The sequence below is a fragment of the Parasteatoda tepidariorum genome, chromosome 6 (assembly GCF_982258835.1).
Source record: "Parasteatoda tepidariorum strain Cologne lab strain chromosome 6, Ptep-v5.0, whole genome shotgun sequence".
NCBI classification, from domain to species: domain Eukaryota; kingdom Metazoa; phylum Arthropoda; class Arachnida; order Araneae; family Theridiidae; genus Parasteatoda; species Parasteatoda tepidariorum.
This window is the reverse complement of record NC_141760.1, coordinates 99,844,468-99,958,361: the sequence shown is the minus strand read 5'-3', so window position 1 is coordinate 99,958,361 and position 113,894 is coordinate 99,844,468. Positions and strand designations below refer to the sequence as shown.

General features: G+C 29.8%; 1 protein-coding gene across 1 annotated transcript; it reads left to right on the top strand.

The window, feature by feature from the left end:
* Nucleotides 1-25,567: 25,567 nt before the first annotated feature.
* On the top strand, nucleotides 25,568-112,492 carry LOC107447492 (RYamide receptor). Its single transcript, XM_087166264.1, has 3 exons — nucleotides 25,568-25,701; nucleotides 72,452-75,040; nucleotides 106,893-112,492. The coding sequence occupies exons 2-3, from the start codon at nucleotides 74,276-74,278 to the stop codon at nucleotides 107,343-107,345; spliced, it is 1,218 nt and encodes a 405-aa protein (XP_087022390.1). The 5' UTR covers nucleotides 25,568-25,701; nucleotides 72,452-74,275; the 3' UTR covers nucleotides 107,346-112,492.
* The last annotated feature ends 1,402 nt before the right edge of the window (nucleotides 112,493-113,894 follow it).

Genomic DNA, 113,894 nt, shown 5'->3' with positions numbered 1-113,894 from the left:
CCAACTATCAAAAATTACACCTGAGGTAGATTTGAAATAACCTGAAGAGTAAAATGACATGCCTCAGGTTGAAAAATATATACCTCTACAAGCATTAAATTAGATACCTGAGGTTGAAAAATAATTACCTGAGGTCGAACAACATACACCTGAGGTTGATTTATAATAACCTGAAGTGTAAAATGACACACCTTAGGTTGTTGAATAAATACTTCCACAAGTGTAAAAAAATATATTTCAAGCTGATAAGTAATAACCTAAGGTCGAACAAAATACACCTGAGGTTGATTTGAAATAACCTGAAGTGTAAAATGACACACCATACGTTGAAAAATATATATCTCTACAAGCATAAAATTAGATACCTGAGGTTGAAAAATAATTACCTGAAGTGGAACAAAATACACCTGAGGTTGATTTATAATAACCTGAAGTGTAAAATGACACACTTTAGGTTGTTGAATAAATACTTCCACAAGTGTAAATAAATATACTTCAAGCTGATAAGTAATAACCTAAGGTTGAAAATGAAACACTTTAAAGTAGTAAATATCTACCTCTCCCAAGATGTAAAATTAAACACCTCAAGTTGAAACATATATACCTCTGGAGGTATATATTAAGGCATATTTGAGGTTGGTTTTGAGGTATTCATTTGCACCCTTTTCAACCTCAACGACGTCTTTAAATAACAACCTCCTTTATACCTTTAAAATATACCTTGTTTATACCTCATTTATACCTCGATTTTTTCATAAGGGCAGGAGCGACTACGACCGTGAAGTTAATACACCTCTCACATTCAGCACTCAAAAAGTACGGTGATCTTAATACAGCTCTCCCGGCTTCACACAAAACAGCAATGAATCAACTAGTGGCATCCATTCATCGAATTCTATCATAGCTATAATTCTGGTGGGGGAGTACTGTAGCGTATCTACCACTACAAAATTACAACTACAATTCACTAGTATATAAGACATGTTAACTCTACTCTATGTCGGGGTACCTTTTCATAGATGACGGTTGACATGGTCTGTAACTACTGATCCCCACATATATGTATATATATATATATATATATATATATATATATATATATATATATATATATATATATATATATATATATATATATATATATATATATATAAAGATTAACAAAGAAACCTAAGAGAAAACGATACATTTTATTTACTGCGCATAATCTACAAGTACATAGAATCTAAAAAATAAGTTAAAAATACAACATGTAATCACGCGTTTCCATAATGACATTAATTTGATTAACATATTTAGTCTGTGTTTTAAACATTTTGAGAATTTTCAAAACAATGGATGTCATATTATGATAAACTCCATAATGTGTGTTTCGAAATAGTTGTATAACATCTAAAATATTTAATTTTGTCACAAACATACAAAATCTTCATGAAAGTTTGCGCTAAAATCTCCAGATATAATATTTGAGACAAATGGATATTCTCACATTACCAGAAGATGTGGATGATACAACATGATGTTCGAATCTAGGGTTTCGAAATCTAAGTTAGAAAAAATATTTAGAAAGAGATTTCCACAGATATGAAACATGCCTATAAGCTTTTACCCGAAACACACTTAATCATGCAATAAATATAAACATTAATAACTATGCAAATATGTGATCAAATGAAATTACAAAATAAAATAGAGTGAAAATTGAAAAATTTTTAATTTCTTCTCAAATTAAGTAGAATATAAATATTAAAATTTGAACATTCAAATTCAAAATGGCTTATTTCTTACATATTGTTTACAGCCCCTTTTACGTGTATTTTTTATATTGCATTGTTCCTTAAACAATGCTATAAACTAAGTCTGATACAATAAAAGGGAGAAATAAAAGAGAGTTTTGTGTACTTGATGAAAGAAATGACCATGATTGGCAGATATAGGTAATAATATGAATTTTCCATAATTTTTAAAAAGAAAAGAAAAAATAATTCGTTATGAATTCCACTTTTGAGCTTTGCATTCTTTTTCTTTTAGATGCTATGTTATATACAATACACCAAGCATGAATGCTAAGATATGCTTTAAAAACACACCTATTTGTTAGGAAATATCTAGAGAAATTTATTCTAAACATAAAGTATCATTTATATTGCATAATTTTTTTGGAATTTTGTTAAACATAAATTTTCGAATCAGAATTTCATTTTTGAAATTTAAATAAAGTCTAGAAACTTATTTGTTTTTGTCCATTAGAATTTAAAGAAAAACGCAAGACCTTTTCTTTCCATTCCTCTCTGTAACTTTTTTCAACTTTTGATGAACTTTTAGATTAGTTAGCAAGTAAAAGGAAAACTTTTCTATCAATGGGGAAAAGAAATTATTTCTCTGAATAAACCCATAGAGAAAAGAGGACGAATTGAAAAACTAAACCTAATTGGGTTTTGCGATGTTCCATAAAAGCTTTATTAAACGACTAGAAGTAGCTAACGAAACTGAATTTTTGTCATTTTTTGCAGTTAATGTACTGATTGGCGGATTATTAATTAAATTTAAATAAATGGATAGATATTATTCTATTTATGAATGCATGAATAGACATATTTTATTTTCTACGAATGGGTGTGAATGACATATCAAATTCTATGAATGCATATATCATATTCTTTTATTTAAAATTAAAACATTTTGTAAATAAAAATACATACACTTCAGAAATTTTTTTCCTAACATCAAAATTGTGGGAACTACTTTACACCAAAGTAGTGCTCCATTATACTAATCCTCAAGGTTGTTCTTGGTGCTGTGAAGCACCTAAACTGGTGGGAGCTACATTACACCAACGAAGTGTTCCACTATACTAATCCCCAAGGTTGTTTCTGGTGCTGTGAAACACCTAAATTGGTGGGAGCTACATTACACCAAAGTAGTGCTCCCCTATACTAATCCCCAAGGTTGTTCCTGGTGCTGTGAAACACCTAAATTGGTGGGAGCTACTTTTTACCAAAGTAGTGTTCCACTATACTAATCCTCAAGGTTGCTTCTGGTGCTGTGAAACACCTAAATTGGTGGGAGCTACATTACACCAAAGTAGTGTTCAACTATACTAAACCCCAAGGTTGTTCCTGGTGCTGTGAAACACTTAAATTGGTGGGAGCTACTTTACACCAAAGTAGTGTTCCACTATACTAATCCTCAAGGTTGTTCTCTGTGCTGTGAAAGACCTACATTCGTGGGAGCTACATTACACCAACGAAGTGTTCCACTATACTAATCCTCAAGGTTGTTCTTTGTGCTGTGAAACATCTGCATTAGTGGGAGCTAAATTACACCAAAGTAGTGTTCCACTATACTAATCCCCAAGGTTGTTCCTGGTGCTGTGAAACACCTAAATTGGTGGGAGATACTTTATACCAAAGTAGTGTTCCACTATACTAATCCTCAAGGTTGCTTCTGGTGCTGTGAAACACCTACATTCGTGGGAGCTACTTTATACCAAAGTAGTGTTCCACTATACTAATCCCCAAGGTTGTTCCTGGTGCTGTGAAGCACCTAAATTGGTGGGAGCTACTTTACACCAAAGCAGTGTTCCACTATACTAATCCCCAAGATTGTTCCTGGTGCTGTGAAACTCCTAAATTGGTGGGAGCAACTTTATACCAAAGTAGTGTTCCACTGTACTAATCCCCAAGGTTGTTCTTGGTACTGTAAATGTACCTAGAATGTTCTTTTATATTACTTGGTGTAAAATAGCCACCACCAACCACAATGTTTATTATTTAGTAGCACGAAAATGTATAATTACAGTAAGATATGATACACATAAGAATCAGTAAAGTTATTTTTACGAGACAATATAAAGTAAGAATCAGAAATTTAGGTTGGATAAATACACTTATAGGATACCTGCAAGTGACGTAGTGTGGGTATCTCGATCCTGATTGGTTGTTGAAACTTGGCATTAGAAAACTGTTCTTTCCATTCTATTTCGAGTAAGCCAAGCCCTTCAATTATCATTTCTCTTAAGTGACAATTATAAATTCCTTCCCAAAGATTATTTTTTAAAAATGTCAATCCTTTCACTGTATATTTACACAGAGACTCAACACAAAGACAGGTACGAAGTCACGTGGAACATAAACAAACTAATTATGCATTGATGTTGCCAGGTATTCAAAGCAAAAACGTATCACGGTTACAATATAATACATAAATAAATAATAAGTCTAAGTAAAGTGGAAGAAGTAGACGTGAAAGAATTATATTTCAACTAATTCGTTGTGCGATACGGCTCTGTTATAACTTATACTTAATTAACATTCTAAAACTTATCTAGAGAAACTTAGCTCGCCTCTAATACTTCATTTTTCTGATAGAGATTTGCTGACACTGACGTCATATGCGTGGTTATGGGAGATCTTCTTGATGTGCAAGTACCAAATTCTTAAAATTTTAAAGCCAAAACGTGGAGTTTTCGTAAGCAAAATTATTTAATGTATTTTGCAAGCCGTGCTATCTCGGCATAAACTTTTTGGATTTTCGGTGTTTCGAACTTTCACACAAGCTTTAAATTATAAAAAAACACTCGATTTGGTGTTGGCTTGAAAAAAAGGTCCTTCATATAACTTTTAGAGTTGTTCCACATCAAATTCGGAGAACATTTCACCACTGCTTCTACAGTGTAGAAATAAAATCAAATCGCCTGTATTTCATTGATTACACTGAATATACAGTATTATAATAAAAACCAATAAATGAATGTTATCATACTTTGTTTAGAAGTAAATAAATAGAGGAAATGTAAAAAAAAGCAAACGTTTCAAAATATCCCTTTATCAAACAGTCAGATTTTCACGTTCTAAAAATGAATTTTTATGATTCGAGGGGTAAATATGACAACTTGTTGATGAGAGCGGTGATAGCTCAGGGGTTAGAGCCTACGTCTGATGGTTACGTCTAGGGGTTACGTCTAGGGGTTACGTCTGATGAGGTAAACCGGGTTGGAATTCCATTGATGGCTGGTTAAACGAATTCCACCCCCGGCTTGCACCGACCACAGTGTTGACGTAAAATATCCTCAGTGGTAGACGGATCATGGGTCAGAGTCCCCTTACCGTTTGGCTAACCGAGGGAGGTTCTCGTGATCTTCCTCTCCCTGTAACGCAAATGCGGGTTAGTTCCATCAAAAAGTCCTAAGAGAAGGCAAATTTCTCCCAATACTTGATCCAGGAGTTCCCTTGTCTTTCGGACTGGGTTCAAAATTACATGACTACGGAGTTGAACATTAGTAGTCGTAAACCCAAAATTAGGTCGGCAGTTCAACAATGGTTATAAAAAAATTGTTGATGTTGACAATTTAATCCCTTGCCGTCAGGCTAACCATGGGAGGTTCTCGTGGTCTTAATCTCCATGTAACTCACATGCGGGTAATTTCCATCAAAAAATCACGAATGTAAATTTCTCCCAATACTTGAACCAATAGTTCCCTTGTCTTCTTGACTGGGTCCACAATTACATAGCTGCGGAGTTGAACATTGGTAGTCGTAAACCCAAAATTGGGTGGGTTGTTCAACTACTGTTATTTGTTGATGATGACTCTTAACTAATTAGCCCATTTAAGCTGTGCCTCTCGGCTTCTTAAAATGTCATCTTAGTATGCAAAAATAACGGTCATTAAATTAAAAGTTACTTAACGAACTGCATTCTTTGGGAAAAAATGCTAAGAGCAACAAATGTCTAAAAGTTAAATCTCATCCTAATAAATGTAAGCATTTCGAACGAGATAAAAACAGACTTTTCTGAACAACGCATCCAAGACCTTTTAAGCAGCATCTTAAACACTTTCTTGCGTTAATAACTTGAGAGAGTAAAGGTGTTGCCATCTTAAAATACGTAATGAAAGAGCTTCTTGTGAAATTCAAGATGTAAGGAGTTTATCAGAAAGGAAGATAACTTGCGAGTTTCGGAAAGCGCCGAGTCAATATTATTTGATGCATGCTAAGCATTAGCGATGAATGAATAGATAGCTGTTTTGATCAAGATAAGTGCAATCTCTAATATATATATATCTACAGAAAGCAGCGTTAAGGATATATGAACTTACAATATCTATAAATGTATTATCTATCAAATTAGAATATACATGTTAGAGTCTGAAAATTCGCCATTAAGAAATCAATTGCAAGTTTTTATAATTAATTATACGTTTTACTTTATTTATTTCGATAATTACGGTTTTTATCTTCTTAAAGAAAATAATACTAAGCAATAGCGATTATGAATAGATACCGTGAAAGTTGCTTCAATGAAGAAGTTGTCAAAATTTTTTAATTATATAAAGCAGCCTAAAGAGATATTAACTACAATATCTATCAATATTTTCGACCTAACTCGTATATTCATGTTAAGTACAGTCTGGGAGTTTTGCAATTATTTATTAATTGTTTTTTTTTTAACAAAACACATAAATATATCGTTAGTTTTGATAATTCCACTTGTTTTTAAATTTATTTGAAATCGTTTTAAATAAAAATAGAAATACTGTACACATTAATTGCTTTTCTTAAGCAAATTGCAGCTATGTTTAACTTTTATAATCTTAACTTTCTGATTATACATTATATACTGAATTTTTTTCAGTGAAAGTTCATTAATAATTTAATGTTTAATAAATAATTTAAAGGTATCGCTACTCTATTAAAAGGTATTTTTACAAAGTACAAGTTTAGACACAAGTTTTAAATCTCCCAAAGCTTAGCAAATAATATTTTTCATTCGGAATTTTTCATATTCCTTGTTTTATTTTCTTGATTTGAAGAAAAGTATGTGTCAATTTAATTGATTTGCTTAAAGTACAATTTTATAGCCATGGCTTTGTTATTTTAAGTAACTAAAAGATTAAATTTAAAAAATCTGTATTTTTGAGAAAGTGTTTAACATTGCATTAATACTGTGCATGCAATTGTATATGCTGCTTTAAAATATCGTGATAAAATTACCACATACCATTGAGCAATGTTTTATTATTAATTTTTGCTAATTATTAATTCTTAATTCTATCAAAGTAATTATCAAAGTTCTGTGCTTTTTGGTGCTCCCTTAGAGCCAGAAAATGGTAAGTTTTTACCACAATTTGATAGTTTTGACCATATTTTAACTCTCACTGCAAGGTTAAAATAAATTTTAATCAAATTAAGAAATTTTTATTCCTCCTGATTGTATTATTTGCACTATTTTTAACCTAGGTCCATGTTATAACTTTATAATGCTGAAACTTTATAATGTTAAAAGTTATTTTATAATAAGTATTCTTTATTAGTATTACAGTAAGTAATTTCTTTCCTTTATTTTTTAAATTAATGCACAAATTTATTATAAAGAAAATTTTATTAATAAAAAATTAGGATCAAATTAATGCAACGCTAAATATTAAAATTTCGTGATGCTTAATAAATTAATTTCGTGATGCTTTTCAGAAGAAAAAAAATCATATATATTTTTTAAAATTGTTTTATTGTTTATACATATATGATTGTTTGGATTTATTGAAATAATTTTCGTGGGAAAAATGTATTTTCCGTGATATTTTCTTCGCAAGAAGAATTTTTCCTTTCGCACACTTTTCAAAAATTAATTCTTCTTTATCATCTAATTCTTCTCTCTTGTTTTATTAGCCACTCTTCTTGTTGTCTGTAAATTTTAATTACATTAAAAAGTTTTTATTCTTCCTGATTGTACTATCCCCACTATTCTTAACCTAGGACCATGTTAAGACTTTAAAATGTTAAAAGTTATTTCGTAATAAGTATAATTTCTTTCCTTTTTTTGTTTTTTAAATTATTGTACAATATTATTATGAACATTTTATTAATGAAAAATTAGAATGAAGCTCATGTATCACTAAATATTAAACTTTTGTGATGCTTTTTAGAAAAAAACATGCATTTTTTAAAATTGTTTTATTGTTTATACATATATGATTGTTTGGATTTATTGAGATAAGTTTCTTGGGAAAAAATGCATTACCCAAGAATGTTTTCTTCGAAAGAATCATTTCTCCTTTGGCCCACTTTTCGAAAACTAATTCTTCTTCATCCTTTAATTCCTCTCACTTGTTTCATTATCCAGTGTTCTTGCCGTCTGATATGAATGACATCGTGTAGCAAATACTAAGATATCGAGAATTCCGATATAGTTTTACAAAGAATCCAATTTCCAACACCCAAGATTTTATCACCTTTCACTTCTAAGAGCTAATGCATGATATAGTTGTCCGGAGTAGTTTTTTAGAAAACTCTTGGAAAATGTTTTTAAATAAATGCTTAAGAAACTTGTATCATATTGAATTAAAGCTTATTATTATTTTCAGTAAACATATTTTATTTTCAATTTTATCCATAAATTTGAATTGAACTGTTTTAAGAATCAAAATTCGTCAAATATATTCAGTAAACATTTATTTATTTTACAAATGCCAGTCCACTGGCTATCATGCCATTTGACTAAGGGATCTCCAATACTTTTTCACTCGACGTATCAAGTCCCTCAAGGCAGGGCATTGGTCCAGATGGGATGCAGACCCAATTACACTGAGGTGACTTGACCATGTTAAAATGAAGCAAATATGCCCAGAAGAACCGCGATGGCTCAGGGAATAGAGCATTCGCGTTCCAATGAGGTGAGCAGGGTTCGCCAGCGATATCTGGTTGATACGCATTCCGCATCCGGCTTGCATCGACCACAGTGCTGACGTGAAATATCCTCAGTGGTGGACGAATCATGGGCTAGAATCCTCTTGCCGTAAGGCTAACCGTGGAAGGTTCTCGTGGTCTTTCTCTCCATGTAACGCAAATACGGGTTAGTTCTATCAAAAAAATCTCCACGAAGGCAAATTTTGTTTAATACTTGATCCAGGAATTCGCTTGTCTTCTGTATAAGGTTCAAAATTACAAGGCTACTTAGTTGAACATTAGTAGTCGTAAACCCAAAAATTGGGTCGAGTGTTCAACGGCGGTTATAAAATAAAATAAAATAGGTCCGGAGATAGTCATGGCTAGTCAAAAGTTTTAAATTCGCCACAGCAGAGGTGAGTCCGAAATATGGATTCTTCACAGACCCTTCACCTCCTCACAGAGAAAGCTCCAGTTCTTCTCCCTGAAGGAAATTGAGATTGCCGTGTGAAACGATTGCTTGAATATTCACTTAATCTCTAATTCGCTAGAGTGAAATGACAATGGCAATTCAGTAAGAAAATCTGTATTTTCGTTTCCTGTAGCCCGCAGTGTGAGGGTACCCACTGGTAAGCAATTCTACTTTTTGTGCTCCTTAAAAGATCTCTGCCTAGCTGGTCACGGGAGTTCTTAAGCTCTTGTTTACCACAAAGGGCCTGCACAGCAGAGACCAGCACTTCGCAGTAATAATTAAGAACTGGTTGTGTATACATTTTGTAAGTTGGGTTCAACACTTCCCTACTGCATCCCCTTTTGACTCCAGATAATATTTTTAATGATATTGAGTCTTTTTTCAGCTTTCTGAATGACGTGTCCAACATGTTTGTTCCGATTTTGCTTACTATCAAGGAGGCAGTCACGATAATTTGAAAAATCGCTGCTTTTCAAACTGGTCCCTCCGAACACAAAATCCCGAATGAAAGGTTGGCGATTTAAGGTAAAGAATTGACCTAAAATCTTATAGAGATTGACTGGCATATTGTTTTCGGAACACCAGTCATCGAGCCCTTCCGAGATAAAATTCTAAATAGTATTCAGTCGGGATTGTTTCTTTTTTAAGCACTGTATCATAAGCGAATGAGGCCGCAATTGACCCAAGTTAATTTTTTAAGGATATGGAGTCCTTTTTCAGCTTACTGGATGACATGCTCAACATGTTTGTTCCAATTTATCGTACCATCAAAGACGCAGTAAGATAATTTGAAAAATTGCTGCTTTTCAAACTGGTCCCTCTGAACACAATACTCTGAATAAAAGGTTGTCAATTTAAGGTAAAGAATCGACCTGAAGTCTTATCGAGATTGACCGACATATTGTTTTTGGAACACCAGTCTTCAAGCCTTTCCGGGATAGAATTCAAAATGGCATTCAGTCGGGATTGTTTCCTTGTTAAGCACTATATCATAAGCGAATAAGGCTTCATTTGACCCAAGTTAACTTTTTAAGGATATGGAATCCTTTTTCAGCTTACTGGATGACATGCTCAACATGTTTGTTCCAATTTATCGTACCATCAAAGACGCAGTAAGATAATTTAAAAAATCGCTGCTTTTCAAACTGGTCCCTCTGAACACAAGACTCTGAATAAAAGCTTGTCAATTTAAGGTAAAGAATCGACCTGAAGTCTTTTCGAGATTGACCGACATATTGTTTTTGGAACACCAGTCTTCAAGTCTTTCCGGGATAGAATTCAAAATGGCATTCAGTCGGGATTGTTTCCTTGTTAAGCACTATATCATAAGCGAATAAGGCTTCATTTGACCCAAGTTAATTTTTTAAGGATACGGAGTCCTTTTTCATCCTACTGGATGTCTTCTTCTTCAACTTGTTTATTCAGTAAACACGACATTAACATTAACAGAGATGTTTAGATATTTTATCTACTTACTATTACTTAAAAGGAATAAGAGTTTTGACCAATGACCTTTCACCTCCTTTATATAGTTTTCTATCTTCTTTCTTTTTTTCCTTTTGCATCCAATTGATTATAGTCCTATTTGATCAGCTTGCATATATTTGTAATACTGTTAAAGTTTAGAGCAGAATAGCCGATTCCGGCCTTTGTATTATTCATTGTGCATTTAACCCAACTCAACTCAAAAGCTAATCTATAAATTAGTTTAAATTCAAAAACATTGATCGAATCTAAAGCAAATCCTTTAACTAGTCCTTTACTTTTTCTCATAAATAGAAAGCAACGCGATAGTAGTCGATAATTACTCTTCATTATAAATTTTTTTATGTATTTTACAAAAATTAAACCCGCTTAATGCAAGAATTATAAAATAAAAAGAAAGTTTTTACGTTCCAATAAAGCAATGCCCACTGAATGGGATTTTTCTTAATATTTCTATCACACAATTTACATATTTTTACTTAAAATCCAATCTAATGAATGATTTAGATTTTTTAAAAACATGAAATATGATTTCAGAACTCAGTGCAGTTTCATTGAAATTCGCCACATTTGGATTTTCTTATCTACTACGTTTTTCTTCATTAGCATCCGCGCATTTATCTTTGATCAATGAAACTCCGCATCTACTAAAATATTCCATTTAGGGGGACTTTTTTTCAAGAAAAAATATTTTTATCTCTATGAAAATAAGTTCTGAGTTTATATTAAATTAACAAAAAGTTGATACAGTGTTTGGAATTATCCCGTATTTCAAGAACTGATTTAAAAAAGTTTTTTTTTCTTAACTTATAAAATAGTTAACGGAAAGTTAAGATGAAATTTTTTTTTAAGGTTTCTGAATTTAATATTAGAGATTTAATATAAAATATTTTGGCAAACCACAATTTTTTGTTGTCGGAGTAATTTTAATATAAATATCGTATCTTATCGTACTTGAATATTGCTGATATTTAAGTGTAAATATAAGATTATTAAAAAATATTGAACAAAATATGAAATCAATGCCAGTAATTGCTTAGAATACAAATGTTTTAATGCTTGAAAACAATGTGTACTATGAAAAATAATAACTGTCAATCTTTTTATTATACTTATATGAATAGTGCGAGAAATGAAAAATGAAACAGCTCGATTAACTTTTGATCTGAGGATCGGATTTCACATACTAAGATACTATCTTAATTATTTGAAAGATTGACGATAAATGCGTTAATGAACTAAAACAGATGTTATGTCAAGATGCGAAATCAGATACAAAAACGCATTTTTTTCAGAATAAACATACCTTTTCTGCAGAAGGATTTGGATTTTCGACCCTCAAATTATATGGGGAAGTTGCAATTGTGAAAATATAGTTCCAGAAGTTTAGACAGGAGAGAAGTTTGAAGGTTTGAACCCTTTAATGTTAATTGCAATTTTTGTGCATTTTCCTGATCTAAATAATAAAAGGTTTTTGAAATAAATATACTGTTAGAATTTTACTCTAATATTACGGTAAGATAACCGGCAGCAGCCTGTTCATCCAATTAACCGTAAAGTTTAGGGGTAAAGAACATTTTTTTACCTTTACGGTTTGTAAACGTTTACAACTAGTATGGTTAAATAACCATGAACACAAAACTTCACTGTTTTTAACCATTTACAATTATTAGGGTTTCAAAATCGTACAAATAAATGGAACATTGCTGCTAGACTTTTCGTTAGGTAATGGGCATTGGAGTTAGGATGTGGTTGAGTCGCGTCACCAAATGAACCGTGGAGTGTGGTTTAATTAGTTTATCTGGTTGTTTCACCTATCGTAAGAGATAGGAAATGCTAAACTTTTTCTTGTTAAGCAGTTTTATGCTGCTGCTCTCTATGCGTAAATGCGAGTATCGTGTTCTAACAGTTCAGGGTCACAAATTGGGGAGTGCAGAACACTGGAACACTCTTCCCATGTTGAAGGGAATTGAGGAAATATAGTAGTGTCAACTCTGAGGCTCAAATCCCAATTCTGTCGGTCATGAGATTAACAGATAATCCCTTTTTGTTATGGAGCTCCAAAGAACAAAGTGGCTTCTTCAGGTGGGACCTAGTTTGCATGATAAAATTCTGGTTGGTTAACCGTATTGGGTGAAAGTAGTTAATAAATGGTTTTCTGACATTTAACAGTAGTCCCACAGTGGACTGATCGTTAAGGCACGGTTCCCAGCAGATCACCGAAGTCAAGCATCACTGGCTGCGGTCAGTGTGCGGGTGGGTGACCACTTGGATCAGTCTGCGTAGGGACTGAGGGTGTGCGGGATTGGTCCTCGTTAAACTGTACTACCGTAAAGTGCTCGACTTCGCGCGCAGGTCGTCGGGCTACCGAAGCGGGGGTGCCATCCCCTTCGCAGAGGATCAAAATTGTGATGGCATGTCTTCGGATCATCCTCCGGGATGTTTCCCAGACCGTCGCCAATAGCCCATTGTGCAGCTCTAGTACGACGTAAATTAACAACAACAGCAACAACATTTAACAGTTTGAATAACATCTTATTGATGATTATTTGACTGCTTTGTTTGAATATGGTAAAATAACAACTAAATATATTGTTATTTGACCATATATTTGACCAATTTCTAATATTGTGAATAAGTAAATGAAAATAACCAAGTTTACGTCTATTTAGAATCACATAATATTAGATTTAATCATATAGTAAAGTAATTTTTTGCAGTAAATTCCTTCCAAATCAATAATGCTGTCAAATTTACTGTATGCAAAATTGTTTCGAAAAATTATCGTAACAAAATTTATATTTGCTAACTGTTCTGTAAAATTAAAACTTTATGCTGGAAATAATTGAATCTTTGCATACAATATTATTGTAAATGACTGAACATTTGAGGAATTATAACTTTATATTGTAAATACTTAAGTATATACGATAATTTGAATAAAACATATTTTCTTTCTACCTTTGTTAATAAGATCAATTTTAACACATAACTTTAATCAGTATTAATCCCACTTTCAACAATATATTAAAAGAATTTCTAGGTGTATTGTTAGCAATTAAATTTTGCTACTCATTTCTTTCTAAAGTTTGAATTAAGTTACTTCTATATTTAACAACATAACTTTCATCAGTTTTCATCAGTATTAATCCCACTTTCAACATGAAATTTGAAGAAATTACAGATGTATTGAAAGTAATTAAATAATTTTACAACTTATATCTTTGTAAAACTTGAATAAAGCTATGATTATAAACCAAGATCAGAGAATTCCAAGCTTAAGTTTCATCGCGAAACATAAGCTTTTATGAGATAGAAGAATTCTTCAAGGGCTTTCAGCGTTTGACTAACTTTTAGCTCTTGTAGATTAAAATACGTCTTCAAAAGCTCTAAGTAAATAAATTATATTTAGGTATTAAACATGAGACATAACGGCAACTCAAGGTGTAAACAAGAAATAAGCTCCATGTTTTCCCCTGCAAACAGTTTTCTTTCCTTTTCTGCGCTTCTCTCTCTTTTAATAAATTTAAGCTTCTTTAAATTGATTTAAAACAAAAGAAATATCCTTAATTTAGTTACTAAGTTGATTTAAAATACTTCTTGCATATTTTATTAATAATTGCGTGGGAATTTCATTTTAAGAACTGAATCGGTAAATTAAAGTTGATTTTATATTTTATAAGGAAATCACGTGACTTGTTCAAAACTATTTACCCACTTTTTTATTTTTAATTAGATCCCTGATGTATTCCTTGTTTTTTTTCGTAATATATTTTTAAACTATCAATTTGTGAATAAAGTTTACCTGAAATCAAAAATTTGATTTTATTCTAATTTTATTTTATAGATTTAACGAATGTTTATTTTATTCCATATTTCTTAAATAATTATTACTCATAAAGTAATTATTATTACTTATGAAACAAATAAACTATTTTTTAAGACTGGTTTAAAAAGAAGTTTTGTTATGAAACATTTATGTATGTGTCACGGCGAAAGACCGAAATCGGTGGTTGTTGACTTTCACCGGTGAATGTCGACAAACACCAAATACGTCGGTGAAAGATCGAATATTTCATTACATTCTTGTACTTTCGGACCCTCACCGGTGTATGTCGACAATCACGGATATGCTGCGGTGAATGTCCGAAATATTTATTACATTCGATTTGATGGGAATTTATTCGTGGATATAGTTACATTTATTCGATATTTTAACCCTACACTGATGTTTTTTTATGGTTAAGTACCACTGTCCGGTATACATTTGCACGATACTCCAAACACTGATGTTTCTTTCAATCTATCGTCAGTAAGTATTGAAATATAGAATAAGTATAAACATATCAAGTAAATATAATAATATTAACGAATAAATTAATATAAAATTGGATATAACAAATATTTCGGACATTCACCAAAGCGACTATGTGATTGTTGACATTCACCGGTGAGAGTCAGAAATAAGGGTATTTAGCAAATATTTCGGACATACACCATCGACTGCGTGAATGTTGACTCACCGGTGAATGTCGACATTCTCCAGATTTCGGTGCTTCGCCGTAACATATGTACTTAAATAAATATTTTTTTACTTTCTAATAATTCTATGAAAATTAAACAACCAGAATTTTATTACACCAACTAGACTTACCTAATGAAGCCCCTTAGTACCTGGCATATGAGTGCGTATTACAGTCGAGAGGGCTTACCTGTCAATCTCATGACCGATAGGCCAGGGGTTCGGATTCCAGCGTTGATGTCACAATATTTCCTCCATTCCATTCATGCGAAGAGTTTCCAGCGCCCTACACTCCCTAATTTGTGACCCTGGACTATTAGAATGCGATATTCTCATTTACGCATAGCTGGTAGCTCCATAAGCTGTTAAACTATCTCCAACATCTTGTTAATTTTTTTACGGTTTTGAAACTATGCTAGTTCTAAATGGTTAAATAACAGTATAGTTTTATATTCACGTTTTTTTTTAATTATACTAGTAGTAAACGGTTTTAAAACCGTTAAGTTGAAAAATGTTCTATACCGTAAACTTTAAGGTTAATTGGATTGACAGACTGACTTCGGTTATTTTACCATGATATTAGAATGAAAATTCTAACAGTGTAGTAACCATGATTACATGCTTTTCTGCTTACAGATTAATAAATTATTGTTATCAGTTACATTTTACCTAATTCTAGAGGGTAACATATACCCTTGTGGTAAAGAATGGTTACAGATTTGATACTGTGCGCTTGACAAAAAAAAAGTATTAAAAGCCTGTAATCACCATTTTGTAGTGCATATTGCATTTAATAAATTTATAGTTCAATGCACAAAATTAAAGTAAAAGAAATTTGTATTATGCAAGCATTTGTTTCGCATGTTTATTCATAGCCTCTAATTATGTTTTTGATGATTTAAATCAAATAAACTTGCGTAAATCATTATTTGATATGTTGTCATAGAATTCCATTGAAATGAAATTATAGTGTATTACCATGTGTTAAATGGATATGTCACCATTGTGAATAAGTATTCTATGGAAATAAAGGATATCTAGTTGGGGCAGAACTACAAATGGGGCTTATGGATATCATCGTAGTTTAGGAAGTAAATACATAGGTATTACAGATAATAATTACATCTACACAACGTAATGAATCGTATTTAATAATAGATCAAGTTATCTGAAATTGGCACTCTTCTGAGAATGAATGTATGACAATGGTTTAGTAGCTTTTATAAGACTTCACATATAAAATATCGGCTTATACATTCATCAAAGGAAATACTAAATCGAGCTAATTTTATAGATTATATAACAACAATATCAGTCTACAACTAATACAATGATGAAAAAAAAATGTAATTAGATTGCGCATAAAAATATATTACATTAAATCTCTAATAATGCTACTTGTATTAGAAAAAAAAACATTTTTTATCTCATCGATTAAGCATACTAGATTAGAGTTATGTCTTTGAAAAATATTTTTAGGGTTCCGTTGCAGCATCATTGGAGCTTTGAGTGCTAGGAAATAATTTTAACTAGCAATAATTATTTTTGTATCCAATCAATAATCTATAATTTATTGAATATTTTGGTTGTTTACATGAAATTATGTATGTAAAATGCCAATAAAAAAGAAAACTAAAGAAAAAAAAAATTTTTTTTTCAATAATTATACATTGAATAAGATATGAAAAGGATATGACTTCATAAGAAAATTCCATAAAGTTCTCATAGAGTTTTTAAATTAAAATAAAATAACCAAATTCAAAAATTAAGAATTACGTTTATAACCATTCTCACCGTTTTTAAAAATTCTTTTTCTTCAAAAAACATAAACTTATTTTAATTATTATCGACTTACTCATACGAAAGAAAAAGAAACTTGTAATTTATAATTTTAAATATCTCAATTCAGCTGCTATTAGGAAAAAACTGAGAGATAAAAATCTGAAAATCATTATTTATAGATTTTTTCATGTATTTATATTTAGATACAAGAAAAACAGTTGTAATGACTGATGTTAGGAATAAGTTTTTTTTTAATGACAGATAGATAGAAGGCAAATTTTAAGAGAATCCTAATTTTCATTTTTCTCAGAATAGGGAGACATTATCTAATGTGGCTTCTTGCTCAAAAAACTTTTTATTTTAAATAAAGTTTAATAGCTTAGAAAGAGGTATCTTCTCAAATTTTATGTCACAAATTGTGTCATTACTTCAAATGAATTTTCATGTTCCGTTGCGTTTTTTATAGTACTTTCAATTTAGAATTTATCAAAAGTAACATTGCAATTATTGGTTTCTTTATACTTGTCGAATAATAAATAATAAGATAAAAATGAAATAAGATAAAAATAATATAATATGATAGAAAAATAAAGGGAAATAATAATTAACAAAAATAATTATTAATATAATAAGATAATAATTAATATAATAAGATTAAAACTAATAATTAATATAATAAGGTAAAAATAATATAAATGAAACTGGATAAAATAATATAATAAGATAAAAATATTATTACAGGATAAAAATAATGTAACCGGATAAAAATAATATAACAAGATAAAAATAATATAATAAGATAAACATGAAAAATGAAGAACAAAATCTTATTTGTGAGGCAAATAGAACCTAAAATATAACTAACAGTACTTCATAGTCATTTCATTCTTTTAAGAAGTTGAAGAGTTTGTCTTTCAAAAACACAAATACCTATATTTAGCTTTTCACTATTTATGTTATATACTTCGAAAGAAATTTATATTTAGAAGAATCGCCAGGGAGTGTCTATAAAGAATTTTCAAAAATTTTTTGAATATATATATATATATATATATATATATATATATGTGTTTTTTTTGCATTCATCGTAAATAAACTCAGATTTTGATCTTATTACTAAAGATGTGTGTTACTGAACATATTGATATATACTATATTCATTTATCTAAAAAATAAATTCAATAAACAAGACCTATAATTCGCTAAATCGAAACTTTCTTTAATATAGTTGTTCTAATCACAAATTGCAGTGTCTGTCATATTCCACGACACGTCAATAAATCGTTTTTCCTCTAGAATTCCGTAATCGATATTTCGAAAATCAAGTTAGAAGAAATTCTTAAGAATTCTCGTCTTACTTTTTTTGAAATATTACAAATTATACATGTAAAATGCTTATTGCTATTCAAAATGCTTAAATATACAATTTTGGTTGCATACGTGTTAGTAATTCAACGAAAATGGCTATGATTATATACATTATATATATATATATATATATATATTAGGGTAGTTGAATATGAGTTACGTTAGTGTAGAACAAATAAAATGCAATCACGTTTTGTTTTTTAATATGCTTTTGCATTTAATGGTAATTTTTTATGAAAAATTTATTAATATGATCCTTAAATAAAACTTCAATTCATATTGCAAAATAATATAATAAGCAACGGAATTTATCCTTAATCGAAACTTCAGTTATTATACTAGACACTGTAAAAAATTCTGGAACAAATTACGGTAAAAAGTATTGGCATTTTGGGTGCGTCATCCATAGATTCCATTTTACAGTAAAATCCATTTTCACCATAAAATATTAAATTGTAATTTTTGCAAAAATAATTATTTAATCATTCAGTGATTTTACGGTAATTATTACTGTATATCATACTTTTTCCGTTACATGATCCAATAAAAATGGATTTTAAAGTTCGAGGCACCGGCGTCCTGAGTGCCAGTTCTTTTTATCGTAATTTGACAGTATGTTATTTTTGAAAATATGAAAGTTAAAACTCACAATAAGGTACTACTCTTAATTCTATTATTATTATACAAATACTATTAACCCTCTTACTAATATTTTAATAAGATGATAATAAATTCAATTAATTAAAATTAATGTCATGTTATACAATATTGAATGCGAACTAAACATAATTATATAAAGGAAATATATATTTAACGAAACAAGAAACAATTTAATTAAAAAGTTCAAAATTTACGCGAAGAACATTAAAAATAATATTTAGACAAGTTTATCGAAGTATTAAACAAATTGTAGTGATATTTAAATTTATGAAATTCAAAATTAGAACAAAACATAAACATATAATGGTAAACTGCTATTTAAGAAATGATTAACAAACTCAAAACTAGTTATTCATTTCTTAAAAATCAAATTTCTTTATTCCCAATATTTTATAATCTCGCTTAGTCAGAGAAATCCTACAAAATGAAATAGATGGATGATAACTATAATTTATTAAAAATTTTGTTGAAGCAGAAGACAACTAGTATAAAAAGACATGTCACTCATATTTTTCCAAGATACAAAAGGGATTTTAAAAATTAATAATAAAATGGCTGCATTTTTCAAAGAGGCTAAAAAAGAGAAAATAATTTTATTTTTGCGAAGCAAAAACGTTTGGGCGGATCACTTTTGAAAGAAGCGTGAAAGTTTTTAGTCCTGACAGTAGCTTGATGTATCACACGTTTTACTACTTTAGATTTGACATAATATATTTTAGTTTGCTTTTGATATCTTAATTTAATATCATTATATTCTTCCCTTTAATTAGTGTGTGTTAGTTTGCTATAGCATGTAAAGTGACTCAACCGTATTACTCTTACCTTACTATAGCTTTCGAAAGAAAGAGCTTGCGTTGTTGGAATAATTGAAAATCTACATGAAGTTTAAGCCAAAGGACAAACATGCAAATATTCGTCTTGATTTTAGAGTGAACATTCCTTCTAAGGTACTTTTAGCTTGCAAACTTTAGAGTGACCATTACTTGTAGCTTTTTACATGAACATTTACAATGCCGTGGTATTGAAAGAAAAACAAGTGCTTCACGAATAGATTTCGAGAAAAGTGGCTGGAAAACTGTTTTCTTTCGATAGTTAATGCTGTTGTTGTTTGTTGTTTTCGTGTCCATGGATCATCAGATCACATAAAAGACCTGGACTATTGCAGCCGCCAGTTTCGGCGCCTCTTGACTGTAGAGAACGGCTCTAAGATTGTTCTCAATTGGCACCCATTCCAATTTTAAAACATGCGTGGTGAGTGCGGGGCATTCGAAAATGTGCTTTGGTGCCAACATGACATCCGAGAAGTTTCTGCAGGGAGCGTATGTCCTGGTCTTTTCCGGGAGAATTTTCATCCCTCTGAAATGATTGGTCCTAAGTCTTGCTATTACCGATGTCAAGGTTCGAGGGCAGTTGAAGTCAGTGATAAGTGGCTTCTTAAAGGTGTGAGGTAGGAGTCTGTTTTTGGCAGCTGCATTTGCATCTGAAAGTGTGATAGTGTTACCCGGTTGATGGTCTTCACGGGCTTCTTTGGCCAATTGGTCGCCACACTCATTGCCCTCGATGCTGACGTGTGCAGGGACTCAATGAAGATGACATGATTTTCCCTTACAATTCAGACTCTCAAGCAGTGCATTTATGGCAGAGGTGATGTTCGTGTCACCTTTTAATGACGACTTACAGTCAGAAAGGGTTACTAGCCCGTCAGTGAGGGTTGAGACTTTCGAGTCATTCAGGTAGAGAGTGACAGCTTCCTTGATCGCTAAGTGCTCGCTGGTGAAATTTGAAGCTATCAGGGCTGTATTATTTTTAAATTGGTGATTACTACCATCAGGAAGAAGAAAGAGAATGCCTGCTCCTCCTTTATTGAGGAATTTGTCTGACAAACCATCAGTGTAAGCAATTGCCAAGTTGCCTTGGGAGAATTTTTCAATGGTTTCAAGGCCTTTTAGTTTAAGATCATTGGGGTCTTCTTTCTTTGTGCAAAGTTGTTGTAAGTTCAAGCTAATCCTTGCTTCTTTTGGGTTTTTTTTTGGGAAAAAGGGGTTCTTGAAGAAAATTAAGGGTAGAATGTTCCATATTGATGCGACTTCTGATGTGTCTCGATCAAGCTGGAGAGTTGAGGATCTTTTAAGTCTGGTTGAGCCTTTCCATTTGTCGAAAACTCTTGTAGAAATATGATTCAAGTTGTTACAACGGAGTGTATTGGTGAACTTGATGGTGGCAAGGTGGCGTCTGTTCTCCAAGGGAGGTAGGACACACACGCACGCACACACACACAGATATATATGTCCCCGTAATATAAACATATAATATAACCTCGGTCAGGTGTTATATTTTATTTTATAATTTTATAACCTCCATTGAACAGCCGACCCAGTTTTGGGTTAACGACTACTAATATTCAACTCCGTAGCCTTGTAATTTTGAACCAATCCGGAAGACATGGAAACTCCTGGATCAGTACCCCCAGAGGTATCGATTTGTTATGGGAACATGGAGGACTTAGTGATTTCGACAGATTTAACGAGCATCAGTCACCATTTACTACACGGGGAGTCTTCGGCCGGAGAGGATCGAACCCATGAACACTTGGACATGGGTCCAGTGCCCCACCAACCAGGCTAATCCGGCCTTCAGGTGTTATATTTTATTTTATATTTAAAGGCCGGGATAGCCTGGTCGGTAGGGCGCTGGGCCCATATCCAAGAGGTCTTGGGTTCGATCCTCGCCGGCCGAAGACTCCCCGTGTAGTAAATGGTGACTGATGCATGTTAAATCTGTTGAGTCTCAAAGTCCTTCATGTTCCCACAACAAATCAATAACTCTGGGGGTACTGATCCAGGAGTTTCCTTGTCTCCTGGATTGGTTCAAATTATAAGGCTACGGAGTTGAACGTAAGTAGTCGTAAACCCATGAAATTGGGTCGGCTGTTCAACGACGGTTATAAAATATAAAATAAAATATATTTAATACCCGTCTTGAACAGCCGACCCAATTTTTTGGGTTTATGACTACTAATGTTCAACTCCGTGGCTTTGTAATTTTGAACCCGATCTAGAAGAGAAGGGAACTCCTGGATCGAGTATTGGAAGAAATTTCCCTTCGTGGAGGACTTTTGATGGATCTAACCCGCATTTGCGTTACAAGGAGATGAAGACAACGAGTACCTCCCACGGTTAGCCTGATGGCAAGGGGACTCTAACCCATGATCCCTCTACTACTGAGGATATTTCACGTCAGTACTGTGGTCAGTGCAAGCCGGATCCGGAATTCGTATCGACTGGGATTCGAACCCGGTTCGCCTGATTGGAAGGCAAACGCTCTATATCGTGAGCTATCACTGCTCTCAGGTGTTACATTTTATTCTATAAACATCGTTGAACAACAGACACAATTTTATGGGTTTACGACTACTAATGTTCAACTCCGTGGCTTTGTAATTTTGAACCCGATCTAGAAGAGAAGGGAACTCCTGGATCGAGTATTGGAAGAAATTTCCCTTCGTGGAGGACTTTTGATGGAGCTAACCCGCATTTGCGTTACAAGGAGATGAAGACAACGAGTACCTCCCACGGTTAGCCTGATGGCAAGGGGACTCTAACCCATGATCCCTCTACTACTGAGGATATTTCACGTCAGTACTGTGGTCAGTGCAAGCCGGATCCGGAATTCGTATCGACTGGGATTCGAACCCGGTTCGCCTGATTGGAAGGCAAACGCTCTATATCGTGAGCTATCACTGCTCTCAGGTGTTACATTTTATTCTATAAACATCGTTGAACAACAGACACAATTTTATGGGTTTACGACTACTAATGTTCAACTCCGTAGCCTTGTAATTTTGAACCCAATCCAGAAGACAAGGGAACTCCTGGATCGAGTATTGGAAGAAATTTGCCTTCGAAGAGGACTCTTGTAATATGGTACACAATCATAGATAACGAAATAATTATAGAAGGAGCCCGGGAAATTATTATAGAAAAAATTATTATAGGATGGGTGGGGCACTTTAAAAGCTGTACATATAAATGACCCCATATTGCCCCTTAATATTAACTCATAATGTTTCAACTCGGACAAGTATATTATAACATACTATATATACTACCAAACCAAACGCACTTATTTCAAACAAATTAGGGGATCCACAAAGTGCACAATATTTAAGTACGCATGTATATATTTCAAAGTGCGTAAAATATCGTTAAAATGAAGAAGTTGTTGCTTATATATTGCAACAATGGATGAGCAAAATAATACACAGCTCTATATCTCCCCTTAATAATAACCTATAAATAAATGAAATAAAATTTCAAAAACTGATAAAAAAATTCGTTTTTTCAATTTCTTTTTGCAACAATTAGCCTATGAGTCAAATATGTAATATCTCAGTTTTAAATTTTTTTGTCGTTTACGTTGATTTTTTCTTGTTGCACGGCTGCTCCTTCCCTTTCCCCCGAAATTATGTGGATTTTAAATCACATTTTGTTGTATTCTCATTTTTCAGACAAAAACTTCGCTGTTGCTCACTATTTTAATATTGCTGAATTCTAATGGGCCGCTGGTGAGGAATTATGGTCTTAGAGTTAGGAATTTTTTGCTGTTGCTTAAGATGAAAATGGATCTAAGTTTCTATCAAAGATAAATTTTATTTGCTGCATTTGGGTAACAATCTCGAGTTACATGAGATCAGATCTAATCTCCTGTTGAAATGTAAGTACTTCTGCTATTTAAAGAGTCATCAAAATTTCGATTAACGGTATTAAGTACCGGCAGCTTGAGTTCATCATTTCTAAAATCCTTTTAACAGTAATATAATTTTCAATGTTAAATATTATATCCGATTTTTACAGTAATATTTACCTTAAAAATTAAGTCATATCTGATTTTTCGTTCCGTGACATGCTTCTTTAAAATTGGATTTTACAGTAAAACGTACTGACACTCTGAATGTTATAATTTTTTACTGTAATTTGGTCCAGAATTTTTTAAAATGCTTTAAATTTTTTTTTTACTATTCTTTGGCGATAAAACTGCAATATAATTTTACGTCCATTGGCCAAGAATTGATTGAAGCTTGTACTGCACACAGCAGGAATCCATTTTTGAACACAATAAATAAATAATCAAAATTTCAAAATTTTGATTGACGATAACTCGTTTTGGTGATAATGGGTTAATAATAAATTCTGATTGTAGTGATTAAGGAATAATTGAAGCTTGCACTTTTATCAGAAATCAAGTTCCACAGAAAATTTAAGTCTTCGATCCAGTAAGAAAGTAATAAGAAATTTTGAGTGGCGATAAATTTTATTTGTCCACGAAGCGACGATAAATTCGGCTTTTAACGGTCAAGAAATCAATGAAACTTGCTTTGTTATCAGAGACAAAACTCCATTAGAGAGAGGAATGCTTTAGAAAATGGGAAAATTGTTGAAATTTCGTTAATTAAATTCACAGACATGAAGTAAGAACAGAAATTAGCAACAATGAGGCACGATCAATAGGTTATTTTAATTCTACAAATTAGCTAAGCATTTCACCACATTTCTGTTTAAAGTATACATTTTGCTTAAAAATGAATTTATGATGTTTTAATTTTAAATATTTTTTGGTTTTCAAATTTGGCAATTATTTGCTTCGGTGCTATTTTCACGCAATTTGCTCATTTTAGAGAGACTCCCCCTTTTTTTTTACTAAAAATAAAAAAAATTCGACATTTTTTGGGAAAAAATTTAACAAAGGTTAACAATAAATTTTAACAATTTAACAATTGGTAAAAAATTTATCATAGGGATGCTTTGAGTAAGGATCATATCATAGGGATACTTTGAATCATGTCACGGTTCAAATTTGTTGCAACTTCAGTAATATTATGGAAATAAATCACACTTCTGTTTGAGTTAAACCATAGCATAGTGTTAACAAGTGATGGAAGTATGATAAAGTGTTTCAACAAATAATAAAGGTATTGATTAAAAAATTCGTTCGCTTTAGTAATATACACATTGACAATAACAGTAGACTTGTTTCAAACACTCAAAAACAGGCTCCCATTTTCAAGACTTAGCATGAGTAAATAAGAAGAAACAAAAGTGTTTTGAAATATAAAACGTAAAGAAGCCAACAAAGAATGGAAAAATAAAGGTAAGAAACAAAAGTGGAAAAACCACAGTAGTCGAGAGAGGCAAATCTGAGTTTATTGAATATAATAAAGGTGTTATTAAATTTAAACAACGTTATCGTTTAAGTCACTCCAAAATTTCTAATAGTGTATGAATAAAGTAGAGTTCTCGGTAGTTCTCTTAATAGAATGAAACTATATATTTTAAATAAATATAGAAATTTTTTACTTTAATTAATTGCTGAATGTAAATCAAGCTACAGAAATATTTTTGCAAAATAAGTTTTATAATTTCTTCATATAACCTATAAATATAATTTTATTTGACATACTTATTACAAATTGAATTCCAAAGTTGAAAAGGTTTTAGAAATAACTTCAACAACCGATAATTTATGAATTGCTAGTGAAAGGAGAAGCAAATAAACTAAAAGAAGTGATCTTCATGGCAGACGCGCGCATGCGCTTTGTGCTGCGACCGAGGAAGCTGTACCAATTGCTTTACAATTTCAGTAAACGAGCATTCGATGATTTTCGCTTCGCGGTGCGTTACTTGAGTTATTATCACTTAAATTTATATGGGCAATACTGGACATTTATGAAAAACAAAGATTTTTAGAAAGAGGTAAGTAAAAACTTAAAAAATATGCAACCAGAATAAATGAAAAAAAAAATTTCTAAGGTTTTATATATATTTTTAAAAAATTGAGAATGGTTGTGTCTGAAAATTTAAAATTAATCTATTTCAAGAAATTAAAATTTTTAAAACTTTTTTTCCGCGATATAAAAGTAATAAAATATTTTTTTTCGATCTAAATAGTTTAGATTGATGCGTAAGCTTTATAACATTATTTAGGTTTAAATATTTCTTATTGCTCATCTTTAGCAATTATTTAAATTTGTTTCTGTTTTTTTCCAGAAAGATATTACAGAAGTAAATGAGTTAAATCTTTAAAAAAAATTATACATATTGTAGGACATTCAATCAAAAAAGGCTTCGATAAGATTAAAATTCTTTTTGTTAAACTACTTAGGAAATGATTTCGAATTCTTACCAGAAACGAATTTTGTTTTCTTTGTGTTAAAAATTATTCTATTTTTTGTTAGATACATTTTAAATTGAGTTTATAGTATTCAATAATTTTTAAAAATTTCAAAGGCATAAAAATTACGTTGTTTCATTAAAAAGTTTTAAGTGTTTATTTCTTCAAATAACAATGTGCAATAAAAATCAAAACAGGAAAATATTATTAAAAAGCTAAAAATTTAAAAAAAAATCACTTTTGAGATATTTTTCAGAAAATTATGTGTTTAGATGCATTTAAACCACATCAAATAATCTGTAAAAATTATTTTAACAAAATAATATCAATCATAAGTGATATTTTGTTGAAACAAGAAGGATGGATGTTGAACCCAGGATCATTTGGAATATTTTTTTTAATGCAAATAGTAATAATTCGAAAAAGTTTAGTTTTTTTTAGTACAATATGGACTGTAGGATGTTAACCCCTTTGGCAGAATGTTTTCGTTTCTACGACAATTCTCTCTAGTACTAATATCTTTCAGAGAGACATTTTTAATAGTAGCAAATATATACGTTACCAATTTAAAGTAACAGAAGCGTTTTCTGTTTACAAAAAAAGCCTCCATGAATTCAATAGAACAGCATATAATTTTTTTAATTATAAATGAACGAATTTCCTTAAATCGACATATGAAAGAATACATATTCTATTACTGTTGACGATATTCTCCTGTTCTAAAAAAATATTTGTATAGTTAATGTTTCTTAAATTTTTGCTATTTAGAAATAATTTCTATAATATTAATCTGAAATTCTAGCTGAAGCGGAATGCTTTTATTATCAAAAGAAAGTTGGAAAAAAAAATTCCGAGCATTTTATCTATCTCCGATATGAGGAGAAAGGAGTTTTTTGAATAGAATTCGGCAGAATGGAGAAAAAAAAGTTCTGCAGAAAAAGAATATTTCGAAAAAGTCTGCAGAATAAAAAACCAAAAACTGAACTCTGTAATGTTCTGCGACACTGATTGACTGGGTGACACTGATTTTGATTTTTTTAAAATTTTTTTATATTTAAAACTTTTTAATTGATTAAATTTGAATATCCGGTATAAAGTATCGACAGCTTGAGTGCATTATCCCTAAAATCCTATTAACCGTAATATCCATTTTTAATGTAAAGTATTGTACCGCAATTTTTACTGCAATATTTACTTTAAAAATTATGGTATATCTGATTTTTCGTTCCGAAACATGTTCCGGTAAAAATGGATTTTTCCTTGAAACGCACCGGCCCTCTGAATGTCGGAATATCTTACAAAAATTTGATCCAAAACATTTTACAATGCAACCTGCATATGCGAAAATAAATTAAGTTAATCATAAACGTAATACCGAAGAGTATTTTAATTGACTACTTCGCCAATTAACAGATTTACTTAATTCTAAAATTTCTTACTTATTGTGAATAACTTAGTTCGCATGGAATTATGCTTGTGCTGTTTGAACCTGTTGCACATACCTTCGACTTGATCAATGTACAATGACGAGAATGGTCCCAGGTTGTTGCTGTTGTTCTCATAGGCCTGTAAGGCAAGGTATGTGATTGTTCTTGTTTTCCAGTGGCGCCATCTATGGCCGAGAATTTGACTTCTACCACACCCATACACCACACCCGTTTTATATGGAGGATCATTTCATACATACATTCATTCATTCACATATCGTATTTTTGACTTGAATTGGAGAACGATCAATCTCTGATCCAGTACCCCTGGAGTTATAATTTGTTATGGGGACATGGAGGACTTTGTGGAGGACTTTGTGACACGACAAATTTAACCTTCACCAGTCACCATTTACTACACGAGGAGTCTTCGGCTGACTGAATTCGAACTCCCGTTCTCACGAACATGAGTCCAGCGCCTTGCCAACCAGGTTATCTCGGTCACAATAGTCCCAGGTACGACATGCATACAAGATTTTGATTTTTTTAGGCCTAACAAATATAAGTTATTTTTCACTAAAAATTGATATTTTATTTTAAGGAGATTAATATTTTCCTACTTTTAAACCTTGAATATGTTTTCATGAGTAAATATTATGGGTTTTACTTCCTAATCAAATTGATTGAAAAAAATACTCAGGAATTAGAAAATCTAAAACAATTTTGTTGCACATTCTTAGAAAATCTAAAATGGCCATTAATTCTGTTTCTACTAGTATCAACTACATATACTGGATGCAAAATTCATTCTCACCGGAGCGTTAATTATGATTCTGGTTCAAGATGCAACATTCTCTTGTGATTGCTAAGAATTGCACATATTAAAACGTTAGTCAAGTAATTAATTATTTGTAATTAAGTACACTGTAAGCAATTATGACTTAAATTACTGTATAAAATATGAGCACTTTAGGTATATCATCCGTAAAATCCATTTTTGTAGTAAAATATTATTATTTAATAAAAATGATTAAGTGATTTTACAGTACTTATTTCTGCAAAAATTACTAAATATAAGATTTTCGTTCCGTATCATGTTTCAATAAAAATGGATTTTACTGTAAAAAGTACCGGTATTCTGAGTGCCAGTACTATTTACCTCAATTTGATCCGAAATTTCTTATAGTATTGTTCAACAGAAAAAAAAGGCCTGGATAGCCTGGTCGGTAGGGCTCTGGGCCCAAGTCCGAGAATTCGTGTGTTCGAACCCCGGCGGCCGAAAACTCCCCGTGTAGTAAAAAAAAACAGCTGAAAAGAAAAAAATCAATACTAAAAGAAAAATATGTGGAAAAATCTCTTATTTTGTGCAAAATTGCTAATTTATATTATAAAAAAAAGCATAAATGTTGAAATTTCATTGTAAACCATTCCATTGTTGAAAATGGCAGTACTAAACAATGAATACTTAGTTTTATCTTTTATACAATCTATAAAATTTTTCTCCCAGAAAACATGATGAATTTTAAAGTACCAGGCCACCCTGCACTTAATTATAACTCCGTTAATCGGTTATCAGTTATATAAATAACTAGAGAATTTTGTTTCCTGCTCGCTGCGCTAGCCAAACCCCCGAAATTGCTATATATATATATATATATATATATATATATATATATATATATATATATATATATATATATATATATATATATATATATATATATATATATATATATATATATATATATATATATATATATATATATATATATATATATATATATATATATATATATATATATATATATATATATATATATATATATATATATATATATATATATATATATATATATATATATATACAAGAAAATACGAAGAAAGTTAAGAAAAACAATAAATTCCTCCAGTTACACTTAATTTGCGCTTTTGTTTTCTAATTTTGTAATCTGGCAATCTTGTTGCAAAAATATTTTTAAATCATTCTTGAAAAATTTCCCGTTCGTGTAAGTACATCTGATTTCGCTACTCGCTTTATTGATTTTGTTTTATACTGCTTTTTTCTTTTTCTTTTATTTCATTTTCTGTTCTTACGTGTTATTTTTACTTATTGTTATATATTGTTATATATTTTATTTGTTGTAATTTTTGTAAAAATGTTTTTTGAGTGCACTATTGTATTAATATATTTTGCTTTGGCTATATTGATACAATAGCAGAAAGCATTCTTTTTGGGGATATAATCGTGTGGGCTGATGAAAAGATTATATTGTTTTTTCTCCGGTTTCTTAAATAAAATTTCATCCATTTTTCTTTAATCAGTTGTATGTTATTTTTATAATTATTATTTCCCCCCATATATATATATATATATATATATATATATATATATATATATATATATATATATATATATATATATATATATATATATATATATATATATATGTATGTAGAATGCTAAGAAATTCTTTTAGTGGGTAGTGGGTATCGTGCGACCTATTAAATAAACCAATTACAATTATTAAGATTTTCCTTATTCCCTAAAACGAGACATTTTACCGATTTTCTTTGCAAGATTTTCCCTAACTTTAATTGAGGAGCAAGATGATTTTGTGTCACTCTTTTGATAGCCATTATTTTATAATGATCAGCAAATAAAATTAATTTGCTCTTTTTAAAATCCTGTGCCTGTTTGTTCTGTTCTCACGACTACCACCATTATATATATAGTTTTTCTATTTTTCTAACGAATTTCATTTTAGAATTGAGTGATTTTACGCTGTATTATATATCAATCATATTCTAGTAGAAATATAAAACAAATTGTCGAAATTTTTTTTTCCAGAATAATTTATGAGTATTTTTTTTAAAAAGATTAATCGAAGTAAACAAAAACTTGTCAACCTTGGACCACTTCTGCCATGTTCTTTTGAACTAGAATAAAGTTCTTATAAATGAAGCACTAACAAAAGATAAATCGTTAAGTTTCGTTGAAGTTTCTCAGAAAGACATAAACTTCGAGAATACTTTTACAAACACCACTAAAAAGTAATCTAAAATAAGAAAACACATGGGGCTGTCCATGAAAGTGACAAAGTGGGTTTGATTAATTAAGTTTGTTGAAGCCTTCTAATCTGTTTAATTTAACCAGTTTATTTGATTATAGTTGACTAGTAGATTTATGAACGCCCAATGATGTGATCCCCAAGAAAAAAAAATTGTTTTAGGGGAACAAATGCGGATTTCTCGTAGAATTTTTTCCCCATATTTAGCCAGATTTTTTAAAATTTGGTTTTAAATATAATAAGTTATAGAAAAATTAATTAAATTAAATTAATTGTAAGACAAAACACCATTTTAAAGTAAAAAAATTAAAAAAAAACGATTTTTTTCATAAAAAAATAGTTAACCTATTTCAGTGGAGCGATGGTCTAGTGGTAAGGGTACTGAACCATCATTGTGAAAAACTATGGGGTCTGATTTCCATGGATCAATGGGTTTCAGATTGTCTAGGACTAAAATTCGACATTTGGCGTAATGCTTATCACATTTTGGCGTAATGCTTATCACATTAAGAAACTTTAACCTTCACGACCCCTTGACCTACAATTTGCAGTAAAAGAAATGTTTCACTTTTTGTATTAAAACCAAAATTTCATGTCAAAATCGTTATATAGCTTTCTAAGAAATCTGGTTCAAACGCAAACCGTTTTAAAGAAGCTGTTTTTAAATTTTGACAACTCATATAGTATTTTTTAAAGATTTAACGAGTATAATGCATGTGTAAAAATATTAAAAGTAACATTCATATTAATTTATTAGAGCCGTATTGGCTCAGGGTATAGAGCGTTGGTCTCCCAATGAGGGATTAGGTTCGAATCCCAGAGGTGGCTTATTAGAGGTGGAATTCTGTTCTTGGCTCACACCGACCACAGTCCTGACGAAAAATATATAATAACTCAAATTGAGCTGTCTTGGCACATGGGATAGAGAGCTCAACTCCCAATGAGGTATCACGGGTTCGATCCCAGGGATGGCTGGTCAATGCGAATTCCACCGTCCATAGTGTGGACGAAAAATATCCTCAGTGGTAGACGGATTAAGGGTTAGAGTCCCCTTACCGTCTGGCTAACTGTGGGAGGTTTTCGTGGTTTTCTTCTACATGTAAAGCAAATGAGGGTTAGTTCAGTCAAAAGTCTCCACGAAGGCCAATTTCCCCCTTATTCTTGATCAAGGAATTATCTTGTTTTCTGGGTTGGGTAAAAAATTACAAGACTACTGAGCTGAGCACTGATAGTCGTAAACTCATAATTGGGTTGAAATTGTTCAACCTAAAATTGTTCAACGTTGGTTATAAGAAAAAAAATATATAAAATATTTGTTTATTATTATTTCTGGCTAATTTAGTTCTAAAATAGACCCGATTCATTCTCTTATGTATGACCTATGTAAGTTATTTCCAGAAGGTCGCTATTGCGGCTGCCACCCGAGTTAAAAGTCATTGTCTTACATATGTGTGAAGCAATATTGATTTCAACTAATTAACTACAAACAATTAATTAATAAACGATTTCCCTCTCAGAGAGGTACCGACTTTCGTGATCAAAGATTCTTTTCTGGCGACGTGATTTCCATGATGAGCTGTATACAAGTCGACAATTGATTAATGACATCAAAGTAGTTAGTAACACTTTTGGCGCACCATCTGTAACGACTTGCCGCCCCTTGCTTGGTTAATTAAGGCCTTTTCAGACTGATAAAGTATTATTTATGTAAAAGATAAGAATTTTAAATTTTCGTTCGGAAATTGTGAGTAAAATTGGTAAGTAAGGTAAATATAAACGCTCCTCTAAATACAGTTGTGTAAATTGTACGAATTCGAAGCACTCGCTCATTATTAAGGCTTCGCTCTTCATCTGTTTGTTTTAATAGGTAATCTTCCGAAAATTGAAATCTTGGGGGCGAATTCATGTTATTATCCTAAAATAACATTGTATTTCAAACTTAGTTTCGAAATATATATTAAATATTTGCACCATTGGGCTTTCAGTATTGATTTTCTTCAATGTTTTCTATTTTTTTCCATTCATTCAATTCAATTTTATTTTTTTCCCGTTTTCTATCATTTAACTTATCGAATATGAAAAAATGTGCTTAGTATTTTTTTATTTCCATTTTATGTACTACAAATTAGCTTATGTTAAGAGAAGTATTTTTAAGTCGTGATAATATCATTAATACATGACAATGTGACTGATTAGTTTAATGTTAACAAAAAAATTGATTCTTTATTATTTTACTTATACAATCCTTAATTAAATAACTGTACACAAAATTCTCTAGTCTTACTTATTTATTTTTCAAAACAGGATTACGATTAATAAACCTTACTCACTATACATTACAGACCCGCCTGAAAAATTTGTCTAAATCTGACTTTGTACAAACATTCTGGTTTTGCTATAAAATTAGTTTTCTTTTCCTACGCACTTACATAAATCTTCTAAAAATATCTCACAGCTTTCAAAGTTTTATTTCATAACTAATGTCATTCCAAACTTGAAATTACAGAAACATATTCGAGTCATTTGAATTTGTCCAGTTTTGTATAATTATAAGAATACATGTTTTTTTTTTAATCTTACATTGATTTAGATTTTGATTGCTCTCTGACAGTTTGCATTGCGTTTCGAATTTTTTTTAAATATTTTTTTAAATACATTAAAATGACTTAGGATTTTTTTAAATTTATTTTTTATTTTTTTAAAGATATTTTCATGTTTAATTTGTATATCCATATCGAATATTGTTAAATAAACGTGATATTCTCATTAATGGATTAATGATATTTACCATAATTTTCTCATTATAAACATATGAACTCGATAAAGAGTTTTTTTTGTTAAGTTTAAATTCATGCTTAAAATGCAATAATACGATGAGTTTTTTAAGAAGATTAAATAAAAAAAATTGCTGTCGTTTTGAAAATTTAAGTCCCTCGGGTTTTTGGAATTAACGGGGAAAATCTCTAAAAGAAAACGACATAAACTTTCTCAAAAATACATTCACAAAGTTATGAAAAATATTTTTTTTTAAAAAAAAAAAAGCTTTCTTAAGAAAATAACGCTTGAATTAATAAGTCGTCAAGAATAATTTTTTTTGTTTAGTTTTACATCGGTTAATGAGATTAAAGGAAACGAAAAATATTCCAAACATGATGCTGGGAGCATTAATCTTTTTAAAAATATGTTTTCATGATTACTTTTAAACTAAACACAGTTAAAATATGAATGAATTATAGGGTTTTCATTTTAATAAGATATCTAAAGTTACTTTAATCTTCAAAATCATGCATGCAAATTTATTCGACTTTCAAATCCACAAAAAAATTATAAAATATGGTGATGAGCACTTATGACTTCATTTTTATTGCATAATTAAAATTCGAAGAGATACCGGATGTTTTTAATGACCACCATAAATGCATATTTATAGATTCCTCGTCAAAAATATGTAAAAAAAAGTATTCATGTCAAATTTCGCAAATTAAAATGTGAGTAAAAACTTTATAAAACTGTCAGCATCACTAGTGATGAAAAAATAAAAACCTGTTTGATTGTCTGATGTAACTTAGAGACATGAAACTTTTTTTTCCTTCTTCAGGCAAACGAACTGGTTTTGCTCTTTGTAAATCCACCTTTCACAAAAGTAGGTCGTTATCAAAATTTATCGTTAATAATATCGTTTTAGGTCGTTAATAATTTATAAAATTATTTTTATTGCTAGGTATTATTTCTGAAATAAAAATTTTATTATTGTTAACAAATAGTTTTTAAGTAGCTTGAAAAGTTCTCGAGATGAGACGAAATATTTAAAATGAGACGCTAGCTTTAAGAAAGCCAAACTTTCAACCGCACTTTTAACTAAATTATAGGGAGTATATTTTCCAGATGATTGAGGTCACCTTCTTATTTTCATAATCAAAAATCTATATCCTTTGAAAATTAGGTACGTTTATTAAGAGAGAGCATATTTTAATGTATGATATTCTAATATATGATTGTTTGCCTGATATCTGTCTGATATATATGATTTTGTAATTAGGCAGCCATAAATTTTAGTACATTTAATGATATCCAGTTTACTATTAAATTTGATATTAAGTTTAATATTTCAACCCCATCCCACCCATATGGGGGTGCACGGGAAAATGACCGTTACGATAAGCCCCTGAAGAGAAGTGGAGCAGGTCTACACAGTACTATCTGGCCGAAAGGCCCTGTAAAGCCCCACCTGTGGCTGCTATTAATTCTCATTTTAAAATTACAACAATTAACCATTTAATGGTTTACAATAAAAGGTACTGCATGATAACATCTGTTAATTTATATTCACTTGTTTTAACATTACATATTCCTATAAAGCCCCTCACCCGCGGCTTTTATTAAATTTCTTTTTCAAAACTACAACAATTAACCGTTTAATAATTTACAATAAAAAGGGACAATACGATAATATCTATAAATTTATATTCTCTTGTTTTAACATGACGTGGCTCTATGAAGCCTCACCCGTACGTTTTATTAAATTTTTTTTAAAACTACAGTAATTAATCGTTTAATAATTTACAATAAAAAGGGACAATACGATAACATCTATTAATTTCTGTTCACTTTTTTTAACATGACATGGTCCTATGAAGCCTCATCCGTGGGTTTTATTAAATTTCTTTTTTAAAACTTCAGTAATTAACCATTTAATTATTTACAATAAAAAGGGACAATACAATAACATCTATTAATTTATATTCACTTTTTTTAACATGACGTGGTCCTATGAAGCCTCACCCGTGGGTTTTATTAAATTTCTTTTATAAAACTACTGTAATTAACTGTTTAATAATTTACAATAAAAACGGACAATACGATAACATCTATAAATTTATATTTACTTGTTTTAACATGACGTGGTCTTATGAAGCCTCACCCGTCGGTTTTATTAAATTTCTTTTTTAAAACTACACTAATTAACCGTTTAATAATTTACAATAAAAAGGGACAATACGATAATATCTATTAATTTCTGTTCACTTGTTTTAACATGACATGGCTCTATAAGACCCCATCCATGGTTTTTGTTAAATTTCTTTTTTAAAACTCCAACAATTAACCGTTTAATAATTACAATAAAAGGGGACAATACAATAACATCTATAAATTTATATTCACTTGTTTTAACATGACATGGTGTGTAAATAATTTCTTAATCTCTTAATTCTAAGTTACAATTGTCAATAAATTTCGACAGAACATCGTAATTCACACATTCAGAAAGAGTCGAGAGTTTTTTATTTCTCTCTTATAAGTATTATTTTAAAAGGATATCCCCTTCTACCAGTAAGTTTGACATTTAGTTAAAAAAAATTCCAAACATTGGAACAAAAATTATTCAGTCCTATATGTTTTTTCTCTGCTAACTCTGCAAGAAATTTTTTTATTATTTATGTAATGACTATGGCGCTGTGATAATGAAGTTTAAAAATAAAAAAATAAATAACCTAAAATTGTTAACTCTTTCGTGCAATTATTTTCGTTCAGAATTCTGGGCATTCCTGAAATGATGCAGATGTCTGGAATGAGATATATGGTTAAAACTTAAGAGTGAAAAAAAAAGAAAGAATATTAATGCGAGGATTGATTGCCACCAAGATAACAATGTTTTAAGAGAACTATTCGGGGAGTGTCTCATTACAAAAACGCAGGAAACAACTGAAATGTAAAAACTTTATGCTTCAATAATTCCAGAGAATTAAATACATAAACGGGTGCGATGAAAAACTGGGAGCGTGACATCTCTATGATTCTGCTTGATTAAATTGATTTAGTTTTGCGAATTAGGACTTTTCTCATTAAATTTTCATTCTGTAACTACAATATACTATTCTTAAATAATTTAGTTTTAATACGAATAAAGTACTTGAACTTTTTGCATAACCCGACGGGCAACTTAGCACTAGGAAGACTGAAGATTGATGTATAATTAGAGATTTTGTGGCACTTCCCATATTGTCTGCATGTATATCAATTAGACTTCTAAAATACTAATATATAATCATAATTAATTTAATAAAACCTTGTTATACAGTTGATCATCGAAATTCTATGGTATTTTGTTAGATTAACGAAACAATTTGATTAAACTGGAACACTGGCTCTTCAGTTATACGTATAGGGTAAACTAACCAGTGAAGGAACAATTAAGCTTCGCTTGCCTTTTAAAAAATCATATCAATTTCAAAATTCATAATTTTAGTCAACTGACAGTGTCAACACATTTGTTACTAATTGCAAATTATATAAAAAAATTGTAGAGAACTTGCATGATATTGTTTTAAAGTTTTGGAGGTTCAAATAAAAAGTAGTAAGAAGTCCAAGTGAAGGAACAGCTCTTAATAGTGAATGAACACCCAGTGAAGGAACACTTAATTTTGGTTACGTTTTAATGCTCTTTATGAATTTATAAGCCATACAAATATTTAAAAACAATCCTATTCTTGAAATTATAACATATAAATACTTGGAAAATGTTTACTTTTTTTTGTAATCATGAATTGAAAATTAAAGTGTCTACATATTAACACATACTGTTCCTTCACTGGGAAATTTATGCCCAGTAAAGGAGCATGCCTGGTTCCTCACTGGTTAGAAGTTGTCTTTCGTATTTTTAACATACTTTTGATGCGGAACATCACTAAAGGTACAAGAAAATTAAAGTTTATCTTTTATTTTCATTAACTTAGAAAAAAACCAGTAAAGGAACACTTGTTCCTTCACTGGTTTTTCATCATTTGGTGATCCAGTGAATAAACACCCCCTTATCTCAGTACTTTATTATGCTATGATGCTTAAAAAATAAAACGTAACTTCAATAACTATATTTTGAATTCTCTTTTTCACAGTGAGAAAAAATAAAACTATTGCATGCAATTAATTCCACTTCAAACGTATAAATACAAACATTCACCTTATGATTTTTTCAAAGAAACAAGGTGCTGCAGAGATAATAACAAATAAAATTTTTTTCTCCAGAGAAGTCTATTTGACCAGGTAATCCAAAACCTTGCTAGATGACTTCCTATTGCTTGGCAGTAAGCTATTGTTACCAATCAATCTAAAGAAAAACCTTCAAATTCTTATTTTTAATCAATATATATGAAATGTTCCTTCACTTGGTAGTGTTCCTTCACTGGTTGGTTTACCCTACATTAGTTTCTTAGATAATTATGTTTCCCTTGCTCTATAAATAGTAATTATAGATGTGTTATAATACTTTTGATCTTATAATGAAAGTGAAATTTATCTATATCAAAGGGTGCCTTATGTATATCAAAGGGTACTCTATACCCAAAATGCCTGGAGTTATGGGATGTTTACGAAAAAATCCAAAGGAATCACTCAACGATTCCCGCCATTTTAGGTATAAGGTTCTATTGGTACAGCTTCTGTTGGTACAAAACTTTGGACACCATAGGGAAGAAGTCTGAAAACATGTACATGGTACATGTAGGGTCTTTCCTACATGTACCAAGTGCATTATCAATCCTGCTTCTTCCTGTTATACCCTTGCTTTAATGAATCGCGAACTTAAATGCTTATTCTTGCAACTGCATTTGTTGCTTGCTTTTGCCATGATTCACGGACTCGTGAATTCGATCTAGCTGTTGCTGAATAACGAAGGAATTGGCAACAGCAACATTAATACTGAATATTTCTTTTACTAATTTAAATTCGGAGATGTAAGTGAAAAAAGAAAAGCGTGTGTCCTATTGGAATTTTTACAAGCATGCCTATATATTCCAGGCATGTTTATGTCATTTCATCTTTCTAAATTACATATTTCTAGTATTAAGCCGCGATGGCTCAGGGGATAGAGCGTTCGCTTTCCAATGAGGCAAACCGGGTTCGAATCCCAGTCGATACGAATTCCGCATCCGGCTTGCACGAACCACAGTGTTGACGTGAAATATCATCAGTGGTAGACGGATCATGGGTTAGAGTCCCCTTGCCGTCAGGCTAATTGTGGGAGGTTCTCGTGGTCTTCCTCTCCATGTAACGCAAATGCGGGCTAGCTCCATCAAAAAGTCCTCCGCGAAGGCAAATTTCTCCCAATACTCGATCCAGGAGTTCCCTTGTCTTCTGGATTGGTCTCAAAATTACAAGGCTACGGAGTTGAACATTAGTAGTCGTGAACCCTTTCTAATTGAGTCGGCTGTTCAACGACGGTTATAAAATAAAATATTTCTGGTATTTGTTAAAAATGTTTAATAATATCTTTTTTTGCATAGATTCACCTGCCTTCATCATATATTCGTTTAAGAGCAGAAATCAGTTTTTCTGTCGATAGTGCAGGTAATGTGCAAATTAACCATGGTGACCCTATGAAGTGCCGAAAGTTAATCTATTTCCCGAATTGAGTAAGTAACCAGCACGTTACCTATATATTCTGCACATTACCTATTAGACACTCGTTGAAAATAAAATAAGATCTTTTGTGGAACAGCGGTAACATTTTTGTGCACTTAAATTAACGTAATGTTATTCATTTTTCAATATCTGAAGAATCATGTTAATGCAAGTTAGGTGACAGAATAGATCATCAATTAATTAAAAACTATAATACAACGAATCAAACATTATTACGATTACATGAGAATTATGAGAACTAAATTGATGAGACTTAAGCTTAAACGATACGAAAGTCATACGGAATGTGTCAATTACCAGGGTAAAATGCAGAAAACACTTGATTATGCACTTAAACGGAGCGAAACAGTTTATCTGCTTATTAGATGGATAATGTGCATATCAATGATTTTCCAGCTTCAACTTTAACATTTACAGTTGAGAATGCAAAAAATTAAATTATAATGTGAATCACTTATAAATGCATACCTGCCAACTTTCACTCTTTTTTAAAAAAAGTTTCTTATGTTTATAGTTTTTGATTAGTTAAGTGATAAGGGTTAATGAACTTTAAGCAGTGTAAACTTGGGTGTTCAACAACATCTTTAATTCTCATTGGAAAATAACATAACACGTGTATATTATGAATGTAGCTTCGGGTTACACATAGAATGTTTCAGATTATCTTTTTAGCTTTCGATTTGTTAAATGAAAAGGATTAATGAACTTCAGACGGTGTAAAATTGGGGGCTCAACAAAATTTTTAATCCTTATTTGGTTAAAAACTTAGCACATGTATATTATGAATGTAGCTTCCGGTTACGCATAGAATGTTGACTATGTTTATATTTTTCGATTAGCTAAATGATAAGGATTAATGAACTTTAGGCGGTGTAAAATTGGGGGCTCAACAAAATTTTTAATCCTTATTAATTAAAAACTTAGCACATGTATATTATGAATGTAGCTTCCGGTTACACATAGAATGTTGACTATGTTTATATTTTTCGATTTGTGAAATGATAAAGATTAATGAACTTTAGACAGTGTAAAATTGGGTGCTCAGCAATATCTATCTTTTTAATTTATCTTAATTATTATATTAAGGATTCATATATTTTGGATACATATATTGTAACATAATCATTTATATTGTTATATAAGTGTTAAGGATTCATATGTTCATATAGATTGAAACCCGTGAACCCGTATGCTCTATACAATTTTAAACAAATTTCTATTCAAAATACATAAATCATATTCAATAATGTACGTCCTGTTAAATATATAATTATGAATAAAAATTTGAAGAAATTATCGAAGCCTATGCTAACAACTATCTTTAGAGTTTAATAACTTACATATTTTTTTAAAAACTGCATGATTGATGCAAATGTTTATAATTTTTTTTCAGAGGAAAAGAAAAAAAAAATCACTAAATAATATCTTCAAAAAACACTGCTAGTTTTGGTGTTACAAGTGTTTAGTAGTGTCCTTTTAAAGCTGTGAATTTTTGGTGACATTTTCATACACTTTTATTATAAATGCATTAAAAGACTTTCCCGAGGATCTTTCTAGACTAGCGTTAAACAGCGAACATTTTAATGATGCGATAAATCAAATTTTGAGAGCAGTCATCCTACGCTTTATTCTTTTCAAGAGAGTAAAAGACGTTAACTTTGAGTTAGTGCAATACTTAGTTAACATCTGAATAATATCCTTATGAACTTTATGCTTCGAAATAAATAGTTTGTTACTTATTTCGTTGTAAACTTATTTCGTAGTTTTTAAAATCTTTGGAAAATAGACTATGTTCGAAAATTACAGAAAGGGAGGAAAAATAATCGGTTTATGCTTCGTATTCATAAATACGGTTAACTAAGAAAAACACTTTTTTAAAATTAAGAATTTAACAAGATTGAATTTTGACAAGTTTTTTTTATAAACATTATTGTGCCGGTAAACGATAGTGCAGTTTCTACTATTACGACAAAATAATATTTTTTTTAACTAAATGAATTTTGAATTTATCGTAATAGCTAGCTTAAATACCTGTGCCTGAAAATTTACTCATTTAATAATTTCAAATATATCTTCACGTTCATATTATAAGTTGATTTATTACTTGCTGAAACGGTGTCTGATTGGTTAGCGCTTCACGCTCCCGCGCCAGAAGTTTGAGGTTCTATCCTGGTACCGGGCATGGTTGACTCAGCCTTTCCTTCCTTTAGTGGGTCTATAAAATGAGTATCAAACATGTTTGGAGATTAAACACTGAGGGTTCTGTATTAGGTTAGCCACCAAACCACAAAATCTGCTCTTGCTCTCTGCAGCCCAAGGTCAAGAAATTAGGGATGGGCAAAGTAGGCCTTGGCCCTCCATAAGCCGCCGCCACTGAGTTTAGTTTTATATAAGTTATTATTTGATTATAAAATTAAATGTCGTTTAAATACTTTATAAATCGATTTATCATTTGCTAAAATATTTAAATTCATTATTGTTAAATACGAATAAAATGACATTAACATATTTTATAAGGTAACATATTTTATAGCATGCTTATGAATGCCTATAAAATGCATAAAAATGCTCTAACATTATTATAAGCTATATTTTTTTTTTAACAATGACTGAATATAAATAACACTCTACCATTTATTGTAAGCATTTACCTGCTTAAAATTTATTAAATTAAAATAAAATAATATTAAGATCTATTATAAGAAAAGTATGGTAAAATGATGTAATACAAATAAAAAGATTTTAGCTCTCATTTTAAGTTATTATAAGCTTTTAAAGTTAATTTATATTCAAGTTTTATCAACACTCAGTACAAAATGTAACTTCTTCTAAATTGATTAAATACAAATAAAACACGCCATTTTGTTGATAAGCAATCAGCTGGCGCTGATGGCATAAGTCACAGGTGTGGGTACCGGTGATCTTCTTCTCGAAGTGAACCAAATTGAATTCAGAATTAGCTGCAGTTAATATTATTGTTCCCATCTTTTCAGAAGATAATTAAATTAACAAATCAATTGATGCTAGCATTCATTATAAATTATAATATAAGGCTGGAATAATTAAATACAAATTTAATTATAATAAAATTTATTTAAATTGAATTAATCTTCTTCGGGGCGCTTTTCATTAAGTGACTCAAACTCACCTTTTCCTAGTTAAAATATACAACGTTAGAAGATTAACGCTACTACAGAGTTTATTCGTTTATTGAATATTCATCATCACTTCTTGAAAGTTATTTGAGTTTTAAATTACGAACTTAAAGCCGCATGAGTCATTTTTATATTTCAGTTTAAATAGTTTTATTAGAATCCAAATAATTTTTTATTCAAGTAATGTTTATAAGAAGAGATTAAAAGGGTTCTGTTTTTATGAAAAGAAATAGGGTAGTAGTAATTATTATATTAAAAAAAAATACCCGTTTATTTTTCTTTGAGAGAGAAGAGGATGTTCAGGAGGAAGTAAATCCTTAAATAAAGATCAATGAAAATAATATTGACTGAAGATTACTGAATCCAGAAATAATACAGGCGAAAGAGTTAAGAACGGAATTTATGAGGATTATTTTACCTAATCTCAATGTAATGTAAATATATGAGCAATAGATGAATTTATTCGTCTGTTGTAATGCAAAAAAAAAAAAAAAAAAAAAAAAAACATGTTCTAAATGACTTTTATGCTGATTATTAGATTTTCATATATCATCAGATTTGGAATTAAGAATATGAGGGGCTGAGGGTATCTTCTTTCCGTAAAAAAGAACACCAATAGTTAAGGCTGTTTTTCGAAATTCTGTCGCCAAGGAAAACAAAAAGTCATAATTTAAGTGCCTTTCACTTGCAGCAATGCTATGATTTTGAACTGTATATATAATCTTGCTGTGAAAAATTATCTGGGCTTTGTTGACGTATGCCTGTTGAGGCAGAGGGCGCGCGATTGTTCTTGTTTTCCAGTGGCGCCATCTATGGCCAAGAATTCGACTTCTGCCACACCATACGTCTTACTCGCTTATATGATGGACCCATTCATACATCCATTCATTCATCCACAGATAGTAGTTTTGACCTGAATCTGGGCTTTAGAACAGACAAATAACTGAAATATTTTGAAAATTACTAAACTTTTTTAAAAATGACCAATCTGACGCCATTTTTCCACCTATAGAAGAAATTTATCAAAATCACTGCCATATTCTCAGTATTTGCAAATTTTATGAGCCCCGGTAATGCAGCGTAGGAGTAGGTTTTTAAATATTAAATAATTAGAACACAAACGCTTTTTATTTTCACAAAACTGTGGTTTTTCTCCATATTGACGTTTTGCGCCATTTTCGAAAAATAAACGTTGACAGTGCCATCTTTAGACTTGACCTAACAGTCATGAGTAACAGTTGCAAACTCACAGCAGTTATAAAAACAGCATATTATTCGCAAAAAAGCATATTTTCATATTACGACGGAGCCTTCAAAAAACAGCCTTTAAGTGAGATTAGCGACTGAATTAACGTTAATTTCAATTAACGTCACGTTAATTTCAACGTAATTCAACGTTAATTTTAATTTTTTCGTATTACCACTGCACCTACTAATACAAATCAAAAACTTTTCTCACAATTTTTAATCTCGCTTCATAATTTTTATATGCAAGATATTTTGTTACAATAAATTTTTTTGACGATGGAAAAATTTTTGAATAGCAAGGTATACAAATTTTTACGTTTAAAATTAAATCGTTCATTAAAGCAATTTTTAAAAGCAAAAATGCGTTATGAATTACAAATCATTCAATTTTATTAAACAAGACAAAAACTGGCAAAAAATAGATATAATTGGTTTCTTAACTAAATATCAATTTCTGTCTTTTCTTAAAAATAATTAAAATTAATGTGTTATAGTTCAAATGCAATTCTATATCAAATTTAAAATATCTGTTTTAATAATGAATCACCCATTTATGGCTCCAAGTTTCCTTGGAAAAAAAATCAGAAATGATTATGATTTCAAACTTTTTTTTTCAAACTTGAAAATCTCTTTTACCTTGTATGTCCCTACTAATGAATACGTTTATTTCGGACCGGAATAGCCTGGTTGGTAGGGCATTGGGCCCATGTCCAATGGGTCGTGAGTTCGATCCCCGCCGGTCGAAGACGTAACCGTGTGTAGTAAATAGTGATTGGTGCATGTTAAATTGGTCTGGTCACTAAGTCCCGCATGTTCCAATTACATATCCTGCCACTGAAGGTACTGAATTGGAGATAGATCATTCTCTAGTTCAGGTTAAAATTACGATATGTGGATGAATGAATGGGTTCATCTTATAAACGGGGAGTGACGTGTGCGTTGCGGAAGTCGTACTCTTGGCTATAGATGACACGCCACTGAAAAATATGAAACGCACTCTCTGCCATAAATTCTCTTGGTTTCACCAAACAGATTTGATGGTACTGGCAAGTGGTATTAGTAACAACAGGATCGTTCATTTCTATTAAACTGGCGTTGGTATGTATTAAATTAAACTGGCAATTATCCAGAATTTTTATTTTCCAATGGCAGGCACTGAATTTTAATCTTTGACTATGAAGATGCCAGAATTGTTGCTCATTTAGCGTTGCTCTGTGGGCACTTGTGAACCAAAGTCACGGAGGCGAGCAACATTGCCCACGCCACACTGCCACAGACCCGTTTATAGGGTGGGCCACATTCACACATCACACACACACACACAACAGAGGGCAGCACAAAGAGAGAAAGAAACATCCAAGCCCAGAGCGGGATTCGAACCCGCAGAAAATGGCTTCGCAGTCAGGCGCGCTAACCGCTCGGTCACCTGGCCGGCAATTATCCAGAATTAAAATAAAAAAAATAGTTAAAATTAAAAAAAAAATTGCAGCAAATGTATGCGACTGGACACAAACACATCTTTCCAGAACTTCTGGTTCTAGTTCAAAAGATTTTCCATTGATCAAGCTGCCCATAATTAACATTTAAATCAGGAAAAAAATGAAAACATTATGTATTTATTACCTTAGCTTACGTTATTGTGCCTCATGATGGATGTTTGAAAAATATTTTTACCTGATTTTTCCGCAGTAAAGGATTTTCAAATAATATGATGGGATTTTCATACGATTCGCCTTTATTTAAATGTTTACTTTTTGTAACGCCATCCGTTGAAAAAATTTGAACTAAAACTAGAAACTCTATAAAAGAAAACTTGTGACTTGTCACATAAATTTGTGGTAAGATTATTTTAAAACATTAAATGTTTTCCTGTTTTAAAATTCTGAGAATTGTTAGTCTAATTTAGAGCACCCTGAATTAATTGAAAACTGAAGAAATATATTTCTAGCTGCCTATGAAATATATGGTGAAAATAAGATTTATCACGAATGCAAACAACATATGGAATATTTTTTCCATATTTTTCTTAATAAATAGAGCAGCAGAATCATCCGTCCTTTTGTTTCAAACTGTGTATACCTTTCTTGTTTTGTATGCTAAAAATAACAAGATAATTCATATTTTTTTCCTACATAAATATTTGCTTTGAAATAAATGATTTTCAAGAAACTGATGTTTGGATTTTTGAAATAGGATTTTGATATATTGTACGTCATGATTTGTGCAGCAGAGAATAATTATTAAAGTATTTTCTGAAGTATTGGAGATATTTTCAACAACAAAAAAATCTTTTCATTTTATAAAACGGGTATTTCAGCGTTAATAATTTGAAGTAAAAGACTCATATTGTGGTATTTAATCCTTCAATATCTTGAAAAACAGCTCTCAAAAGCGTAACGAAATTTAAAATTTTTTAAGTTATTAGTAAATGTAATAATATTTAGAAATTAACGAAAATATAAATAAAATTTGTCTTAAAAGTTTCTTCATGTTGCGTGGTTTGCATTTTGTTTGCATTACAATGAATATAATGTGTATAATATATTAAACATAGATTAAACATATATTATTTTCAGAAATTAGCTAAAATATAAATAAAATTTGTATCCAAAGTTTCTTCATGTGGCTTGTTTTGCATTTTGTTTGCATGACAATGTAATGTGTTTAATATATTAATCATATATAATTTTTAGAAATTAACGAATATGTAAATAAAATTTGTATTGAAAGTTTCCTCATATTGCGTGTTTTGCCTTTTTTTTGCATGACAATGAATGTTATGTGTTTAACATATTAAATATATATTAAATAGGGAATAAAGTTTGGTAAAACTACCTTACTGTATGGTAAGAGCATTTCTGGTAAAAAAAATCCCTATAACTTTGGCTAACAGAACAAAAATATACGGTATTCAAACAATTTTTAACAACTGGCAAATTTTTCCATTCACATGGTAACGGTTTTCCAGAAATTCTGGCTTTCAAAATTATAGTTTTTTTTACCGCACATTAAGTTAAAAATACAAAACTGAAAAGTAAATTTAACCGAATAAATAGTTTTTTATTTATAGTTGCTCTAAGGCAGTGTTTCCCAAACTTATGACTTTTGTGTACCCTTTCTACATTTTTGGTAACGCTGTGTACCACTAACAAAAAAATGAATGTATTTTTTTAAAAATATGTTTCTTTTTCGGTACAACCGACCAGCGATCCATATTCTATGTTAGGAATAAAAATTATATTTTATAAAAATAATCAAAATAAGTAGAATTTATTACAAACCTTTACTATAAAAAAATTGCACAAAAGTTAAAAATCACAACTGGCTGTTGACACCACTAATTATTAACTGTCAACTCTGCAAAAAATAGCCCATAGAAAAATACATAATCGTAAATTTTCATGGCTAGTTTTGTTTTTAAATAAAATGTTTTGAAATTTTCGTTTGTTGTAAGACATTTTGCATAAGAGCGTGTACCCCCGCTGAACTGTTCCCGTACCCCTGGGGGTACGCTTACAACACTTTAGGAAACACTGCTCTAAGGTATCATGATAAAATTACCAATTTTTACCACATTTATCAAATTTTATCACATATCATAAAACCATGTTTTGTTGCGCTAACTTTACCAAAATCATTACCAGAGGGCTCGATAAAAATTACTGAAGCTTTTGGCAAGGGATTCGGCCATAGAGACAGAAACACGGTAAATTTTACCATATTGTAGTAATTTTGATCATACTGTTTTTCTCACTATTGTATTTCAAACAATATTATTTGTAAGAAAGTTCAATGTAAATATCTATCTATATATATATTTCTCTTACACGGCGATAAAAAAAAAGCCTCATTACAACTCCCCGAATGGCAATGCTAGAAAATCGGCCAATGATTGCCGCTAAAAATGTCACATGCCAGATCTGAGGTGGCTCAACATATAGCGCTTTTAAAAACGGAAACTGAAATAGCTAGAGAGAGCATTCTCTGGTCTCTTCCGAAATTCATCCTATCAGTTGCCGCAATCTCATACTATTAAGCTAGGCAGAAGTGAGTAGTCTTTGTCGATAGATCTCTATATTTCAGTATTTTGTCCAAAGCGCTTTTTTTCACAAATTTAAATATTACGAATTTATTTGACGATTTTTGATTTATATCACGAATTTATTTGACGATTTTTGATTTATATCACGAATTTATTTGACGATTTTTGATTTATATCATGAATTTATTTGTTTTATTATTGTTATTAGTTATTCATTGAAAAATCAGTCTCAGTTGTGCTGTTACGCTTTAAGATTTTATACTATAGCACATTTCTAATAGGTTTAACAAATTACATGCAAATTTATTTTAATGACTTAGTATTTACTAAAAAGATGTAATTTTTTTTGAAAAAAAAAGTTGTTATATGGATTTAAATGATTGTTTTGAATTCTTAGAATTTTGCGCATTTTCAATGTACTTAAGTTAGTAGTGAGCGAAGCGAGCTTGGTTTGCGAAGCAAACCATATAAGATTGCGTAGCAATTTTCGGGGGTTGGCGAGCGTTAGCGAGCAGGGGGCGCAGCCCACTAGTTTAAAAAAATATAAACGAACAATGATTAAAATGGTGATATTGAGTTTATTCTTAAGAGTTATTAAGAAATATTCTTATAACAGAAAAAAATTAAATTTTTGATTGATACATTATTATTTTTTGATTCTGACGGTAAACAAATAACGTATTTAATCGAAGTATTCAAAAAATGTCTGTATTACACATATAAGTCTCCGAATCCATTGTTGTAAAACAAACCTAATCATTTTGCTCGTTCACCATTTCTCTTTCATCCACAAATTTATTTTTAAAATCCATCGTTAATTTTAAGTCACTATAAAAACAAGCTAAATGTTCATCGCTATCGCGATTATTTAATAACGTGCAGTAAAATTAATTCCTATAAATGTTTCACAATTTCATTTTAATTGCATTTGTTTTACTTTTTTTATTTGCATTTTTTCATTTTGAAAGCAAATACAACTTAATACGTAAAGTTTGTTGTATCTAATCTATTGTTTAAATATGATTTTCATAAATTGCTACGTTACAAAAATAGATAATAATATCAGAATATAATACTAGTTAATATAATATAATATTATTTCTTTTGTGTGGCTCCATTAACTCGTGTATTTCTCTATTTACTGGCAATGCTATAGTTATTAATCCTTTTGTTAAATTGTCTAAAGTAATAATTTAAATAGTGTTAAAGAATTCATTATTCGTTAACTATTCATTTAGAATAGTTTTGTATTCTTTTAGAAATACAAACTAAGTTACGAAAAAATCATTTAGATTGATTTTTTTGATCCTTTCTAAAATGCCGCATACTTAAAGCAACTCATACCAATTATTTGTGACCGAGTTTGTCTTTATCGAGTAATAGCATACTTATATATATATTATATAATACTCAAGTTATGGCACGAGCGGTGCGTGAGGAAGTAGTGCAGCACGTAAAGGAATATTGGGATGAGTTAACTATCTTATCTCTCGACCGAGATAATTTTAATACTTCTTCTGCCAATGTTCCGAACCCATTCTTACTGGGTTAGAATGAATTTATGGATGCCTCACAGATTTTAAATTATTACTAAAACTCAGTACATAAGGAAATTCGACAATGTCACTCTCTTGAAAATGGTTGAAATTAAAATCAAAGCATTTCCGTGTGGACAAAGCAACAGCTTGACATGGAAAAAATTTAGTTAATATATCGTTTGAATCTAACTAAGGTGTTAGGATTGGAGAAGAGGTTGAAGAATTAGAATACAGTTTAGAATAGAATTAGAATAGAATTTAAGTACAGTTTTGCTGGGGATTCGACTCGGGTTACCATTAATGTTTATATCATGTACAAGATAATTTTGAAAGGTGACCAAGCTGATCGCTAAAGGCAGCTAGTACAGTTAAATATTGTTAAATAAGGGGCGAAGAAATATTTTGAGGTTGAAAATTCCTTTACGTTTTGTTTTGTAACGAAATATTTAATAATGTTGACAAATGCATTTTCTTTTTAAAATTCTGAAATATAAAAATCTTAAAAAAAAAAAAAAAAAAAAAAAAAAAAAAATATATATATATATATATATATATATATATATATATATATATATATATATATATATATATATATATATATATATATATATATATATATATATATATATATATATATATATATATATATATATATATATAAGTGTGGGCAAAAGTGTGGGCATTTTTTGAAAGTTTCATGTTCTTCAACTTTGTGTGCTTGTAGAATATATTAATTTTATTTAAATGCAAGCGTTTAGATATCAAATTGAAGGTAATTTAATGTAAAATTTAATAACGAAACAGAATTAAAATATCTGCATTACGAAAAAAGTTATGCTCATTTTAGTAGCACAAACAAACACAAATCGTTTTGAATAAGTACGTGTTTTGTAATAAAAGTGTTCTAGCCAATCACAAACACTGCTCTTTGGACCAATCAAATGTCTGTAACTATAGTTTAGGTTATTTGGATGGTAAAAGAGTTATTGTTGTGGAATGATGCTTACTAGTACAATTAAATAGAGTATTGTTGTTTTTGAATATTTAAAGTCCTTTTTTTAATTAAACTAATTTTAAACAATGTCATCAACAAGAAGAACTAATTGAACAAGTACAAAAAGAAGCCGAATTGTCATATTGAGAGAAAATGGCCTCTCTTATACTGAACGTGCAAGACAAGTTGGTGGTTCAGTGACTTGTTCTGGTATACGAAAGTTCTGTTTACGTTATGAAAAAACGAAATCAGTGGAAAATGAAGCCAAATCAGGCCGAAAAAAATGCTCAAGTGCTACTGCCGATAGAAAAATTAAACGGCTATGCCTTCATGATAGAAAAATTCTATCAGATGCCATTAGCTGTGAAATGAATGCAGCGGGTATTGCAGTAAGTTCAAGAACAGTAAGAAGAAGGTTATGAGGATTTGGCCTACAAGCTAGAATTCCAGGGAAAAAACCATATTTAAATCAAAAGCAACGCGAAAAACGAAATAAGTGGGCAAAAGAACACATTAAATGGTCAGAAAATCAATGGAAGTAAGTAATCTGGAGCGATGAGAGTAAAATATCGCTCTTTGGTAGTGATGATAGAAAATACGTGAGACGTTAAGTAGGTGAAGCACTTCATTCTGATTGCATTGAAGTAACTACAAAAAACCCAAAAAATGTCATGATTTGGGCATGTATGTCTGCAGATGGTGTGGGCCGAATTCAAGTGATTGATGGCTTGCTGGATCCCAAAAAATACATCGACACTGTCCTGAAACTAAAATTGATACCTTCCATCAGGGATCTCTTCCCCAACAACGCACCATTTATTATTCAGCAGAATTCAGCTCCATGCCACACAGTAAAAGTATGCAAAGAATGGTTTTAAAATAAAGGCATAGATATATTACCATGGCCAGGAAACAGCCCTGATCTCAATCCAATTGAAAATTTGTGGCGACGTTTGAAAATTCTTGTACGAAAAAAACGTCCATCCAATAAAAAACAACCTGTTGAAGATATAATTGATTCTTGGCACCATGTGATTACGAAAGATGAACTCCAAACACTCGTTCACTCGATGAAAAGACGCTGTAAAGCTGTCGTAAAAAATAAGGGTTATCCTACTAAGTATTGGTTGTGTAAGTATCACTTTAAAAAAATGCAAATCTAAGATAGATCTTACTATTAGTTGCATATCTTTTTTTGTAATACAGATATTGTAATACTGTATTTATTATTAAATTCTACATTAAATTACCTTCAATTTAATATATAAACGTTTGTATTTAAGTGAAAATTAATATATTCTACAAGCACACAAAGTTGAAAAACATGAAACGTTCAAAAAATGTCCACACTTTTGGCCACCACTGTATATACGAATATACATTTAAATTAAGCCACTGTTGACAAGATATAAGATTGACAATTTATGCAATTTAAATTTCTCTAAAAATGCAATAACTCTTCATGATACTTTTTCAGAAACTTTGCTGTTAACATATGAAAAAATAAACTACCAGAATTGAAAGATATAACTGCCCTTTTTTTAAACTTACAGAACACATTGTTTCCTTTAAAAGAAACACAGATGTTTCGAGTGTACGTTAAGAGATAGCATCAATCATTACACTCAAGAATTAAACAACTTTCCACAAAAGCACATTTCCTTTCAAAATAAAATTTTTCTTATTATTTGCTAATGCAACGCCTTTAATTAGTTTTCTAAATGAATTATTTTTATTTTAGTTAAAATTCGAAACTTAGCAAAAAAAAGAAATATTTCAAATTGACTGAAAAGCTGAATCATGATAAAAATTTGGAGAAATATTGCTTTGTTATTAAGGCTGACGCTGTCGCTTGATTCATTTTTCATAATAAAAGAAATGGTAAATGAAAACAGCTATGCGGAATTCAATGGAAGAAATTCCTTCTCTCAATTCTTTTATTTAAATTCTCTTATTTAATTTGACCATCGCTCTGTGTAATATTTTTTTGCTAAGAGAAGAATAATTAATTTTGTTTCAAAACAATTAATATGCAGTTTATGCTCATGCAGCTTATTTAAAATGTGTCAAATGGAATGTATAGCTATGCAATTTAAAATGTTTTAAGTAGACATTATAAATAACAATTAAACATTAAATAAGTAATCCCTAGAAACTGAAGCAGTAATATATTACTTTATTAGAAAACTTCCATCATATTAACCAACGATTTATTTGAAAACATCTTTTATCGTTTATAAGTTTCTGATTAATATTTTTGGGACTAATTGACGTTTTTTTATTTATTGAAATTTTTCTCTACTTGATCTAGATATTAAATTCCAAGTTATTAAGAATTTTTTTAGCTTGAATTTTAACAAAAATTAAAAGAAACTCACAACCTTAACATTTAAAATGTATTAACTAGATCAATCAATGAATAAAACGAAACAAAAAATATTAAAAAATATCGGTTATTTACTTAATAATTAAGAGACTTACATTCATAAGCTCTTTAGGTTAATATGGTGTAAATAGAACACCCTTTCTTCAAAATTGAACATTAATGAATCTTTTTACAAATCTATAACAAAATACCTATTAAAGAAACCTTTTCAAAAATACATGGTTATTATTCTTGTTATTACTATTATTACTACATATCAATTAAATTATTTAAATCAATTTAAGCTTCATCCACATATAAATTAATTTGACAAAATCATCCCATAAAAGTTAATAAAATAATGCTGGAAAATAGATTTAAGAATTTAGAGTTCGAATTAACTTCTGTTCGATGCTTAAACGATTGCTCTTGACCTTAACTAAATAAGTTTACTTTAAGGAAGAATATTAACATATGAGAAAGTAATTTTCGCAAAAGATATAGGGCACTTAGTAAAAGATTAAGTAGGTTATTAATAAGAAGTTCTATTCCAAACAATATGAACGCTTTGAAGTAGTTTGTTTAATATTCAAGTAACAAATTTCATAAATTAGTTAAACCTTGGCGTTCAATAACAAATGAGCTATAATTTTAGATGCAGCAGAGATCCAAAACTAGAGCGGCCACATTTTTCCTAATTACTTACGAGTAAATTTTACAAAAGGGATAAATAATCGTTGCTAATTGAATCCCCAGAGATTACCTGCAATTCTAATAAGAGATAAAATCAACTATCTTTATTAGGATATATTTTAGGTAATTTATTTATATTTATGTTTTGTTTTATATCGAAAGCTTAATATTAAAGGGGTAATTTAAGATGGAAGCGTTTTTTACTTATTTCTGTTATCGATGCAGAAATGCGAAAATTTACTATTATATCGAAAAAATTAATGTTACTATTTAACCTTCTTACTAGTTTAGGTAGGTAGGTACTTTATTTACCTCGCACTAGAGCTACACAATGAGCTATTGGCGACTGTCTGGGAAACATCCTTGAGGATGATCCGAAAGCATGCCAACGCAATTTTGATCGTCTGCAGAGGGGATGGCTCCCTTGCTTTGGTAGCCCGATGACCTGCGTGCGAAGTCGAGCAATTTAGGGTAGAACAGTTTAACGAGGATTGATACCGCGCACCCTCGGTCCCTACTCAGGCTGATCAAAGTGGTCAACCACCTTGACTTCGGTGTTCTACGTGTCTTCATGATCAGTCCACTGCGGGACCTCAGCTTTTTAACCTATTATTTTTATAATGCAAATATATAGTTGAGTAGAATTTTCGTTCGAAAAAAAATTATGTGTTTTCCTTCAGTAGTCAAACGTCTTGACATGCAAAACTTGTAGAAAACCTTTTTTCCAACTTTATCTCTACTCAAATTTCAAATTACTAATACGAAACATTCCAAGTTTAATAATAATACAGTAGGGAACCGATTATCCGGAACGATCGGGACCATCGCTATTCCGGATAACTGATTTTTCCGGTTTTCTGAATCACTACAAAAAGCCGTTTTTTTATTGTTAAATCCAACTAAAAAAAATAAATTTTTTTAGAAATAATCTTAAAAAGAAGAAAAAACGATGAAGTAATACACTAATGATTATTTCCAAAATGATAGTAAGGTAAACATCTTTCAAAAGAGAAAGAAAAATCCTAAAATCTTATGAGGAAAAAAAATTTTTTTTTTTAAAAATGGCGGGAAAATTTATTGAATTTCGTTCCGGTTTTTTGGTTTTCCGGTTTTCTGATTTCCGGATAACGTGTTCTGTACTGTAATTTTTTTTTACATTTCTCGCAATAAAAAAATTTGCAAAAGAATAAAAAATTAAAATTGTCTTTAGCCAAAATTGATAATACATCTCCGTCTCCTTGTAAGTTTCAATATAAAAGATTTATCTCTAACAACGAATATCTCTGAATTCGACAGAGTACATTGAATTTGAGAGCATCGAATTTCAACTTTGAAATTGCATTTTTGCAGTCTGAAAAGTTACTCGCATGTTTTTTTCAACGAGTTTAACAGTTGAAAGCTCTGAAACTAATCTTAAAAATATTAAGTTTCTTTATTTCTTAGTACTTCCTGCACATTTTTTTTTTACAATCCAACAAAAGTTCAAGTTTTAAAGTTTTATATGTTCTGTGTTGCAAAACAAAATGTAACGCTAATAATAATAGAAAAATGAGTAAAAATTCGTAAAAATAAGTTATTACGAAAAGTTTGGAATTTTAGAAAAAAAGAAAAAAACTGGTGTTAAAGTGTATAAATATATATTAGCCTAACAGCGAGTTAAATCTCTGTACTTGATTAATACTGTACTGTACTTCGGTAGTATATTGAGCAGTCCTCATGATATTATTTACTGCTAGTTTAATAGTAAACAATTCCCGAAATAACTATCAAGCTTTAAAACTTTTACTTCATCGTTCTCCGGTTACAATTTCCTACACATCTTATAATATTATACGTAATTCTTCAGCTCCTAAGTCTAATAGTTTTTTTTAATAACAAAATAAAATGTAACGTAACACTTAAAATGGGGGCTGCTGTTACGATTTTATAATATGATGTAGAAAATGATCTAAGCTATTTTATTGAATAAAACTAGCAGAGAAATCGACATAAGATATTTTTTCCTTCAACTTTGAAACAGGAGCCAAATTTTATAAATAAAATATTTGTTAAAAAATTCACGGGAAAAAAACTTAAAACCCCCTCCATTCTCATCTGAAATTTGTTTCGCTAAGAATTTTATTTTCCGTCTCTCATTTTTTTAAACGATAAAAACATTTATTATGCTTTTTAATCGATATTCTTTAAGCAAAACATAGAACTTACTCGTAATTCTAAGAATGCAAACTGACGCATATCAAATGACGCCTATCATGATATCAGTTCTTTTAAGGAAGCCGAAAATTTTTAGCATAATTCTCAACGGTTTTTTTTTAATAAAAAATAAACTATGCGAAAGGAAATATAATTTCACACATAAGTTTTCTGAATGTTTTTTCCTGTTTTCTCCAATACGCTTTTTTTTAATCGCATTCCACTTATTTTAATTAAATAATTGCATTTACATGGTTTTTCGCATTTCTTCACTTTTTATTAGATTAATAAAATGTCACTCACGTAAGATTGAGTGTAGTATATATTCCTTAATTTTAATTAAAGATCATCGCATAAGTTTGAAATGCAATTAAAAAAATATTGAGGTACTTTTTGATCAAAAAATATTTAAATAAAATAAGCATAGCAGGTAATTTTATTCAAACTGTGAATGTCAGTTAATTTTATAGTTTTTTAGACGGAAATATTTTAATTTGTGTTGTTCAGGGTTAAACACTGTTAAATAATTAATAAGAAATTACTCCTAACTAATATTTAAATACAAAAGGATTATTTTTGGTTTATGCCCAAAAGTGTGTACTTTTTATTCTAAAAATTTAGAAAAATTAAATTTCTTCAAAATTTATTACAGATGTTAAAAATAATATTCCATAAGAATCATTTTTGAAACTTTAAAAATAAATTTCAAAAACGTTGCTTGCGTCCTTTTAATAAGCAAGAAGAACATGCAAAGTGTAATATTTATTGAATGTAAATGCGACAAACTTAAATTTGCATTGCAAAATACTCTATAAGTTTCAATAAAGGAAAGCAGAATATAAATTTTTAAAAGAAATTGGTTATAGATTTTAAAATTTGATGCATTTAAAAAAATTACATTTACTTGTTGAATTCGAATAACAGGATAATGAACCATGATATTAGAACACATTACCATTTGACTTCATGTTTTACTTTCTTATATTTTAAATAAAATAGCAGCATAAAATAAAAGAGCAAAATTAATTAATACTATTTTAAAATTAAATTTGGTGATTCGCTTTTTGTATCTGTCTTTACTTTTTTTCTCGCTGCATCAAAAAGATTCGAAGGTGCCCCCAAGATTTTAATCGACACATTGTTTCCATCACGCACTCTTTCGTAAATGCTACAATCATAAATGCTACCACAATCATAAATGCTACCACAATCATAAATGCTTCCAGAAATTAAGCATTCAAATATGTATCGTTTAGGCAGTGTTTTCATCCTTAGAAACTAAGTGTATATTTTGAAATTGAGATAAATTCCTAGAATAATTAACTGAATTGGTATCTATTTAAACTTCAATCGTCTGCATTTCGATACAATCAAGCTTCATTTAGTATCGGAATTAGACTTTTGTTACGAATATTTGAAACCAAATGTAAAGAATGGAATAGATTTGTAGGAGACACGAAAGTAGCGTAATGAATACATGACACTAATCTTATTTTTTAATGCTATGTAAGAAAAAAACTATGCAAACTAGAAATACTTACTATTTTCATAAATGTTTTCTAAAAATAGAAAAAAAAAAACAGAAAAGAAAGGAAGAGAGAGAAAATGAAATTTCGTAAATTTGCCGAATGGTTGGACAAGATTTAACCGAAATGGGGAAAATCTTTGGGTGGTCAAAATGACCTCCTGTGACCTTCCATCCCTACGCCCCTGAATATTTTACAGTGAACACAAAATATTTCATTTTATATCAATCTGGAGGAAATCGGTTTTGCGAGTAAAGAGAGCAATATCAAAGTATTACACTTGCTGTCATTTTGATTTTTCGAATTAGAAACGAAAAAAAATCTGTACTCATCAAATAAAAACAGTATTATTAAATGCAGACATTTTGACTAGTTAAAGCGTAATTTTTCATTAAATTTTTACTTTTTTAAATAACGGAAATTTTCTGATCAACAATTGGTAAAATTTTCCTATTTTTAACGGATTTTTTTTTGCAATGTAAATATAAAAACCAGAATTGAATTTTAAACGATAGAACAATTTAATTTCTAAATTAGAAAAGTTTTTTCCTATATATATCAGAAAGAGAAAAACAATGAATGGTAATGAAAGCCATAAATACGCTTTTACACTTTCATTTATGATATAAAAACTTTGCTCTAAAAATAATAATACATTGTCGTTTATGGAAAGTCAATACAAATGAAGAAAAAGCTGCAACAGAGAAACTTCTTTAATTGTGACTGTATTTTAACAGCACATATTTTAACGCTTTACCATAAATGAGTGTAGGAATTTATTGCTTACTTTGCGCGAATGTGCGCATAAATAAAATACTTTCATTTATAAGCTTAACCTTTTTAGAACCATGAATCCTCATGATAAATCAGTTATCATTTTATTAATACGGATCGGAAATTATTACTTGTAGCTAACACCATAAAAATTAATGGCACAATAAATAAATCCCAGAAATCATTAAAACATAAAAATAAATCTTATTTGAAGAGTGCGATGAATTATGTAGTTTTGTTTTCCATATTTTTAAATGAACACAAATTAATGTTTTGTTTTAAATTTGTTGGTTGTTCTCTGCTTTGTTTTATTTTACGTTTTACGAGAAAAACAATTAGAACAATCCAACTTTATATTTCTTTCATAAAAATGCAAAATTTTTTAAATATAAAGAATAAAACTTTATGAAATTTATAATTTTGTTTAAAACCAACTGATGAAATATTTTTATATTGATTTTTTTATTTGATTTTCTTTTACGTTTATTTTAGTATGATAAAAACACTTTTTTCCCAGCTTATTTTGCTTTGTAATTAAGTTGATTTTATTTGGTATTAAGAAATTATACTGATTAAGGATTTAAATAGTCATTTTTTTTCATACTGAAAATATAAATTTCCTTTAATTAAACTTATAATTTAATTATATATTCCAATTCAATTTTAAGTTTTTACTGAGAAAACCTAGTTACAATAAAATATTAAGTTAGCTGTTGCCATTTAAAAAATTAATAAACACTCTACATAAAATTGCAGCAATGAAAAGCAAATTTATAAAAAGAGCTAAGATTAAAACTAAATAATATGTTCAATATAAGATATTTTTTCATAAATTTACTCTTTAAAATTGCGTATACTATTTTCCTTTAAAATTAGGAAGTCTTCTCTCCTTTTATCATTGTAAGCTTTTATTTTTGTTTAAATTCTTAAGAATGTTTTTAAAAAAGGCATATTTTCTGCTTATTCATTTATATGAAAAAGGCAAGAACATGAAAGGGAGCATACGGTGGAAACAATCTTAGAGCTCTTTCTATTTTTTTTAAAGATATTTTCTAAAAAAGATGACTGCCAAAAAAATTGACTAATCACTCCGATTAAAACATCTTATTATAACGATAGGAGACGTTTATAATCCGCACATTATTCATAAATTCCCTCAAGAAACTGAAAATGTCGTTATTTATAAGTTTCTTTTTTCTCTATTTTTTTCTCATATATATATATATATATATATATATATATATATATATATATATATATATATATATATATATATATATATATATATATATATATATATATATATATATATATATATATATATATATATATATATATATATATATATATAAAGTTCAAAATGAAGAATAAAACAAAGAAAAATTGTAGACATATGAAAAAAAGGGGGTGGGAAATAATAAGTAAAAAAATAAACAACATTTTATTTAAAAAAAAAAAAAAAAAAAAAAAATGAAATGTTAATTAAAAAACCGGAAAAAAAGCCGGAAAAAAAAGATATAATCTTTTCTTCAGCCCACACGATTATATCCGCAAAACAGAGTGCTTTCTGATATTGTATCAATAAAGCCAAAGCAAAATATATTAATACAATAGTGTGAGGAGCACTCAAAAAATTTTTTTTATAAAACAACACATAAAAATAGATCATAAAAAGTAAAAATAACATGTAAAAACAGATAATAAAATAAAATAAAAAGAAAAAACATTAAAAAGGGGGGACTATAAAGCGGGTAGCAAAATCATAACAACTTACACGGACGGATATTTTTCAAGAATGATTTAAAAATGTTTTCGCAGAAAGATTGCCAGATTACAAAATATGAAAACAAAAGATGAAAACAAAAGCGCAAATTGAGTGTAACAAGAGGTTTTTAAAGTGTCGTTCTTACTGCACTGCTGAAGTGATTTGTTTTGATTTGTTAGTTACCAAGGATGGGCCCAAAATGGATGTGCGCAAGGTAATATTATACTGGATAATTTTAAAAATTGATCATAAATAGTTTTAGAAGATAGATGTTTATTTAAGAAAAAATATAAAATAGAAAAGAGAAACATAAATTGCCTGCTTTGCAAATGATTTTAGCCGCGGATTTGCACGATATGGATTAGCACATAGAAAAATTATTTAAATTATCGAAGAAAAAATTTTAATAGATAATTTTAACACGGATTTGCCCGAAATGGATTTGCACATGGAAAAATTAACAAAGAAAAAATTTTAGCAGATAATTTTAACCACGGATTTGCCCGAAATGGATTTGCACATGGAAAATTGTATAAATAAAGAAATTTTTAGCAAACAATTTTATCCACGGATTTGCCCGAAATGGATTTGCACATGGAAAAACTGTATAGATTAACAAAGGAAATTATTTTGTAAAGGAATTTTTGGTAAATAATTCTAACCACGGATTTGCCCGAAATGGATTTGCACATGGGAAAATCATAAAAATTAACAAAAAAAAAAATGTTTAGAAAATATATCCACCAAAATATACGATTAATTCAATGATTTTATATAAAATTTTATTACATTAGTTGGGTATCCATTGTTTTTTATCAGATTTTGAAAGAGTTTATCGATTTGTATTTTGGATAAATAAATATTACTACATATTCTTTTAATTCTGTTCATTTCATTAAAAGTGGTATTTAAATAGATGCTCCTAGAAACATTAGAATTCCAAGTAACTAGTTTATTAATATTAAAATTAAAATCATTTCTTTTATCGTATAAATCAACAAAGCAGATATTTTCAACTTTCATAATACCCAAATCCAAAAAATTGAAATTAATATTATCATCATGATTACGAAGTGAGATTAATTCCTCAGGGTTTAAAATACCCAATAGAACAGTAAAATCTTGGAAATTAAAGATAATTAAGTCATCAATATATCTAAAAACAAATTTAATACTCAAAGTATAATTTTTTTCATAATAATGCAAAAATAAGTTAGCTAAGAGAGATGAATAATTAGATCCCTGTGGTATATATATGTGGTAGAACCCTGTATATATATATATATATATATATATATATATATATATATATATATATATATATATATATATATATATATATATATATATAAAATATAGAATTTCTCATAAAGAGTCTTTCTATATTAAATGATAAGCTTAAAGCAGATGTTTCTTATCAAGTTTAAGATATAGAAATCGGTCTCTCACAAAGAGTCATAAAAAGTCAAGATAAACCAGATAAGGCCAGATAAAAGATTACTGTATGAAGTTAATGGGCAATAATTCGTCAATGAAGTACGCATTAAGATAGTCCCAAAAACTTCCCAAAGGCAGAGGGGCTCTATCCTTTTAGCGAATCAAAATCTCTAAATTTTATCAATTGAATGACGTTTCATTAAAATGAGAAAATCCTTGCATCCACCTCCCTTTCAGAACCTCTCTTTAAATATCAAGTGCACCGAGAATTCGTTGCTTTTTCTTATAGTTTCATGGCAAGTCTGAGTCAATTCCCAACATTTCTGCCATGGGAACCCAGAAATGTAAACGATGCAAAACTCTAAACAATGTTTTCAATGCTCAATATAACGCAATAAAATGCCTTTTTATCTGAATCAGTTTCTTAAATTATTCATATACAGGCATTTTCAGTTTTACTAACTGATATTATTCGTTACATCTGAACAATTTTATTAGTAAGGATATATTAGTTGCTAAATTTAAATGCATAGAACTTAAATAAATACGCAAGAAAAGAAGCGGTAAGATAAGTACTTGATTATGCGCTTCAAATATATACAAGCTATCAAGAGTACGAGAAATCATCAATTACTGCACATTGTTAAAATCTTGGGCATAACATTACTTTTGACAATGCCAAAATTATTTCTTCCCCAGTCACATCAGCACATTTTGATGCTCTAAAATCTTGTTTTATTCATATAAATTTTGATTCCCTTGTAAACTTCATTAGTACCTCTCAAACTCCCCCATAGCGCTTTGAAATGTATTTTGGCCTGATTTGCCTCGCTCGGGCACTGTGGTTTTTGTCGCTCGGCTTCTTTTTTTGCTTTTTCTTTCTCTCTTGGCTACTGTGGTTCTGCCAGTTTTTTTTATCACCTTCAGTTTTTAAAGTTTCGTAGGCAACTTTACATTTTATGTTTCATAGCAGTTTTGATTTCAAATCAATTTTTTTTCTTCTCATTCGCGTTTGGTGAGTTTTGAAATGATAAAGTGCTTGATACAAGGTGATTGTCTCCCTGGTGTATTGATGTAGCAATATAATTTGTGTATTTATGTAGCAAATGAAGTTTTTAATGCCTAAAGCTTAGTTGAAAGAAGAGAAAAAACCATTTGGTATAATCAACTTACATTAAATGTTATTAACATAATTTATTTATTTTTTCAATTTTAATTAACTTTATCTTAACAATTTAAAGGATAAGGTGCATAAACAAAAAAAAATGTATGCCCAAAAGCTCTTAGTACCTGTGATACTCCTGAATCATACAGAATAGTCATTAGAATCACTCATAACAATTATGTAAATTGAATAATATGAAATAATCAACACATAAGCAATACATTAAATATCCATAGCTTGCAAAGCACGTAGTTTTTCCCCCCACAGAGCTTAGTATTTTTAAAAGAAATTCTGTATTAAATGTATCTCAATGATCCTTATTTATTTTAATACATGTGAATCAGATGTATTATAGAATAATTATCACATAAGTAAAATCCATCAAATTTTAATAACATACGAAGCGCTTAGTTGTTTCCTGCTAGTTTATTTATTTTGAGTGAATTCTGCACTAAATGTGTTTCTATAGTAGTTATAAATTAAATTATTTAAGAATCAGATGTATTATAGAATAATTATCACATAAGAAAAATACACAAAATGTTTATAACATATGAAATCGCTTAGTTATTTCGTGTTAGTGTAATTATTTTGAGTGAATTCTGCACTAAATGTGTTTCTATAGTAGATATGATTTCAATTATTTGAGAATCAGATGCATTATAGAATAATTATCACATAAGTAAAATCCATCAAATTTTTATAACATACGAAGCGCTTAGTTGTTTCTTGCTAGTTTAATTATTTTGAGTGAAATCTGTACTAAATGTATTTCTATAGGAGTTATCAACTTACTTATTTAAGAATCAGATGCATTATAGAATAATTAGCACATAAGTAAAGTACATCAAAAGTTAATAACATATGAAGTGCTTAGTTGCTTCTTGTTAGTTTAATTACCTTTAGTGAATACGGGACTAAATGTACTTCCATAGCTAAATGTGCTTCCATCAATTTAATTATTTGATAATCAGGTGTATAATAGAATAATTAACACATAAGTAAATTACATTAAATATTTATAATACACGAGAAACTTTTTTTCCTCTTTTTTTTGCTGTGTTCTTTTGACTGAATTCTATATTGAATCTGTTTCTATAGTAATTAATAGTTTACAAAAATCTAAATGCACCAAAAATATATTAAATATTTATATTATGTGAAGCACTTATTTTTCCTTATAAACTCGATTCTTTTTAAAGTGTCTTTATAATTCTTCGTCTTTTTTTGAATGTGTCTTTAAAGTAATAATTAATTTAGTTAAAAAGCTTGAAAATGTATTTAATCTCAATCAAGCAGAATATTATTTTTTTTTATAAATTCTTATTTTTCAAAAGATTTCTGCTTGAAGAAGCAAAACCTTAAATAATCTAAGTAATGTTGATAAAAAAAATTCGTTGACAATTCAATGCCGAAATTAATTATCATTCTTATCATTACGTCAATTGCTGTTTTAATCACAGCACTAAATAAGCGCACTTCTTTTGAAAACTTCTCTTTTACGTGTTTACCTCTTAAACTCTTTTGAACAAATCCATTTACTTAAAATCTTAAATAATATAATAAAAAAAGTGTCTTTTTTTTAGTTCTTTTCACGAAAATAAGTTTTTTTTAATTACCTGAACTCTTGATTAAACTGGTGTGTAAAACGTGACCCAATTAATAAAGCTCAGTTTTTTAAAAAAACTGTTATTGAAAGATATTTTTAAAAGTAATTTTACGATTAATTATATTTTTTCGTCATTTTACCAATTCTGTGTCTCTTAATTATGCAAATTTTTAAATAATTGTTCTCCTCTCAAAGCATATTTTCGGTATCAATCTTTCAAGTTATTATTATATTTTTTGACAATTTGTCTAATAATGTAATTACAAATATAATTAACCTTTTTTAAAATCTACTGAATACAACACAACATAACTTCTCATTTTTTACACTTTATTGTATTCAGTTTCTTCTCTGAAGCTAAATTTCTACTGAAATCCTTTTTTTTAAAATAGTTTTGGGAATAAATTGAACTGGCGGATTTAATTAATTTTTTTAATCATATTTTAAATCTGGATTTCTTATTTTCGAATTTTTTTGTTTGTTTTAGAGTTTTTTTTCCAAAAGAAGATCTATTCATCGATCTTTTCTCCTTTACTAATTCTGTGGGTACTCTTTAAAAATTGATTTATGTCCAAAAATTACTCTTGTTGTCGTTGGCCATTAAGGCAATGGATGCTATTGTTCTTGTTTTACAGTGGCGCCATCTATGACCAAGAATTCGACTTCTGCTACACCCATGTGCCACACCCGTTTATAGGGCGGACCCATTCATACATCCATTCATTCATCCACAAATCGTAATTTTGACCTGAACCAGCGAACGATCAATCTCTAATTCAATACCCCCAGAGGTATTGATTTGTTATGGAAACATGGAGGACTTTGTGACCCGAGAGATCACCATTTTGTGCACCAATCACCATTTACCAGACGGAGAGATTTCGGCCAGCTGGATTCGAACTCCCCTTCTCACGAAAGTGAGTCCAGCGCCCTGCCAATCTGGCTATCCCGGTCAAAAATTACTTTTTTATTTATATTTTGTAAATTTAACTAGTCACGGTGTCCCGCAGTGGACTGATCGTTAAGACGCGGTTCCCATCAGATCACCGAAGTCAAGCATCACTGGCTACAGTCAGTGTGTGGGTGGGTGACCACTTGGATCAGTCTGCGTAGGGACCGAGGGTGTTCGGTATTGGTCCTCGTTAAACTATGCTACCGTAAAGTGCTCGACTTCACGTCGAGCTACCGAAGCGGGGGTGCCATCCCCTCTGCAGAGGATCAAAATTGTGATGGCATGTCTTCGGATCATCCTCAGGGATGTTTCCCAGACCGTCGCCAATAGCCCATTGTGCTGCTCTAGTGCGACGTAAATGAACAACAACAACTAGTCACGAATCCGCTAAATAAACTTTAACGTACGGAGAGATTTCAGAGAATTTGAGGATCTTCATCTGACACAACCTACCCGGGTTCAAATCCCTGTATGGCCAATGGCGAGGTAAATCAAAAGTATTTGCCTTTGCTTGTAGTAATGACATAAAACGCTCCCAGTATTATATTTAACCGGTTCAACCTTGATAAAATCTTATTGCAATGCACTTCATGTACAGCAAATTTATTTTTTAGCGTAAAAACTTATGCATGAACGTGTGTTCATTCCGATATATTTTAAGTTACTTTGTCTTCAGAGTCAAATTTGAAGCTGCGCATTTTACATTTTAGGGTATGAAGTGTAAGTAAATTTTTTGTTCTATGGCTGCCAGAATAAATAAATTTAGGTAAACATTATTTTTCTTTGTTATTTGAAATAAATTATGGAGACAGGTCAGACAAATAAAAATAAATGTTAATTAAATAATAAAAAAAGGAAGTTTAAAAAAACAGTTAAAATGATTAAAATTGTTTTCAAAGACTGGAAAGATTAACAATTGTCGTCGATTTTTGTTTTCAGGTTTACATAGTATTTTTATTTGTCAATTTTGGGAAAAAGAATTTGCTTAGGTTTCTTTTTATGCACAAGACTTTTTAACGTATTAGTAAAAGCGTGTCTAGCAAGGAAAATGACAAGAAAATTAAATCTCCCGCACATTGTTTATGCATTCCTTGCCTTATTATTAACAACTTTAGCAAAACGAATTGAGTTTGTTAGAGATAAGTGGATCTTTTGACCCTTATTAACTAACTGTCTTTCATGAATGACGGTTTGGGCGTGGCTGAATTTCCAAAAATAAGTCCATTCATAAGACATCCCTATCATGGAAGAGAACGTGTACACGTTACTAAAGAGTAGAAAATAAAAAAAATATTAAAAAGTAGAAAAAAAACTATAACGCGTACAGTAGTGGAATAAACTAAAATAATGCTAATTCTAATAATAAAGTTAAAAAGAAAGTGACTGAATTATAAAATAGCGACAATTCAAATTTAAATAACTTTGCGCAGCCTGTAAATAATTTAACAATATTTAGTAGCATCCAAAATAGATTCACTAAGCAGCTTGGTGATATTATAATATTAAACATAACTCAGAAGACAAGCGTACTCCTGCGTGAAATACGGTATTGTAGTACTTAAATTTTTCAAAACATAGTATTTGAATTTCTCTAATAAAAAATTTTATAACCAAACGATTTTTATGGTGTTAATACTATTTCTTAAATTAAAAAAACAAAGCACACACTTCTGAAATATTTGATTGAGTTTTTCTCAAAACTATGTTATACGATTTCGAAATAATAATATCTTCATAAATTTTCAAAAATTGACAGTCTTTTCGATTCTATCAATTTTGCAAGGTATGAAATTATCATGATATAATAAAATAAAAATATTATGCTTTTATCAAATATTTTAACTAAAATGTATTTCAAAAGATTCTATTTCTTCTATTTTAATACTTTGAATTTACTAAAGATCGTGATTATTTTTCCGAATCATGTTTTATTTCTTTACTTTTCGGGAAAATGTTACTAAAATTCGTTATAACTTATATTTTAATTATAAGTATAATAATTTATATTTGTAATAGTAAGTACCGCTGCGTAGCGAAAAATTTTATAAATAAACACAAAGAAAAAAGCGGTGCCTATTTCAACGGTTAGAAATGATCTATTTATTTTTATATAATTTTGTTTCGATAATCAAGCTGAAAATCGATAATTTTGAGCCCAGTTCAGTAGTGCTAACATAGATATATAAAACTTAAAAATCAATTATCTTAATTTATTTGTATTATTAGGAAACAACCACCCTTTGTAATTGCTTCGCATTTATCATTATTTTTTCTCCTCTTAAAAGTCAATATCTCCCCCTCAAACAAATAGCATTTTATAAACAAAATATATAATTATTGTAGTTTTGTGTATGAAAATTTTGTTCAGGGAAGCGAAATGAAATATTACTTATCCATTAATCATCTGTTCTTGAAAACAAAATTTAAACTAAAGAATTTAAATTGCGCAACTCAATAAAAAGAAAAAAATGAAAAGAAATTTCATTCGTTAACGAGACTCATATAAGTTTAAATACAAAACGGTTTTATATCTCTCTTTTAATTTTTAAAAATTTCAATATAAATGTTAAGATTAATTTCTGGCGACATCTAATTCCTCTATTTTTGTTTTGTAACTTTTAGTATTTTTTGTTTTGTAACTTTAGTGTCAAGAACGAGCTTTGAAATTAAGGATTTAGAGAAACAAATAGATAAATAGTTAGTCGTTGAAGCAAATGAATGAATAAATAAGCAAATAAAATATTTAAAAAAATCGGAGAACAAAATTTCCGAGAAAAACACTTAATTTGTAATAATTTTCGAACAATTAATTTCAAATTAAAATTTCGAAAAGAGAAAACAAAACTCACTTTAAGTTTACAAATAAAAATGGTTCTTCCAGAATGTCAAATTTCAGCTCAGTAAGAGGGTTGTAGATCAGCCGGCATGATATTTTTTACTACGAGTTTAGCACTTAATAACTTTTAGCACTTTTTCGAACCAACTATATCGAATGTTAAGTGTTTCTATTCCATTGTACTCCCTGCACATTTCCAGCAATTCTTAGTAATTTCAAGTTCCTAAGTCTTTTGATTTTCGTGCACCAGAATAAAATGAAGCGCAAATTTAAACACCTATAACGGCCGGCAGCGTCATATACGATTTTTTTTATTTAAAGATTCATTCAACAAAGACACTTGTAACTTGGCAGTGTCATAAACGATTTTTTTTATTTACAGATATATTTAGCAATAAACACTTATAACAGCAACGTCAAATACGATTTTTTTATTTAAAGACATATTCAACAATAAACACCTATAACGCCAGCGTCATATACGATTTTTTTATTTAAAGACATATTCAACAATAAACACCTATAACGCCAGCGTCATATACGATTTTTTTAAATTTATAGATATATTCAACAATGAACACCTATATCGGTAGCGTCCTATACGATTTTTTTAAAATAAATATATATTCAGCAATTATCACCTATAACGGTAGCGTCATGTACTATTTTTTTTTTATTTAAAGATATATTTAACAATAAACACCTATAACGGCAGTATTATATACGATTTTTTCGAAGGTATATTCAACGAAGATATGCTCAATAATAAAAGACGAAATTAAATTTCCATTTTCATTGAATTTCCATTTTCATTGAATTTCCATTTTCATTAAATTTCCATTTTCATTAAGATTAGAAAAATGTATTTTAAATTCAAATTAGATAAAAAGCATAAAACAGATGTCTCAATTACGAGAGCAAGTTTTAAATTTTATTTTGTAAGTAATTGTCATTAATAATAACGCATTTCTTCAGTTTAAAATACTATTGTAAGAAACTTATATAAGAAACTTATATAAGAAAGATAATATCTATTTGTTTTTTATTAATATAATTTATTTTGAAACTAATTTATTTTGAATTCAATATTATCAGGAATTACTGTTTATATAACATCTTATTTTTAATTTAGTTTTAATAAATGAATATGTTCAAAAGTATAGTAATGAAAGAAATAAAAATGGGTCTTACATTTTACTTTGCAATTATCAATAATAATAACACATTTTTCTAGTTTAAAATTAGCTTGCAAGTATTCAATATCAACACAATTGGACTATAGTTCCATGAAGTAAATTATTGTGCATGTAATGCCGTATTCATCTATCTATATTCACAAAAGGCTATTCTTCGAACATATATAAGTCGTATTCGTAAAACGTACATTTGTTCAGAGTTTTCTAAAGAAGTTGTCAAGTGCAAACGAAAAATATATCAATATTTATAAAGAGAAATAATGTGACATATTTGAAATGTAAATTAATGTGAGCTTTTCCAAGTATGTTTCCCAAATTCCGCCCATATATTTATTCTCACGTTTTAGTCATATCTCTGTCACAGGATATTTCTGGTGACATTTCCATGACACATTCTTTCGTGACATTTTTACCAAGATTCTCCACTCACTAACCCACGAAGTTGCATCTCATTCATTCTAGGTATATTTTCTAAGAAGTCCATATTTTTTTAAAATAGAAAAAGATAATTTTGTTTATAAAATATATAAACATTTATAATTTTGTGTACTGAACATTTTGTTAAGATGTCAATCGTAACGAAATGAAGGATTGCAGGGTTCGTAAAAGGAAGAAATGAACCTGAAAATAAAATGAAACATAGGAATACAGAAAGTGCGACTAAGACGAATGAGAAGTTATTTTGCATGTTAAAAATATGATACGATAACCTTATATTGCGTAATAGTTGAAGTGGAAAAATGGTTTTATTTCTATTGAGTCCTTTATATTTTTTAAAAAAATTATATAAATATTAAGATTTAAATCTGGCCATATCTTATCTGTTTTATCGTTAAATTTATTTTATATTTTCATTTTTTGTTCATTAGTGACATCAAGTCAAGTGTGTGTGTGAGCTTTTAGAATAAAAATCTTCAGAGAGATGATAAATAAAACTTTCTACTGATTAAATTCCACTGTAATTCTACTATTTATAACAAGAAAAATGGGAAATAACACTAAAAATGAAAACAACTTTTTAAAAAAATGAAATTTCTAAAATAAAAAAAAAAACTTGAGTCAATTCATAAGTAAAAATGGCCCTTTCAGCACATCAAATTTCAGCTCTATAGTTGCATTTCTGTGGGTTGCAGAGCAGCCTTCCTGTTATTTTTTATTTTAAATTTAGCAGTTAATAATTCTTGCAGTAATAAATGAAATCTTTACGTTATTTACCTTGTACATTTTTCATCATATTTTTGTATTTTCAAGTTGCGTATGATTTTTTTCAGCAAATCAAAATTAATCGCAAAATTGAATACCAAAAGCACGGGTACTTGTGTTTTTTTAATAAACCTAGAAATTGAACTTAAGGTTCAAAATAATATCAAAAATTTGAAAAATAACGGGGCATAAATTAGTGTAATCTTACAAAAAAATAATCTAAAGAGAATTAAAGTCCAATTACAGTTACCTAATGTCTAATAACAGTAATTTTTAAAATCTAATTACAGTTAAGTTACTTTACCTTATGCTACATACATCTCATTAGTCTCCTAAATATATAGACAAAAGTCCGGTGCACATTCGAAGATATTTTGATTTAATAGTGGAACATATTCATACACAATTTTAATGTTTAAAAATTTGTGCAAATTATTTATTAAACAGACATAAAATGTAATTTCTAATTTCTTTGAATTAACATCAATAGATTGGAACTTTTAACACACGAGTTCTCGGGACAGAAACAATTTACAACCATGAAATTGTAAAAGATATGGTTGAAAAAATATAGTCCTATAAGTCAGAAGTACAGTTCAGAGTTTGAGCTTTTTATTTTATTAAAAAAAAATTTCAACCCATCTCTTAACTTCAACTACTTAAGTCGATTTAAAAACGCAATATATTTTGAAAACACCCTTATTTTATTTACACCCTAATTAATTTGGTAAAAAATTATTTATAATAATTGTTACTAAAATTATAAATCTCAAATAAACATAAAAATTCATAAAATATTTTTTCAAACTAAAGGCAAATTTAAACATTAAAATTGCACCTTTTTTACATCACGTTAACAGTTGTATAAGAAATTGTAATGCATAAATAACAAAATAATTTTTTCATAGATCAATAATATAGTTAACTGAGTTTTCATCTTTAAGAATAGAATTAAATATATTGTTTAATATAGAATTTTTAAAGAAAAATACTTAATATTGTTAATTGAAGTAGGATAAAAATAACGAAATCCCACTTAGTCTTTAGATTTTAGTTCAAAACATAGCTGACATTATGCATAAAAAGTTTCAAGGAAATTCTATAATGTACTTCTTTATAATAAACTTTTTTGTAACTTTTGTTTGTTAGCTTAAAGAAATTTTCTCAAAATCAATGTTTTTCTGGAAATGTATTTAAAGTACGTAATTTCTATTGCGTTTGTTTGTCAGCATGCAAAACGAAAACGGCTTTAATTTTGATTCTAAAGATCGGAAGACAAAAATGTCAAGATATTTAAACCAGTAATCAACTAAAGTTCAAATGTAAAAAAAAAAAAAAAAAAAAAAAAAATGCAAAATAAACTTTTGTCGAAATCGCATATTTTCACCCAGTTGGATGTTTTGGTGAATAAAAATTTTTTTGTTCACAATTATAAAACTGTTTTATCTAAAGATCTACAAAAAAAAATTGTATAAGTATTTATTACCTTTCGTTATTTGAGTTAATAAAACTTTTTTACGATGTCAAGAGCATCATTTTTTTTTCATAATTTGAAGTAACCAACGTTGTAATTTTTACAAGATTGGTCAAACTGCTTTTAAGTTAATTTTAATTTTTAAAAGGTTTTCGAGATTTCAATTCTCGATAAAGGTTTGCCTTGTTTCGTTTAGCCTTTAAAACTGCATTGTTAAATATGATGTAAAAAATTTATTTCTTACAAAGCAAAAATGTTTCGTTTAATGTTAAATAGTAAAAATCAGTAAGCAAAATTGAACTAAAGATAATATTTAAAGATGATAAAAAAAAGGTATAGTAATTTTTAAAGTTCAGAAATCAAACTTTGAACGAAATCGATCCAACAGTTTCTGAAAAATTAAATTTCAACGAAAGTAACAAAACTTTTGCTTATCGAAAAGTTTTTCATTATTTCTGTTCAAATTATACAATGAGAAAAAGTAGTATGGTTGATACCATCAGAATATGGTAAAATTTAACGGGATTCTGGCTCTATGGGAAGAATAAGAGACTTCGGTAAAATTAACAATAAAATATGGTTTAATAATATTTGATAAAATTAGAAAAATGTGGTAAAATTTTGTAAATTTTATGATACTTGAAGCATAAAAACTATTTATTCGGTTACATTTAATTTTCAGTTTTTGTATTTATTAATAAATGTATGGTAATAAAAACTACAATTTTAAAAGGCAGAATTTCCGAAAAATGAACGGATAGTAACAGATAATAAATGAATAATTTAAATACCTTATTTTTTGGTTCTATTGAACAGAATTATGACTTTTTTTTAAAATCAATTACTATGCAGTAAGGTAATTTTACCAGAACTTTTCTCTCCGCGTAGATTCCATTATTTAAGATGACTTAATTGAAAATGTTCCAAAGGTTTTGAGGGTTGCAAATTTGCATTCATCGAAAGATAATTTTTATTTAAACAGAGTATGTTTTTTTGTTGCCAATTTTGTTCATCGCAAATCAAATAGTTTAGGGACTACCTCTGAAACCTTATTTGCATTTCGGTTCGTTAAACTATCACGAGATTAAAAGTTATTCAGAGTGTTTTTTTTTTATTTTATGCACTTCATAAATAAAAAAAGCAATTATCATAATTCATAATAAAAAGTAATTTCTGTAACATTTATCTTAATAAAAATGCAAGTTTTGCTTAGTTTCTATGTTCTTGTTTCTTATGTTCCCTTTTTCTTTCCAGATGATGATTACTTGAAAGACTTACCACAAGAAAGCATGAAAAAAAATTCCTAATCCTCTTAATGTTAGGCACAGTTTTTTTTTCTTTTACTTTGCGGTAGTTTCTTGCTTTGATTTTAATAGGAAGATGGAACAAAAGAGAAAATAACCATTACACTACGTTGACCAGAATACCAAAGCTAATCAAACAGCCTTCATATCATCTTCAACATTATAAAAAGAGCCACTTTAATGAAGAATTTTTCTGTGTCCTTTTAACTAGAGTTAATTAAAGTAGTTTTTTTCGGATGGTGATGACGTGGAAAAATTAATTTGAGGGAGATTACATTTTATTGATGCAGATAAAACCTATCTAATACGCATCTAATAATCATCCATTGGCGTCGTATTTGTATTGTATCATATCATGTAAACAGTTACTTTTATGAAATTTAACCGATCATTAGAATTGATATTTTATAACACTCAGTTATATTCGTATTTATTTACTTATGCTTGTAAAAAGCATCAACTAATTAGGTTATTTTTTCAATAATATTAAATTCGTTTACAGTTTTTTATTCCAATTAAATATTACATTGTTAGTAGATAATTGATTTTTTGAACTGCTTATATTTTTTTTAATTGACAACTAATCAGGTTTTCAGTTATATTGAATTCTTTAACAGTTTTTTATTCCAATAAAATATTACATTATTAGTAGATAATTGATTTTTTGCACTACTTATATTTTTTTAATTGACAAATAATCAGGTTTTCAATAATATTAAATTCTTTAACAGTTTTTAATTCAAATAAAATATTACATTTTTGTAGATTATTGATTATTTGCACCACTTATATTTTTTAACTAACAGCTAACTAGATTGCTTTTTCAATAATACTAAATTCGTTAATAGTTTTCTTATTCTAATAAAATATTACACTCTAGTAGATTATTGATTTTTTAGCACTACTTGTACTTTTTTAATTGACATTACTCTTTTTTTTAATCTTTTTCTCACTTAATAATATTAAAAATGTAGTCAAAACTATTGTTGTAATCAGGAAAAATGACGTTAAATTATAATGTTTCCCATGTGAGCATCAGAAAAGTAAACTCAGATTTTTTCCTGGTATCTATCCATTTTTCTTTCAATTTACTTAAAAATAAGAACATTTTATCTGAAATTCAACATATTTTAAATGCCGAAATCACATTTTGAGTTATTTTTGTTGTATTAGAAGACGCGGAAACGTTTTATTAAACTAAAGGTAAAAAATATAAGCTAGAAAGCACGTTATGAGCAAAAATTGTTAATCTCAATACATTTGTTATCGATGTAAACTTCAAGAAAATAAAATCTGCAATTTAAAACTATTTGATCTTTTCGAGTATGTCATAATTTTCTGTAACTTCTTATCACTTAAAATGATAACTTAAAACTCATTTCCTTAAGCAAAACACGTTTCTAATAATTTTCCATTCAAAAACAATGTTAAAAATAGAATTGAAAAATAGTTAGTGTTAGTTAACAAAAAGCCGTTAAAAATAGATGACAAAGAAGCATTAAAAGTAGAACTTCAATCAAATCTTATGTTAAATATGGCAATTTCGCAATATGGCGAATTATCAGCAAAAGTGGCTCAACACAATACAACTTTTTCCATCGATCTGGACTCACAAAAATAAAATTTGACTTTGAACTTATTTAATTTCATTCGTTCTGTGCAAAATTCAAAGTCTTTTTTTTCTTCTAAAATTTGGTAGATTTTGAAAAAGCAAATAGTATTTTGAGTGATTTTTGTCTAAAGTTATAAATACAAAAACATTTTATCAGCAAAAATGGCACAACACAATATAACTTTTTACATCGATGTGAACTTCACAAAAACAAAAGCTGACACTCAAGATTTGGAACCTGCCATATTTGTTCCCAAGTCTGTCGAAGCAGTCATGCATGTGATGTATATAGCAGTCTCAGCCTTAGCGATTGGGGGAAACGGTCTGATTTGCTATATAATTATAGCGTACAAGAGAATGAGAACAGTCACAAACTATTTCATCCTGAATTTAGCCATTGGCGATATTTTAATGGCATGTCTTTGCATACCATTTGGATTTGTATCTAACTTGTTGCTACAGTATTGGCCTTTTGGCGAAATAATGTGTATTTTAGTTTCCTACGCACAAGTGGTGTCTGTTTTCGTCAGTGCTTATACAATGATTGCTATTAGCATAGACCGATATATCGCCATTTTGTATCCTTTTAAACCAAAGATGAGCAAACTTCAAGCCAAAGTTTCCATATTGTTTATATGGAGTGTAGCGTTAATTACGCCTCTTCCAACTGCTGTTTTGTCAGAGTTGAAAGTGCATCCTTCTTGGACTGGTGCAAATGATACGACCCGCTACATCTGCATCGAGTCCTGGAGTACTCAAGAGCAAAAGTATTATTACAGCATGGCTCTGATGATTCTTCAGTACTTCTTCCCTTTGTGTGTCTTACTCTTTACTTACATGAGGATAGCTATTGTGGTTTGGGGAAATCAGCCACCAGGTGAAGCAGAGGATATTAGAGATCAGAAGCTTGCAGCTTCAAAGAGAAAGGTAAATTATAATTACTTTGCTTATTTCTTTTGGTAAAAAAAATTCGAAAGTATAATGCAGAAAAAAATTATGAATTTTTTTTTGCATAACTACCACTATAAATATTAAACACCAATTCCCTAGTATATAAGACATGTTAACTTGACTATATCTTGCTGTACCTATTGATAAAAAAAAAGTGTGGAATCATCGATAAACTCTTCCTATAATGGCGATCTCGGAACGTGATATTGTAGCTCCAAGAACGCTGGATGCTCCACATTAAACTGGTGATTTGCTCATAAAATAGCACTCTATATAAAATCTCCCGAAAAGTAAATAAAAAATAATTTTAGGCAAAAATCTGCTGTAAAATTAAATAAATTGCATAAAACAACTAGTGGTATTCTTCATCGAATTCAATCATATAAAATTCTGGGAGGGATGTAATATGGCGTAACTAACACTATAAATACACTGCTGGACAATTGCTAAGGACGGATCACAAATTGCAATGTAGCATAACATTAAGCGAGACATGAAGCCTAGTAGGATAAAATATAGTTGCCACACTGTTCAGACATTAGAATAAAGAATATTCATTGTTCTGGAAAGTACAAAAGTTATGAAACATCTGAAAGAAAAAAAAATGTTCATTTGATGCTGCTTATGGAAAAATGGAACAATGCATCTAAATGTCAGCAGGCATCTTGAAGAAAGGTGTCAGTACGGGATATGTCCACTGTGGAGTGTGATGTAACATTCTACACATCGTATCATACTTTGCACAACATTATTCAGCAGCTGTTGAGGCAATTTATCCCATTCCTCTGTCAGTGCACGGATGAGGGTGTTCTTGTTTGTCGGAGGATAGTTTCGACCAGCAAGTTGCCTACCCAAAGCATCCCAAACATTTTCAATGGGGTTTAGATCTGGAGAACGTGATGACCACGCGAGACAATTTATATCCTCGCTGTCTGGACAATCCTGAACAGCAAGTGTTCAATGACATTTTGCGTTGTCGTTCGTAAAAACAAATTTATCACCGACAGCACCATGGAAAAGACGAACACGAGGAAGTAGAACTTCATCAATGTATCGTTGGCCCGTCATAGTCCCATTCGCAACCCCATGTAGGCGCATGCGGCCATTGATCATGATGCCGGCCCACACCATGACACTGCATGTCGGATATCGGTCTCTTTCCTCGATATTTTCTGGACGATAACCACTACCACTCTCGTGCCAGATCAGTTGGCGTCTGCAATCCGATGACAGACTGAACCTACCTCATCTGAGAATAGTACGCATGCCCAGTCCTGTTCAGTCCAATTGTGATGCTCACGACACCATTGCAAACTGGCAGTAAGGTGCTGTCTGGTCAATGGGACACACACAATAGGTTTACAAGCGTATAGACCTCCGCCCCTCAAACGTCTGGCAACAGTTTTTCGGGAGATCTTTTATCCTGTGGCAGCAAGAAACTGAGCTGTGGTGCGCTCGTTCCCTTTTGCTAATAGGACGATGTATCTGTCTTCTGCAGGCGCCGTACTTCTAACACGACCTCCTCCGTGCCGCCTACTACACATTCCAGTAGTTTTAAATAATTTCCACAGCCGTGAAACAATGTTGTAAGCGATGTCAAACTCCCTGACAACATGTGTTATTTTTCGCCCTTCTTCGATCTTTCCAATAATTCGGCCACGCTTAAAATCATCTAAGTGATATCGGGAAGACATGCCGAAAATTTCAAGTTCGTCAACTAAGTATTTCCTGTAAAACTTTGACTTGAAACAACAGCTCTCCACACGCGTCAAAACCTTTAAAGCTCTTATCAGCGTTATCACGTGATGAAGAGACTTGGAAAAAAAAAATTTCATACGCATACCTCTTCTTACTATATCCCGCACTTATTCTAATTTTCCACATTTTGCTTCCTTTCATTTTGTGGTTGGTATGGATGATAGTGTTATCCGTCCTTAGCAATTGTCCAGCAGTGTATTAAATACCAATTCACGAGTATATAGGACATGTGAACTTGATTTTATCTTGAGGTACCTTTTGATAGATGAATGTTGACATGGTCGATAATTATGTCCCCATAGAACTTTTATCCTGATTGCTTCAAATGCAATGAATCAAAGCATCAATGTGTCACTTATACTTCAAATGAATCAAAAATGTATACACTGATATTGGTAAAGTTAGTATATTCTTCTACGACTTTTTCTTGTCTGTTTTCGTCAAAGTTTGGTGATTCTAAACTGAAATTATTCCCAGAATTCCAAAAATTATGCAAGTAAATATCAAGTAAACAAAACAACAATGCATGAATTTGAGGTCTTATTATTTTTCTACGAAAAGCTCGTATTATAAAATAAATTTTTTTTTGTTGTCTTTGGCATATTATTAGTTACAAATAACATCTGAATTGAAAATATGCAAACAATTTTAACTCATAACTTATGTTTAATTAATTAAATAATTTATGTTTTAATATGTTATAGAGAGGTTTCTTTTTCAAAAAAAAAATATTTAATTTATTTAAATTGCCCCCCTAATTTTTTTTTTAGTGTAAAGAGATATTACCTGAGAAAATTGCGCAATTGTGCCTCCTTAAAATAAATCCAGAACAAAGCATTCATTGTTTAAAAAACTCTATTTATCATGGACTTAAAAAATAGCTTTCTAAATTAGTTTTAATCAAAAAAATATTTTCCATTATATTTTCTTTAAAAAAACATCTTGTACGAATTACGAAATGCATACTTCTATGAAAGCCCTTTTCAAAGCAATTCCGTTGCTTGTCGTGAATTATGGGTTACAGCAAATTGTTTATTTTGTGAAACCGTTAAGTATTAGTAAACATAATAGTTATCATTATCCAGTTTCAAATATTTTCTTCCGAGTTAAAAATATATCCCTATCCTGTATACAAACTTTTCCTATTATTTATATGTTCCTGTTTACCCATTGATATCTAAATTACTCCAAGTTAGCGGACGTAAGCAGTATATGATATCGATAATCAATGGAAACTGGAGTGAGCTAGACATGCCACCACATGCACAAAACATAGTCTTAACTGCCACCTAAATTATGTCATGAATCATTTTTGCCGATATTCGGCAGCAGACAAAGAAAGAAATTTCGGCCAAACTTCTGGTGGATAAAGATTGATATTTCTTGAGTACCACCTTTAAAAGAAGTTTATCTGTTTATCTTTTCGTCATTTAATGTAACTTTCCTAGCCAGTGGATTGAAAACAAACAGATAAACAATGTTTATTATGCCGTTGTTTTCGTCAAATTTTATTGATGAGGATGCAGTAACGAGTCGCAAATTAAAAAGAATATCTTGAATGCAAAATAATCTTGAATCGTAAAACAAGAACATGCGAAAATTCTGAGAAATAACTATGCATATTTAAAAAGAAAAGAAAAAGAAAAAAAAAACGAACAATGATTAAATGTTATGATTTTTTTTGACTTTTAAAGTGTTAGAAATTGCAAATCAATACCATCCTTTGAACTTTAAAAGAATGTAAACAAGTATAAGAAAAGTTTTAAAGTAATTTTCGGAAACAAAAAATTCCATAGCAATTTATAAGAAGGTAAAATAAAAATATTTTTGTTTTCCAAAAGATGTCAAAATTATCATTTACTATAAAAGTAAAAAAATAAAATAAAGGTACAACCAATATGGAAATTCAAGAAACTTTATTATAGAGTTTTGAAAAATTTATACGAACGCACATATAGTTCTACTTTTTTTAAACTTATGAAAAATATATGTTAGGTATGTTTCTGCTTCGAGTTTTAAATTGATCCATTCCCTCTCGCCATGGCGAAAACTAACAAGATACTTAATTTATGTGTAAAAGCGAATGCAGTGTTTCTTTTTTCATAAAGCTATTTGTTTTTCAACTTTTGCAAAAATATTACATTTCTGCCACGAGTTCCGGAAAATTTTACATGCATAACCTAGTGCTAAAATGAGAACTAACAAGAGCTTATAAGTAAAATGCAAATATAGTATTACTTTTGTCTTACAGCAATTTCTTTATTTTTTTTATAAAGTATATTTTTTTCCTCTAGTTTCGAAAAATTTTAAGTTACATGTCCTTTTGTTATTGTCAGAAATAACAATGCAAATAACTTTCGGAACATTTAGTACTTTTTCTCTATTAACATCGTATTTTTATAATTTTTGCAAAATGTATCACATTTCTGATACAAGTTTTGGAAAATTTTCCGTGACATGACTTCCTCCTGAAATGAAAACAAATCAGCGCTTACGTTAAAAACTTAAATATAGTGTTTCTTTTTCGCGTAACTACTTTCGTACTATTTTGAAAAAAAAAAAAAAAAAAAGCCATATATTAGGCAATATATGACAGACCAATTCGCGATAGCAACGAACTATAGGGGGCGTTGTTGCATGAGACTAATACCTGCGATTTCTATATGAACAGTCATTCAGTTACTCTAGAGACGTCGTTAATGTAGCACGTAGCATTGCAACGTTCCTTCTTTATTGTGGCTAATTAAATTTAAAAAAGAAAAATGCTTGATATTCTTTCTTATGCAAACGAAAACAAAATGGTATCTCTTTTTATTAGAGAAGGAATATCCAAATCACATCGGAAAAATATTTGTACATTAACAGAAAAAAATATGTATATTCTTATAAGAGTTAAAACCTAATGCCCGAGAAATAGTTTTACTAAATTTAATGATATAACATGAAAGGCCCATTTAAACTTTACATTCTATAGTTTTAAGAATCATATTACTTCAAAAATTAAAATGAACAAAAAGTATACATAAGCCTCATAATTTTATGAAATTTAATTTTGTAAAAAAAGTTTTTTGACAACAATTTTTATCAAAAAATTTCAAGTTTCAATAAAAATCATTATTTAGAAACTAAGAAACGTAAAATAAAGAATGCTGACGAAACAAAAACAAAAAAACAATTCTTTTTTGTCGCCATTTTTAGTGCTACAAAAATTCGTCTTTGGGATTTGCCAAAACCAAAACAAGATGCAATTGTATTTTTTTAGGAGGGAAATATTTTACCGAAAAAACGAAAATGTACCAATTCCCACAACATAAAACTTTATCTAGGTAAATGTACGTTTTGGAAATGTTATTTCATTTGGAATCTTATTTATCAGAGTTCATATGGCGATATGATTGTTTTGAATCTTTGCTAAACTCTATATCGGCCCATTTTCCACCGAAATCCGATTGACTGTTTTAATTTTAAATAAAGTGTTTTATTTTATGAATTGTCGCAAAAATTTTAAGTGTAGATTAGCGGCACTTAAAAACCGCCAAATCTGTAGCGGCGGTGGCGTTAATACGTAAGTACCGAATTTTTATTCCATACTTTTCTGAATCATATTACTTCAAACATTGGAATATACAAGAAGTATACATAAACACATAATGTTATACCATTTAATTTTTCAAAAAAAGTATTTTGAGAACAATTTTTATCAAAAAATTATAAACTAAAAAACGGAAAATAAAGAATTCTTAGGATAAAAAAACGATTTTAAGAATTATTTACATTGAAATAAAAACTTTCATATTGTTTCTTTTTTTATTATTCTTATAGTTCTTAATCAGACGTAAAAAACCATTCTGTAGAGAACCATCATCAAATGAAAAAAAAAATATTTACAGGCAAATTTTTAATTGTAAAAATCAGTGCACTTACCTGATTTATACTTCCCGGAGAATTCCAAAATGATAAGTTCCTTGTTTGAAAAATTTATTCTCAAATAATAGATACAAAGTTTATCCCTTCATTACTTTTAGATAACATACTACACAGCAAAATTTTATAATTGATATGAATTTGAATATGTAGCTATAAACAGAATAGCTGAATTCTAGTTGAACTTATTCTTTCAAAACTAAAAAATACTTACTAAGAAAACGATTAAAATTAATTAAGAATCAGCACAAATGGCACTATTTCAAGCAACTTGGATAATTTTTTATTGTTGTTTTCCGAATTATATGGATACAGAAATATATACTATTCTATAACGAAGAAGAATATGCTATAACTATTACAATTCTGTATGTTCTGAATTCATATTTATTCACTGGAATGACGAAAGCAATGTTGACTTCACTTTAATTCGTAATGAATTGAAGACAGAAGAAATGCATTTTACCTTAATACACACATCTGTAACAGTATCCGAAATCGGAAGTCATCAGTTGCAAGTTTGTTGATAATAGAAATTAAAAATTATTGAGGAATTTTTCTTCAAATGTTTGGCATGTTCTGTTCCTGAAAGATTTACTAATATTCTGGAGATTTTTTTCAAGTTCTTCGGCCTTTTCCTTAGGGAAATTTTGTTTCTTATTTGCTGCTAAAAAATGGCGTCTGATTCTGTCAATGATTTCGATGGAACTAAATGAAAACGTGATAAATTAATGTGTGATATTTACAGGCTCCCGCTAGACGGCGTACTCGAGCGTTGCGATCGCGAATTATAACTAGACTAAGAATATATTACATAGCAAAACTAGTTTTTATTAAAATTTGTATCACTTTCAAGAATAGCTCAGATGCTCACGCTATAAAGTCTAAAAATATAAGAAAGATAATTGGTTTGCAAAAGCATGAATAAAAGTAAAAATATTAAAAACTAGCGGGCTGGCAAAAGCATAAATAAAATAAACACATAAAAAGATAAATTTAAATAATAAAAGCAGACGATAAAATTAGAACACCAGAAAATTGTTGATTTTTTAGAATTAGTTTTGTGTGGAATTTGAGTTTTCATATATCCCGTTATGGGCACTTTATCTAGTTGTTTTATAATATTTTATCTATCCTGCTACGGGTGAGTTTCCTTATATCCCGTTACGGGTTTTTCTTGCTGTATTATAATTTTTTCACTATCCCGTTACGGGTAATTCATATTTGTTACTGTTTGTGTTGTCTGTTAATAAAAGTTTTTTATAAAAAAACTGAACAGTTCTTTAATATAGCTTGATTCGCTACAACGCATTCTTTAAAATTTTAACATGAATTTGTAAGCTACATTTATTTAAAATTCTTTACAAACTATTTTATATCTACAAACTAGAGAGACGGTGTTTAGAAATCAATAATTTTATAATCTCGATAATTCATGATTCCTAAAATAGAATTACTAAGATAAATTAAAGTACCATTTAGCATTCCCCAGTAATAGAATTATTATTTATCTTATGCAGCAAGATAGTAATCGCATTAAATCTATTATCCTTTAGTTTCAGAGCGCTATGTCAGCAAAAGCACCTAAGTATTCGGTTGAACGGTTTTAATGAGAGTTCTAGGCAATTTGTTAGTTTACTGAGGCTTTCACTAGACTAATTCATTGCTTTCTCTATTGAAGCGTTTTAGATCAAGTTAAGTATTTTAGAGCTGATCACAATGAAGAAAAATCCAGATTATTTAACCGATACAGTTGTTTCTTCGATAATAAATAAATATTTAGGGTATTATACAACCTTAATATAAACTTTGACAATTCTTGTCAAGACAAAACAAATATGTACATTAAAACAGTGGTTCCCAATTTTTTTTTAAGCTATGGAACCCTAAATGATCAATCTTCTTTTGGCAGAGCCCTGATATTATCAAAAAAGCATATAAAGACAATTGTGAATGCATTAAGAGTTGGTTTTTTAAAAGTTAGGCAGGGTTGGATGCGTGGCATTTCTGATTTTGTTGAAATTTTCAGGATATGTTCTTTATTTGAAACTATCAGACACGTGTTTTTTAATTTTTAGTGGAATCGTGTTTTTCCTTTCTCGCAGTGTCTGGTGGCCAAAACTGTCGATCCACCGAAATTTTGAGAAAAACTCGCAAATATTTCACAAGCGTAAATATTTTTCGTGAAACCAGTAAATCACGACACTAACCGCTATTTTATGTTTTGCAACGTTCACGCTAACAATTAAGATAAAAATATTTTCAGTGAACCTCTGTATCGAAGGTCAAAGATCATTTAAAAATACTCGAAAAGGGGCTATGTTTTTAGACTTTCACCATCAAAACCTGATAGTATCAATAGTGAACCACAAAGATCATTTAAAAATATTCGAAAAGGGCTTTTTTTTAGACTTTCACCGTCAAAACCTGATAGTATCAATAGTGAATCACAAAGATCATTCAAAAATATTCTAAAAAGAGCTATTTTTTAGACTTTCACCGTCAAAACCTGATAGTATCAATAGTGAACCACAAAGATCATTTAAAAATATTCGAAAAAAGGCTATTTTTTAGACTTTCACCGTCAAAACTTGATAGTATCAATAGTGAACCACAAAGATCATTTAAAAATATTCGAAAAAAGGCTAGTTTTTAGACTTTCACCGTCAAAACCTGATAGTATCTATAGTGAACCACAAAGATCATTTAAAAATATTCGAAAAAGGGCTATTTTTTAGACTTTGACCATCAAAACCTGATAGTATCAATAGTGAACCACAAAGATCATTTAAAAATATTCGAAAAAGAGTTATTTTTTTGCCTTTCACCATCAAAGCCTGATAGTATCAATAGTGAACCACAAAGATCATTTAAAAATATTCGAAAAAAGGCTATTTTTTAGACTTTCACCGTCAAAACCTGATAGTATCAATAGTGAACCACAAAGATCATTTAAAAATATTCGAAAAAAGGCTAGTTTTTAGACTTTCACCGTCAAAACCTGATAGTATCTATAGTGAACCACAAAGATCATTTAAAAATATTCGAAAAAGGGCTATTTTTTAGACTTTGACCATCAAAACCTGATAGTATCAATAGTGAACCACAAAGATCATTTAAAAATATTCGAAAAAGAGTTATTTTTTTGCCTTTCACCATCAAAGCCTGATAGTATCAATAGTGAACCACAAAGATCATTTAAAAATATTCGAAAAAGGGCTATTTTTTAGACTTTGACCATCAAAACCTGATAGTATCAATAGTGAACCACAAAGATCATTTAAAAATATTCGAAAAAGAGTTATTTTTTTGCCTTTCACCATCAAAGCCTGATAGTATCAATAGTGAACCACAAAGATCATTTAAAAATATTCGAAAAAGAGTTATTTTTTTGCCTTTCACGATCAAAACCTGATAGTATTAACAGTGAACCACAAAGAATGTATAGTACCTAAAAATAAACATGTGTGTGCAATGTAAATAAACGGCGTGACGTTTAAATTGACCTTAACGAAGCAAGAAAGTGAAACTATGCAAAATTTTAAAGTTCATTAACTGCCTTTGCCAATACTAGACAAGTATGAAATTAGTAAGAAAAGAAGAAAGACGCAAGAAAGTATAGCAGAAACAAAATCAATTCATAGACCTATTGTTACTGATTCAAATTTTTAATAACATGGTTCTAAAGTTTAAGATCGTAAGTTTAAGTGATTAGGAAGCTATAAGTTGTTTTAAAAAACTTGATCCAGATTCAACGTGAATAATCTGAAGCTAACACATTGAGCCCCGAGCCGAGCTACAGTCTCAATCTATAACTCAGACATGGGTCTCAAACTTTCGGATCATATTATAAAAAAGCTGAATCAGCAATGCGATGAGATACACTAATACATTTTTTTATATATGTATGTCTTTTCCATTATTTATTCTATATATTGTTAGACAAATTAGATATTTTCAAAGTTCACCTACTTCTTTTTTCACTATTATCTCACTTTAAATAATATCATGTAAGCAAAAGAAATATAAAATAAATACTGAATTATTTATCTAAACATAACTAGGGATTTCAAAAGCCATTATTTGTAAATAATAAGTTCTTTTTCTCTGCTATACTTCAGCGGAATCCAGGACTTCACTGAACACATTTCAGAATTAATTAAGAACAAATTAAAAATTAAGAATTTCAATTAAGACAATTTATGACAATTAAGAATTTCAAATGAATATTTAAGTGAGGAAAAAAGGAAAATACTCTCGAAATTTTCGAAATCTGCCAAATCACTACAGAAAAAGGCGAGACCTTGTAGCAATCTTTGTATATTTAGAATAAGTGAATTTAATATTTATATGTTTATAATTGATGTTGTCATTTTCAAAAGATATCATTACTGTAGGGATACCTTGTTGACAATTCAGTTTAAGCGGTGGTATAGAATTTCAGAAAATTGAAAACATAAAATACTGATAAAAAGAGATAAAGTATACCAGAAATGAGCTCTAGGTTAAAAAATATTTATTAAATTTAATTAGAATAAGAAAATACAAAACAGTTTAGAATCATATTTCTAGAAGTGTAAAAGAAACATTTGTTCTATCTCCTGAAACAATTCCAACTGACATTTTAAGTGAACGAAAATTTGAATAATAAATAAACTTTTTGAAAATGGAATATTTTTCTAGAATATAAATCAATTATACAGTAATTATTGGTGGCAGTGAGAACTCTGTAGAGAGAAGTAGAGAAAGATGCTTTATTTATGAAGAATAATTTATGTTTACGTTATAATTATGTTTATGTTATGAAGACAGAATTCAATTTTCCTATTCTTAAACAAAAAATGTTTTGAATAATTCAATTTAAAATTGTTTTTACCCCGTCCTTAGCGTTTATATACTATTAAAAAATGACTAAACAGCTATCTAAAAATACTCTTTTTTTGTAAAAATTATGTAACTCAGCAAATTTTAATTAATAATGTGCATGCGCACTTGAAACTAATGCATAATTATTAGTTTAATATAATTTGTAAATTTTTTTCTGCATTTTTAAGCTGTAAAATTAATATTACTTCTTAGAAATACACTCATGTTCTTTAAAATAAGTAATTTTTTTCGTGGAAAACAGAAAGGTGTTTGTTTTAAATAAATCAACTTGTAGAAAATATTTTTATTAAATAGTTTCAAAGCAACAGACAAAATGTCTTATCGAAGAATTAACTTTCATTAAAGCCTTACGATTCACTAGACAGTGAATATAATAAATTAAAGAAAAAAAAAATGGATTTCAAAATTTAAAGGAGATTCGTCTTTAAAAAGTCAAAACAACAATGGAAAAAGCAGTGAGCGTACCAATTTTTCGACATTTTTTTATATTTCAAGCTTATAACATAATTTTTATTGCAGAACTCCAATTTCTTTACTGTATATAAAGAAATAGCTACTCTTTATGTAGAATTTCATTAAAACTCTCAATTGGGTATAATATGAAAAAAACACAACTACTTCGATTTAGTAGGAACAACATATGACGCAATGCTAAACGAATGGAATTTAGTTGTTGTTTATTTAGTTACTGTTATTAGTAGTTGTTGTTATTTGTTTTAGTTGTTGTTGTTTATTTAGTTGTATTTAGTTTCAATAACTTTTCTTTATAATGCAATAAAATCTGGCGATCAGCTATTTAAACGATCGAACACTTCGTTTGTTTATTTGTGGCTTGAAGTTAGGCTCGCAGAAAATGCCGTTCATGGGTTAAATTTAGTAGGAACAACACAACCTGTGACGTAGGCTATATTATACCCAATTATATTTTTAAAAAAATCTGCAGTATAGAGCTCTCTAAGCTAAAAGGTAAACTAGATCACTGTTTAACTCTCATTCAATAAGTTTCCGTTTGCTCTATTCCTATTGGACGATTCGTTTCTCTCTCTCAATAGAAACGTATTCCTATTGGTTCCCTCTGTAACTGATTGATCACTTATAGATTTTCAGTGATGAAGTGAAGTGGCGTCAGCTTAGAAATCTCAGTAATTTCATACTTAAAATAGACTAATTAAGTATTTTATAAAAAGGACGTTTCATGGTGGGCAACATTGTGTCCATATATTCGAAATTATATAGATTTTAATTTTAGGTCATATTAGCTTTCTAAAATTTATCTCAAGATTCATAAACTATGGTAAAAAATCTTATTTTACTGTAAGAATTAAACACAGAATAGATTACTATGAGTGGATTTTAAATGATCATTGTTTTATTTTTTTAAATTAAAAAGTTTCTAAATTTTTAAATATTAATGCTTCATTTTTAATTTAAAACTTGTGTTATTATTTTTTTTAATAGTTCAGATTTTTATTTTTATTCTAATGTCATAATGCATCGCACCATTAAGCTCCCCTTAAAAAAATATCCCAAAAATAGTTTACATTAATCATAAATTATAACTGCATATTTTAGATAAAATAAAAAGTTTTAGCAGAAGTAACAAGACCAACTTTCCCTTTGTGTTGTATGAAAAAATTGGAGTCTTGCATTTAAAATTCAAAAGAGAGCATGAATTCGAAAAAAACGTTTGAATTACTGTTAACGTACTGCTTTGATACTACTAGTCAGACCCCTTAATGGGCTATGAGATTCGCAATAGGTTACTTTGACGAAATTCAATTAATGTAAAAAATATTTTTCTTAATGATGATTAGATACAAATCGTATCTTGATAAATTGTTATATTGCTAACACTGAATTCAATTTTTTGTTTACAAACATTTGATCTTGTTTAACATGGAGATGCGGATTTCAAATTCTGAAATTTGCATCGAAAGCTACTGTAAACCGGGGCGAGTCTACCCATCCTGGGGCGAGTCTACCCATTTTAGTTTTATTTAATTTTCACTATTTTAAATTGGAAATAAATTTTTTTTTACCGACGGAGGACTTAGTTCAGACTCTAAGGAAGATGGCGCTGTAGTAGTTTGATCCGTTTTTATTTATTTGGTGTCTTTTTAATCGACCTGTTCAAACGTCTTTTGAGAGATTTGTATTGAAAATCAGTAAACTTTTAGTTAGTGCTCCGTAAGTATATTATTATTATTACTATTTTCACTTTGGTTAAGTGATAAACTTATCTAAGACTAAGATTACATAAATTTTATATGAAAAAAACCCAAAAAGAATGTAAGTTTTGCTGTTGTAAACAAAAAGCCAGAATTCACGGGGCGAGTCTACCCATTCGTATTTAGTTTTAATAAAGCATAATAATATAATTTAGAACTTTGTTTATATTAAAATTAAGTCATTTTAAATGAATTTGAGTATATTATTTTAATTCTGCATTGATAAATTTATCATTAATAAGAAAATGTATAGGTTAAATATAAATGTAAATATAAAATATGTTTATTTTACCTATTTTTTCAATTTTTATATTACAAAATTAACTTTTTTTATTTAATATTATATTTCAACGAGAAAACATTGTAAGAAAAATCACACCTCCCAAAAGAATGGGAAAAGGATTTTTCATGATTCCCAATGTTTGAATTTTGATTTTGTTAATAATCTTTAATTATTATTATTTATTAATTATTTAATTGTAAATTTATATTAATTTTAATTTATTTTTATCCACAATAATCAGAAAAAAATGTTATTTTATAATGTTAATGATTATAAAAACAAAACTGTGATCAAAATGTGATAATCGATCAAATACTCAATTTGTGTTATTTTATGAATAAAAAAATGGAATATATAATAAAGTTATGAATTTTACTTTATAAATATCCTATATAGTAACTAAAATAACAATTTAATAGTAAAATTTGATTATTTACAATGTTAACATTCATTTTAGTAGAATGGGTAGACTCGCCCCATACGAGAGATTTGTCAGCAGTTCTATAAAAATATACAGTAATAGCGTAATTGTTAATATTTTCTAAAATCGATTTCACAGCTTTAAAGAGGGATAAATAGCAATTCCGAAACACCTATTAAAAGCCTTTTTTCTTTAATATTTACAAAAGTTTGACCACTTGAAAGTTGACAAACTGAAAAAATGGGTAGACTCGCCCCGGTTTACGGTACAATTTTTAAAATGACCTTTTTAGCTGATTTTTGTTGAAATGTACAAGTTTAAAAACGTTATATATAACAGGAAGGCACTTAAAAGTTGCCACTAACTTCTAGGGAAGTTACGACACAACATCAGGATTAAAATTGCATAGGAACCCATGACAGGAAATGACGTCGATGCGGAAAAGGACGCTTCACTATTATGGCTTGTACAGAAGCGCACCATAATAGGTAAACGTCTCTAGCAGCGTATGGTGATATATCTGGGCATGGGTTCCTTTGCCATTTTAATCCTGATTATATGCGTTAATTATATAGCACTTATGTATAACGTTTTTTAACTTGTACATTTCTAAGCAAAACAAACCAAAAATGTCTTAAAAAATTTTTGCTTGATTGCGAGAAACCGATTGCAGATTTGAAATTAGGGATACGAAAGTATCAGATCTGTTAAAAAATACCATGCAAAAAAAAAAAAAAAAAAATTAGTTTCTTAGTGTGATCATTAGTTGCTGGAATGCTGTCAATTACAGATATTGTGAATAATGACTTATCGTAGGATATCGATTGGTCGTGGAAATATTTGAACATTTCAGACATTCAGTTGTTTTTTCTGCTTTTAAGATACCCGATATTTTGAGCATAGATGGCGCCACTGAAAAACAAGAAACGCACTCTCTGTCTTAAATTCGCTTGGTTTCTCCAAGCAGACTTGCTGACATTGGCAAATGACATTAAAAACAACAACACAACAGAAGCAAGATATCGTCTATCTAAACAATATCGAATCCTCCCATACAATTCTAAGAAGATAATAGTTTTTGAGTGTCCGAAGCAAAATCGAGACATTTAAAAAAAATAAACAGGTGATACCAGTGGAACCCTACACTTGATGTCAGTAGATACTTTAGCTTAGTGGCAAAACGTGATAAGCATAAGCTTGCCCTGTTTTTACAAGTTTCTTAGGTCTCAAAAGTATAAGTCATCACTACTTCAATTTTTCCAGCATCATTCATGAACAGTGCAAGAAAAAAAACCGGACCAACCTAAATTACTTTTCATCCAATGATCTGATCTTCATGTTCTAGAACTCAATCGTGATGGTTTGAAGGGGTGACCTCAAATATGCTAATTAACTAGTGCAGACGATATTTTAAGTTACGAAATCAGACACAAAAATGTACTTTCTCTGAAAAATAAACATTCCATTTTTTCGCCGGAATAGGATTTTTGATTCCCAAAATAAAGGCGCAATCTGGGGAATATGGTGATTTTACTTTTTTACGTATTTTGCCATAGCTCGAGAACTTCTTATGGGAATATTAGCACCCAATTATAAAATTTGTTTATCCGAAAATAATTCTATACAAAAATTTTTTTTTTGTTAATGTTTGTAATCTTATTTAATAAAAGACGAAAAAGTTTCGAATTGTAAGGTAATTTTTTTCATCAGTTTAAAATAGCTAATTTTACAGGGCAAAATACGAAATTAAAAGCGTTCTATATTCAATTAATTCGATTAAAATTCAATTTCTCGGGCATCAACTATTCAGCGATTTCGCTCAAATTTTGTGTTTTACATTTTAAATTGATGTAAGAAGTTGAATACTTAACAATTCAAAAACTTTTCGATTATTGTAAAATAAAATAATAAAAAATAAACAAATGTTTATTAAGTTTCTTTTTGCATAGAATTATCTTTTGATCAACGAGTTTTATAATTAGATGCAAAAATTTTTCAATTTTCTTACACACTTTTTGAGATGTAATGAAATACGCAAAAAGTGAAACAAACATTAAAGTGTCCAAGCTTTGGTTTGCTCTCCTGACCGAACTATTGGGACCATATTTTCCAGATTGCGCTATTTTGGGCTATATTCAAAAATCCGAAACTGAAAAAAAAAACATGTTTATTCAGAGAAAGTACGTTTTTTTGTCTTATTTCGTGAATTAAATATCGTCTGCAGTAATTAATTAAAATATTTGAGGTCACCCTCTCAAATCATTTCGATTGAGTCCTAGAACGTGAAGATCCGCTCATTAGATCAAAAGTTATTGAGGAGGGTCCGCTTTCTGTTGCGCATTCTATAGGAGAAACCTCTATATATACTCAATAGAGAGACGCGAAGCAACGAGTTTATGTAAGTGAACCAAGTCTTTAGAGAAATTATGCAATAATTACTTATTTAATAATTAATAATTTAGAGTAATAATTATGAAACTATCTGTCTAAACTATCTATATAAAACTATATAAACTATCTATATAAAACTATCTATATAAAACTATCGATATAATACTATCTAAACTATTCAAGCTTTCAGTACCATTTCCCATCAAGTTACTTCTTTCTTTACTAAGTGAAAAATGTTAACTATAATGACGAAGATAATGAATTATATAAGTGAAAGAACCTTCTTCTTTTAAAAAATAAAAGTGTTCTAATAATCATATAAGTCACGTGATTATGCTTTCAAAGAATGTTAACAAAGGGAAAAAAAGGAATATTGCTCATTAGTGCTTTGTAGCAAATCAGAAAATCTTTATGCATTAATTTTTGTTTGTATTTCTAGCAAAAAAATTAATTATTACATCTAATTTTTTTTAATCAAGACTAAATTAATATTAACATTTTTCTGCGTTTTTTTTGGGGATATATTTGCAAATTAATGTCGGTGTAAGTGCCTTGACTTCTATATTATTAAAACGCAATACATTTTAGCAACTGCCTAAATCTTTTCTCTTACGTCTTATTATTAAGTAATCAAATAACAAATCTAATTACAGCTACGTAGCCTTTCCGCAGATAAAAATAAAATTCAAGGAATCCAATTTACACTTAACCTAGCAGAATCTTCAAAGAAAGGTTTTATTAATCCAATTACGATTGGAGACTTAGTTCAGAAATAATTCTTCATCGTGTCTTAGCACATCTAATCAGCAATTTATTCGCATTGAGATTTTACGTTTCATATATATCAAATTTAATCTTATGTTGAGCTATTTATAGAATATATAGCAATGTATTGCTATATATTCTATAAACAGAGGAGCCTATGTGATTAAGTTTTTTTCTTCTTCTAATTTTCCATCTATTTCATTGATATTTGAAATTCTATTTTCAGTTTTGAATGGTACATAGGCTACTTTGACACTAGCCTCATCTTGAAAGAAGAAATTATTCAAAATTAGTTATAAGATAATTCGACGAATGATGGCGTTGGTGACAAAAAAAACTAGAAAACATTGTTTTCAGCTCCATGCTAGAGTACTTTAAATGAAATTAGAGCGAAATTTTATCCACAGATTCCACTACGTATTTGCTGCAAGTTGTGGTTGTTTTGAAAACACTTTATTATACTTCTTTGAGTTAGCAGCGTCATCTGTTGATGAAAGTTTTTACTAATTTTGAATAAAGAGCTGGTTTCCTAAACAAACCGTAAATTTTTATCTTTTACGTTTTTTTTTTGATTCTGCAAAAGCTCAGTCACTTTTGTGGACATATGGTATATTTAGGTATTGCTTTATTTTATTTAAATATATTTTACAATATTAAAATTATAAATATTCTATATGACACTATATAGAATGATAAACTCATTTTAAAATCAAAATTATTTCATGATCCCACATTAAAGAATAATTCTGTGGTTTATTTATCTGCAAAGCGATATTTTACACAGCATCTTCTTTCAGGCAGAATATATCTAATTTAAATGTTCCATTTTCTAAACGTGTGAAGTTTTAAATTCAATTTAAAACCTAACTTTATACAAAATTTTACGTTAAGTACATAAGATTTCTCACTCTTAAAATTTGCAGAAGAGAATAAATGAACCTTTAAGTATGAAACTTTAAAACTCCCAAACAATCCATGGAACATGCCCATGATCTCCCAAGCCATTTAAGCATATAACCCCTATTTACTATGCGTGAATTTAACACAAATATAATTCATTGAAAAGCGGCTTTTCCTTTGATAGCATTTCGATAGGCTTTTCCAAAAGGATATCCGAACAATTTTCTTTTTTCTCACTTTTCTCTAACCTTTCACGGAGTTTTCGAAAATGGAATCTTTCTTTTTTCTCTCTGAGCTTAAATTTTCTGTTGAAAAGAGTTTCCTGTTCCACATGATTGCGTTTATGATACAGCTTGGCAAATAGAAGAACACTTTTTTTTTATAAATAAGGAATAAAACTTCAATTTGTAGAGGACTATTCTATAAAATTGAATTTCACTGATTTCTATAGAAGAGCTGTTTTCATATCAGTTTTTCAGCCCCAGTAGCTAATAAAATTTTTAGTTAGTTTAGTATTTAATAAAAAAATCCTTTAATATTAACTATAGATAACTAATTTTAAAATCAGTGTTATTCTGTAGCTAATAATGCGACTCATGAATAGAAATGTCTAAGCTAATGTCATTTCACTTACCTGTAGTCTGGCATCCACCAATGATTATTCAGTTACAGATGCATCCCATAGGATGCATATACGTTTCTCTCTCGATAGGAATACGAATAATATAATAGGAATAGTGCAAACAGAAACTGATTGAATGATAGTGGAACAGTAATCTAGTTCAGCCTCTGACTTGAACATCTTTATTCATGATAAATTGGGGGATTTGGGAAACAAATGTGTTTCAGTTAACTATAACCCCAATTAGAATAACTTTACATGTAAACAAGTTTAAAATATCTTAACTAGTAAAACAAATTTTACCAGTTAGAATAACTTAACTGTAACCATAAATAACTAATTTCAAACCAGTGTTATTTTGTAGTTAATATTTAGACGCATGAATACAAGATGAAAACGGACATATTTTTTTTGTTTTGTTAAATAAATTCAATAAGGAAAAATCAAAAATATGTCCAGATTAACTGAAACACTTTACATATTTCTAAAATATTGATGTGTGGGGACTTTTAAATTTTTAATTTGTGAAGATCTTAAAGGTAGAATCCGGTAAAATATGGTCCGATACGGTAAAATTGATTTTCATAATTTTTTAAAAGAATAATCGATATTTTCTAACGTAATGTCTTACAATCAGTCTTTAGAGTTTTATAGCACACATAAGGGAGAGTCGGGTAGCCCCGCCCACTTAAGGAGTATTGCTTATATTTCTGTATAATATTGAGTAATAATCAATATTTTTGTATGCTTCTATTGTTTTATCATCTAATTAAATAATGCAAAGAGAATAAATCAAAAAAAGAATAGTTTAACTTAAAAAAATTGAAATTTAAAAAAAACATGTTTTTCAGCCTTTTTCAAAATGTGTCGGGTAGCCCCGCCCAGTTGCAAAAATTATGTGCTTTGACTGTTTTTTCAGGTGTAAATGAAAATGACCAATGTATTGACAATAGATAAACCTCATTTATCATTTTTATCACAAAATTATTTTATTTATTACATATTTATATACTTTTAGTGAATTCAATCATTTAATAACAACAATATTTGTTGTTAAAAATGCATATCACATTCAAATTTGAAGCAATAAAATAATAATCTTTACAACCGTACATTTATCGACGAAATAAAATTGGGCGGTGATACCCGACATTCATGTGAGCGGGGCTACCCGAAATCCAATTTTTTTGTAAATTTGTAATTACTCGAACAGTTTTTCACATATAAACTTCTTTCTTTGTGCAAATTAAACTTAAGACTACATACTTTAATGCTGCTTGTATAGAAGAAATATTTTTTTTAGTATTAAAATGAAGCTTAATCGAAACATTCAACCCATTTTTCTTAATTTCATGACTGCCGTAATCAACATATTTTCAAAACTATTGTTTACCATGTTACCAGCTGCATAAATACTTGAAACTTTGAAAATAATCTTTTTTTAATATAACAATTAATGTCCGATGGCCCATTGACTTGAAAAAATATTCTATACATATGAAATTGACAGTGGGCAGGGCTACCCGACTCTCCCCTAATTTTAATTTTGTTGCTTTTATACCTTTTAATTACTCAAAATTACAAGGCTACAGAGTTGAACATTAGTAGTCGTAAACCCAAAATTGGGTCGACTGTTCAACGACGGTTATAAAATAAAATATTTCCAAATGCAGGTAAATTTTGGCTAATTTGGTATATGTTGGATCCCAAGTTACACCTCAGACAGAAATAATAAATTTTAGTTATTATGCAAGGAAAAATAATTATTGAAAAGTACTCAACTGTGAAAAAAAAATAGAATGAACATCAGCAGGAAAAGAAAATCCAAGAAAAACTTTTTAGTACTGGGATATCTTTCTCTCCATCATTTTCGGAACTTTTTCTGACACCTTGTTAGCTCATGCTCAGTCTTCTTGATAATATTATATATTGTTCACTTATGGCAGCCTTTTCCAGGCGGATCCTTATTTCTTCATGCGACACACTAAGTCTGAAGAAAGTCAGTTTCAGGTGAATATGATTCCTCGTGTAAACACTTTTATTTCAGCAACTGAGTTTGGAAAAAAACTGCAGAAAAAAACAGATCTTTCATGCCAATTTCATCATATCAAAACTATCGAATATCATCTTAAAGCCAGAACCTCAGAAAAGCATTTGGAAGAAACTTCTTCTTGTCAGATACCTTCATTTTTAAATTTCTTGCAGCTTGTCTTGACACACTCTGAGGCCATCACCTTCAGGGTAATATTATAATGCTCATTATAAAATGCTCATATGTTAGAGCGTCTCCAAAAAGATAAGAGTTGCATCATTTTCTAATCACATCACACATTGAGTCTAAACAAAAACAAATGCATGTGAACAGGTTTTATGGTGTTAAACATTTTTATTTGAACAGCAACTGAGTTCGGAAAAAAAACTTCCAGAACTTTTAAAATTAAGCGCAGGTGAGTTTTGTCCCGAGATTCATAGCAGACTACACAGACTAGTGATACACTAACTTTTGAAACTTCCTCACTGAATAGAATAAGGACTTAACAAATTAGGTGAGTATGGGGGCCATCAAGTAGCACTCATGTAGTGCTACTAAGCACGTTAGCATTAGATTGTGGAATTCAAAGTATCAACCTTATTGCGTACAATGGCATTTCGATCCCAATAATATGTGCTACTTTCCCTAAAGGTTTGTCGCTATATTTTTGCGATACCCTGTATAACTTGTAACTTTTTGTGGACAGACAGTATCAAGTATGCCTACGTTCAGACGTTAATAGTCAAATTATTTTTTATTATATTGGAGAATATCCTTATTCATTCAGAAGAACTGGAATTTTATCCCCGGCAAAGGCTTAAACCCATCCGAGCTTCAGATCGATGAGCACCAACTTAAAGAAGTAAAGGTGGTCGGTGTGCAAATCTAACCACACTGCCACTATCACGCCATTGGTCATTGGTGCATAGCCTTAACCTTAAGGACCCTTTGGCCTACAATACGCTGTTGCTGAAATGCTTTACTTCACTTTTTATTATATTTATTTACCTCTAGGGGCAACTTCGTGGCATGGTTGCTGTGGTGTGGCTAAATCAAAAAGGGGGGTGACTAACATTAAGTCAAATTAAGATTAAATAAAATTTAGATACTAATTATGTAAAGGCCGAAAAAGTATAAATGGTGTACAGAGGAAGTGGGTGCAAACATTAAGGTAAGCGCAACAAAGGAGCATGCTGAAAAAAAGGAAGAGAAAACAACTTATACTGTAAAATTACTCACCTGACTCATAGTTAATGATGCAGAAAATCATAGTTTATTTATAAAATAACATTTAAAAACAGGTAAAAATGCTTGGCAAACATGCCAACACCAGAAATCTCAGCCTAAGCCGCAAAAACTAAACAAAACTACAATTGAGAGAAAAACAACTGCTACTGACTATTTCTTCATTATGAAGATAGGGGAGAAAACTCTCGCCAAAAAATTAAACTTTTGCGAATAACCATTCGGTTGGCTGGAGAAGGATCAGAGGGGCAAATCACAGAGCTGCAAATATTGGCCAACTGGCGAAATTAATTGTTAAGCTCCATGCCAAACATGAAGCGGGGTTGTCTAAAGTGGTGATACACCTGGTAAAGAATTTTGTGGAATGTTCTGGAACATTCTTGGCGCCATCATAAGATCAAAAGGGGCGCTTTGCAATTGATGCAAGCCGAAACGTGGGAAAGAGGACTTGCTGACATTCCTTCTCCATCCAACAATAGGGGTTTGCTGACTGGACATACATCTTGCTGTCAGCAAGTAACAAAAGGAGGAATCTTCTTTTAAAGGAAGAACATACATGCAGAGAAAGATTACTTTCCCAAGGTTACAAAACAAATTGAGGCTTAAAACTTAAATATTACATGAAATATATTGCAAAGAATTATTGAATACTGATAACTAAATAACATTAATTACAAGTGTAAAAAGAAGAAATTAAAAAACATACAATTAAAAGTTTATCACAAATTTAACAGTTACAATTATTTAAGCGTTTAATACATTATTAACAAAATAACAATTAACAAATGATTATTAAATTAGATGAATGATGATGATTACATAAATTAAGATGATTAGATAATTAAATTAGAATTAACAATGATTAGATAATGAAATTAGATAATTAAATTAAAATTAACAATTGATTTTATTTAATATGTAGTATACCATACTACATATATTCCCCCCAGATACAGAAAAAAAGGTGAAGCCTTTTTGTACAAAAACTAAATTCAGGACAGCAGGATCTGAAAATAAACAAATGCCAAAACAATTAATATATCCAATGCAATAATGGGAAGACAAAAATCAGAAGCTGGGAAAAAGGTAAAAATTTGCATCCAACAAAAATTAAAAAAAAAACTTGAATAAATACTTAATTGACAACACACAAATACACTACACTGAAAAAAAAAACTTGGTGAGATGTTAAGTTGTTTTCAATGAATAATGGCAACACAAAGTCTAAAAAAAAAATATATACACAAAAAAGGAAAAAGGTTTACAAAATTCATCTGAAAAGCAAAAGTATTAGTGCTTGAGAATGAAATTCGTGAAAAGTCACAATTTGGGAGGGAGTCCATGTCAAGAAGAACTAATCAAGTAAGACAGATAAAAATATGTACTGCTCCTGTAGCTGTGCACCTTGATCTCAAACAACACATCCAACCATTTAGCTGCTATTAATTTGACGAAATACCACAGTTCAGTGAATCCAGAAGTCAACCATATATGATGCACGGTGAACTATGAAACACCGACATTGAGTTGCCACTAATTTGACGAAAACACAGAGTTCAATGAAACCAGTAGGAGCACGATATGAGACTATGTGAACGAAGAAACATTGTCATTAAATAAGAGGCCAAGATTACCTCAGTATAAGACGGCAGGATCATGCCTCAGGAGCCGATAGTAGACAATACACACATCAGACATCTCCAGATACGGGATATAGACATCAGGGACGAAGACAGTTCGAGGTAGCAGATACACTGACCACTTCCAGATAAGGTCTGGCAAAAGACAACTGGCAGAAGTCCAGATGAGGGATAGCAACATCAGGGATGAAGACAGTACAAGGTAGCAGATACACTGACCACTTTCAGATAAAGTCTGGCAAAAGTCCAGATGAGGGATAGCAACATCAGGGATGAAGACAGTACAAGGTAGCAGATACACTGACCACTTTCAGATAAAGTCTGGCAACGACAACTAGCAAAAGTCCAGATGAGGGGTACAGACATCAGGGATGAAGACAGTTCAAGGTAGCACCAGAAGACAGAGCCGAGCAGTACAGTTTGTGTTGTTGTAGTAAGTTCTGACTCATATGTTCATACAAATATTGAAAACAATTTATATTAGCTCAAACAAAGATATATGCATAAAAACAATACTTATAGACAAGTAAGTATAAACAAAAAATGAGAATAATGTACACTAAAAAATTTAGACTTTGTGTTAGACCAACAAGGTTTAGAACATGTCTCCAAAAAAGGTTGCATGAAAATGCATATAAAAATGACAAATAGAAGATTGGGATAAAAGCATTACTTAAAATTAAATGCAGTATTAAAATTGCATTAAAGGTTATTTGTATAGTACCACATTCCAAAATAAACAAGGAAAACCTAATTGTATTAGGAAAAATCCAAAGTAATAATTAAAGTCACTTAAGTTACAAAATGTTTACATGAATAGTTGAGTAAAAACAAACTAAGAAAATAGGTAAAAAGTATTGCCCTGAGTTGATAAAAAATTTAACAAGAAAGTGATTAATTAATTAATGATTCTGAAACAAACGTTTCGATCACAACATTCCCAAAAAAAATCTTGTCAGGCCTGATAAGATGTCACATGTACGCCAGCGTAGCAGAGACATCCCAAAATTTTATGGGGGTTTGCAAGCAAAACATTAGTAAAAATCACACAAACAGTTATTTGAATTAAACATGTGAACGAAGAAAGTATCTAGTATTTTGTTGAGGTAATTTATTACTGGTAGCACACAGAGATGTTTTTCTATGTGGGGCTAACCTTAGACGGTTTGCATGAATTTTAAACACAGGAGCATTAGGATTAGATAAAAATTGGATACTAAAATTAACATCATTATGTTTTGTAATGATGGTGTATGGACCATTGAATTTGGGATTAAAAGAATCTTTGGATTTCAAATATACAATATCATTTACTTCGAATTTACGAAGTTTAGCTTTCCTTTCAAACTTACTGTTTTGATCAGTCTGATTCTGCCTTAAAGAAGTATAAGCATTACTATAATAATTATTTAGATCATTTAAAACCTGAGAAACATAAGAAGCTTGGTCTAAACTTATAAGTTTATTGTTAGAATTTTGGTATGTGTCAAAGAAAATACTCATTTCACGACCAAAATGAAGCATGTTAGGGCTATATCCTGTGGCAGGATGAATAGCACTATTATAGATTTGTTGGTGAATTAAGAGGGCAGATTGAATAGAAATTCCTTGTTCTCGCAAGGCAATCAATGAGGATTTTAAGGAAGTGTTTATTCTTTCTGAAACTGAGTTCAGTTGAGGGTGCCCTGAAGTGGTATGTATTACCTTAATACCTAGTTCAGAATTTATAGTATGAAACACTTCACAATTAAATTGAGTTCCAAGATCACTTAAAATCATGGTAACTCTACCAAACAATGACATATAATTTAACAAATGTTGGACCATAGTATTAGCAGTTAAGTTCCTTAAATGATATAATACAGTAAACTTACTGAAGTGATCAATAACAGTTAACACATGCCCAGTATCTTTAATAGGTCCAACAATATCAATACTAATAAAATCCCCAGGGCGAGTAGGTATGTACACATTTTTTAAGGGGGCTGGTTTGACAGAATAATGCTTGATGCGAATACATGCATCACAAGATAACACATAGTTTAACGTGTCAGCATAGTAGCCTTTCCAATAAAATCTTTTCGACAATAACTCAAAAGTTTTCTTGACACCTGTATGAGATACATGAGTAATTTCCAAAACCTTAGGTCTGAGAGACTTGGGCACAACTATTAAATCAGCATAATCATTCTTATTATATTCTTTATGAAACATGAGTAGCTTAGTATCAGGGGATATAAAATATTTATCAATAATTTTAGTGTTTAAGTTATTATCATTTAATTTAGTAATGATATCATTAAGTTCTTGATCTTTGGTTTGATTGTCCTTAAATGTTTCATTAGATATTTCAAATTTAGGGTCAGTTTGAGTAACACACACTAACTCATTATTTTTAGGATCAGAAAAAGGTACAATTAGGGATTCAGTATTATCAAAATCATTAAAATTACAGTCTTCTCTTAAATCAGGATTTTGGCATCGACTAAAATAGTCAGCTAGAACATTACAAGAACCGGGTACATATTTAAAATCAAAAGTGTACTCACTTAATAAAAGAAGCCAACGCGTTATAATGTCAGCAGGTGAAGTAGATTTTTTGTAGTATTTAAGGGGTTTCGAATCAGATAGAACTGTGAATGATTTGTTGTATAAATAGTACTTGAATGCTGTTATACCCTTAACAATGGCGAGCAACTCCAACTTTATAGCAGGATAATTTTTCTCACCCTTATTTAATGATTTGCTAAAATAACCTACTGGATGAAAACCATCCTCATATTCTTGTAATAACACAGCAGAAACTGCCATTTTACTTGCATCAGTGTTTAAAAAGAATTTCTTAGAAAAGTCAGGTAATTTGACAAACGGCTTGTTAAAAAAAATATCCTGTAAGGATTTAAATGCATCTTGATGCTGTTGGGTCCATTTAAATGAAATATTCTTCTTCGTAAGATCAGTTAAAACACCAGTTAATTCTGCAAAGTTGGGCATCAATGAGCGATAAAATCCGCATAAACCTAGAAATCGTTTAACTTGTTTTACTGTTTTTGGAGCAGCAAAATTAGTGATTTTAGCAATATTAAATTCAACAGGTGAAATTATGTTTTTGGCAATACGAAAACCTAAATAATCTATTTCTTGTTCAAAAAATCTACATTTAGAGGGAGTAAGAGTTACATTATATTTACTTAAAATGTTTAACACAGCTTTAACTTTACCCATCATGTCATCCAGAGCCGGATTAACCTATAGGCACACTAGGCACGTGCCTAGGGCCTACGAAATTCAGGGGCCTACGAAAAACTTGGGAGAAAAAAATTTGGTGACAAAAATAATTTAGCTTTAAAAACAACAAGTGTATTTTGCACAAAATTATAAAGATACAAGTAAAAATATAATATTTTTCGGTAATAAATTATTTTGCAGAATCTTATGATCTAATATATTACTTTTTCGCGATTTTGGATTCAACGAAATCTTGTATTAGCTGTCGAATTCCAAGACTACGGAAAATGTCGTATTCAATAGACATAAGTGCGAGTGATGCTAAACGATCATAGTTGAACGCAAATAATTTTTTATCAATTTTAATCTGGAGAAAGATCTTTCTCCTTCTGCATTTGATCCAAGAATCGACAAATATATTCTTAATGCAATGTGAACGTTAGGAAAAGTATTCACAAGTTTATCTTTAGCATTGTTATCGATCGAACTAATCATAATGGTATTATCGAAATCTACTGCAATATCGGCAGTATGTCGGTATTGCAGATAAAGTTCGATAAAACAAATTTGTAAATTAAAATCCATATTAATAAAAATGTAAAAAAGAAAATATGCAAGAAAATTTTAACATATATTTTGAAAAGAGGGGAGGAGTGGGGGAAGGAGGGGAGGGTCCAAAAACGGCTATGCCTAGGGCCCACGAAAGGTATAATCCGGCTCTGTGCCTAGGGCCTACGAAAGGTATAATCCGGCTCTGATGTCATCAAATTCATTGGCACAGATGATAAAATCATCTTGGTAGGCATAAATATGCTCAATACCATGTGCTTTTAACTCATCAATAATTTTGTCAACGAAAGCTTGAAAGGTACTGGCACTAGTTTTGAGACCAAAAGGTAGTCGTTTGTTAGAATATGTACCAAAAGGTGTAGTAAATGTTAACACCTCCTGAAGTTCATCAGGTACCATTATTTGATTATAAGCACTTTTAAAATCTACTTTTGAATAATATTGAAATTGAGAAATATTGTTAATTAGAGTCGAAATCTTGGGAAGAGGGTACGTTGAATTTTCTATTATGGAATTAAGTAACCTAAAGTCTAAAGCAAGTCTATATTTGTTTTGATTAGAGGAGTCAGTATCTTTTTTCTTTACTAAAACCATGGGCGAAGCCCAGCTAGAAACATTTCTTTCAATAATATTAGCATTCATTAACTCAGTGAGTTCATTTTTTACAATATCCTGTAAAGCTTGTGGTATATCATAAGGTAAGGTTTTAATAGGGTTATTGGATTTTAACTTAATACTAGGTTCAACTAAATCGGTACAGCCAAGTGTGGCAACAGATTTTGAAAAACAAGCATAATTATTTAATAATATATCAGCAATAACATGTTTTTGAGATTCATTTAAATTATCAAGGTAAAAATCATTAATAGACAACTCTAATTTTCGTCTTTCAAGCATTTCAGGTGAAGCTTGAATCAAATTTACATACTCATTATTGACATTTTGGTTATCAAGATTATTTTTAACATCAAAATCACTAGAAATTGATCCAATTTTGCAAGACTTATTTAAATGAATTGGTGATGCACTTTTGTTATATATTAATACATGAAATGAACTTTGGGTTAAATTATGAACACTTGGATGCATCAATAAATCATTATGATTAATAAGGGGAGTAAACAAAATGTCATTATTTAAAAATTTGTCATTATCAGTAGAGACATTGATGAAAACACTTTCATTAGGATCAATAACAACCTTATTAGTTAAATGAACATGTGATATTATATTTTGAACATTTTTCTGTTCAGACAAAGGTAAAGCAAAAGGTAATTTAAAAGAGTCAAAAATCAATTCATTATTCTTAGAATCTATAATTATGTTATATTTGGATATTATATCATATCCAATGATACCTTGAAAATGAGAAGTATTAAATTTAGATACAAAAAAATGATGCTTAAACTGACTATTACTGATTTTAAAAGAAATTTGAGCACACGATAAAAAATTAAGTTCAGAGTTTAATGTAGAAATTTTTACGTTTCTAGATAAATATTTAACTTTAGTTACTAATTTAATTTGGTCAAAAATATCTTTAGGCATTAATGAAATAGAAGCACCAGAATCAATTTAAAATGTGAACTTTTTATCACCAAACATTATATCAATAAGTGGTAAATTACATTTGTTTTCACTAAAAAAATTAATTCTTCTATTTCATTAATGCCTAATTTTTTTAGGCATTAATGAAATAGAAGCACCAGAATCAATTAAAAATGTGAACTTTTTATCACCAAACATTATATCAATAAGTGGTAAATTACATTTGTTTTCACTAAAAAAATTAATTCTTCTATTTCATTAATGCCTAATTTTTTTAGGCATTAATGAAATAGAAGCACCAGAATCAATTAAAAATGTGAACTTTTTATCACCAAACATTATATTAATAAGTGGTAAATTACATTTGTTTTCACTAAAAAAATTAAACAAGGTTGTCTCATTAGACATTGGATTTAAGAATTCAGATATTTTTGTTTTACCATCACCCATAGTGTGATTTAAATACTCAGAAGGTTGATCAGACTGATCAGAAACAGGGGTTCGTTTAGTTTGAAAAGGGACCACAGTTTGCCTACAATGTGGTCCCGACACTAGTTTAAATTGGGACGACCTTGATTTTGTGGTCTTCGGTTATTACTTGAACCACTACTTCTGTTAGGATTTTGCCCAGAACCCTGCAAGTTCAAGTATTGGTAACATCGAGCCATAATATGACCATTTCTCCCACAAAAATGACATACAACTCGTTGTCTAGCATTGTTATTTTGGGTTCTCACATTAGATGTTGTGAATTGAGGACAATTTTTTAGACAATGGTCAGGAGATTTGCATAGAGGACATAAATTTACTGCCTCTTGAACAATAGTAGTCAATTGCTTAATTTGATCTTTAAGCATTTCGATTTCAGAGCATTGGTCCATATTTTGGGTTTTATTTAGAACATTAACTGCAGCATTAGTATGTGGTGCAGAGCAGGAAGATATTATTTCTGCCTTATTTACAATTGCCATGAAATCTGAAGGATCCTCAAAGGCTAGTTGAGTCTTTATGCTAGGAGATATAGCATTTAAGAATTGAATTGACTTAATTTTGTTTAATGCAGCTGCATCATTAATAAAAGCATATGCCTGATGGGCTGCTGACTCAAGTCTATGGGCAAAATTTCTTATCGTTTCATTATGAAACATGTTTAGATCATTAAATTCAGCAATAGCTGAGGCTTCATTTTTTGTTGCACAAAAAAAATTTTGAAGGATTTTTACTGCTTCCTCAAAAGAATTGAGGCTTAGGCAACTAGGAGAAGTTGCAAAAAAGGTAAGTGCAGAACCCTTTAATTTGGACTTAAGGAAAATAAGGGCTGCCTGATTATTCCATTTGTTAAGTGCCTTAAGTTCCCTTACTTGGGACAAAAACCAGTTTAAAGTACTGGGATCCCCATAAAATGGGTCAATATTAAAGTGATATTCTCTTGAAGTTGGAATAACCTCACTCTGAGGGTCTGCTTGCCTAGTCCTTGGCATAATTAAAATATTCAAATACCAAAAATTAAAAAAATGCTTAGATAAAAAAAATTTCAATTATCTACCCCTAAAATAAATTTATGAAAAACATGAAATAAAAAATAAAAAAACACCATCATAAAAGTGCACACTTAAAACATAAAAAAATGGAGACATATTCTAAACTATTCAAGAATTTCCTTTTCACCAATGATGCATCTCAAATAAAAACATTTAAAATAAATATAAAATAAACATAAGTACAATGATCGAATGAAAAGAGGTGCATCATTGAGTTTTCAGCATGTCAACTGTTGCAAACGCGGCACCAAATATTATGTGGTGTGGCTAAATCAAAAAGGGGGGTGACTAACATTAAGTCAAATTAAGATTAAATAAAATTTAGATACTAATTATGTAAAGGCCGAAAAAGTATAAATGGTGTACAGAGGAAGTGGGTGCAAACATTAAGGTAAGCGCAACAAAGGAGCATGCTGAAAAAAAGGAAGAGAAAACAACTTATACTGTAAAATTACTCACCTGACTCATAGTTAATGATGCAGAAAATCATAGTTTATTTATAAAATAACATTTAAAAACAGGTAAAAATGCTTGGCAAACATGCCAACACCAGAAATCTCAGCCTAAGCCGCAAAAACTAAACAAAACTACAATTGAGAGAAAAACAACTGCTACTGACTATTTCTTCATTATGAAGATAGGGGAGAAAACTCTCGCCAAAAAATTAAACTTTTGCGAATAACCATTCGGTTGGCTGGAGAAGGATCAGAGGGGCAAATCACAGAGCTGCAAATATTGGCCAACTGGCGAAATTAATTGTTAAGCTCCATGCCAAACATGAAGCGGGGTTGTCTAAAGTGGTGATACACCTGGTAAAGAATTTTGTGAAATGTTCTGGAACATTCTTGGCGCCATCATAAGATCAAAAGGGGCGCTTTGCAATTGATGCAAGCCGAAACGTGGGAAAGAGGACTTGCTGACATTCCTTCTCCATCCAACAATAGGGGTTTGCTGACTGGACATACATCTTGCTGTCAGCAAGTAACAAAAGGAGGAATCTTCTTTTAAAGGAAGAACATACATGCAGAGAAAGATTACTTTCCCAAGGTTACAAAACAAATTGAGGCTTAAAACTTAAATATTACATGAAATATATTGCAAAGAATTATTGAATACTGATAACTAAATAACATTAATTACAAGTGTAAAAAGAAGAAATTAAAAAACATACAATTAAAAGTTTATCACAAATTTAACAGTTACAATTATTTAAGCGTTTAATACATTATTAACAAAATAACAATTAACAAATGATTATTAAATTAGATGAATGATGATGATTACATAAATTAAGATGATTAGATAATTAAATTAGAATTAACAATGATTAGATAATGAAATTAGATAATTAAATTAAAATTAACAATTGATTTTATTTAATATGTAGTATACCATACTACAGTTGCTAAAAGCAGTTATTTCTTTTTCTTGATTGCAACTACATTGACTAGCCATTTTCCTTGTTGAACTGTGGATAGCGAACGAAATCTACCATTGTTTTTAATTTATGATTAAGAACTGAATGTTGTATAATTAATCCTGCTATTAATTAACTTTCGTGTTTTTGTCAAATAAATATAAACTTTAAATTTTCTGAAACGAATCTTCCTTATATGTGTAACGTCACAAATTACGTTTGTAAGTTTCTTGGTCTTTTGATACTATGTTTTTTTAAAAGTTAAAATATTTACTAAACTGATAAGCTACATTGTTTTTATAATTTTATATGTTTCCTTTTATGCCTTATAATCTCACAATTAGGTTCTAAAATAATCTGTATGTTGAAACTTTATATTTACCTTCAAAAGAAACTAATAATGCTAAATTGTAATTTTTATTCTCCAGATGGTGAAAATGATGATAACAGTCGTCACCGTTTTCAGTTTGTGCTGGCTGCCTCTAAACGTTCTCATTGTTATTGGCGATTTAGATGACAGCATATGGGAATACGATAACATCATTTACATATGGTTTTTGTGTCACTGGCTTGCCATGAGTCATGCATCTTATAATCCATTCATTTATTGCTGGATGAATTCAATGTTCAGAGACGGTTTCTTCCAAATTTGCCACAGATTTTCTTTAGAGAATTTCAAGAGAAAAAACAGTGATGAGAGTAACTTGCATCGTGGCAACACCTACTCTACATATCCGAGTATGAGAAATTTGAGTATGGCTGTGGCTTCTCCCCGTGTGCTTAGTAAAAATGAAAAATTGACTCCTTCCACGAGATTAATGATTAAACAAGCCTATCGGTATGCATCTGAAGATGAAATGGTAACTGATACTGAAGTCTGATACTGGATACTGAACTGATACCTTTACATCGTGACAACACCTACTCTACTTATCTGAGTATGGCTGTGGCTTCTACCCATGTGCTTTGTAAAAATTAAAAATTGACTCCTTCCACGAGATTAATGATTAAACAAGCCAATCGGTATGCATCTGAAGATGAAATGGTAACTGATACTGAAGTTTGATACTGAAGTCTGATACTGGATTCTGAACTGATACCTATACATCGTGACAACACCTACTCTACTTATCTGAGTATGGCTGTGGCTTCTACCCGTGTGCTTTGTAAAAATGAAAAATTGACTCCTTCCACCAGATTAATGATTAAACAAGCCTATCGGTATGCATCTGAAGATGAAATGGTACCTGATACTGAAGTCTGATTCCTGATACTGAACTGATACCTTTGCATCGTGACAACACCTACTTTAATTATTCGAGTATGAAAAGTTTGAGTATGGCTGTGGCTTCTCCCCGTGTGCTTTGTAAAAAGGAAAAATTGATTACAATAATAATGATTAAACAAGCAAATCCACAAAACTAATGATTAAACAAGCATATCGGTATGCATCTGAAGATGAAATGTACCTTGACAACATCTACTCGACTTATCCGAGTATGATAAATTTGAGTGTGATTGTGGTTTCTCCCAGTGTGCTTCGTAAAAAGGAAAAATTGATTATAATGATAATGATTATTGATTAAAAAAGCAAATCCACAAAATTACTGGTTAAACAAGCCAATTGTTATGCACCTGAAGACAAAATGGTAACTGATACTGAAGTCTAATACCTGATACTGAACTGATACATTTGCATCTTGACAACACCAACTTTACTAATCCGAGTATAAGAAATTTGAGTATGTTTGTGGCTTCTTCCCGTGTGCTTTGTAAAAATGAAAAGTTAACTCCTTCGAGCTAACTAAGCCTATCGGCATGCATCTCAAGATGAAATAGTAACTGATACTGAAGTGATACTAAAGTGGCAAACAATAAAAATCCAAATATTATGTTTTTTTTTCTGTCCGAGAAACAATTTTGAGTTAACTAGCTTACCCAACTCTGTGATCCGATCCACTGTGTTTTCTTAGTATAATCAGAAAATTTACCCCTTTAACAATTTTACACTTAAACAAGCTTTTCTCTATGTGTCTAACTGTAACTGATACTCAAATATGAGGTCAAATATTTAAAGGTGAACAAAATATATTGTATCAATAATAAAGATATAATCATGAAGTTATTTGCAGGTTAAAGTATTTGTTGATGCCGTCAATGTGCTTGTTTTGGAAAAATGAAAAACTTTGTCTTTTTGCGAAATAGTATAACTAATCTATTAATGATTTATGAGGAAATGATAATTGAAATATGAAGTCAAACACCATTGAAGAGTGATGCAATAAGTGTGTGTATCTACAATAAAGGTGTCATGCCCGTTAAAAATAACAGTAACCAAGTATAAAACATTCGTACATTACTGATGCCTTTTAGCTTTGAAACATTTAATCTTTTATCAAAGAACTGAACTGTTAATTAAATTTGTTGTTAATTTAGAAAATAGAGGAGTGGGTTATCCAAGACTTTGAAAGAGTTGGCAAAATAGTATGAAGACACAGAATGAATTATGAAATTTCCAGTCTGTCTGTAAAACTCACCAGATACGTTTTGTTCTTGATATAGTTTTGAAGTTTCTAAGGAAATACTAACCAAATTGATCTGTATTTTTAAATATTTAATTCATTAATTAATTTCATTAATTGATTTTATTAATTAATTTTATTTGTTAATTTCATTTATTAATTTTATTAATTAGTTTCATTAATTAATTTTAATTTATTAATTTTAAAATTTAATTTTCATACTTTGCATTAATGATTTCGTCATGTGGTTTAAACGACCAGTTAAAAATTTATAAGGAAAATTATTCCTGAATCTCCTATAAAAAAGTCTGTCTGTTAAAAAGGCAATCAATTTTAATGATTTTCTTGCTAAGTAGAATGTATATACATTTGGTTTCAAAAACCTAAAATATATGATCACAAAATCAAAGAATATCAGTAAATATCGATTCCTATTATCGATGAAAGTAGTGTTTATAAATTAAAAATTGATTGTTACGTTTTATGATATAAGTGCTAACAAATATTTTTGTACACTCATACCGTAAAAAATCTTCAAATCTCCACATAACTTAATTTCAGACAATTGTAATTGCTTACGTTAATATTCCAAATTTGTCTGTAACTAATACCTTAAGTTACAGAATAATCCGTGATGTATTTCTTCAGAAAGGGAAGGACACTCTCCTGTCCAAAAATGAAAATGTCTAGTGACATTAGTCATAGTGAAAATGTATTATTGAAAATTAGCCGACAGAAAGTCTGGAATTAAAGAAAATATATTAATCTTTTCTCTCGTGGAAATACAGCAGGATCTGTTGTCGAAATTTAACTAATACTATGTGAGCAGTAGTCGTTATAACATATCATATTTAATGAGTAATAACATGCATTGTAAAAATTAAAGTGATGTCATGATGCTTAAACTATAAAAAATGTATAAGAAATTTATACAAATAGAGATATTTGCTTTACTGAAGAATTGGAGGAAAATGAGATAGCATAGTACAGTACTGATGCTAATTCATTTAAAATTCTGATAAAATCTAGAATTTTTCAAAAACAAAAAAATACATTCATGTTTAATTTGATCAAAAATGTAACAAATATAACGAATCGATGTATCTTTATTTAATATAAAATTATATATTAAAAAAAAAGAATAAATAAACGCATATTAAGCCTGGGCTCTAAGTATTCTTAGCTAGTAGTTTGAATATCTTGAAATCTGAATGATATGTTTGCATGATTAATTCTGATTATTTCTTACTTTTACATCGGGAAGCTAATCTTGGAATTGAACTTATTTATATACGAGTACAACTTAAGTAAAAATTGATAAATTAAAATATATAGTTTTAAAAATATTCCTCTTCCACAGTTTCTCAGCTTATTTATCACTTAAACACTTTCTTTCTGTAAATACAATCTAATCATCACAAAAGTTTGACTTAAAAATGTTACTGTGAATGATCGCTATTGGTGGTTGTTGACTTCCACCAGCGAATTTTGACACATAGTCGCTTTGGTAAATGTTCGAAACAAACACCGAAGAGCCATTACATTATGACCACCCTGCTAATAACATGTAGGACCACCTTTAGTCCTCAAAACTGCTAGCACCTCCCTTGGCATTGATTCCACAAGGTGCTGATAGGTAGTCTGAGGTATCTGGTACCAAGAGCTTACCAACTGATCCTGAAATTCCCTCACATTGCGAGGGGGTAGCTTGGCAGAACGAATCTGGTTTTCCAAGAAGGACCACAAATGTTCTACTGGATTAAGGTCAAGTGAATTTGGGGTCCAAGACGTGACTTGAAAGTCACTGGAATGTTCCTCTATTCAATCCGTGACAGTTCGACCCTTATGGCATGGTACATTATCCTGTTGGTAAACACCATCCCACACAGGAAAAACTGTTGCCATGAATGGGTGAACCTGGTCTGCAACTATGTTCAAGTAGCTTACAGGCGTCAGGGATTGTTCTAGGAGGATTATGGGTCATAATGGGCTCCATGAAAACACTGTTCCTGGGCGAGAAACCATGAAAACCTGGGCGAGCCCATTGTTATAGATGGGGGTGGTCATAATGTAATGACTCTTCGGTGTATATTAGGTCTAGTTAAGTTCCACTGTCTGGTATACATTTGCACGGTATGCCCTACACTGCATCAATGTTTATTCAAGGTTTAGTGCCACTGACTGTTACCTGACATGCCCTACATCAATGTTTCTTAAAGTCAACTGCCTCCACCCAGTATGAATTTAACCGTACTCTGAACACAGATGCTTTTCCTAATCTATCTTCCGCAGATGTTAAAATATCGAATAAATATAATAAGGTCAATGGATAAATTAATATCAAATCAGCTGTACCAATTATTACTGACATTCACTATAGCGACTATGTGATTGTTGACATCCACCGATGAAAGTCGACATTCTCTTGATTTTGGTCATTCAACAAAAGCACGTTTAACTCATACATACAAAAATGTGAAGTAAAGTCCTAAACAGGAAGATTTATATCTAAGACGAGATTTATATCTAAGTAGGAAAAAAATGTTTATCAAATAAAAATAAGCACAGAATTATAGTTGTATGCTGTCAATAAAAGCAGGAAAGATAAAAACAATCTGACCCATCGTTGTAATTTTTCTTACAGAAGCTAGAAAGTATTCCTAAACAGTAAGGGTTCTCCACCCCGGTCATGAAATTAATTTACTTATTTCAATAATCTTTTTCAGTTGCGTGTTGGTTGAAAAAAAGCGTAAAAGTTTTATTTCACTGCGTTTTAGATTTTGTATCAAGGAAACACACTCCAGTGTTCAGGGAAAGGTTTTCCTGAAAAAAATCTATGGCTAAGTAACACTTCGTATTGCTGGATAAAAATTTAAAACTGATTGTTTTTTGAAATATGTGTTGAATATGAATGTAGGTCATATCGCAATTGAATGTAGGCCACATTAATAATTTTCTTGAATGTATTTGATGAATTATTTTATCAGGATTAAAGTAAATTCATTAAATTGTCTTATGCGTAATTTAAATTGTCTTACATGCTTAATATTGATTTTGTATGTAAATAAGAATTTTAAACCCCATTTATCAGCATTTTTTCTTTTATAACTAAATTTATAACTGGAAAAATCATTATTTTTATAAAAAACTGTTGTGTGTTGGTTGAAAAAAAGCGTAAAAGTTTTATTTCACTGGGTTTTAGATGTTTAGTCAAGGGAACACACTCCAGTGTTCAGGGATATGTTTTCCTCAAAAAAATCCATGGCTAAGTAACATTTCGTATTGCTGAATAAAAATTCAAATTTTTGAAATTTGTGTTGAATATGAATGTAGGACATATCGCAATTGAATGTAGGCCACATTAATAATTTTCTTGAATGTATTTGATGAATTATTTTATCAGGATGAAAGCAAATTCATTAAATTGACTTACAGGTAATTTAAATTGTATTACATGTTTAATATTGATTTTGTATTTTGTTTGTAAATAAAAATTTTAAACCTCATTTATGAGTATTTTTTCTTTTATAACTAAATTTAAAACTGGAATTTTTATTTTATTTATAAAAACTGTTTGTGATGAAATTTTATTATCGTATCAGTATTTAGGTTGATTGCTCTAAACGCGATAGTATAAATGATTTTTAATAAAGTATATAATAAATTGTATATTAAATTATAGGATAAAATCGATCGAAAAAATTATGTACGAATATATTTTTTATCTTAAAATAATATTTTAATGCGTTTTTTTAAATATAATGAGCGTTTCGTATCTACTAATCAACAATTAAACTATAATCGCAATTAAACAAATCTATGACATAAGTATTTAGATTGATTGCTTTAAACGGGATAATACGAATCAATTTTAATAAAGTACATAATAAAATGTATAATGAAATGCATATTAAACTATAGGGTAAAATCGATCGAAAAAATTACATACGAATATATTTTTCATCTTAAAATAATATTTTAATGAGCTTATTTAAAAATATAATGAGCGTTTCGTATCTACTAATCAACAATTGAGCTATAATCGCAATTAAACAATTCTATGACAATTGGAAACTACAAGAGTAGCGAAACCTTCAGCCAAATCGATTATTAATTAGAAATTTTTCTCAATGCAAAAAATACATGCTCATTTTTCTTATTTATATAACATTCAACTCATAATCTATAAAAACTTTCGCTATCGCATTATGTACCATCAAAATTAATAAGTCATCTTTATTGGAATTATTCAGTGTTTTTCCCTTTAAAGGAAATTGGAGGAATTTCAAAGAATATGCACATATATTTTAAGAAATATTTGGTATTATTCTTCGTCATAGATTAGTTTTAAACATCTTTGTCTTCTTAAAAATAAATTTAAAACGTGACTGTGTAGTGTAAGAGAGTATAAAAATATGCAGGCAACTTTGAAACCGTTCCCTGCTGCATTAGTGCATTAATTCTTAACCATTGTTATGTTAATAGCAATTAAATTCTGTCCATTCACTGTTGTTTGCTCTTCTTTGGACGATGGAGAACTCATTAGCATATTTTTAAGACAAAATTTTAAACAAAATCAGAAATGCATCCTGAAAAAAACCTTTGAAAAAGTTGAGTGAAAATTATACGAAAGTTAAACAGGATTAACTTTGCAATTGTGAAGTAATGAATAGAAAAATGATTTTATTCATAGTAAATCCCGCATTTCAAAAATTTATTCAAACTTGCTTGGTTTATTTATTTCAATGCCTGCTGAAAATAATCATGAAAGACTATATTCAATATTTAAATCGATCGTATGTTAATATTTTTGCCATGTTTTACATAAAAAGTGAAATATACCACGATTGAAAAACAAAATTACATTTTCGGCTTAAAAATTCGTTTTTTAAAAATATATATATACTA

Excerpts from the sequence above, each read along its gene's own strand:
- LOC107447492 (XM_087166264.1), top strand. The coding sequence starts at position 74,276 with ATGGCACAACACAATATAACTTTTTACATCGATGTGAACTTCACAAAA. Across the intron at positions 75,041-106,892 it reads TTGCAGCTTCAAAGAGAAAG|ATGGTGAAAATGATGATAAC; the intron begins GTAAATTATAAT and ends TTTATTCTCCAG.